This window comes from Oncorhynchus keta, chromosome 17 (assembly GCF_023373465.1).
Source record: "Oncorhynchus keta strain PuntledgeMale-10-30-2019 chromosome 17, Oket_V2, whole genome shotgun sequence".
NCBI lineage: Eukaryota > Metazoa > Chordata > Actinopteri > Salmoniformes > Salmonidae > Oncorhynchus > Oncorhynchus keta.
The window spans coordinates 24,170,405-24,306,805 of NC_068437.1; the positions used below are offsets into that span (position 1 = coordinate 24,170,405).

At 43.1% G+C, this 136,401-nt stretch overlaps 2 protein-coding genes and 1 non-coding gene across 10 annotated transcripts in view; all 3 read right to left on the reverse strand.

Annotated features, from left to right (window-relative positions):
• zgc:152891 (uncharacterized protein LOC767741 homolog) overlaps positions 1-1,626 on the reverse strand; it is a 21,295-nt gene extending 19,669 nt beyond the window's left edge. The window contains exons 1-2 of one of the 2 annotated variants that reach the window (XM_035791003.2): positions 1,151-1,626; positions 285-444 (exon numbers count right to left, since the gene is read on the reverse strand). In XM_035791003.2, the coding sequence (XP_035646896.1) occupies positions 285-440 (156 nt within the window). In that variant the 5' untranslated portion in view covers positions 441-444; positions 1,151-1,626. Of the gene's footprint in view, positions 1-284; positions 1,112-1,150 lie in introns of those variants that run through there. The other variant, XM_035791000.2, reaches the window with a different exon arrangement.
• A 20,704-nt stretch (positions 1,627-22,330) lies between these two features.
• On the reverse strand, positions 22,331-101,482 carry LOC118396246 (rho family-interacting cell polarization regulator 1-like). Of its 7 annotated transcripts, none has more exons than XM_052465731.1 (23): positions 101,056-101,482; positions 63,559-63,682; positions 61,901-62,050; positions 61,706-61,784; positions 61,576-61,599; positions 61,335-61,388; positions 57,814-57,963; positions 57,540-57,603; positions 57,364-57,407; positions 53,911-54,036; positions 50,125-50,273; positions 49,859-49,988; positions 44,455-44,613; positions 41,880-42,836; positions 39,538-39,686; positions 35,745-35,913; positions 29,453-29,588; positions 29,132-29,293; positions 26,738-26,896; positions 26,219-26,415; positions 24,210-24,293; positions 24,005-24,095; positions 22,331-23,863 (listed from the first exon to the last, which is right to left on the reverse strand). In XM_052465731.1, the coding sequence occupies exons 2-23, from the start codon at positions 63,654-63,656 to the stop codon at positions 23,763-23,765; spliced, it is 3,432 nt and encodes a 1,143-aa protein (XP_052321691.1). In that variant the 5' UTR covers positions 63,657-63,682; positions 101,056-101,482; the 3' UTR covers positions 22,331-23,762. The 7 variants fall into 7 exon arrangements, with proteins under 7 accessions (XP_052321691.1, XP_052321689.1, XP_052321688.1 ...); XM_052465729.1 differs by lacking the exon at positions 101,056-101,482 and adding an exon at positions 69,494-69,656 and having other exon boundaries at positions 39,538-39,674; XM_052465728.1 differs by lacking the exon at positions 101,056-101,482 and adding an exon at positions 69,494-69,656.
• On the reverse strand, positions 59,295-59,409 carry LOC118396779 (U5 spliceosomal RNA). The gene has a single exon (XR_004828262.1). It is a non-coding gene; the product is annotated as a U5 spliceosomal RNA (small nuclear RNA).
• Positions 101,483-136,401: the final 34,919 nt, after the last annotated feature.

Genomic DNA, 136,401 nt, shown 5'->3' on the forward strand with positions numbered 1-136,401 from the left:
GTAAAGCGCTTTGAAATTGGGTGAAAAGCTATAATGTTTTATAGACAACACAAACTGCAGGTTAATATACTGACAGAGAGTGGGGGGGAGAGAAAGAGGAGGGAGAGCAAAAGGGCAAGGGGGAGTAAGAGAAAGATGGGGGAGTGAGAGAAAGATGGGGGAGTAAGAGAAAGATGGGGGAGTGAGAGAAAGATGGGGAGCGAGAGAAAGATGGGGGAGCGAGAGAAAGATGGGGGAGCGAGAGAAAGATAGAGAGGGGAGCAAGGGAGACAGAGAGAACTCACTGATCCAGGTAGGAGGTGGTGCTGGTTGGCCCCAGCGTTCACTGAGATGGGTGGGGTTTCGCCACCCTCTGAGCCAATCAGAGTGAGCCGTAGGATGCTGTATGTTCCAGAGGTGGGGGCTGGTAAGGTATGGACGATCACCTGAAATTCCTCCATGGCACTGGCCATGACACACACACAAAACCACGTATTTGCATGCACTGAGGAGTGGCATTCTTCTGTGTTCAATATTTGAATTGGAAATCATCAGGCCATTGCTGCATCTTGTTCATGACTTGTCAACCATGCTGACTTGACATATCACTACCGTACAATACACAATGTGCAGTACAAAAAAATGGCTAAATGCACATTCAATTCAATGATAGGCTTTGATCACGTTGATACCATAAGAACAGTCCTTGTTATGAATAGGCCTATTTTACAGTTTTACAATTCATCATGTGTGGTTATGGTAAATAAATATGTAAAGGTGCACTATGCAGAAATTTCCCAATTTCAGTTTGTGACAAAATAAGAAATGTATAGTGTAGAAAGTCATTGTACCATCTAAATAGCTGTAACATCTTTTCAATGACCTCAAATATTGTATTTTCAACTTTTGAAGCTGAAAGTAAAAGATGCAAAAATTAAACTTAAGAACGGGAACCGATTTAAGGCTTCTTAGACTTGCTTTCAATGAGAATTACATTTATAACTCAGATTTCTATGTGAATTTGTTCTGGTCACCCAAAAAGTTACATATTGCATATTTAATTTAACCTATGTATACTTATCATGACTCAATCAACAGTGCAAAGTTGTCTAATAACCCAGTGTTAAGTTTTATTCTCTAAGGGAAACTGAATAATAAGAGAGGCACTTACCTTCTGTTTTCCTATGAAGAACACAAACACAGCATACTGCAACTGCCAGTGTGTTCCTTTTCGAAAGACACTTGTTGGTCTCGTACTAGACGCAACATAGTAAACGAAAATCCGGGACATTCAAATTAGTATGATACTGAATGTTACGTTAAAAAGAAAAGGACGGTAGTTGGTCGGGGTGGATGGGTGGGCATATAACGCGAATGTCTAGCGACACAAAGGTTGCGTGTTCGACAATGTTTAGCTAATTAGCAACTTTTAAACTACTTACTACTTCTTAGCTACTTTGCAACTACTTAGCATATTAGCTAACCATTCCCTTAACCATTTTAGCTAACCTTTCCCCTAACCCTTCAACCTAACTCCTACTCTTAACCCTAACACCTAGCCTAGCTACTGTTATCCAAATTGGAATTTGTAACACATCATACATTTTGCAAATTTGTAACATATTGTACGTTTTGCAAAATCGTAAACATATTGTAATCTTTCCAAATTTGTAACATATTGTACGTTTCGCAAATTTGTAAAATGTTATGTTTGAAACATTTTTAATAAATTATATTAATTGTAATTCTTAACATATCATACGAATTGGATAATGGACATCCACAAATTAATACATACCATACGAAACGTAACATGCTAAATGGAGGGTCTCTGGGTTAAGTACAAAATAATACAAAACAAAATGCTCTGAGACCAGGTTGCTTGCATTCATCCAACCCAATGTGTGGGTGGATCTTGTGCTTGCTTCCTTCCTGGTCTGTCACTATTAGCCAAGGCTACTACTCATTATCAGTCCTCAGATATAGGCCTGCTATCTGTTTACACAATCTTATACATTCATTTGCATACCTCTTTTTGCGTAGGGCATGAATTAATGTTTCTTGATAAGCAGACTGGTCTGGTAGCCTATTTGTTTATTATGAGCTCAGGGTAGGAAGGTAGGCCTAGCATTCAATGTAAGACTTTGTCAATTAATAGCTGACCAATTTCTCATTTACTGTTGTCTTATAAAAGAAGCCATAACATGTCCTAGGTCTTCATATTTCCGTTATCTGCCTACATATTTTTGTTGTGACTAATACATTCCCACACTAGAATATGTACAGAGCATTCAAAATGTTTTCAGGCCCCTTGTCACGGTTTTCGTGTGGCGAAGGAGAGTCGGACCAAACTGCAGCGTGTCGATTGCGATCCATGTTTATATTAACAAACGTAAACACGACTAAACACAAACACTACAAAACAATAAACGAAACAAAACCCGAAAACAGCCTATACTTGTGTCAACAAACATCGAACAAGGACATCAAGACAATCACCCACAATACAACCAAAGAATATGGCTGCCTAAATATGGTTCCCAATCAGAGACAACGATAAACACCTGTCTCTGATTGAGAACCACTTCAGACAGCCATAGACTTTCCTAGAACACCCCACTAAGCTACAATCCCACTAAGCTACACACCACATACAAAAACCCATGTCACACCCTGGCCTGACCAAATACATGAAGAAAAACACAAAATACTTCGACCAGGGCGTGACACCCCTAGACTTTTTCCACATTTTGTTACGTTACAGCCTTACTCTAAAATCTATTAAATTGTTTTCCCCCCCCCCTTCAATCTACACACAATTCCCCATAATGGACAAAGCAAAAACGGGTTTTTAGAAATGTTTGCAAATTTATATTTTAAAAAACAAAACAGAAATATCACATTTACATAAGTATTCAGACCATTTACTTTAGCAGCAATTACAGCCTTGGGTCTTCTTGGGTATGCCGTTACAAGTTTGGCACTCCTGTTTGGGGAGTTTCTCCCATTCTTCTCTGCAGATCCTCTCAAGCACTGTCAGGTTTTTCATTTTTTTATTTTACCTTTATTTAACCAGGCAAGTGAGTTAAGAACACATTCTTATTTTCAATGACGGCCTGTTCAGGGGCAGAAAAACAGATTTGTACCTTGTCAGCTCGGGGGTTTGAACTCGCAACCTTCCAGTTACTAGTCCAACGCTCTAACCACTAGGCTACGGATGGGGAGTGTTGCTACACAGCTATTTTCAGGTCTCTCCAGAAAGGTTAGTTCGGGTTCAAGTCTGGGCTCTGACTGGGCCACTCAAGGACATTCAGAGACTTGTCCCAAAGCCAATGGCAGAAAAAGTATTCAATTGTCAGAGTAAAAGTAAAGATACCTTAATAGAAAAGGACTCAAGTAAAAGTGAAAGTCACCAAGTAAAATACTACTTGCGAAAAAGTATTTGGTTTTAAATGTGCTTAAGTGTCAAAAGTAAAATAATATACCATTTCAAATTCCTTATATTAATCAAACCAGACTGCACAATTTTATTGGTGGATAGCCAGGGGCACACTCCAACATAATTTACAAATCAAGCATTTGTTTAATGAGTCCACCAGCTCAGAGGCAGTAGGGATGAACAGGGATGTATGTTCTGGTAAGTGTGTGAATTGGATCATTTTCCTGTGAAAATGTAAAGAGTACCTTTGGGTGTCAGTGAAAATGTAAAGAGTACCTTTGGGTGTCAGTGAAAATGTAAAGAGTACCTTTGGGTGTCAGTGAAAATGTATGGAGTAAAAAAAATATTTTCTTTCGGAACGTAGTGAAGTAAAAGTTGACAAAAATATACATAGTAAAGTGCAGATACCCCAAAAATCTACATAAGTGGTGTTATGGCAATTCTTATATAGGACACTCCGTCAATATTAAATGAGTCACTCTATTGTCAGCAAGCTGTAGAGGTCACAGTCAAACTTAGATGCATAAGTACCGGTCTGAAGTGAGCTCCTTACATAGCAGTATATTAGGGTCTATCTAAAGATGCTTCATTGGATGGGTTCACATGTGACTGGCTCCGTCTATCTTAAAGAACGTTCTGGGCGTTCTGCCAGCTGTTCCTCCGGAGGGGGCCCTCCCCCTCCTCTCTAGACCAGACAGACAGGAACCTAGGATTGTTAATGACAAAGATAAGATGCAAAGTCAATTTCATCCTTTTATCACTCGTGCAATAAAAATAATTAATTAAAGTAAACATTTAGATTTGAGCTTTATCCAAAGGAGGTTCTAGAAAATTATATCACTATAATAAATCATAAAGCTAAAACCTACAATCTGTAAGGACCAACGCTGTAGTAGAGAAGCAGGTACGGGGAGTCAAACATTTAATCAGGAACAGACATGAAACAGCATCAGCACCAGGATATATAAGGACATAAGACAATCAACGCTGAAGCGGGGAACAGACAGATATAGGGGAGGCAATGATAGAGGTGATTGAGTCCAGGTGAATCAAATAGTCGCTGATGCGCGTGACGGGGGAAGGCAGGTGTGCGTAATGGTGGCAGGAGTGAGTAATGCTGGGGAGCCAAGCGCCCTAGAGCTCCAGGGGGGAGGGGGAGCAGGAGCAGGCGTGACACAATCAAAAAGTTATAACCAGTGGTGAATGAGTATATTCAAAAATAATACCACACACACAAACACACAGGATCTGTAGATTCATGTGAATAACTCTCAATGTTATCCATTGTTTCCATACTTCTTTCCACCATCGTGTTGAATTGACCCATGTTTTTCCACCGAGTCAAAATATAAAACCCTGTTGTTTAACAATTTTGCAAAGACCTTCAAAAGGTTGGTGCTTGTTCATCAGCTCAGTGTTCCACATAATGTAAACCAGATCGAGGGTTTAGATGACCTCACCCTCAACTTGAAAACAACCTGTTGTCTTAAGTCTCTCTTTATGTAGTGTTGTCGCTTTTGTGTGTTTTGTCCTAGATTTTTATTTATTTTTAATCGCAGTCCCTGCAGGAGGCCTTTTGGTAGGCCGTCATTGTAAATAAGAATTTGTTCTTAACGGACTTGCCTAGTTAAAGGTTAAATAAAAAAACATTACTCACCGCTGGGGTGGCAGGGTAGCCTAGTGGTTAGAGCGTTGGACTAGTAACCGGAAGGTTGCAAGTTCAAACCCCCGAGCTGAACAGGCAGTTAACCCACTGTTCCTAGGCTGTCATTGAAAATAAGAACTTGTTCTTAACTGATTTGCCTAGTTAAATAAAGGTCAAATAAAAAAAATGGTCTGCATCTACAGGGGGAAGTGGGAGCTCATCCAGAGTTGGCAGCTCATCAGTTTCACTCTCTGTAGGAGAAGAAAACATAATGACGTCTGAAATCTTAACAGCCAGAGAGGCACATATTGCCTTACAGCATGTTAATAACACAATTAAGGTGCCCATCATCAGAGATAATAATGGCAGGGGATTTTAACTTGGAACTGGACCCTTCCAGTGATAGATCTTCCTCTAATAGTGTCAGCCTCACACTGGCCGGTAAAATGTTAAAAGCAGAAATAAAACACTTTGGACTTGGAGATTTCACAACCAAAAGGTTAAAGAATACTCATTTTACACCCCTGTCCATGACAGTTACTCTAGAATTGACATATTTCTTATTCCTGCAGCCAATGGAAGCTTAACTACTGGGTGCACTTAGATGTATAACTGTCACGGTCGTCATATGGAGGAGACCAAGGCGCAGCGTGGTAAATGTACATACTTATTTAATGAACACTGAACAAACTATACAAAACGAACCGTGAAGCTAATATGTCTAGTGCAGAACAGGCAACTAAACATAGAATAACAACCCACAAAATACCCAAGGAATATGGCTACCTAAATATGGTCCCCAATCAGAGACAACGATATAGTGAAAATAGTGAAAATAATAGTGGTCCTAAAACGGAACACTGAAATTTACAGTTGATTTGTCAGAGGACAAACCATTCACAGAGACAAACTGATATCTTTCCGACAGATAAGATCTAAACCAGGCCAGAACTTGTCCGTGTAGACCAATTTGGGTTTCCAATCTCTCCAAAAGAATGTGGTGATCGATGGTATCAAAAGCAGCACTAAGGTCTAGGAGCACGAGGACAGATGCAGAGCCTCGGTCTGATGCCATTAAAAGGTAATTTACCACCTTCACAAGTGCAGTCTCAGTGCTATGGTGGGGTCTAAAACCAGACTGAAGCATTTCGTATACATTGTTTCTCTTCAGGAAGGCAGTGAGTTGCTGCACAACAGTCTTTTCTAAACAAGATTCAATATAGGCCGATAGTTTATATTTTCTGGGACAAGGTTTGGCTTTTTCAAGAGAGGCTTTATTACTGCCACTTTTAGTGAGTTTGCTACACATCTGGTGGATAGAGAGCCGTTTATTATGTTCAACATAGGAGGGCCAAGCACAGGAGGCAGCTCTTTCAGTAGTTTAGTTGGAATAGGGTCCATTATCCAGCTTGAATGTTTAGAGGCCATGATTATTTTCATAATTGCGTCAAGAGATATAGTACTAAAACACTTGAGTGTCTCTTGATCCTAGGTCCTGGCAGAGTTGTGCAGAGTCCTTAATTTGCTTTCTGATAATCATGATCTTTTCCTCAAAGAAGTTCATGAATTTATTACTGCTGAAGTGAAATCCATCCTCACTTGGGGAATGTTGCTTTTTAGTTAGCTTTGCGACAGTATCAAAAATACATTTAGGATTGTTCTTATTTTCCTCAATTAAGTTGGAAAAATAGGATGATGGAGAAAATCAAATCAAATTTATTTATATAGCCCTTCGTACATCAGCTGATATCTCAAAGTGCTGTACAGAAACCCAGCCTAAAACCCCAAACAGCAAGCAATGCAGGTGTAGAAGCACGGTGGCTAGGAAAAACTCCCTAGAAAGGCCAAAACCTAGGAAGAAACCTAGAGAGGAACCAGGCTATGTGGGGTGGCCAGTCCTCTTCTGGCTGTGCCGGGTGGAGATTATAACAGAACATGGCCAAGATGTTCAAATGTTCATAAATGACCAGCATGGTCGAAATAATAATAAGGCAGAACAGTTGAAACTGGAGCAGCAGCACGGCCAGGTGGACTGGGGACAGCAAGGAGTCATCATGTCAGGTAGTCCTGGGGCATGGTCCTAGGGCTCAGGACCTCCGAGAGAGAGAGAGAAAGAAAGAGAGAAGGAGAGAATTAGAGAATGCACACTTTGATTCACACAGGACACCGAATAGGACAGGAGAAGTACTCCAGATATAACAAACTGACCCTAGCCCCCCGACACATAAACTACTGCAGCATAAATACTGGAGGCTGAGACAGGAGGGGTCAGGAGACACTGTGGCCCCATCCGAGGACACCCCCGGGCAGGGCCAAACAGGAAGGATATAACCCCACCCACTTTGCCAAAGCACAGCCCCCACACCACTAGAGGGACTAGAGCAGCAGTTAGGGCTCTTCGATACTGCACGGTACTGTCTTTCCAAGCTTGTCGGAAGACTTCCAGTTTGGTGTGGCGGCATTTCTGTTCCAATTTTCTGGAAGCTTGCTTCAGAGCTCGGGTATTTTCTGTATACCAGGGAGCTAATTTCTTATGAGAAATGTTTTTAGTTTTTAGGGGTGCAGCTGGATCTAGGGTATTGCACAAGATTAAATTAAGTTCCTCAGTTAGGTGGTTAACTGAGTTTTGTCCTCTGACATCCTTGGGTAGGCAAAGGGAGTCTGGAAGGGCATCAAGGAATCCCTGTGTCGTCTGTGAATTTATAGCACGACTTTTGATGCTCCTTGGTTGGGGCCTGAGCAGATTATTTGTTGCAATTGCAAACGTAAGAAAATGGTGGTCCAGGATTATGAGGAAAAACATTAAGGTCCAGGATTATGAGGAAAAACATTAAGATCCACAACATTTATTCCATGGGACAAAACTAGGTCCAGAGTATGACTGTGACAGTGAGTAGGTCCAGAGACATGTTGGACAAAACCCACTGAGTCGATGATGGCTCCGAAAGCCTTTTGGAGTGGGTCTGTGGACTTTTCCATGTGAATATTAAAGTCACCAAAAATTAGAATATTATCTGCTATGACTACAAGGTCCGATAGGAATTCAGGGAACTCAATGAGGAACGCTGTATATGGCCCAGGAGGCCTGTAAACAGTAGCTGTAAAAAAGCGATTGAGTAGGCTGCATAGATTTCATGACTAGAAGCTCAAAAGACGAAAACGTCTTTAAAAAAAAATTGAAATCTGCTATCGTAAATGCAAGCAACACCTCCACCTTTGCGGGAAGCACGGGGGATATGGTCACTAGTGTAACCAGGAGGTGAGGCCTCATTTAACACAGTAAATTCATCAGGCTTAAGCCATGTTTCAGTCAGGCCAATCACATCAAGATTATTATCAGTGAATAGTTCATAGACTATAATTGCCTTTGAAGTAAGGGATCTATCTAACATTAAGTATCCCTATTTTGAGATGTGAGGTATCATGATTTCTTTCAATAATGACAGGAATGGAGGAGGTCTTTATCCTAGTGAGATTGCTAAGGCGAACACCGCCATGTTTAGTTTTGCCCAACCCAGGTCGAGGCACAAACACGGTCTCAATGGGGATAGCTGAGCTGACTACACTGACTGTGCTAGTGGCAGACTCCACTATGCTGGCAGGCTGGCTAACAGCCTGTTGCCTGGCCTGCACCCTATTTCATTGTGGAACTAGAGGAGTTAGAGCCCTGTCTGTTGGTAGATAAGATGAGAGCACCCCTCCAGCTAGGATGGAGTCCGTCACTCCTCAGCAGGCCAGGCTTGGTCCTGTTTGTGGTTGAGTTTCAGAAAGAGGGCCAATTATCTACAAATTCTTTCTTTTGGGAGGGGCAGAAAACGGTTTTCAACCAGCGATTGTGTTGTGAGACTCTGCTGTAGAGCTCATCACTCCCCCTAACTGGGAGGGGGCCAGAGACAATTACTCAATGCCGACACATCTTTCTAGCTGATTTACACACTGAAGCTATGTTGCACTTGGTCACTATATATTTTACCTCGTGGGGATGTCATTCGAAAACACAATGTTAACTTTCACTGCTATGCGGATGACACAACTGTACATTTCAATGAAACATGGTGAAGCCCCAAAATTGCCCTCGCTAGAAGCCTGTGTTTCAGACATAAGGAAGTGGAAGGCTGCAAACTTTCTACTTTTAAACTCGGACAAACCAGAGATGCTTGTTCTAGGTCCCAAGAAACAAAGAGATATTCTGTTGAATCTGGCAATTAATCTTAATGGTTGTACAGTCGTCTCAAATAAAACTGAAGGACCTCGGCGTTACTTTGGACCCTGATCTCTCTTTTGACGAACATATCAAGACTGTTTCAATGACAGCTTTTTTTCCATCTACGTAACATTGCAGAAATCAGAAACGTTCTGTCCAGAAATGATGCAGAAAAATGTATCCATGTTTTTGTTACTTCTAGGTTAGACTACTGCAATGCTCTACTTTCCGGCAACCCGGATAAAGCGCTAAATAAACTTCAGTTAGGATTCTAGCAGCCATATTTAACACTAACTAGAACCCAAAAAATTGATCATATTACTCCAGTGCTAGCCTCCCTACACTGGCTTCCTGTCAAGGCAAGGGCTGATTTCAAGGTTTTACTGCTAACCTACAAAGCATTACATGGGCTTGCTCCTACCTATTTCTCTGATTTGGTCCTGCCGTACATACCTACACATACGCTAGGGTCACCAGACGCAGGCCTCCTAATTGTCCCTAGAATTTCTAAGCAAACAGCTGGAGGCAGGGCTTTCTCCTATAGAGCTCCATTTATATGGAATGGTCTGCCTTACCCATGTGAGAGACGCAAACCCTGTCTCAACCTTTAAGTCTTTACTGAAGACTCATCTCTTCAGTGGGTCATATGATTGAGTGTAGTCTGGCCCAGGAGTGTGAAGGTAAACAGAAAGGCTCTGGAGCAACGACCCGCCCTTGCTGTCTCTGCCTGGCGGGTTTCCCTCTTTCCACTGGGATTCTCTACCTCTAATCCTATTACAGGGGCTGAGTCACTGGCTTACTGGTGCTCTTTCATGCCGTCCCTAGGAGGAGTGTGTCACTTGAGTGGGTTGAGTCACTGATGTGATCTTCCTGTCTGGGTTGGCGCCCCTCCTTGGGTTGTGCCGTGGCGGCGATCTTTGTGGGCTATACTCGGCCTTGTCTCAGGATGGTAAGTTGGTGTTTGAAGATATCCCTCTAGTGGTGTGGGGGCTGAGCTTTGGCAAAGTGCATGGAGTTATATCCTTCCTGATTGGCCCTGTCCGGTGGTATCACAGTGTCTCCTGACCCCTCCTGTCTCAGCCTCCAGTATTTATGCTGCAGTAGTTTATGTGTCGGGGGGCTAGGGTCAGTTTGTTATATCTGGAGTATTTCTCCTGTCTTATCGGTGTCCTGTGTGAATTTAAGTATGCTCTCTCTAATTCTCTCTCTCGGAGGACCTGAGCCCTAGGACCATGCCTCAGGACTACCTGGCATGATGACTCCTTGCTGTCCCCAGTCCACCTGGCCATGCTGCTTCTCCAGTTTCATCTGTTCTGCCTGCGGCTATGGAATCCTGACCTGTTCACCGGACGTGCTACCTGTCCCAGACCTATTATTTGACCATGCTGGTCATTTATGAACATTTGAACATCTTGGCCATGTTCTGTTATAATCTCCACCCGGCACAGCCAGAAGAAGACTGGCCACCCCTCATAGTCTGGTTTCCTAGCCAACGTGCTTCAACACATGCATTGCTTAGGCTGGGTTTCTGTACAGCACTTTGAGATATCAGCTGATGTGTGAAGGGCTATATAAATACATTTGATTTGATTTGACGATAAACAGCTGCCTCTGATTGAGAACCAATCTAGGCAACCAATGACATATAAACACCTAGACTAGAAAGACCCTTAGACAATACAAAAACTAAACAAACCACCCTTATCTAAGGTCAGGGCGTGACAATATCAGATAATTCAGCCATGCTGGCTTCAGTACCAGTCAGTAGAGCACAGCCACCCTCAAGAAGATAGAGGTTTGGCACATACTTATTAAATAATCTCACATTTGTAACATTTCTGAACACTCATATGGACATATTTCTTAGCACCAAAAACAGCTCTGCCTCCCCACTAATTTTATGGGAAGCTCTCATTGCATATCTGAGGGGGCAAATCATATCCTTTAGTTCAGGTGCTCGTAAGATGTATAAGGCTAGAGTAAATTAGTTGGAGAATGAAATCAAAGATCTGGAAAATTAACATAATGTAACATTTGACGACTCAACTCTACAAAAATTAGACTCAAAGCGATTGGAATATAACACCCTAATGACTCATAAAGCGGGAAATGCTCTTAGGAGAACAAAACAGAACTACTACGAACATGGAGATAAAGCAGGAAAGTTGCTTGCTTGGCAGATAAGACGAGAGGATGCTAGTAGATTTATTAGCTCTATTAAGCTACCCAATAACACAGTTGTTCACAGTCCTGAGGAAATTCATCTAGTCTTCAGGGAGTTTTATGAAACATTGGTCAAGTCTGAAGGGGATGCCCATGCCACAATGCATGAGTTTTTGAACAAACTCAATGTACAAACTTTAACTGACTAAGATAGAGAGCACTTGGAGAAAGAGATTACATCAGAGGAAATGAGGGAATACGTTTTCAACACTGCTGGTGGAAAATCACCAGGGTTAGACGGATTCCCTATTGAATTCTATCGATCTTTTTCACCCAAACTAATTGAGCCTCTTTGCAGTATGTTTAATTATGCCATAGAGACAGAAAAGCTCACAGACACTTGAACAGGCACTGATCACAGTTTTGTTAAAACCTGGGAAAGATCCTTTGCTTTGTGGGTCGTATAGACCAATATCTCTATTGAACACTTCATATATGATTCTTGCGAAACTCATAGCTCTTAGACTGGATAATGTTCTTCCGGACTTGGTCGATATAGACCCAAATAGGCTTTGTAAGAAACCGCTCATCTCCTGATAATATCAAAAGATTATTTATTATTATGCATTATGTAGAAAATGACCAAGTATCTGTAGTGACGGCTTCATTAGATGCAGAAAAAGCTTTTGACCACATAGAATGGAACTACCTGTTTGAAGTTTTACACAGGATGAATATTGAACCGAAGTATGTTGGTCTGACTAGATTACTGTACAAATGTCTGGTAGCTCAGATCCTGACTAATGGAAACATTTCCTCACAGATCTCTTTATCACGTGGCACAAGACAGGGTTGTCCTGCTAGTCCTCTCCTTTTTTCTTTGGCTATAGAGCCACCATCCAAACCCCCCAGAGTGAAAATAACAACTTTATGCAAACCATACTCAGAAGGAAGACTTACTCTACCTGACTTCCAGTTGTATTACTGGGCATCTCAGTTCAAGGCTGTGTGGGTATGGCAAGATACAACAAGTTCACCCTCTTGGAGACAGATAGAGGAGGAGTGTCTGACCCCTGCTACATTGGCATCTATATCTTATATTAGCCAACCTAAAACTTTCCTAGGTCTCATAAACAACCCTTTCATTAAACACACTTTAAATATATGGTTTGAAGTCTGTAAACAAACAGAAGGGCTTAGATCTATATATGAACAAACACCTTTTTATAATTACCCCATCTTACCCAAAGCCCTGAGAGATGGTATTACATTTTCTTGGTTCAATAAAGGAATTAAAACATTTGGTAATCTCTATAGAGAAGGTGAACTACTATCCTTTCAACAACTGGCATCTCATTTTCAGTTACCTCAAACTCATTTATTCAAGTACCTACAGGTTAGGCCTTACATTGCCACTCAGAGGGAGGTAGGATTCAGCCCATGAGTAAACCTAAAACTGATAAACTGTGGCTGGAAAGGAAAGGGGTAAAAGGTTGCATTTCCTACATGTACTCGGGTCTTCAAGCTCTGTTGAGGAATGATGAACCTCTGAAAGCTTGTATGAAGTGGCATGATGACCTTGGTCTCATTTTTGAGGATGAGAAATGGGGAAAGCTCTTTTTAGATGCTCAGCGTCTTTCATTTAACACAAGGCACAAGTTGATGCAATTCAATATTTTACGTTGGGTCTACTTTACACTAGAGAGACTGTATAAGATCAATTCTAAATATTCAACATTTTGCCCAAGGTGTAAAACGGAAGTGGGTACACTTATGTTTTTGTCCTGCCCTGAACTAAGCAATTATTGGAAAGACATTATTCAGATCTTATCACAGGTCACTAATATGACGGTACCACTAGATTCTTCTGTTCTACCAGTTAATATTTGTAGCAAAACCAGATTAATTAAAATTGGCAGTCAATGCAGCCAATAAATGCACAGCTATTATATGGAAGTGTGACACTCAGCCAAGCAAGCAGATGTGGCTAAAATAACTATCTTCCTATATTCCATCTGAAAAAATAACGTACAATTTATGTAATAAACCCTTTGAATTTACTGATGTCTGGGGGGACCTTTAGCAGTTTCTAGAGACGTCACCGTAGCTGCCTCATTAATACTTTCTTCAATAATATATTATTATTAGTTTTTGTGTTGAATCATTTATTTTTTAGCATGGAATGTGAAGGTCATTCTGTTTCTTTTTTTGTTGATAATAAGTGAAGCTAATACCGGTAGAGGGGAGGGAGGGGGGTGTTCCTGTGTTGGGGAGGGAAGGGTTTTGCACGATGTGCCCCCATGTAGCATGGTATTTTGTGTATAACGGGTAATTATCGGTGTCATATTTTGATGATTGTTAAATTGTAAAAAAAGAAAAGAAAGAAATGCCAATAAATACATTGCACAAAAAAAAAATACAATTAAGCATTTAAAAAAAAATGTAATATACATATATATACAGTGGGGCAAAAAAGTATTTAGTCAGCCACCAATTGTGAAAGTTCTCCCACTTAAAAAGATTAGAGAAGCCTGTAATTTACATCATAGGTACACTTCAACTATGACAGACAAAATGAGAAAAAAAAATAATCCAGAAAATCACATTGTAGGATTTTTTATGAATTTATTTGCAAATTATGGTGGAAAATAAGTATTTGGTCACCTACAAACAAGCAAGATTTCTGGCTCTCACAGACCTGTAACTTCTTCTTTAAGAGGCTCCTCTGTCCTCCACTCGTTACCTGTATTAATGGCATCTGTTTGAACTTGTTATCAGTATAAAAGACACCTGTCCACAACCTCAAACAGTCACACTCCAAACTCCACTATGGCCAAGACCAAAGAGCTGTCAAAGGACACCAGAAACAAAATTGTAGACCTGCACCAGGCTGGGAAGAGTGAATCTGCAATAGGTAAGCAGCTTGATTTGAAGAAATCAACTGTGGGAGCAATTATTAGGAAATGGAAGACATACAATACCACTGATAATCTCCCTCGATCTGGGGCTCCACGCAAGATCTCACCCCGCGGGGTCAAAATGATCACAAGAACGGTGAGCAAAAATCCCAGAACCACACGGGGGGACCTAGTGAATGACCTGCAGAGAGCTGGGACCAAAGTAACAAAGCCTACCATCAGTAACACACTACGCCGCCAGGGACTCCTGCAGTGCCAGACGTGTACCCCTGCTTAAGCCAGTACATGTCCAGGCCCATCTGAAGTTTGCTAGAGAGTATTTGGATGATCCAGAAGAAGATTGGGAGAATGTCATATGGTCAGATGAAACCAAAATATAACTTTTTGGTAAAAACTCAACTCGTCGTGTTTGGAGGACAAAGAAGGCTGAGTTGCATCCAGAGAACACCACAGCTACTGTGAAGCATGGGGGTGGAAACATCATGCTTTGGGGCTGTTTTTCTGCAAAGGGACCAGGACGACTGATCCGTGTAAAGGAAAGAATTAATGGGGCCATGTATCGTGAGATTGAGTGAAAACCTCCTTCCATCAGCAAGGGCATTGAAGATGAAACGTGGCTTCTTCAGTACATGCAACATAAATTCATTTGACACATCAAATCGCTTCCTCATAAATTTATTGGGCAGGCCCATGAATATAGGAATCTGTGTTTCCATTTTCTCTCTCCCCACATCACTTCTAGGGGAAATGGTCAAACTTTCTTCAGAGGGAATTCCATACGGTCCAACCGTGCGCATTGTTTTCTTTGATGAGAGAACATATAGGGCAGACGTTTTCAACACTGAGACCGCGGCCCCAATGTCGACCGTCGCTTATGACCGAAAATAGGACTGCGATTACTCACCACGGACTAGCAGAATCCCCCCTTTCGTCTCTGACTAACCCGACGCGAAGGATATACTGCTCTCTCGGGAACAGACCCAGATCCCCGCGATTTGCGTGAAGAGCAGGCAGAGAAGGGGCCAAAGTGTGGGCTGCCTTCTGAGAATTCGTAGGCGATCGAATAAACCCCCACTTCCCTCCATTCTGCTAGCAAAAGTGCAATCTAGAGAATAAAAGCGACGAGCTACTTGTAAGATTGAACTACCAATGGAACATTAAAAACTACCAATAGAACATTAAAAACTAACATCTTATGCTTCACCGAGTTGTGGCTGAACTGACGACACTATCAACATACAGCTGGCTGGTTACCCGCTATACCGGCGGGATAGAACAGTGGCGTCTGGTTAGACAAGGGGCAGATGACTATGTGTTTTTCTAAATAACAGCTGGTGCACTATGTCTGATGAAGTCTTGAGCTATCGCTCGCCTGGAGGTACAGCATCTAATGATAAGCTGTAGACCACACTATCTACCTCGTGTTTCATCTGTATACTTTGTAGCTGTTTACATACCACAGTCGGGGACTTTAATGCAGGGACACTTAAATCCATTTTACCAAATTTAAATTAGCATGTTAAATCTGCAACCAGAGGGGGAAAAAAACACACACACACACACACACACACACACACACACACACACACACACACACACACACACACACACACACACACAAAAAAAAACTGGACCACCTATACTCCACACACAGAGACGCATACAAAGCTCTCCCTCCATTTGGCAAGTCTGACCATAATTCTATCCTCCTGATTCTTGCTTACAAGCAGAAATTGAAGCAGGAAGCACCAGTGACTAGAACAACAACAACAAAAAAGTGGTCAGATGAAGCAAAGTCTGAGCTACAGGACTGTTTTGCTAGCACAGACTGGAATACGGTCTGGGATTCCTCCGATGGCATTGAGAAGTACACCACATCAGTCATTGGCATCATCAATAAGTGCAGCGATGATGTCGTCCCACTGTGACCGTACATACATACTCCAACCAAAAGCCTTGGATTGCAGGCAGAATCCGCACTGAGCTAAAGCTGCCACTTTCAAGGGGCGGGACGCTAACCCAGAAGCTTATAAGAAATCCCTCCATGCCCTCCGATGAACCATCAAACAGGCAAAGCGTCAATACAGGACTAAGATCGAATCATACTACACTGGCTCTGATGCTCATCGGATGTGGCAGGGCTTGCAAACCATTACAGACTACAAAGGGAAGCACAGCCTTGAGCTGCCCAGTGACACAAGCCTACCAGATGAGCTAAAATACTTCTATGCTCGCTGCGAGGCAAATAACACTGAAACATGCATGAGAGCACCAGCTGTTCCAGAAGTGAGTAAGACCTTTAAAAAGGTCAACATTCACAAGGCTGCAGGGCCAAACAGATTACCAGGATGTGTACTGTGAGCATGCGCTGACAAACTGGCAAGTGTCTTCACTAACATTTTCAACCTCTTCCTGTCCGAGTCTGTAATACCAACATGTTAAGCTGACCACCATAGTCCCTGTGTCCAAGAATATTAAGGTAACCTGCCTAAATAAATACCGACCATAGCACTCACATCTGTAGCCATGAAGTTATTTGAAAGGCTGGTCATACCTCATATCAACACCATTATCCCAGAAACACTAGAACCGCTCCAATTTGCATACCGCCCCAACAGATGATGCAATCTGATTATTGCACACTGCCCTTTCCCACCTGGACAAAAGGAACACCTATGTGAGAATACTATTCGTTGACTACAACTCAGCATTCAACACCATAGTGCCCTCAAAGCTCATCAATAAGCTAAGGACCCTGGGACTAAGCACCTCCCTCTGCAACTGGATTCTGGACTTCCTGACTGCTCGGCCTCCGACCGCAAGGCACTACAGAGGGTAGTGAGGGTAGTGAGGGTAGTGCGAGGGTAGTGCGAACGGCCCAGTACATCACTGGGGCCAAGCTTCCTGCCATCCAGGACCTCTATCCCAGGCAGTGTCAGAGGAAGGCCCTAAACATTGTTTAAGACTCCAGCCACCCTAGTCATAGACTATTCTCTCTGCTACTGCACGGCAAGCGGTACCGGAGCGCCAAGTCTAGGTTCAAGAGGCTTCTAAATAGTTTCTACCCCAAGCCATGAGACTCCTGAACATCTAATCAAATGGCTACCCAGACTATTTGCATTGCACTCCCCCCTTTACACCGCTTCTAATCTGTCGTCATCTATGCATAGTCACTTCAATAACTCTACCTACATGTACATACTACCTCAACTAACCGGTGCCCCCGCACATTCACTCTGTAAAGGTACCCCCCTGTATATAGTCTCGCTATTGTTGTTTTACTGCTGCTCTTTAATTACTTGTTACTTTTGTCTTTTCTTGTCTGTATTTTTTTTTAACTGCATTGTTGGTTGGGGGCTCATAAGTAAGCATTTCACTGTAAGGTATCTGTTGTATTCGGCGCATGTGACTAATAAAATTGTATATGTCAAATCAGGGGGTTTTTGGTTGGCAAGGTGGTAAATTTTAGCATTTGACAAGTTTCTTCTGGTTCTTCATCGTTATTTTCTTCATTAGTTCCTTCTGTTTTCACCACATCTTATGTTTGGTAGCCCTCTCGACCTCTTCCAAATGGGTTGTCCACCTGTACGCCAACACGTGGGGAAGGCCAATCGTTTTGTTGTCCTGCTTCAGTACAATCTTCTTACAGTTGTAGTAGCTCCAGTCTCTCTCCATCAGCTCCTGCAGGGGCCCCTCTGCCTCTACTTATTTCTCTGCCCCAAGGTTTCCACAGTTACCACTATTTCATTGACGTTCTCTCCCTCTTTCAGAGTAGTACATCAGCTGTGCCTTCAGTGTCTTTCCGTCCTTAGTTGAATGAAAATGAAACCGTCTTTCCGCATGGGTGATGTATGGCTTTACGGCAGTGTTTTTATTTCCCATGCTATACAAGTTGTTTTTATAACTGTCTTTAAACCTTGTCTCAGTCCTGTCACCACAGCATGGCACAATAGGCTGCTGTATAAGTCTTGGTCAGGCATCTGGCCTGAGTGTTGGAGGAAGACGGTCTCTTTCCATGTAGTCACTACATTTTTCATCAGTTCCCTGTTTGGTAGAAATCATTTTCTGCCAGTGTGTGTTTAGGGAAAGCAGCCTTTATAGCTGTAAACACTGCATCCTGTTGGTCACCACAATCAGCCACTAATACATTTCAATCCCACATATGTTTATAGTCCTTCCATTTAGATTTTAAACAGCGGCGGAGTACTTCGATTTCCCTGGTGGTGGGGTTGTACATGGAGATGATTGCTTTGACCGCTTCTTCAAACTTTACGGCATCTTTTCCTGTCAGTAACATCACCCACTATCACTTTAATTTCATCAACCTCCCATGGTCTCTCCATTTCCAACATGCCACCACCATTTTGGTTGGGGTAGCGTATTATTGGATACATTCCCAGGGGAGACTTTTTCTGCTTTCTCGTATCTTCAGTTCTTTTCCTCATTGTTACTGGTTTCATCTCCTTCTTCTTGGCTACTTCCTTTACTGACATCTGCTGCTTAAATTCTCTCTTCTCTTTTTGTCTCTTACATTCCTCCAGTTGTCTTTGGAGGTCCTCCAGTGCTTCTTCTTTACTCTCTCTCCCGTTCCGCTCGTTTGCTCTGGTTCTTGTTTTTGCTGGTACTTGTCCATCTTCCGTTCCAGCACCCTCTGCAGCTCTTCTGACAGCTCCTAAATCTCCCGCTCCTCCATCTGGCCACCCCAAATGGGTTGTGAAGGGGTGGGAGGCCGCCAACTCCGTCCGCTGATGGAGGAGTTGGCAGTGGTGGATACCAGGCGGGGCCGTGAAAAGGTTCCCCTCGGAGAAGGGCTAGCCAGGCTTCTTCCCCCCCTTCTGTTCATCCTTTCTTCTCTGATAGTTCCACTTACTTCCCTCTCCCATTTTCTGAAGTCGTCCCACTTTACCCTATTGTTGTCTCTTTTTTCTGAAGTTGGCTTCTCACAGACTCCAGTTTAGCAATGCTCAGTGTCCGTCAGCTGGGAAATCTCCATCTGTCCAAGCCTCTGTCTGGTTCAGTACCCCCCTACCAAATTTCTTAGCCATTATTTTACATGGCCCCCCTTGGTTCCCAGTCATCCCCTCTTGCTTTACTATTTTTATTACCCATATTTAAAGCGTTTGGGAGGGGGGGGGGAAAGAACACTTCTGAAAGATTCTAAGAAATAAAAAATACATTCTCAAATTAACACTTTCTCTCATAGCCGCACAGCTTTCATGTTGGAGCTAACCTCCTGTTCAGTAAATTAGTCAAGCATACAAAACTCTCATACCTTGCTTTAACTGTCACAAGCCACAGCTTTCACGCCGGAGCTAATCTCCTGTTTAGTAAGTTAGTCAAGCAGACTTTGCTTCAACAAATTTCTCTCATACGCTAGTGTTCTATTTAGATATCTACACTAGACATGCTAGTGTTCCATTTAAGTGGTATTTCGATATCTACACTAGACATGCTGGCCTTCTGATTACTGAGACATGCTATCCTGTACTGTAGAACCAATGGCGGTGTTGGAAAGACCTTAGATAACATTACAGATCGAAAAACTCAGCTCACAGAACTGGTTGGGGCATCCATTCACCTCTTTCACACATGAGCTGGTCACCTGACAGCTCTCTCTCATACAACATAGCTCAATCCCACAATTCACAGCCACTTAGTACAATTCCCAAATACTCTCGGCAATCTCCTCATTAACACATGCATGTTAACGATTCTCTCTGTCATTACTTGCTATGCACATAAATAACACCACGTACTCAAAAATACCATGTGTTATTTTTTTGTGGCTGCAGACCACAGACGTTTCTTCTAAATGCCTATAGACAGCTGCCAGCATGGTACCGATACAACCTCGCTTTCTCATAAAACTAGTGAACAGTCTTCTCTCTATAAGACTATGGGTACCTTTTTATGCGTTACTTGCTTGAATTTTTGATTTTTTATCATGCATTTAAAAAAAAAAAACATTAAATAGAGATTCATTTAAAATTGACTTGCTGATATTCAGAAGACTTATCTGCAGAGGTTCACGGATCAGGTATATTCCCCCAGGCAGCTCTCAGTAAAGGTCTGGTCTGGGCGGATACATGTCGTCTTTGGACAGACGAGAATTTCAGAGAGCGGCACCGGTGTCTCCCTCACTGGGATGCTCCACAGGTGGGATCACTGATCCTGTTGGTTGACGCCAAATTGTTATGGAAATTCTTAATATTGACTTTGAGTGTTCAATACAAGAATTTCCATGACAGTGGTACTTTAAAGTATTTTTACTTAAGTACACTGCCCGAAGCCACTCCTGCATGGTCTTGGTTGTTTGCTTAGGGTCGTCCTGTTGGAAGGTGAACCTTCTCCCCAGTCTGAGGTCCTGAGCGCTATGGAGCAGGTTTTCATCATGGATCTCTCTGTACTTTTCTCCATTTATCTTTCTCTCGATCCTGACTAGTCTCCCAGTCCCTGCCCACAGCATGATGCTGCCACCACGCTTCACCGTAGGGATTGTACCAGGTTTCCACCAGACGTGACACATGGCATTCAGGTTTGGCATTCAGATTGGTGGAATGCTGCAGAGATGGCTGTCCTTGTGGAAGGTTCTCCCATCTCCACAGAGGAACTCTGGAGCTCTTTCAGAGTGACCACAGAGTTCTTGGTTACCTCCTTGATCAAGGCCCGTCTCCCTCGATTGCTTAGTTTGGCCAGGCGGCCAGCTCTAGGAAGTCTTGGTGGTTTCAAACTTCTTCCATTTAAGAATGGAGGCCACTGTGTTCTTGGGGTCCTTCAATACTGCAGATTTTTTTTTGGTACCCTCATGGCTTGGTTTTTGCTCTGACATGCACTGTCAACTGTGGGACCTTATATGGACAGGTGTGTGCTTATCCAAATGATGTCCAATCAATTGAATTACCACAGGTGGACTCCAATCAAGTTGTAGAAACATGTGTGCAATGTGTTTTCATTTAGAATGGACTATTATGATTCACCTGTCTCGAAATAGGGGCAGGGGGGGGAAATACATGTAATCTATGCACTTAAATAGCAAATGGAGGACACTTTTCCCATGGTTCATTTTCATGCCAGCCAGGTAGCTATAAAACGAAGCAATGTTGTAAAGCGAAGCAATGTGCTTAAAATTAGGAGAGTTGAGAAATAATTATTGTCGGATCCCGAGTGGCGCAGTGGTCTAAGGCACTGCATCTCAGTGCTTGAGGCGTCCCTACATCCTGGTTTGATTCCAGGCTGTATCACAACCAGCTGTGTTTGGGAGTCCCATAGGGTGGTGCGCAAACCAGCATCGTCTGGGGTTGGCCGGTGTAGGCCGTCATTGTAAATAAGAATTTGTTCTTAACTGACTTGCCTAGTTAAATAAAGATTAAATCAATAAAAAACGCAAGTGGAGGCTGCTGAGGGGAGGACGGCTCATAATAATGGCTGGAACTGAGCAAATGGAATGGCATCAAACACATTGAAACTATGTGTTTGATACCATTCCACGAGCCTGTCCTCCCCAATTAAGGTGACACCAACCTCCTGTGGTAGGCCTAGCCTATATAAAGCTGATGGCCTCTATTAAAAAGAGGATCCCATCACTCTGTTTTCTTAAACTATTGCATAGCCTATAGAAATGTTGTGCAACATGAGCTCATTGGCTCTCATGAAGTGTTTGATTACATTTGTGTTGATGTCAGAGTGATTAGAGGGACAATATAGTGCTGAGTACCAGACAGTTAGCAAGTTTGGGAGGCTACTAATGACCATCAGCAGCATCAGAGCTTGGAGAAGCCTAATTACCGTGACTAAATGGTCACGTGGATTTTGACTGCCTTTATGACTCGTGACCACCAGTGTGGTGGTAATACAGTCAGTCACCACCAGTGTGGCAGTAATATGGTCAGCCCCAGGCACATGCTGTATTATATATTTATTCAACAGACCTATAATAATAAACATAGGGAAAGTATACATTATCACATCCTCCCACGAAAGGAAACCATTTTTTGAACACAATTTTATTCAGTCAATATACTTTTATAGAAAAAATCTTTGCTGCACAATTTGAGTCATAAGGAAAATATACTTTGCTGCATTGTTTGCATTAGCACTGCATCTCTTCTTTAAAGTATTTCATCTCATGTCTCATTACTTGAGGCACTTAAACACTGAATAAGCTTTTTAAGTTGTCCATTGTTAATAACTCCAATACAATATAACCAGAGGCTGGTGGGAGGAGCTATAGGGGGACGGGTTCATTGTGATGGCTGTAATAATTGGAACGGTATCACACATCTGGAAACCACGTTTGACTCTGTTCCATTTATGCCATTCCAAAGAGCCTGTCCTCCGACAACTCCTTACACCAGCCTCCTCTGAATAACTGATGACTCTACAAAGTAAATAATATAGAATGAATGCAGGATCTCATCCTACCCTGATTCCACCCTATACATTCCACACAGTACAAGCAGTTTGGTTGTCTGTTTCAGTGAGAATTTTTCTGCTCCAAAAAGGCAAAGTCAACCACAGTTTTAAGTTCAATAATAATGATAATAAAAGTACTTAACCACCCATACAGCTGAAATTATCTTCAGTTATATCACCAGTGGCACAAGTCTCAGGAAGTGCACAATGAATTTACCTACAGTAGATTGTTTCAACAATAGCAAGTGAATTACAACACAATTATATAACATGTACACTTCCAGTGGAATATATTTACATAAAGCTGATAGTATGGAATGATGGCACTGTAATAAATGTTTTTCCAGACGACTTCTTCCTGGCCGGCATGGCAACAAGCTCCTCATCAGACTGTGGTCCTAGAGTGTGGAACTGCACCACCATCATCTCCTGAGGAACAACCAAATCCCTTCCACCCCCATGATTTACTTCATTACTCCTTCCACACGCTGACATTCTCCACACAGACCATCAGAAAACCAGCTTCATTACAAATATAGAAGATCAGAAGTGGATTTCCCCTGAAAAATCAACATGTTACTTTCCCACTTTGTCCTATCCATGCAATGATCTGACACAATGATTGTTGTGTCCTATCCATTCATCATCCTAGCTGTGCTTACATGGTTCAGAAGGCAACACCACCAGGCCAAAATGTACTGTAAGGCAGTAAAATACTTTCCACCCCTCTTCATCGCGTCTACAAATCTGCAGTTCATGAGTAGTTGTCACTTATTTACACAGGTTGGTAATATTTGAGTTTAGTTCACGGACTTTATGTCAAGCTGTAGATGTCATCCCATTGTTAGTGAGCGCATGTGATAGTCCGCAACCTTTTTGCATCGGCGTATTGCACCCTCTTTTACAGTGTATATTTTGATGTGTGTGTGTGTGGCTTGATAACGGCTCTATAATAGTGTGTTGACATTAGCATGAAGGTATCAGTATTCCGTTGTGGTGGCGTTAGAAGGAGGTGCTGGTCATGCTGCCAGGGGAGAAGAGACGTGGCACTCCTTCCTGCAGAGATGTCTCAACGTGTCTGTGGGCCAACTTCCCATCCTCACCTGGATGGAACACACACACACACACTATTATTCCCTCATACACTCTTTCCCACCCACAGAAACCCCACTCTCTGTGCCCCTGTATCCCTTGATCTCACTCAGTCCCCTATCAAAACGTATACTTCTTATCCTTCTACTAACCAAGCACCAACAAAGCTTGTTTGGCAGCATCCCTCACGTCCTCCTTGTCCGAACGACAGAGATAGACCAGCTGGTCGATGCTCTCTTTGGCCTGCAGAACATTAAAAAAACAGACTGACTCCAGACACTAGGGTACGCACAGTAAAAAGAAAAAACAGATTGCAGATGGAGATTGTTGAAGAGGTGACTAAATGGTAAGACTGACCTTCAGACATGCAAGTGCTTTACAGCCACACACTCTCGTCTCCATGCTTTCATTCTCCAGAAGCTCCAGACAGCTTACCAGGGCCTGGGGTAAAATACACTATAATTTTCACAAACACACACACTATATATACACAAAAGTATGTGGAGAACCCTTCAAATTAGTGGATTCTGCGATTTCAGCCACACCCGTTGCTGGCAGGTTCATAAAATCAAGCACACAGCCATGCAATCTCCATAGACAAACATTGGCAGTAGAATGGCCTTACTGAAAAGCTCAATGTCTTTCAACGTGGCACCGTCATAGGACTCCATCTGTCCAACAAGCTAGACCTGCCCCGGTCAACTGCAAGTGCTGTTATCGTGAAGTGGAAACGTCTAGGATCAACAACGGCTCACCCACAAATTGGGAGGCCACACAAGTTCACAGAACGAGACTGCAGAGTGCTGAAGTGTGTAGAGTGTAAAAATAATCTGTCCTCGGTTGCAACACTCACTACAGAGTTCCAAACTGCCTCTGGAAGCAACGTCAGCACAAGAACGGTTAGTCAGGAGCTTCATGAAATGGGCTCCCATGGCCGAGCAGCCGCACACAAGCCAAATATCATCATGTGCAATGCCAAGCGTTGGCTGGAGTGGTGTAAAGCTCACTACAATTGGACTGGAGCAGTAGAAAAACATTCTGGAGTGATGAATCACGCTTCACCATCTGGCAGTCCGACGGACAAATCTGGGATGTCAGGAGAACACCGCCTGCCCCAATGCATAGTGCCAACTGTAAAGTTTGGTGGAGGAGGAATAATGGTCTGGGGCTGTTTTTCATGGTTCAGGCCCCTTAGTTCCAGTGAAGGGAAATCTTAACGCTACATCATACAAATAACATTCTAGACAATTCTTTGCTTCCAACTTTGGGGCAGCAGTTTGAAGAAGGCCTTTTCCTGTTTCAGCATGACAATGCCCCCTTGCACAAAGCGAGGTCCATACAGAAATGGTTTGTTGGGATTGGTGTGGAATAGCTTTTCTGGCCTGCACAGAGCCCTGACCGCAACCCATTCGAACACCATTGGGATGAATTGGAACTCCGACTGCGAGCCAGGCCTAATCGCTCAACATCAGCGCCCAACCTCTAATGGTCGTGGCTGAATGGAAGCAAGTCCCCGCAGAAATGTTCCAACATCTAGTGGAAAGTCATTTCAGAAGAGTGGACGCTGTTATAGCAGCACAGGGGGGACCAACTCCATATTAATGCCTATGACTGTGGAATGAGATGTTCGACAAGCAAGTGTCCACATACATTTGATCATGTAGTGTGAATCCACATGGGTGATCCTGTTATCTTCATAGAGTACACTTAAGAGGTGTATTTCAAAAGTTATACAGTGAGCATGACCTTAAAATCAGGGTTTTAAACATATTCTTGCCCAGGGATCCCCTCCCAGGCAGACTGTCGATTCAGGGACCCCAATCATACGTTAGCAATTCTTGTCTTATTAGCTGAATGATAATAGCAAGGAGAAGTAATCAACATTTTAAAATTAATAGATTGTATTTCAATATTTTGACCTCCCTGTTCGCTCTAACATAGCTAGAAATGTAACTCCGAACACATTTTCACTAAGAGCAGCTGATTAAACAAAAAGGTTAGCCAAGTATTGGCAAAACTTAAAGTCCAAGTCAAGAAAGCTTAACAGCAGCCAGCGGCTCTTGGTAGCCTATTCGCGGGTGCTTTTTCAAAGCCCATGTCAGATACTCCAGTGAGTGTAATTTGCTTAATTATTGACAACACAATATTAGGAGATGAGAAATAAAGTTGACATCATTAGAATATATATATATACATCAGATATACTCTTCTCTATTTTAGATATGTCATTTGAAATGTGTGAAGTCTGTTAGTGCTAGCGATATTCATAAAAACAATTTCCGTTCGTTAAAAAAATAATAATAAAAAAAATATAAACTTTTCTGTGGACCCCCTGCAGTGCCTCCGGTTGAATCTCTTTGTCTCACCCTCTCTCGATGGCGTGGTTGGTTGGCTAGGCTCCGGAGCAGGGAGCTGGCAGAGGCAGACACCTTCCCCCGGGGGTCCCTGAGCAGCAGGCTGACAGCATGCATCCCCTCCCTCTTCAGGCTGCTCTCTGGAGGCCTCTTCAGGGCCTTCACCAGCACCTCCTGGTCTCCTGACTGCAGGCTCTGAACCAGCCAGACTGAGAAGGGGTATACAGAGAAGCAGAGAAAGAGACAGGACAGGGTGTGTGTTGGGGGAGGAAAAGGAAACCGAGAGAGAGAATAAGGATGGGGGTTGGAAAAGAAAATAGGAAAAGATAATAGGATGAGATTATGTTATAGTGGGTGTGGTGAAATAACAACAATGAGAGGAATCATCCATTTATGACCATCATCATGACTGACCATAGAGCCAAGTGGCTGTCTGTAACCTGGTAAGACACATTAACAAATTCATGAACACCAACGCCAAGCAATTACAGAGGTCCATTCACTACCATAGTCAGTCTCCCAGACACTCACCCTCCTCTGCCAGTTCAGTGATGTGTGTGTCCAGCTCGCTCACTCCCTCTGCCTCCAGGTAGCTCCAGAACTGGAAGAGAGTCAGCATCTCTCTGGCTGCCTGGCCCCCACGCTTGGGCAACCTCCTCTCCAGAATCCTCTCCACCAGACGCAAGAACACTAGACACAGCACAGAGAGACATGGGTCCGACATGACAGGATATCACTTTAACAGCTCTTCTCTAATGTGTGGGTCTGTGATAGCATATATGCCACTGGAATCAAAGCCAAGAGCATTGCATTGCAGATCACAAACTCCTCCTGAGGGAGAGTGTTTTAAACTATGTATTACTATGTTAAAATACAGTTTATTAGGTACACCAATCTCATACTGGGTCAGACCCAGCTTTGCCTCTAGAACAGCCTGAATTCTTCAGGGCATTTAAACGTTGCCCAATTGGTATCAAGGGACCTAACATGTGACAGAAAAACATTCCCCACACCATTACACCACCAGCCTGTACCGTTGATACAAGGCAGGATGGGACCATGAACTGATGTTGCTTACGCCAAAATCCGGACTATGCAATGATGACCATACCACGCTCAAAGTCGCTTAGCCACTCGTTTTGCCCATCAATGTTAATTTGCCTGTCTGCTGCTTTATATAGCAAGTTACAGCCATGTGACTCACTACCTGTAGGAGAGAAGCATTTTAGTGAACGGGGTGGTGTACCTAATGAACAGGCCACGAAGTAAATAAATGAATGAATAAATAAATATATATACACACAGTTGAAGACAGAAGTTTACATACACTTAGGTTGGAGTCATTAAAACTTGTTTTCAACCACTCCACAAATGTCTTGTTTACAAACTATAGTTTTGGCAAGTCAGTTAAGACATCAACTTTGTAATTTTTCCAACAATTGTTTACATACAGATTATTTCACTGTATCTCAATTCCAGTGATGTCATGGCTTTAGAAGCTTCTGATAGGCTAATTGACATCATTTGAGTCAATTGGAGGTGTACCTGGGGATGTATTTCAAGGTCTACCTTCAAACTCAGTGCCTCTTTGCTTGACATCATGGGAAAATAAAAAGAAAATCAGCCAAGACCTCAGAAGAAAAAAAATGGTAGACCACAAGTCTGGTTCATCCTTCTGAGAAATTTCCAAACGCCTGAAGGTACCACGTTCATCTGTACAAAGTATAAACACCATGGGACCATGCAGCCATCATACCGCTCAGGAAGGAGATGCGTTCTGTCTCCGAGAGATGAACGTACTTTGGTGCGAAAAGTGCAAATCAATCCCAGAACAACAGCAAAGGACCTTGTGAAGATGCTGGAGGAAACAGGTACAAAAGTATCTATATCCACAGTAAAAAGGAGTCCTATATTGACATAACCTGAAAGACCGCCCAGCAAGGAAGAAGCCACTGCTCCCAAAACTGCCATAAAAAAGCCAGACTACGGTTTGCAACTGCACATCGGGACAAAGATTGTACTTTGGAGAAATGTCTTCTGGTCTGTTGAAACAAAAATATAACTATTTGGCCATAATGACCATCATTATGTTTGGAGGAAAAAGGGGGAGGCTTGCAAGCCGAAGAACACCCTCCCAACCGTGAAGCACGGGGGTGGCAGCATCATGTTGTGGGGTGCTTTGCTGCAGGAGGGATGGTGTATTTCACAAAATGGATGGCATCATGAGGAAAGAAAATTATGTGGATATATTGAAGCAACATCAGTCAGGAAGTTAAAGCTTGGTCGCAAATAGGTCTTCCAAATGGACAATGACCCCAAGCATACTTCCAGAGTTGTGGAAAAATGGCTTAATGACAACAAAGTCAAGGTAATGGAGTGTCCATCACAAAGCCCTGACCTCAATCCCATAGAAAACTTGTTGTCAGAATGTAAGTGTGTGAGAGCAAGGAGGCCTACAAACCTGACCCAGTTACACCAGCTCTGTCAGGAGGAATGGGCCAAAATTCACCAAACTTATTGAGAGAAGCTTGTGGAAGGCTACCCAAAACATTTGATCCTAGTTAAACAATCTAAAGTCAATGCTACCAAATACTAATTGAGTGTATGTAAACTTCTGACCCACTTGAAATGTGAAGAAATAAAAGCTCAAATAAATCATTCTCTCTACTATTATTCTGACATTTAACATTCTTAAAATAAAGTGGTGATCCTAACTGACCTAAGACAGATAATTTATACTCGGATTAAATGTCAGGAGTTGTGAAAAACAGAGTTTAAATGTACTTGGCTAAGGTGTATATAAACTTCCGACTTCAACTGTATATTTTTTAAATATGTTTTATTGTCATATACACCAGATAGGTGCAGAGAAATGTGTTATTATACGCGATATTATCCATGATCGAGACAACAACAGTATCACACCTGTGTCTGCCAGGCTGGCTCCTCTCTCGGGCAGTCTGTTGGTGTAAGCAGCAGCCAGTGTTGTGAGGAAAGCGTCTGTGGAGGTGCTGTACACACTGCCATTGTCTGTACACTGTTGCCATAGTAATGTTGCCCCTTGGCACTGTTCTAACTGGGGAACAACTACTCCAAGAGAGAGACAGAAGGAAAAGAAAACAAGTTAGAGATGATAGTAATTGAATCTACAATTAGAGTAGTTAACCTTATTCATTATATCCTTAGCTGTGTCAGTGAGTAAACTAGTATGCTGTTTCATTGTCCTCTCAGTAGTAATGAACTCACCCTCATCTGCCTGAGTGGCTCCTCCAGGGGTCTCCTTGGCAACATGTCTGATAAGCTCGAGGACGCGGGCCTCCCTGAGTAGGCGGTCCAGAGCATACATCTCCCCACAGCGCAGAGGCCCAAAGGTCCCCAGCCTCTGCACAGCACAAACCATTGGGCGTCACATAGCCAAAATTGATACAACAAATCAGAACATTTGGTAAGACCACAGATGACACTTTAAAAAATATATATCATTATTACATTAGAACTGGGAGCTGTTCCTCTGCTTATCAATCTGGACTCTGATCTCTCTTTTGACTAACATATCAAGACTGTTTCAAGGACAGCTTTTTTCCATCTACTTATCATTGCAAAAATCTGAAACTTTCTGTCCAAAAATGATGCAGAAAAATTAATCCATGTTTTTGTTACTTCTAGGTTAGACTACTACAATGCTCTACTTTCTGGCAACCCGGATAAAGCGCTAAATAAACTTAATTTAGTGTTAAATACAGCTGCTAGAATCCTAACTAGAACCAAAAAAACTTGATCATATTACTCCAGTGCTAGCCTCCCTACACTGGCTTCCTGTTAAGGCAAGGGCTGATTAAGGTTTTACTGCTAACCTACAAAGCATTACATGGGCTTGCTCCTACCCATCTTTCTGATTTGGTCCTGCCGTACATACCTACACGTACGCTACAGTCACAAGACGCAGGCCTCCTAATTGTCCCTAGAATTTCTAAGCAAACAGCTGGAGGCAGGGCTTTCTCCTATAGAGCTCCATTTTTATGGAATGGTTTGCCTACCCATGTGAGAGACGCAGACTCGGTCTCAACCTTTAAGTCTTTACTGAAGACTCATCTCTTCAGTGGGTCATATGATTGAGTGTAGTCTGGCCCAGGAGTGTGAAGGTGAACGGAAAGGCTCTGGAGCAACGAACCGCCCTTGCTGTCTCTGCCTGGCCGGTTCCCCTCTTTCCACTGGGATTCTCTGCCTCTAACCCTATTACAGGGGCTGAGTCACTGGCTTACTGGTGCTCTTTCATGCAGTCCCTAGGAGGAGTGTGTCACTTGAGTGGGTTGAGTCACTGATGTGATCTTCCTGTCTGGGTTGGCGCCCCTCCTTGGGTTGTGCCGTGGCGGCGATCTTTGTGGGCTATACTCGGCCTTGTCTCAGGATGGTAAGTTGGAGTTTGAAGATATCCCTCTAGTGGTGTGGGGGCTGAGCTTTGGCAAAGTGCATGGGGTTATATCCTTCCTGATTGGCCCTGTCCGGTGGTATCACAGTGTCTCCTGACCCCTCCTGTCTCAGCCGCCAGTATTTATGCTGCAGTAGTTTGTGTCAGGGGGCTAGGGTCAGTTCGTTATATCTGGAGTACTTCTCCTGTCTTATCCGGTGTCCTGTGTGAATTTAAGAATGCTCTCTCTAATTCTCTCTCTCTCTCTCAGAGGACCTGGGCCCTAGTACCATGCCTCAGGACTACCTGGCCTGATGACTCCTTGCTGTCCCCAGTCCACCTGGCCGTGCTACTGCTCCAGGTTCAACTGTTCTGCCTGCGGCTATGGAATCCTGACCTGTTCACCGGACGTGCTACCTGTCCCAGACCTGTTGTTTTCAACTCTGAGACAGCAGTAGCGGTAGAGATACTCTTAATGATCGGCTATGAAAAGCCAACTGACATTTACTCCTGAGGTGCTGACTTGCTGCACCCTCGACAACTACTGTGAATATTATTTGACCATGCTGGTCATTTATGAACATTTGAACATCTTGGCCATGTTCTGTTATAATCTCCACCGGCACAGCCAGAAGAGGACTGGCCCCCCCTCATAGCCTGGTTCCTCTCTAGGTTTCTTCCTAGGTTTGGGAGTTTTTCCTAGCCACCGTGCTTCTACACCTGCATTGCTTGCTGTTTGGGGTTTTAGGCTGGGTTTCTGTACAGCACTGAGATATCAGCTGATGTACAAAAGCTATATAAATAAATTTGATCAATCATTTTGGCAGCACAACACAAACGCAAGATCAGATCACCTATGTATGAGATTTTAATTCTTCAACTAATTTGGTTTAGAGCCTCATACATAAGAGGACTGCAAACTGGTTAAATCAACATTGTTTCAGTGTAACTTGTCAACGTATTGCGATGTGGAATCTACGTGAAAAATACATTGGATTTAAAAAAAGTCTACATAAATTGTTTTGATGTTGAAATTTCAACCACAGGATTATGTCATTATGGTAACGGTTGAATTTGTACCTTTAAAACAGATTGTCAACGTTATATCCTTTCTCAGAAAAATAGATATATAGGCTGGGCAGCACCTATTACTGGAGAATTGATCTATCAACAGCTACCCTTTGGTCTCCCATCCAAGGTTTAATTAAGCCCTGCCTGGTTATTTGTCACGGACTATTACCAATATGCTATCGTGATCATGATTGTTGAGAGATCTCCACTAAATAGATTTTATCTAAGTAATTCCAAAGGGTATCAAAGTCATTCCAAAAGGGTAAGTTTAACAGAGCAAATGAAATGTGACCATCCTTTATCTATCAATCATGCCAATTAGGTCTACATAGCATTTGCAATGTCATCAGCAGCAATGCTTTTAATTCAAACCAGAATTGAACTAAAAATAGACAAATTAGGCTTGGGTTTCAAACGCTGGGTAATTTAATTCCAGTTTGTCTACAAATTAAAACAGAATAAATTGGATTCATCTCAATCAAAAATGTAAGTTGAAGAATGACTACATCAAACCAAAATATATTTAAAGTTTGATTTGATTTAGTCTTATTCCATAACTTTGTTCAGATGGTTTAGATGGAGATGTGAATCATTACATTTACATTACATTTAAGTCATTTAGCAGACGCTCTTATCCAGAGCGACTTACAAATTGGTGCATACACCTTATGACAACCAGTGGAACAGCCACTTGCATCTAAATCTTGTTGGGGGAATCAAACATATGAATTAAATTTTTGTAGACAAACTGGAATTAAAGCCAGACTAAGTCAGTGGCACAGATGTACAGTGCTTTCAGAAAATATTCAGACCCCTGGACTTTTACACTTTGATAAAATTGATTAAAATATAGATTTTCTCTCAATCTACACACAATACCCAATAAATGTCAAAGCAAAACAAGTTAAAACACTTTTGCGAATTTATAAATAAAAAAATGGAAAATTTACTTTACATAAGTATTCAGAACTTTTACTCAGTACTTTGTTGAAGCACCTTTGGCAACGACTACAGCCTCGAGTCTTCTTGGGTATGACGCTACAAGCTTGGCACACCTGTATTTGGGGAATTTCTCCCATTCTTCTCTGCAGATCCTCCCAAACTCTGTCAGGTTGGATGGGGAGCATCACTACCCAGCTATTTTCAATTCTCTCCAGAGATGTTTGATCGTGTTCAAGTCCGGGCTCTGGCTGGGCCACTCAAGGACATTCAGAGACTTGTCCCGAAGCCACTCCTGCGATGTCTTGGCTGTGTGCTTAGGGTCGTTGTTCTGTTGGAAGGTGAACCTTAGCCCCAGTCAGAGGTGCTGAGCGCTCTGGAGCAGGTTTTCGTCAAGAACTCTACTTTGCGCCATTCATCTTTTCCTCAATCCTGACTAGTCTCCAAGTCCCCACCACTGAAAAACATTCACACAGCATGATCCTGCCACCGCCACCATGTTTCACCGTAGGAATGGTGCCGGGTTTCCTCCAGACGTGATGCTTGGCTTTCAGGCCAAAGAGTTCAATCTTGGTTTCATCAGACCAGATAATCTTGTTTCTCATGGTCTGAGACTGCCTTTTGGCAAACTCCAATCGGGCTGTCATGTGCCTTTGACTGAAGAGTGGCTTCCGTCTGGCCACTCTACCACAAAGGCATGATTGGCATACAAAGGCATACCCCTTGACTTGTGTTACAGCCAGAATTCAAAATCGATTAAATATATGTTATTTTCCTCACCCATCTACACACAATGACCAAGTGAAAACATGTTTTTAGAAATGTTTGCAAAATCATACATGTTAGAATCATCTTTGGCAGCGATCACAGCTGTGAGTCCTTCTGAGGTTTGCACACCTGGATTGCACAATATGTGCACATTATTCTTTTCAAAATCCTTCTAGCCCTGTCAAGTTGGTTGTTGATTATTGATAGACAGCCATTTTCAAGTCTTGCCGTAGAGATTTTCAAGACGATTTAAGTCCAAACTGTAACTAGGCCATTCAATTAATTTGTTTGCCTCATTTCTGCATATTTACTTTAGTGCGTTTTTGCAAACAGGATGCATGTTTTATAATATTTGTATTCTGTACAGGCTTCCTTCTTTTCACTGTGTCATTTAAGTTATTATTGTGGAGTGACTCAAATGTTGTTGATCCAGCCTCAGTTCTCTCCTATCATAGCCATTCAACTCTGTACCAAATGTACACCGTTTTAAAAAGTGTTGAACTCATTGAGCAGTTCCTTCCTCTCCGCACCAGAGTATACCATTCAATGTGAATTTAATAACTTCATCATGCTCAGAGATATTCAATGTCTGCTTTTATTATTTTGACCCATCTACCAATAAGTTTCCTTCTTTGCGAGGCATTGGAAAACCTCCCTGTTTTTTGTGGTTGAATCTGTCTTTGAAATTCACTGCTTGACTGAGGGACCTTACAGATAATTGTATGTATAGTAGGTCTTCACATTTTCTGTAATAATCAATAGAGCATATCGTAAGGCATTTATCAGTCCATGTACTTTTAATTTAATTTAATTAAACTGCAATCCAGGGCCCGGTTTCCCAAAAGCATCTTAAGGCGAAGTTCATTGTTGGAACCTTTGTAGGAGCATCGTTAAATCTCTGTGCTGTTTCCCCAAAACTAATGTTGAAGTTTCACTTGAAAACGCTTGTTATTTACGGATTGCTTCAGACCACTCGTAGGACAGCTAAGTGTGTCTTTATACACAGAAGATCTCCGGTAAACACAGACTCTCTGTGACCGCTAATAACTTCAAAACTAAAGTTGATTACAAATAGACTAAAGTTGCCAATGTTTTTGGAATTGTTACAGAGGATAATGCCTCAAATGAAAACAGAGATGACTACATTGAAAGCTCAATATGGTAGGCCTATAGACTACATGTCTATATATTTCAAATCATATTGACTACGGTCTATAATTTGACTCAATATATTTAAATGATGTGTAACATGTTCGCAATTATCTGCGCCTCAATATTTGCAGCCATAGTTATAATATCTCTCTAGAAGCTGATCCGTTGTCAGTATTGTGGAATAATTCTAATGTTAAGGTAAGATTTGAATGGAGAAAGCTGATCCAAGAGCAGCTCTGCTTTTCTTTTTGATCCTCCTAGTATCAATACATACATGCATGCGTCACATAGTGAGTGTTCTCTCTGCATGGTGTTTTGGGAATTGTAGGAACAATGCATTGTTAAAACCCTCGTAATAATATGCCATTTAGCAGACGCTTTTATCCAAAGCGACTTACAGTCATGTGTGCATACATTCTACGTATGGGTGGTCCCGGGAATCGAACCCACTACCCTGGCGTTACAAGCGCCATGCTCTACCAACTGAGCTACAGAAGGACCACTAAGACTTTAAATTCCAGGGCTATCGGGAAACTGGGCCCGAGTCATTTGGTCGTGCTATTAGATGAAGCAGTGATATCACATTAATCTGCTGTATAAATAAACGTAATATCTGACATTGTATTCCAATTCGAACTTTGCTGTGTTTTTGATTGAAAGCGCAATGATAGACACTAAACCAAAAATCTGAAGAAAAAAAATCCCTAGAAATGTTGTGCTTTCAGTTGGTTGAAAGCAGTGACAATACATTAGTAATTCAACTAACTTTGGCTGTCTTTTTGAGTGGGTGAATATTCTGTAGGTTGTAATGTTATTGCTCAACCAAATATTACCCAATTATCCACTATGAAATGCCATGGTGTGTGTTTGCAGTGGTGGGAAAAGTACCCAATTGTCATACGTGCGTAAAAGTAAAGATAACTTAATATAAAATGAAAGTCACCCAAAAGTCACCCAGTAAAATACTACTTGAGTAAATGTCTAAAATAATGACAGAGTCACCTATGATTCACTAAACACTATTTTGAAAGAGGACGCAAAGTACCTTAATCATATGTTTGTTTCAGTCTCCATCTCCACTAACCAAAGTTAATTGTATGGATATTTTTTCTATTAATAAATGAGCAAGTATCAAAAGTATAAATAATTTAAAATTCTTATATTAAGCAAAAAAAAATATATATATATCATGATCCTCACCAGAAGTTGGGCGCTGCAATTCTTCAGATGAACCAGTAGGGCGTGGTCTAGAGCTTGGCAGCCAGTGCTCACAGGTCCATAGGAGGGGGACTCCCAGCATCTCTTCTCACAGTCTTCATCTCCCCCTGCACTCTCCTCTGATGGCCTGCCGGGGGCACTGTGGTGCTCACTAAACACAACATCCACACAGGAGCACAGATAGAGTATGAGCATTTTTTATTTATTTAACTAGGCAAGTCAGTTAAGAACAAATTCTTATTTACAATGATGGCCTACCCCGGCCAAACCCGGACGACGCTGGGCCAATTGTGCGCCGCCCTATGGGAATCACAATCACGGCCGGCAGTGACACCTCTTCCACTGAGATGCAGTGCCTTAGACTACTGCGCCACTCGGGAGCCCACAGGGTGGATAAATGAAGGTAGTTCAAATCGGGCAGTTTACCAGTTCAAATCGGGCAGTTTACCATTAAAAAAAAGCTCTTTTTTTTGTTGACACCAATGCAATAGCCACTGGATCTAGTCTACTTTGTCCATTGACTTCAAATAAAATCACATTTGTCCCAAATACAACACATGTCCCAAATACAACACATGTAGTAGACCTTACTGTGAAATGCAAACTAACTTAACCAACAATGTAGTTTTAAAAAAGTGTGTGCTAAATAAACAAAGAAAATAGTAACATGAGATAACAAGGCTATATACTGTACAAGGGGTGCTGGTACCAAGTCAATGTGCAGGGGTACAGGTTAGTCTAGGTAAAATGTACTTGTAGGTAGGGGAAAGTGACTATGCATAGATCAGGTCACCAACCGAGGCATTCCTAGTCAATCAATGTTAAAAAACCCAATATAAAGCCTTGCGTTCCTATTTTTTTACATTTTTTTATCCGTCTTGCGTTGCTGGCGGTAGGTGCACTCGATTCAGCTGCCCTACGCACCGGGTAAGCAAAGTATTCCCATTTTTAACCATTTCATGTGCTTGAAGGTAGAGACTCTGCCTTTGTGTCAAGCACAAAGTAGATGCCCTAACCGACTTGCCAAAACTATAGTTTGTTAACAAGAAATGTGGGGAGTGGTTGAAAATCAAGATTTAAATGACTCCAACCTTAGTATACGTAAACTTCCGACTCCAACTGTATGTATGTATGCATGTATGTATATGTGGGATACAATCCTCCCAGCTCTGCAGATTTTTCTGCGAAGAGACAATCAGATCATTTGTTTTGGTAGCAAAAATATCTCAATGTCAACAGTGAAGAAGCGACTCCGGGATGCTGGCCTTCGAGTCAGAGCTGTCCAGGTGTCTGTGTTCTTTTCCCCATCTTAATCTTTTCTTTTTATTGGCAAGTTTGAGAAGGTGTTTTCTTTGCAACTCTGCCAAGAAGGCCAGCATCCCGGAGTCACCTCTTCACGGTTGACGTTGAGACTGGTGTTTTGCGGGTACTAATTCAATGAAGCTGCCAGTTAAGGACTTGTGAGGCGTCTGTTTCTCAAACTAGACACACATGTACTTGTCCTCTTGTGCACAGGGGCCTCCCACTCCTCTTTCTATTCTGGTTGGAAACAGTTTGCGCTGTTCTGTGAAGGACGTAGTATTATTGCATGGAATTGCCTTCATTTCTCAGAACAAGAATAGACTGACGAGTTTTAGAATATAGTACTTTGTTTCTGGCCATTTTGACCCTGTAATCAAAACCACAAATGCTGATGCTCCAGATACTCAACTAGTCTAAAGAAGGCCAGTTTTATTGCTTCTTTAAATCAGAACAGTTTTCAGCTGTGCTAACATAATTGCAAAAGGGTTTTCTAATGATCAATTAGCCTTTTAAAATGATGAACTTGGATTAGCTAACACAACGTGCCATTGGAACACAGGAGTGATGGTTGCTGATAATTGGCCTCTGTGCGCCTATGTAGATATTCCTTTAAAAAACTGCTGTTTCCAGCTACAATAAGCATTTACAATGTCTACACTGTACTTCTGATCAATGTGATGTTATTTTGAATGAAAATAAATGAAATTTCGAAGTGACCCCAAACTTTTGAACAATAGTGTATATTTATTTATTGTTGAAAATAATTTTGGGGATGGTAAAACATTTCAGTGTTAATTTAAATGTCTAAAACCAGATAAAGTATGTAGAGAAAACAATAGAGCTATAGATTTATAAATAAGATCATCTTTGAGAACTAACACCAAAATAAAAACTAGACAGTCAGGGAGAATCTAAAATTCCCAAAATGTCATGGCATGGGCCCCCATTTATTTTGTTATGTTTGAGTCACTCAAGATAGCATAAGAACATGGCATAATCCAAGTGTAGAATTGCAGGAATCTGTATTTAAAACTGCAACAACAAAAATCTACCCCATAGCTTTAACCTTTTGGGGCTAGGAGGCAGAATCTTCACTTTTGGATAAATAGCGTGCCCAATTTCAACTCCCTGCTACTCATGCCAAGAATATAAGATATGCATATTATTCATAGATTTGGATAGAAAACACTCTGAAGTTTCTAAAACTGTTTGAATCATGTCTGAGTATAACAGAAGTTATGTAGCAGGCAAAACCCAGAGGACTAACTGTTCAGATTCCCCCCTCTCTGTTCCCTGAGTTGTCTTTGCCAAGGGATATTTTATAGGAACCTGTAGTCAGTTTCTACCGCTTCCACTGAATGTCACCAGTCTTTGGAATTTGGTTGAGGTTATTCCTTTGTGTAATGAAGAAGTAGGCCAACTAGGAACTGGGGACACTTGTGAGTTGCGCAAGATGTGAAAAGGAGCGCTGGTTTGTTTTCTTTCCTGTATTGAACACAGATTGCCCCGTCTACAATTTGATCGATTGTTAGCGTTTAAAAATACCTAAAGTTGTATTACAAAAGTAGTTTGAAATATTTTGGCAAAGTTTATAGGCAACTTTTGAAATAAATTGTAGTGACGTTGCGTTTTTCGTAAGCTGTTTTTTTTCTGGATCAAACGCACTTTATAAATGGACATTTTGGATATATATATATATGGACGCAATTAATCAAACAAAAGGACCAATTGTGATGTTTATGGGACATATTGGAGTGCCAACAAAAGAAGTTTGACAAAGGTAATGCATGTTTTGTATTTTATTTCAGTGTCTCGTGAAGCGCCCGCAGGGTTGAAATATCCTAACTCCTTTGTTTACTGCTGGTGCAGGCTATCAGATAATAGCTTCTTATGCTTTAGCCGAAAAGCATTTTTTAAATCTGACATGTTGGCTGGATTCACAACGAGTGTAGCTTTAATTGAGTATCTTACATGTGTGATTTATTGAAAGTTTGAATTTGATAGTATTTTAGTATGTTATTGCCATTTTCCCTGGCAATTGGCCAGTTGAGACATTTGCGTCCCGCCTATCCCTAATTAAGCAGAAAAAGGGCAAGAGGGCATTTAAAATGGTTGGTTGTGACATTGCCTTTAGCCACAAGAGTAGCACCCCCCCCCACACTAACTTTGCCACTGCTGCTGAATAAAATCCTAGGGGAAACACTGAGTACATCAGGAGAGTTGTTGCCAAAGAGAGGCAACAACAAGAGCCATGGCCCAGCTCTACATGTCATGTCACATTTAGACCAGGTGAAGGCATTATCATTCAGAATACCAATGAACTTCTCACATCCAGCATATTTAAAGCTGTGTTGTGGGATCACTAGATGGCAGTAAGTGAACACAGGGAAATATAACTCCTTTACGAGCAAAACTTGTAATCTGTATAACTGTGATGGAATTTAGGGAGGGAAGCCATGTTATGGAACCTGACCTGTCCATCACACTCCTCTTCTCACAGTTCTCCTCATCTTCATCCTCCAGGTCTGAGGTGTTGAGAAAGTCAAAGCTGCCCAGGGCTGTCTCCACCGTCAGACTCTGGACACTGGACGAACGACTGCAGGTGCGGCCCTTCAGAATACACTTGTTATGGAGAGACATGCACACATGTACTCGCACATACAGAACACACACACAAAAAATATTTTTCACCAATCCACTTTAATGCCATATAGAGTGCCTTAAGAACGTATTTCTACCTCCTGACAGATTCCACATTTTAATGAGTTAGACTGAATTCAAAATGTATTAAAACACACCTCCCCCCTCACTCATCTACGCAAAATACCCCATAATGACAAAGTGAAAACATGTTTAGACATCTTTGCACATTTATTGAAAATTAAAGTATTCACAGCGCTGAGTCAATACTTTGTAGATGAGCCTTTGGCAGCATTTACAGCTTTGAGTCCATCTTTGAGTCATCTTGGGAATGTCCTTCAGCTTTGCACATCTGGATTTGGAGATTTTCTCCAGTTCTTCCTTGCAGATTTTCTCAAGCTCTTAAGTTAGCTGGAGGAGCAGTGGTAAACAGCAATCTTCAAGTCATTCCATAAATATTCAATGGGATTCAAATCTGGGCTTTGGCTGGCCTACTCAAGGACTTTCACATTTTTATGAAGCCATTCCAGCATTGCTTTGGCTGTATGTTTGAGGTCATTGTCTTGTTGGAACGCAAATCTTTTCCCCAGTCCAAGGTTGTTTGCATTTTGAAGCACGTTCTCAACAAGGAATTGCCTGCATTTGGCACCGTTCATTGTTCCCTCTATCCTTACCAGTCTCCCAGTCCCTGCCACTGAAAAAAATACCCATAGCATGATGCTGCCACCACCATGCTTCACAGTAGGGATGGTGTTAGATGGGTGATGAGCTGTGTCAGGTTTTCTCCAGAAATAGTGCATTGCATTCAGGCCAAAGAGTTCCATTTGTCTCATCAGACCACAGAATCTTTCACCTTATGCTCCATCTTTCACGTCTTTTTGCAAACTCCAGGCATGCCTTCATCTGCCTTTTTCTCAGGAGTGGCATCCGTCTGGCTATTCTCCCTAAAACCCAGATTAGTGAAGTGCTGTGGAGACTGTTGTCCTTCTAGAAGGTTTTCCCATCTCAGCCAAGGAACTCTGTAGTTCTGTCAGAGTGGTCATTGAGTTCTTGGTCATCTCCCTGAACAAGGACCTTCAGCGGGTATTTCCATATTTTTTTTCAATTTCCCAATAATGGAGACCACTGTGCTCTTGGAAACATTTAACACTGTAGAACCTGTTTTCTACCCTTCCCCAGATATGCCTCATCACAATTCTATCTCGGAGATCTACAGACAGACAGTTCCTTGGACTTCATGGAATAGTTTCTGCTCGGACATGCACTGTCAACTGTGGGACCTTATAAAGACAGCTGTGCGTCTATCTAAATCACATCCAAACAATTGAATTGGCCACAGGTGGACTCCAATCAAGTGTTAGTGACATTCGAGGATGATCAAAAGGAAATTGGATGCACCCAAGCTCAATTTGTGTCATTGAAAATGGTTTTGAATATTTATGTAAATGAGATTTCTGTATTTCTTTTTTCAATTAAGTTGCACAAATGATCTAAAAACATGTTTTCACAGTCATTTTGGGCTATTATTCATAGATGGGTGAGAAAATATATTTTAATACATTTTGAATTCAGGCTGAAACACATCCAAATGTGGAATAAGTCAAGGGTTATGAATACTTTCTGAAAGCACTGTAAGTCCTGATTGTGAGAATACACCCCCTATTTGGAAATGGATCATCTGAGGAAAGTGTCTGAACAAAACAGTGTGTTCCTAAAATTATGACATGAAGATTAAAAGAAAACCATTCTTTTTCTGTTTCCTATCACCTTGTCAACGGATTTGGCTCAGAGTGAGCTCTCATGTGTATCTATCTGTGTCGGTTGTGCGTATGTGTAACAGGCAGATGGCCTCCCAGCGACAGTACACACATCTCCTGCTGCAGCATTGTGGGATGGAAATATTCAGACTGAGCCGAGGGGCAGGAAGTTCCACACCCTGATCGCAGTCCCACAGGGAAGGAACTGTGCTATTCTGGGATGCTGAAATCTACTCAGCTCCCACCAATGCCCGCCTCACTCTTATGAAGTGGCCATTTCCATTGTGAGGTGCAACACGAAACAGAGCCATGTGCGCGCACACACACACACACACACACACACACACACACACACACACACACACACACACACACACACACACACACACACACACACACACACACACACACAACTCACTGTTAATGTCTCCTCCAGTAGTTGTAACTCCTGCTCCAGGACCTGTAACTCAGGAAACTGTCCCCTGTAGTCATCCAGAGAGGAGATGACTGCACTCAGGGCTTCCTCAATTCCACTGTCCACAGCCTGCTGCTTCTTACAGTCTGTGGGCTTGGCTACTACAGCCTCAGGCTTCTTGGCCTCCACCAACACTGCCCTGTGGGCACTGAATGATATGCCCTCAGTGCTCTGGGTCTGTGCTTGTGAGTCTGGTCTGGGATTCAGAGAGGCACCTTGCTGATACAATGTATCAGTCCTAGTGGGTACAGCGCTCTGAAGTTCTGGCTCTACTTCTGAAACAGCCTCTAACCCTGTGTCGGACTCTATAGACACTGCAGAATACCTGCTCTCCGGCCTGCTCTCCTCCATGGTCACAGTAGCTGGGGCGGGTTGCTCAGGGGGGTCTCTGACCACCACAGTCTCTCCTGGGATAAGGGCCCACTCTGCCCTGGCAGGTATCACCATCTCAATATCGTTTATACAGATCCCACACTGCAGGGAGGTGACCTCAGAGGGCTCCACAAATTCACTGGTTGACCGGTCTATCAGTACGCCATCGGCACTGTTCTCACTGATATGGCTGAGTGAGCGTGAGTAGCGGGCGTGGCCGTTAGGCACTGCCTGTTTCCCAGAAGCCTCATCTTTCCCCGCTGCCCCAATGTCTGACGACTCCTTCTGCGTCTCCTCCTGCACATCCTCCTGTTTGGCTAAGTGGGTAGGGGTGGAGGTGGCAGTGTCTCGGAGGGCAAAGGAGATTTCAATGGAGGGTGTGGAGACATTGACCTCTGGCTGGACCAGGTTCTTGTTGGTGTGACGCAGCCCCAGGGAGAGTTGAGGGCTGGATGAGTCATCTGATGACTCAGAGGAGTTAGACCATGCTGTGCCATTCTCCATATCTTCCTGCCTCCTCAGCATGTTCTAGAGAGAGAGACAGAAAGACAGAGAAAGAGACAGAAAGACAGAGAAAGAGACAGAAAGACAGAGAAAGAGACAGAAAGACAGAGAAAGAGACAGAAAGAGAGACAGAAAGACAGAGAAAGAAAGAGAAAGAGACCGAAAGAGACCGAGAGAGAGACCGAAAGAGACCGAGAGAGAGAGAAAGAGACCGAGAGAGAGAGACCGAGAGACCGAGAGAGAGAGACCGAGAGACCGAGAGAGAGAGACCGAGAGACCGAGAGAGAGAGACCGAGAGACCAAGAGAGAGAGACCGAGACCGAGACCGAGAGACCGAGACCGAGAGACCGAGACCGAGACCGAGACCGACCGAGACCGAGACCCGAGAGACCGAGACCGAGAGACCGAGACCGAGACCGAGACCGAGACCGAGAGAGAGAGAGAGAGAAAGAGACCGAGAGAGAGAGAGAAAGAGACCGAGAGAGAGAGAAAGAGACCGAGAGAGAGAGAAAGAGACCGAGAGAGAAAGAGACCGAGAGAGAAAGAGACCGAGAGAGAAAGAGACCGAGAGAGAAAGAGACCGAGAGAGAAAGAGACCGAGAGAGAAAGAGACCGAGAGAGAAAGAGACCGAGAGAGAAAGAGACCGAGAGAGACCCAGAGACCCAGAGAGAGACCCAGAGACCCAGAGAGAGACCCAGAGACCCAGAGAGAGACCCAGAGACCCAGAGAGAGACCCAGAGACCCAGAGAGAGACCCAGAGACCCAGAGAGAGACCCAGAGACCCAGAGAGAGACCCAGAGACCCAGAGAGAGACCCAGAGACCCAGAGAGAGACCCAGAGACCCAGAGAGAGACCCAGAGACCCAGAGAGAGACCCAGAGACCCAGAGAGAGACCCAGAGACCCAGAGAGAGACCCAGAGACCCAGAGAGAGACCCAGAGACCCAGAGAGAGACACAGAGACACAGAGACACAGAGACACAGAGAGACAGAGAGACAGAGACACAGAGAGACAGAGAGACAGAGAGACAGAGAGACAGAGAGACAGAGAGACAGAGAGAGAGACAGAGAGAGAAAGGAGGGGAGGAAGAACAAGGATGATAAAGTCAAATGGAGACAGTACCATCACATTCTGAAGCTAACATACAGTATGATAATTGAGTGTCAGACAGAGAGAAAGAGAGCCAAGGGGCCCTGTGAGCCCATGCCAGCCAAGCCTCTATTATAAACCAGAGCAGAGCAGCCTGGCCTCTGGCCAAAAGAGCAAACAGACTCCCTGCTCCCTTTAATTAACTTCTCATTTATCAGGCCTCTGCTTTGCTGAGCATCCAGGCTTACCTCTGGAACAATAACAAATAGAGGCTGCATATGGAGAGTAGAAGGCTGCGTCGGTCATTGCAAAGACTACTAAAGACTATTTTAAGACCCAAAGAGGAGGGACACAACAGCTGACTATAAACACAGATTCTACAATAGCCAACATGAGAGGATCTACATGATAGCACAACACAATCGATAAAGATTTCTACTAGAGGACTTCTACTGAGGTTCTACTACCACACTCTACAATGCTCTACCACATATTTAACTAGAGATTAGAGGGGATATAGTGGGTTCTCTCTGTAGTGGCTAGCAGCACTTACGTCAGTCTGCATGTTAGCAGAGGCCAGGTGGACTGAAGAGACGTCACTGCAGGAGCAGCTCTGAGACAGTCTCTCAACCAGCGTGTCACGAAACACATCCAGAAGGGACCAGCGCTGTTTGGGGGGCATCATGCTGCTTGACAGGCTCCTCGGAGCAGTCTTCACACCACCAGGTAAATTAGGAGAGGACCGTGAGAAAAGGTCCACCTCCACTACAAATCACAGCTAGACTAAACACTCCACTCAATAAAGTCACTGAATTAAGAGAAATAGGTGCTAGATGTATTTAGCTTGCCCATTGACAAAACAGACCAATACATCCTGTTAACATCCTGTTAGCGTTGTAACCCAGCAGACGCGTATTTATTTTAAAAACTACAACAACAAAAAGTATCCTCGGTTCGACTGCTGTTAACAGAAAACATGCTGCGTGACAGAACATGTCCTGGATAGGGATAATTGTGATTCATTCTAGAACCATTTTTCTATTATAGCCAGGGCTCTAAATGAAAAAAGTTCAGGTGCTCCTAAATTTTCTAAGTTAGTAGCACCACAAAATGTAGAAGCACCAGAAAAATAAAATGTTTTAATTGATTGAGATATATGAAACCTACTTATTTTTTAAGCATATCTCTTGAAGAACATATCACTTTTCCTCTATTTCTGTGACACAAAATGTCCCTAGACTTTTTCCACATTTTGTTGTGTTACAGCCTGAATTTAAAATTGATGAAATATTGATGTTTGGTCACTGGCCTACACACAATATCCCATAATGTCAGAGTGGAATTATAATAAAGCATTACATGCATATCATTGTATCTGCGCAGTGGCACAGAGCAGTAGAGTAGAGGCACTTATTGAAGTTGCACACATAGGGAACATTTTTAGTAGCCTGGGGTCCGGGAAAATGTTGGCCTTTATAATCACATTTCAAACAATTCTACGTACTCCTTCATGACTGGAGACTTAAGTAGAATATTTTTTAATACCACACAAATTATCGAAATGGCAGGCTACTTCGACACAGACAAATTGATCTGAGATCAATAAAAACAATATTGTCTTGAATCCATCAATAGACTAGGCCTAGGTGTGTAGAAAAATATTGTAGGCTATATGAGGAGGAAACTATAGTCCTAAAAATGATTTCCAGTTTCACCCAATGATGCGTAGCCGATATGGCCGATATGCTCTGTAAAACAATATTTGGAATTTCATCAAATATTTTGCAGCCTACAGCATAGACTCTTCTCTTTTCAGCAGGCACCATTTGCTTTCCAACCTGTGTTTTCCCTCGATTGTATTTGTTTTGCCTGGGTGCTGTTTTTTTTCACTGACAGATTTACCGCTTATTCCTGACTAAGCTATTCCTTGTTCTTCAGCTACAATCCACAGCTATTGATCCTCTGTGGCTAAATGATAGGCCTTCTCATGGTGTCGTAGGCTATTATGAATGATTTAATTTATTTCTGAACAGACAACAGTAATTCTATAACTTTGGCAAATGTAGAAATTCATCAGGGGTGCTACAGTTTGTTCAGAACTTTTGCGTGGCTATAATTCTTTAAGGAAATAAATGATGAAATGCTACGCTGGAGTGATGAGAAGCTCATGTCCATCAGAGTTAGGACATGAGAGATAGGGAGAGAGATCATAGAAAGTGATTATCATTCTAGCTATGCGAGACATAATGACACAGTTCTCACTCACACAGCCAGCACCAAGCATTGGTCTCAAACATAGGTTAGATACAATGTTGCGAAACCATAAACCTGGGCCAACCCAAATCAACTCTTAGAATACCTGTTTGGTTTTGTGGTGCCAGGAGAATTAACTAAGAGGCAAATTGAATGAACTTTGACCGCTTTTATTTGAAATTTTTACATTAAAAAGTGACAATTATTTTGCATGCCAGGAGAGGTACCAGATCTGGCCAAATAAGTTCCGCAAAAAAGCAGTCCAAGAGCTGAAATTAAGCACGGGGTGTATTTAGGGTTGCAAATCTTGAGGTGGAAACATTCAGTGGGAATTAACGGAAATACAGTGGGGCAAAAAAGTTTAGTCAGCCACCAATTGTGCAAGTTCTCCCACTTAAAAAGATGAGGCTTGTAATTTTAAATCATAGGTACACCAGAAAAATCACATTGTAGGATGTTTAATTTATTTATTTGCAAAATATGGTGGAAAATAAGTATTTGGTCACCTACAAACAAGCAAGATTTCTGGCTCTCACAGACCTGTAACTTCTTCTTCAAGAGGCTCCTCTGTCCTCCACTCGTTACCTGTATTAATGGCACCTGTTTGAACTTGTTATCAGTATAAAAGACACCTGTCCACAACCTCAAACAGTCACACTCCAAACTCCACTATGGCCAAGACCAAAGAGCTGTCAAAGGACACCAGAAACAAAATTGTAGACCTGCACCAGGCTGGGAAGAGTGAATCTGCAATAGGTAAGCAGCTTGGTTTGAAGAAATCAACTGTGGGAGCAATTATTAGGAAATGGAAGACATACAAGACCACTGATAATCTCCCTCGGTCTGGGGCTCCACGCAAGATCTCACCCCGTAGGGTCAAAATGATCACAAGAACGGTGAGCAAAAATCCCAGAACCACACGGGGGGCCCTAGTGAATGACCTGCAGAGAGCTGGGACCAAAGTAACAAAGCCTACCATCAGTAACGCACTACGCCGCCAGGGACTCAAATCCTGCAGTGCCAGACGTGTACCCCTGCTTAAGCCAGTACATGTCCAGGCCCGTCTGAAGTTTGCTAGAGAGCATTTGGATGATCCAGAAGAAGATTGGGACAATGTCATATGGACAGATGAAACCAAAATATAACTTTTTGGTAAAAACTCAACTCGTCGTGTTTGGAGGACAAAGAATGCTGAGTTGCATCCAAAGAACACCATACCTACTGTGAAGCATGGGGGTGGAAACATCATGATTTGGGGCTGTTCTTCTGCAAAGGGACCAGGACGACTGATCCGTGTAAAGGAAATAATTAATGGGGCCATGTATCGTGAGATTTTCAGTGAAAACCTCCTTCCATCAGCAAGTGCAATGAAGATGAAATGTGGCTGGGTCTTTCAGCATGTCAATGATCCCAAACACACCACCCGGGCAACGAAGGAGTGGCTTCGTAAGAATCATTTCAAGGTCCTGGAGTGGCCCAGCCAGTCTCCAGATCTCAACCCCATAGACAATCTTTGGAGGGAGTTGAAAGTCCGTGTTGCCCAGCAACAGCCCCAATACATCACTGCTCTAGAGGAGATCTGCATGGAGGAATGGGCCAAAATACCAGCAACAGTGTGTGAAAACCTTGTGAAGATTTACAGAAAACATTTGACCTCTTGTTATCTACCCTTTGTTGGCAATGACAAAGTATTGAGATAAACTTTTGTTATTCACTTATTTTCCACCATTATTTGCAAATATATATTTTTTTAATCCTACAATGTGATTTTCTGGATTTTTTTCTCATTTTGTCTGTCATAGTTGAAGTGTACATATGATAAATTACAGGCCTCTCATCTTTTTAAGTGGGAAAATTTGCACAATTGGTGGCTGACTAAATACTTTTTTGCCCCACTGTATATGCAAACTAATATTAATACCATTAAAATGTGTATGTTTTTTGCATTGGATATATTTACCATACAGTATCATATGGAGACAGAAACCTTTTACATTATCATAAGTAGACATGATTAAATCCTTCCAATAGAAATAAAAAACGATTTTGTTACAAATTTAACCTTAATTGAGCTTCCTCTTCACATGGGATGAGTTCACTGAATAACAAAAGATAGGGAATATTGAATGATCCCCAATGATCAAACGCATCTCCCAAAAACAGTTTCAACATAGATCTATAAAATGATAGTCTATAAACTAAAGCTTTGGTTGTCTTCCTCTTAGGCTTCCATGTCTTCTCCCTGGACCTCTTCATTGTCCACCTCTTGAACATCAGACTCTGAGGCCTCATCTTCACTGTCACTTTCCAACCTTGAGGATGGCTTGTTGTCAGGCTTAAAAAACCTAAAATCTGCCCGGATGGCCACCAATTCTTCAACATTTGTATTAGTCAGCCTGTTGCGTGCTTTGGTGTGTGTCTTCCCAAACGAGGACCAGTTGCTCTCTGAGGCGGCTGATGTTGGTGGGATTTGGAGGATGATGGAGGCAACAGGGGAAAGAGCCTGAAATCCACAAAATCCCTTCCACCAGGTGGCTGATGAGATATGTTGGCACGACTACCACATTGCATCTCCATCGCAAAGCACTTGCTCGGAAGTGTACTTTGCCAGACTGCTAAGAACCTTGCCTCATGCTTTGCAAGCATTCTCGGAAGTCTCAGAATGTTGCGCATCCGGCTTTAGAAACTTTAGAAACAGCATGGAGTTACTGTATTATGCCTGCTATAGGGGCAGGGCTTGGTGTGTGTGTGTGTGTGTGTGTGTGTGTGTGTGTGTGTGTGTGTGTGTGTGTGTGTGTGTGTGTGTGTGTGTGTGTGTGTGTGTGTGTGTGTGTGTGTGTGTGTGTGTGTGTGTGTGTGTGTGTGTGTGTGTGTGTGTGTGTGTGTGTGTGTGTGTGTGTGTGTGTGTGTGTGTGTGTGTGTGTGTGTGTGTGTGTGTGTGTGTGTGTGTGTGTGTGTGTGTGTGTGTGTGTGTGTGTGTGTGTGTGTGTGTGTGTGTGTGTGTGTGTGTGTGTGTGTGTGTGTGTGTGTGTGTGTGTGTGTGTGTGTGTGTGTGTGTGTGTGTGTGTGTGTGTGTGTGTGTGTGTGTGTGTGTGTGTGTGTGTGTGTGTGTGTGTGTGTGTGTGTGTGTGTGTGTGTGTGTGTGTGTGTGTGTGTGTGTGTGTGTGTGTGTGTGTGTGTGTGTGTGTGTGTGTGTGTGTGTGTGTGTGTGTGTGTGTGTGTGTGTGTGTGTGTGTGTGTGTGTGTGTGTGTGTGTGTGTGTGTGTGTGTGTGTGTGTGTGTGTGTGTGTGTGTGTGTGTGTGTGTGTGTGTGTGTGTGTGTGTGTGTGTGTGTGTGTGTGTGTGTGTGTGTGTGTGTGTGTGTGTGTGTGTGTGTGTGTGTGTGTGTGTGTGTGTGTGTGTGTGTGTGTGTGTGTGTGTGTGTGTGTGTGTGTGTGTGTGTGTGTGTGTGTGTGTGTGTGTGTGTGTGTGTGTGTGTGTGTGTGGCCCGGGAACTGGAAGCAAGCTGCAGTGGGAGGCAGCCTGTCTTGTCGGAGACATTTTGTGGGATTTTCTTTTAGTCACACTGGTGCTCACAAAATAAAACTCCAGGTCACACAACAAAATACTTGAGCCCAGGGTACAGTTCATTATTCTGTGGATTATGGGACATATTATGAAAAAGAACACTGGTTATAGGACAGTTAGAGGTTTAGGGTACTCACATAGAAGGCCTGTTCCCGTAGGGAGGGGGTATCAGGAGGACTCTGGTTGTAGGTGGAGAAGCGTTTGTTCACCGTGGGGGGTTTGTTGACCGTGCTGGCGGTCGAGGCTTGGTCATCCTTGTCGAAGGGGCTGTCCATGAAAAAAAAAGGGCACAGAAACGTATTACTAGACCCACACACAAATGTATGCACACACGCAGTCCCTCTTTCTATACAACCTTAATATCCTTATCACTTCAAAGCAGAAGCCACATTGGGCCACTCACTTCCAGGTGACCTCCAAGCTCAGTTTGATGGTCCCCAGGTCATTGATGTCCACTGCCACCGTCTGGGGTAAAGCAGCAAACAGGTCCTTGGTCTCACACGACACGTTTCCCACCACCACGTGATTGGCCAGGCTCTTCAGCTCTGTCACCTAGGGAACCAGAGTAAGACCAATCAAAATTCAGTGATTCAGTTATGATCTAAATCTCTCCAAACACCACACCAATAGCTGATTTAGATAAGCATTAACTAGGTTTCCGTTCCAACTTTTTTATGCGAGTAAAGCACAAGTTGGATAGAAAATGTCACGACAGCCCTGATTGAACAACACATTTGTCAGTAAACTTCCCAAATGTTAACAAAACACGCTAGACAAGGTTATATATTTTTTGTGTCTGTAAAATGAATTACGTGAGAAATATTGGTGAAAATATTTTTACGCGCAAAGATCGATATAACCATCATATTAAAGTAAACTTGGGAGCCACGGGATGATGTTGTGTGGTCTTCCCAATAGGACTCGGGAAAGCATGCAGTTTATTAGGCTACAGAAGAAATAAGTTATGAACTTCAGAGTTTGGTGAAAGTGCACAGTGATGAGCTTGATGCTGCTTTCCAATAAATATCAACGGTCTTATTCTGGTGACATGATGATCAATGCTTGGCTACCGTTTGACAAATAAAAACAATCTCACTCTTTTGTCCATAATAGTTCTCATCATGTAGCCTACCCAGACTGTATATGTGCGCTGTTGGCTAGAGCACACATGCAAAGACCAGAGTGGGCACATTCGCTATATAGACAAAAAAATATATATATATATCAGTAGAGTTGAAAATGCGATGGAAACCCATTTACTTTAATTGTTTTATTCAGTAGATGGGAATTTGACCGCAAAAGTTTGTTCTATGTGCACTCGGTCCTCACGCACAGCTTTTTATCTGCAACAAGTCAAATTGATAGAAAGACATCTCTGTTGGGAAAATCCAGATTTTAGAATATTCATATGCAAATCTGTAACCAATTGGATGGAAACCTAGCTATTGGCTATCAAAATTATACTGTTATACAAAAATCACTGATTTTTCACATTATTATCCATTGTAAATTATTTCTCTCTCAAGGATATTATATTAGTATGGGATGAAACCTATTGTTATTGTCTGAATTCTTATTATTAAAATGTTCCTTGACTTGGTCAAATAACTTTTTTTTCCTAATTTGACAATCTATGCTTGAGTTACCACAGAAACTAGAGGCCATGGGTAACTTGGTCAAAAAGAATGGTGCCGATTGGCATATAGGTGGCACTGTTTTAATCAGTCTCACTTAAACACTCATTTCCACTTCTCCATTTCACCCAGGGATTTGAAACTTTGTATGTAGGGCTCTTTCATTATGCTGAACAAATTTGCCTCAAGGACCCATAAGGTCCATCAGGATAGATTTTCCTCCATCTTGGAAACTTGGGAAAACTTTGCATGAACCCAATAATTAAGTCCAAATAACACCAAATGAGTTATTAGTTAGGAGGCCCATGGCACATCTCTTAACTTAGTTCGCGAAAAGCCAAGAGATGGCTGAGGATTTTACGTGTCCATTTAAATCCTTCGTAAATCCACTTCACAATGGCCTAATAACTTGAAACTTTTTGGGTCATCAAAGACAACCATGATGAACCATGTTAAGTTTGGCATTGACATATTAAACAATAAGGAAAATATTAACAATTCACTTTGACTATATAAACGCCAATGCGTAAAATAATAATAAATTATTATCCTCAGAATAAAAAGTCTGATTCACTCCAAATTTGGTCTGTCACATGCGCCGAATACAAGAGCTGAAGACCTTACCGTGAAATGCTTACTTACAAGCCCTTAACCAACAATGCAGTTCAATAAATTATTTACTAAATAAACTACAGTAAAAAATATAATAAAAAAGTAACAATAACAAGGCTATAAACAGGGGGTACCGGGTCAATGTGCAGGGGTACAGGTTAGTCAAGGTTATCTGCACATGTAAGTAGGGGTAAAGTGACTATGCATAGCCGATAAACAGTGAGTAGCAGCAGAGTAAAAAAAAATATTTTAAAAAATCCCAAAAAGAGTTTCAGAAATACCACTGCTGCATTCAAAGACTGCCACACTATACCAGTAGATGCATATTAGCACATATGCTAATATGCACATTATCTTTTTTAAATGCTAATGAACCATAGGACCAAATGACACCACATTTGGAATGTAGGCCCATGGTACATGTCTCAACGTAGCTTGAGAAAAGGGATTGGTTTAAAGATGAGAGATATTGACGAATCTAAAATCAGATTTTCCATCTTAATTTAAATCACTGTAAATCCACTACACAGTGGCCTATCAACTTGAAAATTGTCATCGCTATCATGGACATCCCTAAAATGAACAAAACGGAATTTGAAAAAAAAAAAAACAAGAAAACTATTAATTAATTATTTGCATACAGTGGGGAGAACAAGTGGGGAGAACAAGTGGGGAGAACAAGTATTTGATACACTGCCGATTTTGCAGGTTTTCCCACTTACAAAGCATGTAGAGGTCTGTAATTTTTATCATGGGTACACTTCAACTGTGAGAGACGGAATCTAAAACAAGTATCCAGAAAATCACATTGTATGATTTTTAAGTAATTCATTTGCATTTTATTGCATGACATAAGTATTTGATACATCAGAAAAGCAGAATTTAATATTTAAACCAATCCTTTGCTCTTGTTCTGGGATTGATTTGCACTTTTCGCACCAAAGTACATTCATCTCTAGGAGACAGGACGCGTCTCCCTCCTGAGCGGTATGACGGCTGCGTGGTCCCATGGTGTTCATACTTGCATACTATTGTTCGTACAGATGAACGTGGTACCTTCAGGCATTTGGAAATGCTCCCAAGGATGAACCAGACTTGTGGAGGTCTTGGCCGATTTCTTTTTATTTTCCCATGATGTCAAGCAAAGAGGCACTGAGTTTGAAGGTAGGCCTTGAAATACATCCACAGGTACACCTCCAATTGACGTCAATTAGCCTATCAGAAGCTTCTAAAGCCATGACATATTCTGGAATTTTCTAATCTGTTTAAAGGCACAGTCAACTTAGCGTATGTAAACTTCTGACCCACTGGAATTGTGATGCAGTGAATTATAAGTGAAATAATCTTTCAACAATTGTTGGAAAAATTACTTGTGTTATGCACAAAGTAGATGTCCTAACCGACTTGCCAAAACTATAGTTTGTTAACAAGAAATTTGTAGAGTGGTTGAACAATGAGTTTTTATGACTCTAACCTAAGTGTATGTTAACTTCGGACAATTGTAAATGCCAGCTGAAAAGTACCAGTGGACTGGCTTTGGCCCCAAGTGAGAGCAGGTCATTTGGAGCCATGGCCCAGTGAGACATGGGTGCCAGCCCGCATAGATGGAAACAGAAATATTTACCCCACTGTTTTGGGTAAAACACTGGGGTAAATCCTGTATGGAAATTCAGACAGATCCATGTCTCCTGACCCCCTCAGTTTAACTTTCCTATACTGTGAGATTGGGCAAAGTAATGGAATCATTCAGGGAGAAAAACAAGTCGATATCCAGCTGTTCTCCTTTCACTGAGCTGTTATGTCCATTACCTCAGTGTCTTTGCTTCACACGCAGATGTGACTCTTTGAACGTGATTGACAGTCTGTGGGTGTGTGTGTGTATCTTCATGTGCCTATATGCACACGTGCGTGCATGTTTTAGGCAATAATTTTCTGCTTTGTACCTTTATTGATAGGAACTCTGTGATGAGAGGCAGGAAGATCATGTCCTCGCTGTCCCACACCTGCTTGCAGTTGATCTCAATCCTTCCCCTCAGCTTCCAGCGCTGCCGCCCATACTTCATTAAGATCTAAAAGGTCAGAGGTCAGGTTTAGGTTCTAGGGGGCATAGCAGAAAGATACAAAAATGAGCCAGACACTCACATTGGTCACACATTTCCCTTTTCTCAAGTCATTGCTGAGTCATTTGTGTTTTTGCTGAAGTTGAGCCAAACTCTGGAGGTTCTGTTTATAGTTGCCTTCACCCCAGGGAGGAAACACAGCGCTCCACTGACTCACTCCATCGATTATGCTGTCCATCATCACTAAATCTATGCATGTTAGACAGAGGCAGTGCTGACACATTAAAGCGTTTCCTTTTCAAATTACCCTGTTCCTCCTGCTAATTCCCCCCAGACAGCCCAGCTAAGAGGCCATGCTACTGTAGCATACAGCTGCAGCCCGCCCATTAGGGCATTAGGGGTGGCACCCCGCTTGTGATTGGTCAACAACAAAGTTAGTATTTTTTATTTAAAAAATATATGATAGAATTCATGGATTATGTTTTCAATGTTCAAAAGTGTGGAAATGTCTACATTTTCCTGTTTCAAAAATATATTGTTCAATACAAGCTGTTCAGTTACTTACTGCCCCACATGAATTATAAGAGGTCAAAGTAAATGAATCGTCCTGGGGCGCTCAAATTTGCATCTGTTGAGTCAGAACCCCTGGGTCTGCTCTAGTCTACCTACCAATGAGTCTCTCGTGCCAGACGGCTTACTTCCGCACATGAGACTAAATCTGCCCTATCAGGTACAGGTGGCGCTAAAGCAAATGTAAATTAACTTGTAAATAAATAAATAAATCCCATCAGTCATGGGAGCCTGGGACCTGATAAACCAGTCAACTACATCCAACAAGAAGAGAAGGACAGAGGGATACACTAGCTAAAACCTTGTCATCACGGATCTGGGAGGTCAAAAAAGCCTGGCCAATTTTACCCCCCCCCCCATTGTGTGTGGACTAAAACATCATAAAACCGGGTGTATCACAAAGCATGATCAAATTAATTAGCCAGATGCAGAAATTAAGAAATAGTTTGATAGATTTTTAGGTCAAAATTGACCATTTTATCTCTACCTTTGTTACCTAGTTACAATGGCAATAAAAAATAATGTGAACCCTTTGGAAATACCTGGATTTCTGCATAAATTGGTCATAAAATTGGATCTGATCTTCATCTAGGTCACAACAAGACAAACACAGTCTGCTTAAACTAATAACACAGACAATTATACATTTTCATGTCTTTATTGAACACCGTGTAAACATTCAAAGTGCAGGGTGGGGAAAGTATGTGAACACTTGGATTTAATAACTGACCCGCCTTTGGCTGCAATAACCTCAAGCAAACGTTTCCTGCAGTTGTGGATCAGACCTGCACAATGGTCAGGAGGAATTTTGGAACATTCCTCTTTACAAAACTGTTTCAGTTCAGCAATATTCTTGGGATGTCTGGTGTGAACTGCTCTCGAGGTCATGCCACAGCATCTCAATCAGGTTGAGGTCAGGACTCCAGAAGGTAGCCTAACATTCTCCTGCAAAATGTCTTGATAAACTTGGGAATTGATTTTTCCATCAATGATAGCAAGCTGTCCAGGCCCTGAGGCAGCAAAGCAGCCCCAAACCACGATACTCCCTCCACCATATTTTACAGTTGGGATGTTTTTCCCCCCCACACATAGTGTTGTGTGTTCCTTCCAAACAACCCAATTGTAGTTTCATCTGTCCATAGAATATTTTGCCCGTAGCACTATGAAACATCCAGGTGAGCTTTTGCAAACTGCAGACATGCAGCAATGTTTTTTTGGACAGCAGTGGCTTCTTCCGTGGTGTCCTCCCATGAACATCATTCTTGTTCTCGTGTTTCTCATTTCGTAGACTCATCAACAGAGATATTAGCATGTTCCAGATATTTCTGTAAGTCCTTAGCTGACACTCTAGGATTCTTCTTAACTTCATTGAGCATTCTGTGCTGTGCTCTTGCAGTCATCTTTGCAGGACAACCACTCATAGGGAGTGTAGCAACAGTGCTGAACTTTCTCCATTTATAGACAAATTGTCTTACCGTGGACTGGTGAACATCAAGGTTTTTAGAGATACTTTTGTAACAAATCTCAGAAGACCTAAAATTAAGAACTATTTTGTTTGAGGCATGGTTCACATCAGGCAATACTTCTTGTGAACAGCAAACTCAAATTTTGTGAGTGTTTTTTTATAGGGCAAGGCAGCTCTAACCAACATCTCCAATCTTGTCTCATTGATTGGACTCCAGGTTAGCTGACTCCTGACTCCAATTAGCTTTTGGAGAAGTCATTAGCCTAGGGGTTCACCTACTTTTTCAACCTACACTGAATGTTTAAACTTTGTATTCAATATAGACAAGAAAAATACAATAATTTGTGTGTTATTAGTTTAGGCACACTATGTTTGTCTATTGTTGTGACAGATGAAGACCAGATCAAATCTGATACCAATTTAGGCAGAAATCCAGGAAATTCCAAAGGGTTCACATACTTTTTCTTGCCTCTGTAGCTCCCATGCCAATTTCAAGTTTTTCTAAACTAATATCTGTGTAACTCAGAAATATGAGGTTATTTCAGAATGAAAGTTAACTGGCTAGCGCATCATACTTTGTGACATTATGTTAGCTAGCTACCCCAGTTAGATAATGCGTTTAAACTTAATGGGTCGGCATGCTTTAAAAAAAAAATGTTTTTTAACCTTTATTTAACTAGGCAAGTCAGTTAAGAACAAATTCTTATTATCAATGACGGCCTAGGAACAGTGGGTTAACTGGGCTCCTGAGTGGCACAGTGGTCTAAGGCACTGCATCTCAGTGCAAGAGGCGTCACTACAGACCCTTGTTCAATTCCAGACTGTATCACAACCGACCATGACTAGGAGTCCCATAGGGCGGCGCACAATTTGCCCAGCATTGTCCGGGTAAGGGTTTGGCCAGGGTCGGCCGTCATTGTAAATAAGAATTTGTTCTTAACTGACTTGCCTAGTTAAAAGGTAAAATTTTAAAAAGCTTGTTGCGTTCTCCCTGGTGTACTAGTTCTAAATAATATAATCTGTTCAAAACAGTGGCAGCTTATGCAGCAGAGGTTGTTCGGTTTTTGACATGCAAATGTGAAATATGTGCATTTACAAGGTTGTTCAAATGCACAGATGTCTTTTAGACAATATATAAAGCTAACACCAAGCTCCTCACTCCCCTGGTATTCAGCCAATCAGCAGCCGCTACTGGTAGCATATCCACTCCCTCCAACAGCAATTTATTGTCTAAGGCTTAGCCTTAGAGGAATGATGATGCTGGGGCAGCCATGCTAGAGTGGAGAGAGAGAGAAACTCACCTCATATGTGTCTCCAGCACACAGCCGTGCGAACCCTGCGAGACCTGCAACACAAACAAAAAGGTTCAAGGCCTCATACAAACACTAACAACGCAACAGTGTGATTGAAATAGACCAACATAGTCTGGAGTCACAACAGACAGGGAAGAGGAAGGAGTTGGCTAAAATGAACGTACCCTTCATTTTCACATGGAACTCTCCCAGCTGGTTTTCCAGCTCGCTCTCCAACATGCACATGTTCTGCAAAGAGTGAACGTTAAGCAAAGACATCAGGCAGTCAAAACTACAAACATAGTACTAATATCAGAACACCTATTCTTAGTCAGGTTACCCTGCAGTCTTTGAAATCCATTTTAGGACACTGACTATCCACAGCTCCCTGCCCATCTTACCCTGTTCCCCATCCCTTCCTTCCATCCTTCCACCACAGTCCTCTCTCACACCCCTCACCTCTGTGTACTCTTTGTAGCCCTTGTTGGCCTCAGACAGGCTCTCTCTGGCCTCGCGGCTGACCTGGGAGTCTGTGTAGGCCTTCACCATTTTATTGGCACCATCTCTCAGCCGGCGCTGCATACAGTAGGCCTCATACAGCTCGTCAACCTGAGGAGGACAAAACACAGTTATGCATGGCTCATTTAATTGGTCCCTTACAGTGGTTATACAATTACAGTATATCCACAGTATATTATAGTTTTGTTGTTTATTTTATTGACCAACCATTCAAGAATACACCCTAAAGCTCTCTTCATAAATCATTTTCAATAATAGTAATCCATTTAGTTCTACGGTCCATTTCCATCATAGTGGAACCCTTATGCATGTAATTGCACCATAATCCTTCACTTGGTTATTGACAATTTCACGACCTCTGAAAAAAGTGTGTCTGTAAAATGAAGACGCAACTGCAATGCAGTGGAAGTCCAGATGGGGACATTCCACCGGCCTCACAAACACAAATATAAACATAAGTTAGAAACTACGTGTCCTGTTGGCAACCTTATTGCTCTACGACTTCCTCACGCATCTCATATGTACTGTATATATCAACATTTTATTGATCCGCCAGCAGATTTGGGGAGGCAGCTGTTGAACTGTAAGCTGTTACGGGAGACAGGAAACAGTTAAAGCACTTAGACAATACAATAATACACACATTCATACTCACTCCCTGTGACAAATGCTGACAATCTCAAAGATACAGTACAACCACCGACACACAAAAACAAACACTGTCTGCATGTCCCATCAAATAACATTGTAGCAGACTCTCATAGATTAAACTTGCATTCACCTTGTCAAAAACATCACATTATTTTCAGGTCACGGGAGAAGTGTGGTATTGTGTGTTTTGACATTGTCCTGGTTTTCTGAATCAGTGCTCATCGCTTTCAGCTCGGTGCTTCATTCACTAAAAGATGCCCACTGTCTCCCCACTTTCAGACACCCTGATTCACCAAAGTGAGTGACCCAGCATGTCAGGCCCACTGACTGTGTGGATCCACTGAGCTGCTGCCAACCCGCCAGCCTGAATGAATTAGTAAACAAACACCATGAGATCTCCATTCACTAGAGTAGAGTAGACTCCTTGGGAAATATTTTATGAGTGAGTGAGAGGATGCATCGCCATCTTTTATGTTCTTCAGTCACATTCTCTCCATTTGGTGATGATCTCAGAGGCCTGTAGTGCACCTGACGTGGTCCACTTAACACAACAGTACTCTATACCTGCCTTCCTGATGACCCTCTCTGAACACGGTCTCAACATGTTGGTTTGAAGACTATCCTCTCATTAACATGATGGCGTAGCAGTCAGACGCATTTGTCCTTCGTCTTGTCCCATGTATTTTTATTTTTCTATATTTTTCTTTGCATATATTTTTCTAAACCCTTACTTCAAAATACTCTCCTGCAACCCGCCTCACCCAATGTGGTGTGGATCTGCTTTTTCTCTAACATATTTTTCTTTGAACTAATCAGTGTTCCTCTCCCTGGAAGTCTTTAGTAAAAGGCAAAAGGCTTGTGCGTAATGAAGAGAAACCAGAGTCATTATGGGGTATTGTGTGTAGATTGATGAGGAAAAAATAATTTAACACATTTTAGAATAAGGCTGTAACGTTACAAAATGTGGAAAAAGTCAAAGGGTCTGAATACTTTACGAATGCACTGTAGGTGAAACGACTATCGGAAAATTCCCATATTTAACAAGATATGACTGCAGACACCCAGCAGGGTTGGTTTTCCCATTCCCTAAATTCTTCTCCATTGATGTGATGATTAAAGCAGAAGTGCTCCCCTGCGTAGCTGACTGGGTGCAGTGGGGGAAGAAACCAAATCCTGGCGCACCAAAGAAGTGTCAAGGGAAGCCAGTTGAGTCACTCCTATCAAATCGCATTGACAGCATACGTCAATGACAGAATCAACTTGAATTGTTGCATCTTGTTGTGTTGTTGTCCTCCGGTGGCTAACTAGCTAAAATAACCCCTTTCCTAAATTAGCCATGGATGGAGAAAGGGAATTGGACTTGTGGTTTTACTTAATTCTCTGTACTGGCCAATGATTATAACGGCGACAGACAGCTCAAGGAACCTTCAGAATAAAAACTCATCAATTGCCCCTCCAGAAGGAAACGCCATCAGCCTAACTCAGTCGCCAGGAAGAGGAAGGGCAGGTCAACAACTGGTTAAGTTTACGTTCAAATAAATACATTTAAAAAACCTCTGCTCTCCTTATCCAGGTGATGGGCTGTGACATTTGACTGCTAGGAGATCAGAGACTCCCAAAGGCAAACCCCGCTTGTAAAAACACAAACTAGTCAAACGTCAAACATCAAACAGGTAGGAGGAAGAAAATAAGGAGGAGGAAGAAGACGGGTTAGCAGCCTTGCCAGTGTCCTGCTCTCTCAGGAGGCTTAAAACGCTCAGAAAATAATCCAGGAATGTGAGATTAGCCTGAGGCCACCCCCTGCCAGTTAACCACGCCCAGCCATTCTGTGTGTGCATGTGTGATGAAGCTCAGTTGCACCAACGCAACGGTTTTGAAAACTAGAAAGCAGCAATCACTCATAAGTACAGTGACTACCGTAATTTCCGGACTATAAACCGCTACTTTATTCCCACACTTTGAACCTCGCGGTTTATACAATAATATTGTCACCCTCATCATGGCAAAGACATGGAGAAATGCATATGATGCAGCTTTCAAGTTGAAGTTGATCGATCTGGCTGTTGGAAAAGGAAATAGAGCTGCTGCATGGAGCAATTCTGAGGCTATTCAACTCCGACACCGAAGGAGATGACTTCAGTGGTTTCAGTGCACAGGAGGAGGAAGATAGTGACCAATGACTTCCTTGGTAGGCTACCGTTTTAATTTGTTACAAGCCGTGTTTCGTTAAAGCCTATTTATTTTTGTTACAAGCCGTGCTTCGTTTAAAGGCTGTGTAAAGTTCATTTGTTTCAATGTACCGGTAGGCACCTGCAGCTTATAGACATGTGCGGCGTATTTATGTACAAAATACATATTTTTTAAATAATTCAGTGGGTGCGGTTTATATTCAGGTGCGCTTAATAGTCCAGCAATTACAGTAAGCCAAAAGCTGCTGGACCTTACCCCTGGACTGCGACCTGTCAGGTACTCACCCACATAATCACTGTTAGAGGCCCTGTCTGTCTGCTAGGCCTGCTGTAGTGTGTGGGTGGCTACAGACATACTCTGAGTGGTCAGTTGTAATCAAATGAAAACCTAACATTACTTGTTTGATTTCACATAAAGTTATGTAAGCTACATACTGTAACACACCTTTTCACATCTATTCCTATCTGACACACCCATGAAAAATAACTTCTACAAGCACATAGTTTATTTACCAGTCACACTATTGTTTCCCCATTTTCTTACACACACACACACACACACACACACACACACACACACACACACACACACAAACACACACACACACACACACGACTCACCTTGCTTAGATGGAACTCAAGCCGTCGCATGAACCTCTCATTCACTTTTACTTGCTGTTGGAAGAAACACAAGAAGGACTCAAAATTATGCTAACCTTCGTTCTCAAAGTAAAATAAATGGATAGAATGTAATTTGGGACCAATGGATAGCTGTCTGATTGTTTTGGTGAAAGCTAATATGATTACTGTGTGCTACTGTGCAATGGAGTGGGTGAAAAATAAAAGACAGGGTCAAACTCACCTTATCCAGCTCATAGAGAAACCCCTGAAGAGGAACAAGATCACATTATTATACTGTCCAGTAAAATCCATTGCCAGATCAAGTGAGCATACACCATTTTAAGGCAGATTCAAGCCCTGGTGGTACCTACCAGGCGAGAGTTCCTCTTGGACTCCCTCATCTGTTGGCTCAGGCTGTCCAGCTCCATCTGGTGCACCTGCAGGTAAGACCTGAGACGTACATGGCATGTAAATTTCCTGTATGTCTGAGCAGGCATGCATGACAGTAACGTATTGTGAAAAAGTGCTTTCTGTGTGTGTGTGTGTGTGTGTGTGTGTGTGCTCACTGCAGGCCTCTCTTCAGAGCCTCATAGACTTCGTCTAGCCTCTCAGGCTGGGGCACCTTGGGCGGTGGTGATTTAGCAGAGAGGGTGAACATCCTGCTGACTCTGGAGGGCTTCCTGGTGACCCCCAGGGTGCTGAACGCTGATAGGTTTCTAAAACATAAAACACAATACTTTTTACTAATGGCAAGACTGAAAATGCGGCACTGCAATCACTGACTGTTGGTGAATTAATGGAATCAATGTTATTTAAACATGACATGGAGATAAGTCTCATTCATATAGAACAGGCCAAAGACATGTTGATGTCTCCTCACTAGCAAGGACACTGATGGAGTATCCCATCTCCAACACACCCTTCCAAAGCATATTTTATTGCAACTTGTGTTAAGCAAAGATTTGCACAGTCAGGGGTAATGATAACATTCCGAGTTAAAATAATAAGTTACACTTTATAAAATCCAACAGGTAATCAATGTGAGTCAAGACTCCTCTTTCACAGATGACAGGCCAGTCAATGGGCTACGGAAGAGAAATGCATTAGCCTGCTCATAATCTCTTCATCTTTGAAAAAAACTCACGCAAGATATTATCTTATAAGACTCAACACACCTTTCACTCCCTCATCCAGACATAACTAATAACCATGAAGTGAATCATAACTACTGCTTCATGTTAATGCATTCCTTACAACTGTAGACAGCATAATTCATATTTCTATTTTTTCAGCTAAATTCTAACTTCTAGAGACGGCTTAATTTCCTCTTCCTCCATCTCCTGAGGCTCTTGGTCTCTAACACGAACTCATGCGCATGTTACTCAAGCATACCCACTCCATTCTCCTCTCTGTTGCCCCTTTCATATTCTGACCTGGTTTCTAGTAGATGGACCTTCATTAATAAATAACTAGTGCCCTTGATTTTCCTCCATTCTACCTGACAGGGACTAAAGAAAATCCCTTTGGATAGACCAAAGCTTTGCTTGTTCGATACTACTGCACTGTTGGAGCTATGATTTTGCTACACCCACAATAACATCTGCTAAATATGTGCATGTGATGAATAAAATGTGATTTGTCATGGAAAGAGCAAATGCTCTCAATGTTTTGTATCCTCCGTGTGTAATGTAATGTTATATAAAATATATATTTATATATTTAAATATATATATATTTAAGCACACAGCCAAGACAACGCAGGGGTGGCTTCGGGACAAGTGTCTAAATGTCCTTGAGTGGCCCAGCCAGAGCCCGGACTTGAACCCGAACTAACATCGTTGGAGAGACCTGAAAATAGCTGTGCAGCGACACTCCCCATCCAAACTGACAGAGCTTGAGAGGCTCTGTAGAGAAGAATGGGAGAAACTCCCCAAATCCAGGTGTGCCCAGCTTGTAGTGTCATACCCAAGACTCACGGCTGTAATCGCTGCCAAAGGTGCTTCAAAGTAAAGCGTCTGAAAAAGTATGTAAATATATTATTTATGTTTTTTGCTTCGTCATTATGGGGTAGTGTGTGTAGATTGATGAGGAAAAGGAATTACTGTTACATTACTGTTAATAAGGCTGTAACTTAACAAAATGTGGAAAAATTCAAGGGGTCTGAATACTTTCCGAATGCTTTTTAACAGTAATGTACATTAGACCTCAGAGGGAGTGTCCTCACCTGTAGGGCTTATCGTAGGAGTTGACCCCAGCAAAGGACTGGCTCCTAGTGATGGATCTGGAAAGGACTCGGCGCGACGAGCGCATGGAAAGGGACATGGAGGACACAGCTCTGGAGGGACTCCCTGCAGAGTCAAGAGAGGGAAGGCTTTAGAAGTTACAGTGACAGACAAAATGGGGCCAGTTTGGAATTTGTCCTCAGGCACTGCAGGAAAATATCAAAATGAGCAGAGCAGATTTTTTTTTTTACAATTGAATCCAGCTTCCATTGTTCTTTCACAGGAACTCAATTATGCCATGAGTTTATTCTCAAATACACATTTCTTGAAATCTTGATAAGTCTATGCACTTTATCCTTATGAATCAAGATGGACATTTTTCAAACTGTGTTCCCTAATAAGCTGCAGGGGCTCCACACTTGTAACACCCGGGGTGTAGTGGAGGAAGAAGTCAGGCGCAGGAAGCAGAGTTCAGGGTAGCGCTACTTTTAATGCACCACAACGGTGAAACGCCAACCCAAACAAATGCCCCAAACACGAGGAACTTAAACAGTCCAGCAAAATACGAACACACAGACAACCGTGACCTACAGCCGTGTACACGCGTACACTGAAATAATCCCGCACAACCAGCAGGAGGGCCGGCTGGTAAATAAAGCCCAACCAATTAGTCTAAACTAAACACAGGTGCAACTAATAAACAGAAAGGGGGGAAAAGGGATCAGTGGCAGCTAGTAGGCCGGTGACGACGACCGCCACCCGAACAGGAAGGGGAGCCACCTTCGGTAGGAGTCGTGACAACACACCTGGGACAAATACTAGTTCTTCACATCAAAGCATCTTATTATACTGTAAATGCTGCCCTGAGAGCTCTTGGAGAGATTATGTAAGAAAACATTTAATCTCGTGCCTTGGAGAGATGTTTATCTGTATCTCTTTTGCATGAACAGTGATATGCAGATAGTCTGTTGTTTTTGGTTTAAAAGCAACAGCAAGTTGTCTAATTATCTGACAGATCAGTTAGTTTTAGGGTGTGGCAAATCTACAGGTTCAAATGTTCTGACATGTCAACATTCATTTGGTTATCCAACTTTCAACAAGCCATAATTTGTTATAATGCATCTGCCATAAAGCATTCAGCAAATCAAAATGTTACATGTCAAAAGGCAGTCGGACTATTTCTGTATTTTAGGCTCCCCCCCATCCATCTACTCCTGCATCCTCTGTATGCCTCCATATTCCCTCGCTCTTCCTGTGGTGCAAGATCAAGCAGCGAGGGTACTGTGTGTCACCATTTCCACACTGGAAACAAAAGACCAGTGAAGATCAAGGGATAACAGAGACACAGTGCAGACTGCAAACACATTACTGCTGCCTGCCCACTATCTCTGTGCTCTACCACCCACGCTCTTCCTCGAGAGCTGCCTGCCCACTATCTCTGTGCTCTACCACCCACGCTCCTCCTCTAGAGCTGCCTGCCCACTAGCTCTGTGCTCTACCACCCACGCTCTTCCTCTAGAGCTGCCTGGCCACAGCACAACGTTACAACCATGTTGCACTTGTATCAAGGAAGATCGTAGTGCAGGGATGAGAGAGAGAAAGAGGAATAGAGAGATTTCCCCGTCTAGATAAACTGTGCATCTCAGAGTTCATTGTGAGTAAATGAGCATTGGCGTACCAGCCCCTGACACTGGGGATTTTGTCACAGCATTAGTATCATCATCACACAGGCCCCAAACAAGGATCTTTTAGATAGGAGAAGAAGAGGGAGTGATTGAGACGAGATTAAACACACACCAAATCGCTGGGGACTCCCGCCAGGACAACAGCCCCACACAGAGAGAGACAGGCCCTATGACGTTAGGAAGCCTCAGGTGAGGCAACCTCAAAGCACAAAGATTTTAGCTTCAATACACAAACTCAGTCCTATTACACACAAATCAAATATACATTTGAACTGTTCTCCCCAGGACAAAGTGTAATTATTATTGTCAATGGTAACCACAGTTCTACTGAGCATTGTGGTTTTGTCAAGCCCTGTTAGTTTGATCAGTGTTGTCTTGTTTGGTCAGCAGCAGTAATACGAGTTCCTTAGATACAGAGATGCATTCAGGCCCTTAGGAAGGAAGTCAAGGTTTATTTTGAACTTGTGGTAGACAGGAAACAGCAGTCACAGCTACAAATGCCTCACGTCATAAAACACAGAACTGAGCTGGCCAGCTACGCTCAATACAATTCACTACATCCAATTGAGTCCCCATAGCCCAACACTCATTCCCTACAGTAGCATTTCATCTACATCCATATCACTCAGCAAAACCCAGCCAAGGAGAAGGGGCTGTGAGTGTGAAACCTATAGAGAGACGAGGGAGAGGTCCTACAGCTCGAAACAGAACTACAGTAAATATCATATGTAAAATGTATATTTCACTCAATTCAGTGATTTTCACATGGAAGATATAGGTAAAGTTAAAAGCTAAAGTCTGCCTGGTGAAAAATGTATATTTAATCACATACTGATCCCTGGTAAGATGATTTCCCTGATAAGTCAATTAGAGGCCTTTTACAATCAGTCAACTGTACTACTGCAAACAGCTCAGACTCACAAACAAACCCAGAGACACCCAGCTGCCAAACCCAAGGCAGAGGAAATGGTGACATTCTACAGGAAGTCTGAAGTCGGAAACTCGAAAAAGGAAGATGGTTGCGGAAAACTCTAGAACAGACTGAGATAAAGCTCTCTGCCTGGAATATTGACTGAACCCATTTTCTTTTCCTTCAATACAGACAGAGACCGAAAGAGGCAAAACAAGCTAAATAAAATGCAAAAAGGGGATCATGGAGCGTGAGGGATGGACAGACTAATACATAGTTGCACCTCTTCACCATAAACTGGTAATTATATTTGGCATATGATCGTTTCTGTGCCATATACAGTACATTTGAGGAACCACTAGTATTTCTTTACACACAAATCATATACTGTGCCAAAACATATTTAAGTATACGCCTTTGCAGCTGGTAGTACACGGCACTTACTGCACACGCACATCTTCAAGAGGATCCTTCTCATCATGGGCATCACGTAATAAACAGGACACAGGTAAGTGACACATTATCCTTTCTTCACTCAGCCTTGGATGAATACCTTGCTGCACCGCCACCCACACGCAGTGCACCGAGTCAACCATCCCAACAATACACCCAGCCCGTCCTGCCTGGTTCCTACCTGTCCCAGAAGAGGTTAGGTCAGCCTGGGAATAAACAGGGTGATCACACGATGGGGAAATCTATTGAGCGTAACAAACATAAAACCAGGAGTCGTACGCCACATAACTACAGGCTTCCATCGGGTTCCATGATGAGTGTGGTGTTGCTGGACAGGGTGTGAAGCCCATAGACATGGTTACACCCATTGTTCTGCTGCTTGGCCCCGTTCCTGAACAGTTCTAGAAGGGGGAAAAAAGCACACGGGGGCCACCCACTCCATCATACCACTCTGATCCACCCTCAGCATCATGATGCACATCAAAGCGTCACCCTTCTCATCTTAATGTGTATATCACACCTGCAGGTCAAAGGAGTCTATTGGGTGTTTATAAGCAAGGGAGTTGTTTATGTGGTCTCTGTATTGTGTTGAGTCTGTGAATGAGTGTGTTAGAAAACACACCGTCTGTTTTGTGATCAGCCACAGAGAGAGGTGCAGCTGGAGTAACAAAAGCACTATTGACATGACCAAGGGACAGCCAATGGGGATGGACATGGCCTCAGATACAGGCTTCACCCCCTATCAACCAGCCGGTCTCCCTCTAACATTCCAAACACAGCAGAGATAAGCAGGGTCTACTGTCCCCTGGGGCAGACAGGCCCTGAAAAACACAGGCACAGTAGACCACTCAGAACAGAGGGTCACAGGACTGGGCCAGGGTCCCAGGAATGATCAGCAGTGGGGGTAGGGTGAAGGGGTGGTAGGGCATACCAGTTCCCTAATACAACACTGGGCTGAGGGACAGGGGAAGAGCTAGCCGGCTCAAAAAACAACACTGGGGACAGACAAAATGGTTCAACAAGATTTTAAAAAACACAAGTACAAGAGTAGAGAGGCACTTAGCACCACAAAATACAGCAAGTAGACATTTCTGGGTCACCCAGTAACCCCACGTGCAGTTTAAACATCCTTTACTGACCTTATATAACCATTAAAGCTCTGGATTATGGGAAATAAACTGGAACCCTATAACACACTGAGTGGATGGTCCGAGACCTGAATGCTGATTGGCCGAAAGCTGTGGTATATCAGACCGTATACCATGCGTATGACAAAACCTTTATTTCTACTGCTCTAATTACATTGGTAACCAGTTTATAATAGCAAAAAGGCACCTCGGGGGTTTGTGATACATGACCAATATACCACAGCTAAGACCTGTATCCTAGCACTCCACATTGAGTCGTGCATTAGAACAGCCCTTAGCCGCAGTATATTAGCCCTATACCACACCCCCACGGGTCTTATTGCTTAAATAAATGATCAAATTTCCAAGCAGTAGGGCTAAGCATCATCTCTCTAACCATCAACCTTTTGGTGAGCTTATATAAGAAAAAAAAAGGAAATCAAAACAAGCTAGAGGAAACTAAATTAGTCAATGTTTATATTGAAATTATTGGGTTTATGAGAGACTGCTTGGTGCTCCCTGCCTCAAAAGATCCAGGAAATGATCAGCAGGTTGGTTCCTGATCCTAATGGCCCCCGGCAAGGAGTCATGTGTCCGCTCTCTATGAGAAAGTCCCTAAACACGTGTGTCCCTTTCCTTCCCTTCCCTCAACCAACCAGAGCCTAAAAAAAAGCCCCTCTCCATCCACCCCCTTCTCAATTCTCTTCACCAGTCCTCCACTCCTGTTCTACAGTTATCTAACACCTCCACTGAATTAAGAGATCAGATATGATTCAAATTCAATACTGTTTACCAGACTCATCGCAGTGCTCTGATTTCTGTCAAGCCCCCTAGTCACTGTCCATTGTCTCAAAGTCCATGGGTATGTTTACAACACTGGCCATGAGGGACAGGTTTGAAATAATGTTCCTCAAATCTCCACAACAACAGGACCTGACCAGAGTGTGACCAAATCATAAGCATAACCCACATATTGAAGGACCGACCCTAGAGTATGTTAGTAAGTCACAAAAAGCCACAGCACTGCATGAACACAGGTGTTGACACACTGCCCCCCGAAAAAGCTGGTCTACCTCAAACCCCCCTAACACAGATCTGTTGGGCCGACGACCTTCAAAGACCCATTTGTTTCCTCCCTACAGACCAAATTAAACCACATTAATTTAAACATCCAGTGGGAGACCACCTGGGAGTTACGACAAAACTAGTCACTCCCCTCGACCACAAACCTACAGACACAAATCTACAGAACAACACTGGGGACCGTCTAAGACTGAGATAGTATAGCCAGAGTTGTTAGCAGGAAGAACAAGAATGGAAGAGGGGTTTCTTCCCCCTGCTTTCAGGGCAGTGCCAGGCAGATCACACTTCAGGTCTGACAAACAGGACTATGCAAAGCTGGAAAAGACAAATACAGCCTCAAACAGAGAGAGATGGTGAGGGAACAGAGAGACAGCAAGAAAAACTGAACATCCACAATCAATGGGAAAACAGAAAAAAGTATGTATACACAAATTGGTATGGGTTAAGCATGAGGTAACATTTTACAACATGCCTCCATTGCCTGATACTGTGAGAAATACTTCAAAACAAGCAACTACACCAAAATCACCTCGCACTTACAGTCTACCAACACCACCATTCCAAGACAAGACTAACACTACAGACAAAACTAACATCCCACCACTTCGAAACTCCATTGTACCCTAGAACACAATAGAACTATATCAAGTCTACAAGCCCTGCTGGTTAAAAGGGGTACCTCCATATCCACTGTACATCTTTGCTAGTGTTGTGGCTTCCTCTCAGTGTTGACCACCCAGACCAGGAGAGGTTTCCTTGGGTCTAATCAAGTAAAGAGATCCACATACAGCGATCCAACAACAGAGATCCAGCAACATCTACTCATCTGAAGTTTAATCTCTGGCCCAGAAGAAGGGGAGCGCAGAGCAGAGGCGCTGCCAGGAAATGGGAAGGCGTTCACCCTCCCAGCAGCCCTCTCCTCCTCCGGCTTCCTCTATTCTTCCCTGGCTGACATCACACTCTTCCTGCCTCTCCCAGCAAGACCAGCACATTGTTTCCAAATCATAAATTACATGTAATTATACATTTGTGTTCTCTACTGCAATTATATACCATAAATAGTACCCCAAATAGCTTTGTGTAAAAGACTGACAACTAAAAGGGACCCCAAGAAAAGTGTTCATCTTGTAACTTAACTCAGGCCTTAGTATTTTTCCTTGACTCATACGCGCAACTCAAGACTGTGATAACAGAACACAATGAGGTGATCCTTATCAGCCTTGAGTCATTTAGCCTTGACAAATCCCTACTTGCCTTGGCCTGCCAGACTGTCTATGGATGTTGTAAAGGGTTTACAATAAATACCCAGACACCCCAGAGCATGATGCACCAAATAGGAAATTAAAGCTCACATCTCCTTCAGAAACACAGCTGGTCTACCCCCATCTTACAAGATTGCATACTTGAACTCCGCAAGACAAAAACATCAAGTGGAACTGCATGTTGTCCAACAAAAGTTCCAGAGATGACAGACTCCTTAAATCTTGTGTGATCAGTAACTTGTGTAATGACCACGTCTAATTCTCAACAGCACACCTTGAATAGTGTTGTGAAGGACAGGACAGGCAAAAGAGACTTGAGAACCTGACTGCAAGCTTATGATCACACTGAAGGTGACACAGCTCTAGTTCAGGTTCTTAACCGGATTAGGTATATGGCTGCACTTTACGCTGAGGAATGAAAGTAATGGTAACAATAACCTAAAAGGCACATCGGTCACTGTCAGCAGTATGCCATCAGAATAACAGTTACTAGTCAACTGTTGCAACATGCCAAAAACTACAATGACTCAAATCAGCAGAGCACAGTCTTTGACTAAAGTGAGAATAGATGGGTATCTGCAAATACAAAACAGACTGGTTTATGAAATGGCGTTCCTCATTGGACTTCTCCCCCCATAACTCAGGCCGCTGCCCTTCTTCTGGAGGCAAAGACCTGGTTTTAATGTCTTCAACATGAGACACACGGTACTCTGTATTATCTACACATTTCCAGAGAGAAGGAAGCTTTAAACAACATATTTGGCTATTATTTCAGCCCAAGCTTCTCTTGCTGCACATTCAGCATTCACTCAGATTAAAAACTTTAATGACAGCCATTAGGGCTGCACGATATAGGCAAAACAATGTATTGCGATTTTTTTTAACCAAATACATTTGAAATTTAACTCACGATGTATATCAAAACACTTGAACTGTTGGAAGCATAGAAATAAATAAATAAAGAGGTGGAAGGCAGAGTTATTCTTGTTTGGAACAATCTGTTGACTGCATTTGACCTAACAGAACAGCATGCAAACTTAGTGTGGGAAGCAGCCGCAATAGGAGATAACTTTTAATTTTTTTTTATTACATACGCTGCTGAGTGGCTGTTCAAAGTATTCCATGCGATATTGAGCTCTTGTGAAATGGATATTGCACATGTCAATATTGCGATTTCGATCAGAATTCTATTAATTGTGCATCCCTATCCCCCAGATCCAAATGCATCACTCCATCACCCATACGGTGAGGTGTTTACATCAAAATAGAAAAATGTGCACAATCAGTGAATATTATGCACACAAACCCAGTTGATTTCATTAAACACACCCACAACCACACAAAGAACCAAGTAAACAAGACAATATATATGGTGTTTACCCACCATGCCACAACAGTCACTGAGGGATTCTAACAGGTCCAGACATTACCAACCATCAGCAGAATTACATTTTGCACACTCGGACATACAGGAGAACTAGCTGACATTGAACTAGGACAGTGATTGGCTGGGCAGTTTCTTTGGAAATTAGTAGTCCGTCAGAACCAGTCAAATGGAAACTCAGCTAAAAAAAAAGAAAAGTCCTCTCACGACCGCGTTTATTTTCAGCAAACTTAACATGTGTAAATACTTGTATGAACATAAGATTCAACAACAGACAAACTGAACAAGTTCCACAGACATGTGACAAACATAAATGGAATAATGTGTCGCTGAATAAAAGGGGTGGGTCAAAATCCAAAGTAACAGTCAGTATCTGGTGTGGCCACCAGATGCATTAAGTACTGCAGTGAATCTCCTCCTCATGGACTCCATCAGATTTGCCAGTTCTTGCTGTGGGATGTTACCACACTCTTCGACCAAGGCACCTGCAAGTTCCCGGGAATTTCTGGGGGGGGTGGCCCTAGCCCTCGCCCTCCAATCAAACAGATCCCAGATGTGCTCAATGGGCTTGAGATCCGGGCTCTTCTCTGGCCATGTGCAGAACACTGACATTCCTGTCTTTCAAGAAATCATGCACAGAACGAGCAGTATGGCTGGTGGCATTGTCATGCTGGAGGGTCATGTCAGGATGAGCTTGCAGGAAGGGTACCATATGAGAGAGGAGGATGTCTTCCCTGTAACGCACAGCATTGAGATTGCCTGCAATGACAACAAGCTCAGTCCGATGATGCTGTGACACACCGCCCCAACCATGACAGACCCCCCACCACGATCCTGCTCCAGAGTACAGGCCTCGGTGTGACGCTCATTCCTTCTACGATAAACGCAAATCCGACCATCCCCCCTGGTGAGCCAAAACCGCAACTAGTCAGTGAAGAGCACTTTTTGCCAGTCCTGTCTGGTCCAGCGGTTTGTGCCCATAGGCGACGTTGTTGAAGGTGATGTAAGGCAGGTCCTCACCAGACAACAGGCCTACAAGCCCTCAGTCCAGCCTCTCTCAGCCTATTGCGGACAATCTGAGCACTGATGGGGGGATTGTGCGTTCCTGGTGTAACTCGGGCAGTTGTTGTTGTTGCCATCCGGTACCTGCTCCGCAGGTGTGATGTCGGGTGTATCGTTCCTGTGCAGGTGTTACACGTGGTCTGCCACTGCGAGGACGATCAGCTGTCTGTCCTGTCTCCCTGTCTTCGGCGTCTCACAGTATGGACATTGCAGTTTATTGCCATGTCCACATCTGCAGTCCTCATGCCTCCTTGCAGCATGCCTAATGCACGTTCACGCAGATGAGCAGGGACCCTGGGCATCTTCCGTTTGGTGTTTTTCAGAGTCAGTAGTAAGGCCTCTTTAGTGTCCTCAGTTTTCATAACTGTGACCTTAATTGTCTACCGTCTGTAAGCTGTTAGTGTCTTAACGACCGTTCCACAGGTGCATGTTCATTAATTGTTTATGGTTCATTGAACAAGCATGGGAAACTGTGTTTAAACACTTTACAATGAAGATCTGTGAAGTTATTTGGATTTTTACAAATTATCTTTGAAAGACAAGGTCCTGAAAAGGGAAGGTTTCTTTTTTTGCTGAGTTTAGTAAGGGAGTCAAGGTGATTTAAATCAATGTGGTCTGTTAACCATGTCTTTTTCAGAGCCGATGTGAAAAATATCAGAATTGGGCTGCCAGTCTAAACGCAGACGGTCGCAGCCTCCAATCTTTTTTTCACTGATTCTTCTTTTGACCAGCACTGAAAAAGAGCCAGTGTGAAAAGATCTTTATACATCAGATCTTATCTGATTGGTCAAAAGACCAAATAGTGGAAAAAATATAATCTCAAGAAGAAAATCGGCCCGTGGCAAAATCTAGTTGATGATGCCTGCTGTTCATTGTACCTGCAGCATTCCATGGGAGACTAGTATAGAGTAGCCTACTTGGTGTGAAAGGGAGGTGTGAAAAGGGGCTCAGTACCCCTTGACCTCAGAGTGCTGATAGTGTGATGGAGGATAAGCAGAGGGATCGGGAAAGGAGCGGCCGCCCAGAGTGAGAAGTGGGCTGGGGATTTAGTTGTTCTCAGTTGAGCTCTTATCTCCTGGGAGGCAGCTGTCCCCACCAGATTGGGAAAACTACTCTTCAGGGCTACACAGTCACTGCACCTGTGCCTCGCACAGAGAGGAGAGAGAACGAAAGAGAACACATACAGTAGTCGTGCACATTCACAGTAAAGAGCGCATTCCTTCTTATCACAGTTTCTCTCTTGTACCTCCTTCTCAAGTTTCACCACTAAGTACGGAATGTCAATTTCCTTCACTGCTCTCATCTCATACAAAGCCTTCTTTGCGCAGGCCTAGATTAGCTTGGGGTTCTGTCTTGACCAGAGAAAGGCCTGAAATGGTCTCTGAAACGTCAAAACATTAGGTTGAGGTTTAACATTAAAGATGCATACACTTTTGTGACAGCCATAATGGCAGATGATTGGAGTGACACCGCCTGCTACTGTATCATTGCCTATCATAAAGCAGGAAGAGATAGCGATCCCACACAGGACATAAATATCCCAGGACAATGGAAATAATCTGTGTCACACTCAGAGATAAGGTGCCTGGCTACACAAGGTAATCATACACAGCCCTGACACCTGGATCTGTCTGAGGGGATTTACCTAACCGTCTGTACTTATTTGGTCTACAATTAATCATTACGGCAAAAATCAGTACTTCCCTGCTGTTGCACCTTGGTGCCGCTCAACCAAAGGTAGACCCGCCCCCACTTCCCCATAGCCTCACTCAACACCAAGCACTCTATTCCCCAAAACCACCCCACAGTGCAGGGAACACATTCTTTCCATTATTATTATCGCCTCCTTTGAATTTCATGCTGTCACAGTTACCAGCCCTTTCAAGCTTAACATCCTTATCATTTATCGTCCTCCAGGTCCCCTCGGAGAGTTCATCAATGAGCTTGATGCCTTGATAAGCTCCTTTCCTGAGGACGGCTCACCTCTCACAGTTCTGGGCGACTTTAACCTCCCCACGTCTACCTTTGACTCATTCCACTCTGCCTCCTTCTTTCCACTCCTCTCCTCTTTTGACCTCACCCTCTCACCTTCCCCCCCTACTCACAAGGCAGGCAATACGCTCGACCTCATCTTTACTAGATGCTGTTCTTCCACTAACCTCATTGCAACTCCCCTCCAAGTCTCCGACCACTACCTTGTATCCTTTTCCCTCTCGCTCTCATCCAACACTTCCCACACTGCCCGTACTCGGATGGTATCGCGCCGTCCCAACCTTCACTCTCTCTCCCCCGCTACTCTCTCCTCTTCCATCCTATCATCTCTTCCCTCTGCTCAAACCTTCTCCAACCTATCTCCTGATTCTGCCTCCTCAACCCTCCTCTACTCCCTTTCTGCATCCTTTGACTCTCTATGTCCCCTATCCTCCAGGCCGGCTCGGTTCTCCCCTCCCGCTCCGTGGCTCGACGACTCATTGCGAGCTCACAGAACAGGGCTCCGGGCAGCCGAGCGGAAATGGAGGAAAACTCGCCTCCCTGCGGACCTGGCATCCTTTCACTCCCTCCTCTCTACATTTTCCTCCTCTGTCTCTGCTGCTAAAGCCACTTTCTACCACTCTAAATTCCAAGCATCTGCCTCTAACCCTAAGAAGCTCTTTGCCACCTTCTCCTCCCTCCTGAATCCTCCCCCCCCCCCCTCCTCCCTCTCTGCAGATGACTTCGTCAACCATTTTGAAAAGAAGGTCGACGACATCCGATCCTCGTTTGCTAAGTCAAACGACACCGCTGGTTCTGCTCACACTGCCCTACCCTGTGCTCTGACCTCTTTCTCCCCTCTCTCTCCAGATGAAATCTCGTGTCTTGTGACGGCCGGCCGCCCAACAACCTGCCCGCTTGACCCTATCCCCTCCTCTCTTCTCCAGACCATTTCCGGAGACCTTCTCCCTTACCTCACCTCGCTCATCAACTCATCCCTGACCGCTGGCTACGTCCCTTCCGTCTTCAAGAGAGCGAGAGTTGCACCCCTTCTGAAAAAACCTACACTCGATCCCTCCGATGTCATCAACTACAGACCAGTATCCCTTCTTTCTTTTCTCTCCAAAACTCTTGAACGTGCCGTCCTTGGCCAGCTCTCCCGCTATCTCTCTCAGAATGACCTTCTTGATCCAAATCAGTCAGGTTTCAAGACTAGTCATTCAACTGAGACTGCTCTTCTCTGTATCACGGAGGCGCTCCGCACCGCTAAAGCTAACTCTCTCTCCTCTGCTCTCATCCTTCTAGACCTATCGGCTGCCTTCGATACTGTGAACCATCAGATCCTCCTCTCCACCCTCTCCGAGTTGGGCATCTCCGGCGCGGCCCACGCTTGGATTGCGTCCTACCTGACAGGTCGCTGCTACCAGGTGGCGTGGCGAGAATCTGTCTCCTCACCACGCGCTCTCACCACTGGTGTCCCCCAGGGCTCTGTTCTAGGCCCTCTCCTATTCTCGCTATACACCAAGTCACTTGGCTCTGTCATAACCTCACATGGTCTCTCCTATCATTGCTATGCAGACGACACACAATTAATATTCTCCTTTCCCCCTTCTGATGACCAGGTGGCGAATCGCATCTCTGCATGTCTGGCAGACATATCAGTGTGGATGACGGATCACCACCTCAAGCTGAACCTCGGCAAGACGGAGCTGCTCTTCCTCCCGGGGAAGGACTGCCCGTTCCATGATCTCGCCATCACGGTTGACAACTCCATTGTGTCCTCCTCCCAGAGCGCTAAGAACCTTGGCGTGATCCTGGACAACACCCTGTCGTTCTCAACTAACATCAAGGCGGTGGCCCGTTCCTGTAGGTTCATGCTCTACAACATCCGCAGAGTACGACCCTGCCTCACACAGGAAGCGGCGCAGGTCCTAATCCAGGCACTTGTCATCTCCCGTCTGGATTACTGCAACTCGCTGTTGGCTGGGCTCCCTGCCTGTGCCATTAAACCCCTACAACTCATCCAGAACGCCGCAGCCCGTCTGGTGTTCAACCTTCCCAAGTTCTCTCACGTCACCCCGCTCCTCCGCTCTCTCCATTGGCTTCCAGTTGAAGCTCGCATGGTGCCATGGTGCTTGCCTACGGAGCTGTGAGGGGAACGGCACCTCAGTACCTCCAGGCTCTGATCAGGCCCTACACCCAAACAAGGGCACTGCGTTCATCCACCTCTGGCCTGCTCGCCTCCCTACCACTGAGGAAGTACAGTTCCCGCTCAGCCCAGTCAAAACTGTTAGCTGCTCTGGCCCCCCAATGGTGGAACAAACTCCCTCACGACGCCAGGACAGCGGAGTCAATCACCACCTTCCGGAGACACCTGAAACCCCACCTCTTTAAGGAATACCTAGGATAGGATAAAGTAATCCTTCTCACCCCCCCCCCTTAAAAGATTTAGATGCACTATTGTAAAGTGGCTGTTCCACTGGATGTCATAAGGTGAATGCACCAATTTGTAAGTCGCTCTGGATAAGAGCGTCTGCTAAATGACTTATATGTAAATGTAAATGTAATTATTAACGTGCCACTAGCCCTTTATTTGTCTCAAATACAGCAGGCTTGTTTGTTTTCCACTCACCCTCTGATTCTTAAGTCCAAAATGAGGTTTACCTATTAAAAATGTGCTGTTTGAGCAGGTGGCAAGGAATTTGAGACACAGCTAAATCTACATGTATAAGACTTCATATGTGGAGTTGCCCTGCACAGGCCAGAGGACATTATATGTCTGTCATTCTGTGCCCTGATCCATTCTCCTCCTAAATGCACAAAAAAACTGTAATTATGTTGACACCAAATAGAAACGATGCGCGCCACTGCACTGTAGAGAGATGAGGAGCAAGCAGTGGCTGTGCACTCGTGGCTCTCATTTGTATCACTTGTCACTCTGATCTTAAAGGGACAGCGCGAGATTTTGGCAATGAAGTGCTTTTTCTACTTACCCAGAGTCAACTGAGGTAAACACTGAAAGTGCAATGGTCATCCAAGATGACCATACCCTGACCAGGCCCAACCCAGCTTTTCTTCAGCAGTAAGCTAGCAAGTATGTAGGGCTCAGTGGAGAATGACTTCCCCCTCTCATTGAAGCCATGAAGTTCAAGGCCGACCGGGGTACTGCAGGCTGCTGTTTTCACAAAGGGTCTCCATTATAGTCAATGGGAAAACGGCAATCTTCGTGTACAATCTTTGTGTAAATATTTGTTTTTTCTAAGACAATCATGGTACCAACACTTGCTTATATTACACCAGATGTATGCTCTTGAACCAATATATATATATATATTTTTTTTTAATCGCACACAGATGTTAAGGATATTTTATATTTCAGTGCATTCGGAAAATGAATTCAGACCCCTTCCATTTTTCCACATTTTGTTACGTTACAGCCATATTCGAAAATATATTAAATAAAACAAGTCCTCATCTACACACACTACCCTATAATGACAAAGCCAAAACAGGTTAATAAATGTTTGCAAATGTATTAAAAATAAAAAACAGAAATACCTTGTTTATAGTATTCAGAGCCTTTGCTATGAGACTCATAATTGAGCTCCAGTTCATCCTGTTTCCATTAATCATTAAGGTCTCACAGTTGACAGTGGCCGCCTGTGCAATCGGGGGAGAAGGGCCTTGGTCAGGGAGGTGACCAAGAATATGATGGTCCATCTGAAAGAGCTCCAGAGTTCCTCTGAAGAGATGGGAGAACCTTCCAGAAAGAGAACCATCTCTGCAGCACTCCACCAATCAGATCTTTATGGTAGAGTGGCCAGACGGAAGCCCCTCAGTAAAAGGCACATGACAGCCCACTTGGAGTTTGACAAAAGGCAAATCAAGATTCTCTGGTCTGATGAAACAAAGATTGAACTCTTTGGCCTAAATGCCAAGCTTCACATCTGCAGGAAACCTGGCACCATCCCTACGGTGAAGCATGGTGGTGGCAGCATCATGCTGTGTGAATGTTTTCAGCAGCAGGGTCTGGGAGACTAGTCAGGATCGAGTGAAAGATGAATGGTGCAAAGTACAGAGAGATCCTTGATGAAGTCCTCTGAGCTCTGGAGTAGGTTCTCAGTCTGATGCGAAGGTTCACCTTCCAACAGTAGAACGACCCTACACACACAGCCAAGACAATGTAGGAGTGGCTTCAGGACAAGTCTCTGAATGTCCATGAGTGGGCCAGCCAGAGCCCGGACTTGAACCCCGGTTGAACGTCTCTGGAGAGATTTGAAAATAGCTGTGCAGCGACGCTCCCCATCCAACCTGACAGAGCTTGAGAGGATCTGCAGAGAAGAATGGGAGAAACTCCCCAAATACAAGTGTGCCAAGTATGAAGCATCATACCCAAGAAGACTCAAGGATGTAATCTCTGCCAAAAGGTGCTTCAACAAAGTACTGAGTAAAGGGTCTGAGTAGTTAAGTAAATGTGATAACAAAATCTGGAAAAAGTTAAGGGTTCTGAATACTTTCTGAATGCACTGTAGTTGCTACCGGCAGCCTGCATTACCCCGTTTGGGCTTCAACTTAAGATCCTCAATGAGAGGGAGCAGCACTGAGCTAGCCTGCAATGTCACTTCCTGGACTAGCTCAAACTGTGCATGTTAGGTCTTGACAATCTCCACCATGACATGTCATCTTAGTTGCTAAAAATCTACTTCTTTGACTCAAATGTGCCATTGAGTCTTCACATAGAAATTAATGGTGTGACATCATTGATGGGTTCATCCATTTATATATACACACCAGCTATTGTAGGGCTGCTGGCTGAGGAGTTGCAAATTCCATTTCTCCAACCTTGGCTTAAACACAAGTCATCCTATGCATTTATGGTATGTAACTAAATAAACATATTTCATATTTTGTTGAAGATACAGCATCTCTCGCTTTGAGATTTAGGATCCAGCCATTTAACTGATCTCCTCTCTTAATGGGGCCATTAAAGTCACTGGTTAACGATCTGCCAACAGACCCTTGTTTCCCCCATGCCTGCACCCAGACTGAGCAGGAGAGTGGGGCCAACAAATACTGCTCTAATTTATTGACCCTTTTAAAAGTTACTGAGTGGCAAAGGGTTACCGTGCTTTGCAATTGTAATCATTTCATGTGCAGAGCTTATGGAGCGATTGTAGTGCTAACAGAAATTGTATTTGAATTCCATAACTTTTCATTTGTATTAGGATATTGAATTATTTAATCTGGATGGTCTGGTGCCATTTGGGCAATTTAAAGTAATGACTGGGGACTTATTTGTGGAGGGATGTAACTTTTTATGGGTGATGTGACGTTTTATTTGTGCTTCCAATGACTGTGTTTTTGTATTTTAATGTGTATATGTATAGGGGTAGTATGAGAGGTAGAGTAGAAAGAGATGTTCTTTGGTAAACCAAAGCTTCTGGAGATTTCTGAAGACAACGTGGCATAATGCATTTCCTTTCTTCCCATGAATTTGGCTGTAGCATTTGCACCGATTCGGCGACCCCACTAGAGGTCTTGACCTTGACTGCGTTAAAGGAAAAATCCACTTAGGGTTGCAAAGGGTCGAAAACTATGAGAAATTTCCGGAAATCTTCCATGGGAAGTTAATTTCGGTAAATTTGTTTAAATTCATTTTTTTTAAAGTTAGCTTATAAAACAGTGAACCTTTTTGTGGGAAACACAAGGCAATTCTAGGTCTTGTGGCATATTTTGGTTAAACTATTCTCAATTCAATGGAATTGCAACCCTCTGCATGCACAGTGCTCGCTTACATCACATGGGCAGTACAGTTGATTCTCAAGATCTTGCACACTAATGAGATGCTATTGAGCCCACACTTGTCTGAGCCAAGGACTAACATGCTTTCTGGTAAAATTTGATTACAATACCAGGTGGGGTGAATATATTTTATTAAAAAAATGTTTTGTTAACGAGTAAATCGTAGCCTACAGCAAAGTGTGTTTAAATCATTTCAAACTTGTTAACTATAACTTATCTGCTAGTTAGATTTTGCTATCAGATGGGTTTTAGCTTGCTTGAGCCTGCTAACTGGAGTGTTAATTCACCTGTTTCCATACATGTTTAAACATCTATCTTACAAAGGTATTGTTTAATCTAACTGCTTAACTATTTATCTGTACGTGGATTTGTATATTTATTTTTACTCCATTTTTTCTCATCTTTACAGTAAAATGCCACGGGCACTATCTGATATGTGGAGACATTACACTGCAGCTCAAGTAGAAGGAAAATCTGTGTACATTTGCAAATACTATGCAAACAAGCAACAGAAGTCCCTCTACTTCTATTCAAGGTGAAAATGATGACTCCGACATCTTATTGATAGCAACAGCTCATCGTCCTCCTGCAATCAGAAGTTGTTTTTTTTTACTCAGTGGAGGAACGTAGTCTGAGAAATGCTGATGAATGTCTTGCTCGAGCTGTGTATGCAACTGGTTCACCTCTGATGCTCACAGGCAATGTGTATTGGAAGAGATTTCTGAATGTTCTTCACCCAGCATACAACCCTTCAACCAGACATGCTTTATCTACTAATTTGCTGGATGCAGAGTTCAACAGAGTGAAGGTCAAGCAAATCAGAGAAAGCAGAACATTGCAATCCTCTCTGATGGTGGTCGAATGTTCGTGGGCAAGGAATAATTAACTACATCTCCACCCCTCAACCAGTATTCTACAAGAGCACAGACACAAGGACAACAGACACATCAGTCTCTACATTGCAGATGAGCTGAAGGCAGTCATTTATGACCTTGGACCCCAGAAGGTATTTGCACCGGTAACAGACAATGCTGCGAACATGAAGGCTGCTTGGTCTAAAGTGGAGGAGTCCTACCCTCACATTACACCCATTGGCTGTGCTGCTCATGCATTGAATCTGCTCCTCAATGACATCATGGCACAGAAAACAATGGATACACTCCACAAGAGAGCCAAGGAAATGGTTAGCTATGTGAAGGGTCATATAGTGGAAATCTCTCTCATTAAGCAAAGTGAGAAGAATAAGAGCACCACATTGAAGCTGCCCAGCAACACCTGTTGGGGTGGTGTTGTCATCATGTTTGACAGTCTCCTTGAGGGGAAGGAGTCTCTCCAAGAAATGGCCATATAACAAAAACAAATAAATAAAAAGCTGAAATAAATCATTCTCTCTACTATTATTCTGACATTTCACATTCTTAAAATAACGTGGTGATCCTAACTGACCTAAAACAGGGATTTTGTTATGGAATTAAATATCAGGAATTGTGAAACACTGAGTTCAAATGTATTTGGCTAAGGTGTATGTAAACTTCTGAGGTGTATACATACAGTTGAAGTCTGAAGTTTACATACACCTTAGCCAAAGAGATTTTAACTCAGCTTCTCAGGACTCGTTTGTGACTGTGTCACTTGCCACATCATCATGATGAAGCAAAATGCATGTGGCAAGTGACATTTTGCATTTTGAAAATCATATCTTGATAACTTGATTGATGACATGCAAAACATTTTGGAACGGTTTCAACAGTGGACTAATAGAAAAAAGTAACAAATATAGTTTGAGTGGAGTTTTCCTTTAAGCAAGTAGCATGTTGTCCTTTACATGAACTTATCCTATAATCAAATCACAATTGTAGGCCTTAGCTAAGTGGGCTAACAGTATTGTGACTTGCAGGAGACCTGGATCGAATCCAGTCAGTCACAAGAGCAAGATTAAATAGGAAGTGGAAAGGCTATCCTTAGAAGGGCTATGACGGGGTTATTCAACTACATTCTTATGGGGGCCAATTTGCAATTTGTGACACTCTGCTAATGTGTCATGCGTGGCCTGTAATCAGAGGGGAACAGAAGGCACATCCATGTTCCTGAGAGTCTTAGCTTTCAGGAATGGGGTCATAGTAGCTTATAGGCAAAACCGGTTCAAACGCTAGAGCCAAATTCATAGGAAGAAACAATTCAACATGCCACATTAGGTTCAGAAACCACTAGAGGCTTCCATTTACTACAGAGAGCGTTGGATTCTGTTCGCTTCTAACCTTTCCTGGCTGGCAAAGTACCAGGATGTCATCTCTGGTTTTGAATCTGAATTTAGAGAACTGAATTTGAAAACAAAATCTGAATGCATCTGAGAAGTTGAATATATGAAACTTTGATAGACTAGACAATTAATGCAATATCTGCCATATTGAAACTGAATATATAAATATTGAATTTCAATTTTCACTTAAATTGGACTTACATTTTCAAACTGAATGCAATTAAATTCGGTTTCAAATCATGAATACAATTTTTTTTCATTAGAAAATCCAAATTCAATCCAAATTCAAAATGGAATTCAAATATAAATTAAGGTTGGCACTGAAATCACTCCATATTAGGGCATCTTCCCCACTGTTACTGCTGAGCTAAGTTGGGATCACTGTGTAAGCATTTCATGGCCCAACAACAAAATCCACCCAAATCCAAAGACATAAGTGTCTTATTTGTATAAGCTCACTCAACTAAATTCCAGGTCCTGTTAGTTGCTTTAACATCTGACGGCACTTGCCACAGGTCTTCATCACTTCTAAATTAGGCTGATATGAGGCCAGTAATTTCAGCTATCAACAGAAATGTCCATGAAAGGGGGACTGAACTGTACGGGACCAGTGGGACTGTAGAATGTAAAGTTTAACCCTGTGGTTAGTTCCATCATCTAGTGACCATGGTAGAGCAGCATAGCTGACCGTTGCACAGCAAGGGACCTGGACCCCCCTGAACCCAAGACTTCCTGTTTAATCCCCAGCTGGCCACTAAGAGGCTTATGTGTCACTAGATGCTGTAGCACTACAGTCCTGCTACTCTACGTGCAGCCTGGAGACACAGAACCAAGAGAAACTCATTGGCCAATTACTAAGTACATCAACACAACATTCTCTAATTTCATACCCATTTACGTTCTCTTCTTCAACTCTTTACTATTTTAAAATGTTGACATGTTGAAAATTTCAAAATGGAAAAAAAAAAAAAAAAATCACTGCCCATCTGCAAATCCCAGGACAGAGACATGTATACTGTTACTAACTAAACACTTTGTTACAATGTTTGATCATACAGGGTTGTCATGCCTTAGGCTTTGATCCATGAAAATAAGCCTGTACATCACTACGCATTACTTTAGTAAAGGTTTAGGCCAGAAGGTTCTGGTGAAGGGTGATGCCATTTCTCCACCAGTAAATTCACACTTTCAGCAGCAACATGTTGAATCTAAAATTATATAGCTAAAACATGGCAGCAGAGTTGGAGGAAATTTGCCTTATGACTGTGATGACAGTTAAGTTCCAACAACAATGCAGAATGCTGTAGCCTAATGCTGAGTTCATAACCAAGTGGGAAGATGGTAGTTACCACATATGACTGAGAAAAATTCACTTGAACACCCCTCCAACTAGTAATTTCACCTGGGGAACTTTATCATCCCTGAGCTCCGACTTCTTTCACACACCGCCCTCTGGCATCACCTACTAAGGAAATTACCTTGATAACAGCATCGTCGGGAAGTTGAATGCAACAAAACATTTATAAAAAGCAATTATGGTTTTTGTACACTATAATTTGTTTACAAACATGATAGCTGTACTTTTAGTTTATTGTTGACGCAGCTTCTTGGCCATTCGCCAGTCAGTGAGTTCAGAGCACATGAATGCATCCAACTGGTATTTACGACTTCACAACTAGTAATTACCACCTTCCCAATGGGTTATGAACGCAGCATAATACCCCTTAATTTTTTGACCCTGACATGTGACCTGAAATACTGACCTTATTACTCCAAAGCAGTGAGTGTAGCGCAAGAATTGGGATAGAGGTTAAGGAAAACACAATACATCAGAGCATAATTGGGAGTCCCATAGGGCGGTGCTCAATTGGCCCAGTGTTGTCCGGGTTTGGCCGCTGTAGGCAGTCATTGTAAATAAGAATTGGTTCTTAACTGACTTGCCTAATTAAATAAAGGTTTAAAAAAAGAAAATGGGGGAAAAAAACTGTAAAAAAATAAAGATATAGCTGTTCATGTTTTAGGGAATTAATGAACTAAATCAATGATCTGGTCGAACCCTGTATAGTCTTATGGGTGGTCATATTACAGACTACTATATGCCTTCATACTTTAAACATTTAGTGAACATGTTGAAGTGAGGCTCAAATTACCATGACATAAGATCTCTACAAGCAAATGTGGGCGAGAGCAAGAAATGAACTAGGCTAATTTCCGAACTTCCATAACTACCTCATAAATAGGTTGATTTAATTTGGCTCTTACGGCCATGACGGGAGCTCTGAAAAGATAACGTCTAACATAAATGTTGACTTCCTGTTTTGAACCAGGACATCAACAGCCATTGAGCAAAATCTGATAAACATCTGATGGAGAGTCTCGTCTCCTGCAGAGGGCCTTGTCCACAGTGCTGTCTGTACTACAGCTGATAACCAAGCACTGGGATAGTCCTCCATTGTATACATTCAGTACAGATGGTAACCCTATCCATGTGTGTTGTGTTTTTGTAGCTCTGTGGTCTAGGCACATTGTAACGATGACGTCAGTCTTTCTTCTGGCTTCCAAGCACATGCTCAATGTTTCCCAGTGTCTTTACCACATGACAGCAGTGATTTCTTGTCCCGAGTCATTCAGAGGTAGTACAGTGCGTCACATTGGGCTCTCGAATGGCGCAGCGGTCTAAGGCATTGCATCTCAGTGCAATAGGAGTCACTACAGTCCCTGTTTTGAATCCAGGCTGTGTCACATCCAGCCGTGAGAGGGTAGTGCGTACGGCCCAGTACATCACTGGGGCCAAGCTTCCTGCCATCCAGGACCTATATACTAGGCGGTGTCAGAGGAAAGCCCATAAAATCGTCAAGCGACTCCAGTCACCCAAGTGTCTGTTCTCTCTGCTACTGCACGGCAAGCGGTACCGGAACGCCAAGTCTAGTACCAAAAGGCTCCTTAACACTTTCTACCCCCAAACCATAAGACTGCTGAACAATTAATCAAATGGCCACTGGACATTGACCCCCCTCCTTTTGTTTTGTACACTGCTGCTACTCGCTGTTAATCATCTATGCGGTCACTTCACCCATCGGAATTAGGGCCATTCCATTTTTGGCCGATATTTTTTTTTATGCCTTTATTTAACTATGCAAGTCAGTTAAGAACACATTCTTATTTTCAATTACGGCCTAGGAACGGTGGGTTAACTGCCTTGTTCAGGGGCAGAACTACACCTTTTCACCTTGTCAGCTCGGGGGACCCAATCTTGCAACCTTACAGTTAACTAGTCCAATGCTATAACCATCTGCCTCTCGTTGCACTCCACGAGGAGACCGCATGTTACGCTAATGCAGTAAGCCAAGGTAAGTTGCTAGCTAGCATTACATTTATCTTATAAAAAACAATCATTCATAATCATTAGTTAAATTAGTAATATCAACCATGTGTAGTTATCTAGCGTAACCTGCATTGCATATAATCTGAGCATACAAGCATACAAGTATCTGACTGACCTGTGGTAGGCAGCAGCAGGCTCGTAAGCATTCATTCAAACAGCACTTTAGTGCGTTTTGCCAGCAGCTATTCGTTGTGCGTCAAGCTGTTTATGACTTCAAGCCTATCAACTCCCGAGATGAGGCTGGTGTAACCGATGTCAAATGGCTAGCTAGTTAGCGGGGTGTGCGCTAATAGCGTTTCAAACGTCACTCGCTCTGAGACTTGGAGTGGTTGTTCCCCTTGCTCTGCATGGGTAACGCTGCTTCGAGGGTGGCTGTTGTCACTGTGTTCCTGGTTCGAGCCCAGGGAGGAGCGAGGAGAGGGACGGAAGTTATACTCTTACACTGGCAATACTAAAGTGCCTATAAGAACATCCAATAGTCAAAGGTTAATGAAATACAAATGGTATAGAGGGAAATAGTCCTATAATAACTACAACCTAAAATTTCTTACCTGGGAATATTGAAGATTCGTTAAAAAGGAACCTCCAGCTTTCATATGTTCTCATGTTCTGAGCAAAGAACTTAAACGTTAGCTTTCTTACATGGCACATATTGCACTTTTACTTTCTTCTCCAACACTTAGTTTTTGCATTATTTAAACCAAATTTAACATGTTTAATGATTTATTTGAGGCTAAATTGATTTTATTGATGTATTATATTAAGTTAAAATAAGTGTTCATTCAGTATTGTTGTAATTGTCATCATTACAAATAAATACACACACAAAAATCGTCCGATTAATCGGTAATCGGCTTTTTGGTCCTCCAATAAATCGGTATCGGCATTGAAAAATCATAATTGGTCGACCTCTAGGCCAAATTACCTGTACCCCTGCAGACTGGCTCGGTACCTCCTGCCATTGTGTTACTTTTTAAATTAGTTTATTTAGTAAATATTTTCTGAACTACACTGCTCAAAAAAAATAAAGGGAACACTTAAACAACACAATGTAACTCCAAGTCAATCACACTTCTGTGAAATCAAAATGTCCACTTAGGAAGTAACACTGATTGATAATAAATTTCACATGCTGTTGTGCAAATGGAAGACAACAGGTGGAAATTATAGGCAATTAGCAAGACACCCCCAATAAAGGAGTGGTTCTGCAGGTGGTGACCACAGACCACTTCTCAGTTCCTATGCTTCCTGGCTGATGTTTTGGTCACTTTTGAATGCTGGCGGTGCTTTCACTCTAGTGGTATCATGAGACGGAGTCTACAACCCACACAAGTGGCTCAGGTACTGCAGTTCATCCAGGATGGCACATCAATGTGAGCTGTGGCAAGAAGGTTTGCTGTGTCTGTCAGCGTAGTGTCCAGAGCATGGAGGTGCTACCAGGAGACAGGCCAGTACATCAGGAGATGTGGTGGAGGCCGTAGGAGGGCAACAACCCAGCAGCAGGACCACTACCTCCGCCTTTGTGCAAGGAGGAGCAAGAGGAGCACTGCCAGAGCCCTGCAAAATGACCTCCAGCAGGCCACAAATGTGCATGCGTCTGCTCAAACGGTCAGAAACAGACTCCATGAGGGTGGTATGAGGGCCCGACGTCCAGAGGTGGGTGTTGTGCTTACAGCCCAACACCGTGCAGGACGTTTGGCATTTGCCAGAGAACACCAAGATTGGCAAATTCGCCACTGGCGCCCTGTGCTCTTCACAGATGAAAGCAGGTTCACACTGAGCACATGTGACAGATGTGACAGAGTCTGGAGACGCCGTGGAGAACATTCTGCTGCCTGCAACATCCTCCAGCATGACCGGTTTGGCGGTGGGTCAGTCATGGTGTGGGGTGGCATTTCTTTGGGGGGCCGCACAGCCCTTCATGTGCTCGCCAGAGATAGCCTAACTGCCATTAGGTACTGAGATGAGATCCTCAGACCCCTTGTGAGACCATATGCTGGTGCGGTTGGCCCTGGGTTCCTCCTAATGCAAGACAATGCTAGACCTCATGTGGCTGGAGTGTGTCAGCAGTTCCTGCAAGAGGAAGGCATTGATGCTATGGACTGGCCCGCCCGTTCCCCAGACCTGAATCCAATTGAGCACATCTGGGACATCATGTCTCGCTCCATCCACCAACGCCATGTTGCACCACAGACTGTCCAGGAGTTGGCGGATGCTTTAGTCCAGGTCTGGGAGGAGATCCCTCAGGAGACCATCTGCCACAACATCAGGAGCATGCCCAGGCATTGTATGGAGGTCATACAGGCGCGTGGAGACCACACACACTACTGAGCCTCATTTTGACTTGTTTTAAGGACATTACATCAAAGTTGGGTCAGCCTGTAGTGTAGTTTTTCAATTTAATTTTGAGTGTGACTCCAAATCCAGACCTCCATGGGTTGATAAATTTGATTTCCATTGATAATTTTTGTATGATTTTATTGTCAGCACATTCAACTATGTAAAGAAAAAAAGTATTTAATAATAATATTTATTTCTTTCAGATCTAGGATGTGTTATTTTAGTGTTCCCTTTATTTTTTTGAGCAGTGTATATTTATTGAACTGAATTGTTGGTTAAGGGCTTGTAAGTAAACATTTCATGGTAAAGACTACACTTGTATTCGGCGCATGTGGCGAATACAGTTTGATTTGATTTTGAGTCCCATAGGGCTGCGCACAATTGGCCCAGCGTCGTCTGGGTTTGGCCGGGGCAGGCCGTCATTGTAAATAATAGTTTGTTCTTAACCGACTCGCCTAGTTAAATAAAAAAGGTTCCATTTAAAAAAAAGAATAAACAAAACATGAGGTTGTGCCAGTGTGAGCCCACCACGCAAAAGATTTTGAACAAGAGTCACAAGCCTTAGAATTAAACAACACTCAAGTGCAGTTCACAGGACCTGTAAAGGACAGCGACCTTGCAGACCACCAAAACAGATTTCACTACAAATGGTGAACTTATTGCGGTGAAACTGTTTGTATTTTTACACATGAATTTTCAGTTAAGTCTTCCTCCCCGGAAAAAAAAAATCACTTGAGCCATGTCATAAGCAAGTTGCAAGTTGCAGACGCAAGGATGACTTTACGAACATCTCTCTCCATTCAACAGCCAGGCCATTCGCTGCCCAGAGACTAAACTGATTACATAACCGTGCCTGCTGCGACACAGAACCTGCCAAGACATGCAGGCAGGTTTCTGTTTTGCCCTAACAGCCCAGTCAAAGCCAAGAGCATCCACACAGGTACAGGGAAGACAGAGGGAATCCATTAGAGGAATAGAGAGGGAAAGGGAAATTGGATACGTAGTCAGATGCACAACTGAATGCATTCAACAGAATTGTGTTTTAGCCATTTAACCCAACCCCTCTGAATCAGAAATAGGTAAAGAGAGAGTGACAAAAAAAAGGAGGTGGTGGTAACAACAGGCATGTCTGTGATTGGCAAGGACTGCATTGCCAGAGGTACATGTGTGGGTACCATTTCATCTTTGGGAATCTCTGGCATGTCCTTTTCATTTCTGAAGTCTAAACCCTCTATATTTGATTATACCTGAAACCCCAAATGTGCTTATCACTAACACATAGGCATCAAAGAACATCTAGACAGCTGCAAGTGATCTAGACAGCTGCAAGTGTACTGAGTTTATAAGCTTACCTTGTTCTGTTGTACTTGTTTTTGCATTAGAATCTTTACAGGAACATATGTAGCCTTTATATGGGCAGCAAAACCATGGGTGTACAAAGAATTTCATGCATCTGTATGTATGTATGTATGTATGTATGTATGTATGTATGTATGTATGTATGTATGTATTTTCCTTTGATATTTTGCTTGTGGTTTATGCCTGCATAATAGCTGTGCCCGATCAGAGAGTGAGTCAACAACTCAGTACTGCTGCTCTATAATAGCATGTCGTAACCACACAGTAATTAAAAACACTGGAGAAAGACGCTGCGGAAATAGCGACTGCTGAATCACACACAAATCACTACACACCTAATGATACTCATCAACGAGATACCTTGTGGTTAAGCCATATTACGTAGCCTGTCATTGGCCCTCCATATGATCATGCAGTCATTATCAGCGACCCCCCGGTGCATGCTTTAAGGAGCTGTGATTCTGAGTCAGTTCCAACAACTCAAAATAACTAATTTACTGTGTTTTACTTCCTAAATGGACTCAGTATATAGAACTTCACTGAAATCATAATTCATTCTGGATCAATAATTTTTTTTGTAGTCCCAAATATCTTAAGAGCTCAACGTTTACCTGAAAAATAAAATGGAAACGTTTTGCATTTCTACCACTTGCGTCCAGCTAAATTGCATCATATGTGCAGTGTGTTGTTTCAGATATTGCTCTAATATACACGGATTAAAAATATGAACGCAACATGTAAAGTGTTGGTCCCATGTGTCATGAGCTGAAATAAAAGATCTCAGAAATTCTCCATAGCTTACTTCTCAAATTGAGGAGACATTTGTTTACATCCCTGTGGGTGAGCATTTCTCCATTGCCAAGATAATCCAGGTGTGGCATATCAAAAAGCTGATTAAACAGCTCGACAATTACACAGGTGCCCCTTGTGCTAGGGAAAATAAAAAGCCACTAAAATGTGCAAGTTTGTCACACAACACAATGCCACAGATGTCTCAAGTTGTGGGAGTGTGCAATTGGCATGCTGACTGCAAGAATGCCCACCAGAGCTGTTGCCAGAGAATTTAATGTTCAGCACTCTACCACAAGCCACCTCCCAACATTTTAGAGAATTTGGCAGCACGTTCAACCCGGCCTCACAACTGCAGACCATGTGTATGGCTTTGTGTGGGTGAGTGGTTTGCTGATATCAACGTTGTGAACAGAGTGCCCCATGGTGGTGGTGGCGTTATGGTATGTGCAGGCATAAGCTACAGACAACGAACACAATTGCATTTTATCGATCTCGTGACGAGATCCTGAGGCCCTTTACTTTTAAGGTACAGTGGGGCAAAAAAGTATTTAGTCAGCCACCAATTGTGCAAGTTCTCCCACATAAAAGGATGAGAGGCCTGTAATTTTCATCATAGGTACACTTCAACTATGACATACAAAATAAGAAGGAAAAAAAATCTAAATAATCACATTGTAGGATTTTTTTATGAATTTATTTGCAAATTCTTGACCAATAAAATGCAAATTAATTACTTAAAAATCATACAATGTGATTTTCTGGATTTTTAGATTCCATCTCTCACAGTTGAAGTGTACCTGTGATACAAATTACAGACCTCTACATGCTTTGTAAGTAGGAAAACCTGCAAAAATCAGCAGTGTATCAAATACTGGTTCTCCCCACTGTATATGGTGATTGGCATCTAAACTTTCAGTATTACCACGACGACCAAAACACAATTCATCTTTCAATCACCCACGTGGGTATAACCAATGAGGAGATGGCATGTGGGTATCTGCTGAGGAGATGGGAGAGGCAGGACTTGCAGTGCAATCTGCATCACAAATAGAAATTACTTCTATTTTAGCCCTTGGCAACGTTGATGTGCGCGAGCAGTGTGGGTACAATAATATAGATTTCTAAATTTACTTTGCAAGGCTCACACACACACAACGCGAGCAGTGTAGTGAGGGTGTTAGGTAAAGCTGTACAGTGCAATATACATTTCAATACACACAATAGGCTAACTGGGGATGTTATTTTCCATACAACACTCCTTCCGTGGCCTCCAACTGCATTTAAATGCTTGTAAAACTAAAAGCATGCTCTTCAACCGATCGATGCCCGCACGCACGCACACGCCCGCCCGACTAGCATCCACTACTCTGGACGGTTCTGACTTAGAATATGTGGACAACTATAAATACCTAGGTGTCTGGCTAGACTGTAAACTCTCCTTCCAGACTCATTAAGCATCTCCAATCCAAAATTAAATATTTCGCAACAAAGCCTCCTTCACTCATGCTGCCAAAACCTACCCTCGTAAAACACACTATCCTACCGATCAATGACTTAGGCGAGCTCATTTACAAAATAGCCTCCAACACTCTACTGAGCAAATTGGATGCAGTCTATCACAGTGACATCCGTTTTTGTCACCAAAGCCCTATATACAACCCACCACTGCAACCTGTATGCTCTCGTTGGCTGGTCCTCGCTTCATATTCGTCGCCAAACCCACTGGCTCCAGGTCATTTAAGTCTTTGCCTGGTAAAGCTCTGCCTTATCTCAGCTCACTGGTCACCATAGAAACACCCACCTGTAGCACGCACTCCAGCAGGTATATTTCACTGGTCATCCCCAAACCAACACCTACTTTGGCCGCCTGTCCTTACAGTTCTCTGCTGGCAATGAATGGAACAAACTACAAAAATCACTGACGTTGGAGACTTCTATCTCACTAACTTTAAGCATCAGCTATCAGAGCTGCTTACTGATCGCTGCAACTGTACAGTACACAGCCCATCCAACCAACTACCTACCTCATCCCCATATTTGTTTTTCTGCTCGTTTGCACACCAGTATTTCTACTTGCACATCATCATCATCTGCACATCTATCACTCCAGTGTTAATTGCTAAACTGTAATTACTTCGCCACTATGGACTATTTAATGCCTTACCTCTTTACTTCATTTGCACACACTGTAAACAGATTTTTCTATTGTGTTATTGACTGTACGTTTATTTATCCCATGTGTAACTCTGATGTTTTTGTCACACTGATTTGCTTAATATTTTTCCTCAACTGGCCTACCTGGTTAAATAAAAGGTTAAATAAAAAATAAATACGAATTCACACAGTCACAGTCCCACAATAAGAGCTACAACGCTAATATTTGCCTAAACACTTCACATTTGTGTTCTGTGGGTGTCAGAGTAGACTGATGCCCCATTTCATTGCTTCACATTCCAACCTTTTCGAACACTATCTAGTCTAAATATGGCATGACTCCACCAATTGTAACCTTTTGCATCACTTTCAAATAGGTACTTTTATTTTGAAGGCAAACCGCAAATTCCACTATTGTGCCTAATCCTTATTGTGGCTAGCTTCACAACACATAACCCGGTCTGGTCAAGCCTCACTGGCCAGATGACACTAGCTGGCTGCTTATAAGGTTAGCTTTGGGCAACTGGGTTAAGTAGCTGGCTAGCTATTTATTTTCATGAACTGAAGTTCAATTTCAATAGTCGAACAACAAGTGGCTACCTAGCTAATACTTACAAGGATTCCCAAATCAATGCTAAGAATAGTGAAAATGACTGCAGTTTCTACTAGTCATTGTTTTCAGGAAGGTTGTATTGGTGCCATCTAGGTACCAAGCTAAATCTAGCTAGCTACCCCAGAAGTTGTGGTCAAACAAATAATGCTTTATTACCAACGGGGTATAGTAAACACATCGTTTGTGGCCGGTGTTTGCAGACGTTTGTACAGCTTTGACAGTGCTACTGATATTAGTGGCGCTTGGCTTGCAAGTGCAAATTCAAAACCCACAACATTCTGTAATAGAACAGTGTTATTTGACGTGTCAAATTAAAAGCTTATTTAATGCGTCAGTGTTATTTGGCGTGCATCTTTTTTGACACGCAAAGAGCCAAACGGCGTTCCATAGTATATGTCGTGAAGCTAATAGTAGTGATGCTATTACTGTAACTCCGGAAGGGCAACATCTGAACAATAGCACACTTGGTAACATTAGTGTATACCGGTGCTAGACCAGTCGCAAAAGCCAACATCACCCACAACAGAGATCGGTTGATTGTCAAGGGCAATGAATTCCATTAATTAAAAAATAAATAAAATTGAACACCTTTATTTAAACATCAATGCCTTTCTTAAAATCAATACACAGAAGTATACATTTTCACACCTACATATTTAGCTAAAAGAAATACGGGTTAGCAGGCAATATTAACCAGGTTAAATTGTGTCACTTCTCTCACGTTCATTGCACTCAGAGTCGGGGTATATGCAACAGTTTGAGCAGCCTGGCTCATTGCTAACTAATTTGCCAGAATTTTACGTAATTATGACATAACATTGAAGGTTGTGCAATGTAACAGGAATATTTAGACTTAGGGATGCCACCCGTTAGATAAAATACGGAACGGTTCCGTATTTCACTGAAAGAATAAACGTTTTGTTTGAGATGATAGTTTCCGGATTCGACCATATTAATGACCTAAGGCTCGTATTTCTGTGTATGTTATGTTATAATTAAGTCTAAGATTTGATAGAGCAGTCTGACTGAGCGATGGTAGGCAGCAGCAGGCTCGTAAGCATTAATTCAAACAGCACTTTCATGTGTTTTGCCAGCAGCTTTTCGCTGTGCATGACTTCAAGCATTCCAACTCCTGAGATTAGGCTGGTGTAACCGATGTGAAATGGCTAGCTGGTTAGCGGGGTGCGCGCTAATAGTGTTTCAAACGTCACTCGCTCTGAGACTTGGAGTAGTTGTTCCCCTTGCTCTGCATGGGTAATGCTGATTCGAGGGTGGCTGTTGTCGGTGTTCCTGGTTGTAGCCCAGGAGAGGGACGGAAGCTATACTGTTACATTAGCAATACTAAAGTGCCTATAAGAACATCCAATAGTCAAAAGTATATGAAATACAAATCATATAGTGAGAAATAGAAACTTCTTACCTGGGAATATTAAAGACTCATGTTAAAAGGAACCACTAGCTTTCATATGTTCTCATGTTCTGAGCAAGGAACTTAAATGTTAGCTTTCTTACAAGGCACATATTGCACGTTTACTTTCTTCTCCAACACTTAAATTTGGCTTAAATAATGCAAAAACTAACATGTTTCATTGTTTATTTGGGGCTAAATTGATTTTATTGATGTATTAAGTTAAAATAACTGTTCATTCAGTATTGTTGTAATTGTCATTATTACAAATAAAACTAATTTTAAAAAACAATTCAAAAATAATAAAATAAATACATTTAAATAATTAAAATAAATAAGCCGATTCAAATCGGTATCGGAATTTCTTTGGTCCTCCAATAAATCGGTATCGGCGTTGAAAAATCAGAATCGGTCAACCTCTAATCACCACCACATAACTGTAAATCCTGCTGCTTCCCGTTTGAAAAAGCTCAGGGAGCTTGACAACTACACTGTGGTCTCTTCTTTTCTCTGCGAGTTCGGCTGCCTCATAGCACAGAGTTCTGAAATAGACTGGGCTGGTCTACCCTGCACTCTGTGGCTTCTAAGTTGTTCTGATTAGAGCATTCATTGTTCTCCCAATGTAGCAGAGTCTCTTGAGGGTTTGTGCCAATGAAATGATAAAGAGATTAGTATTGTCAAGTAATGATTGAAAGTGAACCAACACTCAACAAAAGCCAAACTCAACTACAAACACTAATTGCATCCATCATTTTTTTTTTAAGTGGTAGATATGACGGTGTACACAAGCAATTACCCTGCGGGTGAGTTTGGGTGCATTTGTGTGTGATGTGCATGTGAGAGAGAGAGAGAGAGAGGACATTTAATTGGCATTCCAACTTCCGAACACAGCCACCCAGAGGAAGTCATCAACTGCCGAGGGCCCTGGTGTTGAGGAGCAGAGGGCATGCTGGGAGAGGCCAATTGCACCCTACTAAGGTTGACAGTCAGGCCATGTATTTTATGTACGCGGATGGTCATTCAAGAACCCTAAAAAGGGCTCTGGCCTGAAACCAGGTGCATAAAATTGAATCATCCTAAAATCAAAAGACTCATCTCAGTTCTGTTTCTCCTTGACCCTAGTATCAAAAGAATTGTGTACCCCGAGTATAGAAAACATGATGAACACCTGACCAGGTGAATCCAGCTGAAAGCTTTGATCCTTATTGATGTCCCTTGTTAAATCCACTTCAAATCAGTGTAGATTAAGGGGAGGAGACAGGTTAAAGAATCATTTTTAATCCCGAGACAGTTGAGACATTGATTGTGTATGTGTGCCATTCAGAGGGTGAATGGGCATGACAATATTTAAGTGCCTTTGAACAGGGTTTGGTAGTAGGTGCCAGGCACACCGGTTTGTGTAAAGAATTGCAACACTGCTGTTTTTTTTATTTTTTTACACTCAACAGTTTCCCGTGTATATCAAGAATGTTCCACCACCAAAAGCACATCCAGCCAACTTAAAACAACTGTGGGATGCACTGGAGTCCACAAGGGCAAGTATCCCTGTGGAACACCTTCTACAACTTGTAGAGTAAATCCCGCTCTTGAAAGCAGCAGCTCAAGCCTTTAGCTCAGTGCGGATGTTGCCTGTAATCTATGGCTTCTGGTATGTATGTACGGTCACTGTGGGGACGACGTCATTGATGCACTTACTGATGTAGCCAATGACTGATGTGGTGTATTCCTCAATGCCATCTGAGGAATCCCGGAACACATGAGAACACCAGCTGTTCCGGAAAACTGTGTGATCATACTCTCCACAGCCGATGTGAGTAAGACCTTTAAACAGGTCAACATTCACAAGGCCGCAGCGCCAGACGGATTACAAGGACGTGTACTGTGAGGATGCACAGACCAATTGGCAAGTCTTCACTGACATTTTCAACTTCTCCCTGTCCGAGTCTGTAATACCAACATGTTTTAAGCAGACCACCATTGTCCCTGTGCCCAAGAACACTAAGGTAACCTGCCTAAATGACTACCAACCCGTAGCAGTCACGTCTGTAGCCATGAAGTGCTTTGAAAGGATGGTCATGGCTCACATCAACACCATTATCCCAGAAACCCTAGACCTGCTCCAATTTGGATACCGCCCCAACAGATCCACAGATCTACTCCACACTGCCTTTTCACACCTGGACAAAAGGAACACCTATGTGAGAATGCTATTAATTGACTACAGCTCAGCGTTCAACACTATAGTATCCTCAAAGCTCATCAGTAAGTTAAGGACCCTGGGACTAAACACCTCTCTCTGCAAGCCCCCCCCAGGTGGTAAGGGTAGGTAAAAACACATCCGCCATGCTGATCCTCAACCCAAGGGGCCCCACAGGGGTGTGTGCCCAGTCCCCTCTTGTACTCCCTGTTCACTCATGACTGCGCGGGCAAGCACGACACCAACGCCATCTTTAAGTTTGCCGATGACACGACAGTGTTAGGCCTGATCACAGACAAGACAGCCTATCAGAGACCTGGCCGTGTGGTGCCAGGACAACAACCTCAACGTGATGAAGACAAAAGGAGATGATTGTGGACTACAGGAAAAAAAGGACTGAGCACACGCCCATTCTCATCAATGGGGCAGTAAAGGAGCAGGTTGAGAGCTTCAAGTTCCTTTGTGTCCAACAAACTATCATGTTCCAAGCACACCAAGACAGTCGTGAAGAGGGCACGACACAACCTATTCCCCCTCAAGAGACTGAAAAGACTTGGCATGGGTCCTCAGATCCGCAAAAAGGTTATACAGCTGCACCATTGAGAGCATCCTGACTGGTTACATCACTGCCTGGTATGGCAACTGCTCGGCCTCTGACCGCAAGGCACTACAGAGGGTAGTGCAAACGGCCCAGTACGTCACTGGGGCCAAGCTTCCTGCCATCCAGGACCTCTATACCAGGCGGTGTCAGAGGAAGGCCTTAAACATAGTCAGACTCCAGCCACCCTAGTCATAGACTGTTCTCTCTGCTACCACACGGCAAGCGGTGCCGGAGCACCAATTCTAGGTCAAAGAAGTTTCTAAACAGCTTCTACCCCTCAACCATAAGACTCCTGCACATCTAATCAAATGGCTACCCAGACTATTTGCATTGCACCCCCCACTCCGCTACTACTCTCGGTTGATATCTATGCATAGTCACTTTAATAACTCTACCTACATGTACATACTACCTCAACTAACCGGTGCCCCCGCACACTCTGTACTAGAGCTTAACACGTCCATCTATGCCGTTTCATTTGAACCAAGACTACAGCAGCCAATCAGAGCAGTGTTCTATCCCATACTTCCCACACCTGTTGTTGGCAATTCTCCCAAGTGATGTTGCGAGTAGCCTCGTTCGTTAGGGGGAGATATGAACAGAGACGAAGAAAATGCAGTCCCAGAAATAATTACCGCAAAAGGATCAGTTGTTTGAGATTATTGAAATGACACAAAATACTATAGCAACAACACAGGTCACAAGCAACTTATTTCACCATTTGAAACACAGCCATGTTAATACAGCATGAAAACAAAACAAATTGGGCAGAGGCTAACAAGCATCATAACAAGAGCAAAGCCCAGGCAACAACCCATTATGGAATATTTTGCAAACACAACTCCCTATGCAAAACACGTACTGAGGGAATGAAATAAGATGCTATAATGTACCACATCCCAAAAGACATGGCCCCAAATTCAACAAAGTAGGTTCAAGTAGATGGTTTACACTCTGGACAAGAATTACAAAATGCCATGTACAGGAAATGTCATGCCAAAACAGGTGCACCATATCACGAGAACAAGTGGAGCCCTATATGTCATTGACACTGTACTACATCGTTGCTGACTGGACTGCGCAGCAGGTGCTTGCAGACCGCCCACTTTCCAGAGGACCACACTGCAGAGATAATATCCCAGGGGCTGTGGGACTCGTTAGCAGCCTGGGATCCGCCAGAGGAGAAGCAGGTGTGCATCACAATGGACAGTGGGGCAAACATCTTTAAAGCCACCAACCTAAACTGGTGGATGAGGTTGCAGTGTCTTGGACATCGACTTCACCTCGCCATTGGTATGTATTGTAATAAAGTTAAATATAAATTTAGCAAAAAGTTATGCCTACATTTTGATTGCATTTGGAGCAAATAATATGCTGCAATTACCAAACACCAATATACTTGAACTTGGATTAAATACTATTGCATTTCAATCTGAAGAAATAAATGCATGTTTAAAATACAGGTCTCTTTCTGTAGAAGTGTTTCATCATCTTATTAATCATATGCTGGATCACCTGGTAACCAAATAACTTAGGCTAATATATTGTGGCAATTCCTGTACATGGTGTAAAAAGGGCGCTAACGGAGAGTAACTGAACACCTCCCCAAAAAATAAATGTATAATTATTGCAACAAAAAAAAACAAAAAGGGTAAATTTATGGTGCTATGGATTTTTGACCATATCATCTAGCTCTACTGTGGGCACAGGGGACGTGTGTAGGTCAGTGTTGGTCTTACACATGGGGTACACAGCCATCCTCATATCCCAAACATTACACCACTCATTCCTCCCACAACCAGTCTCTACAAAACCACTTCACGCTATCACGTTAACAACAAACCTATTTCTGAAGGCAGAGGGATTTTTCACTGCCATGACAGCCTGGCCAGCCTCTTGTGTGTGTGTGTGTGTACAGCCCACTGAGAGAAAAACACTCCTATCCTACTTCCCTGTCTATATCCCTTTTATCGTAATTGTTTTTGTTGATCGAATCATTGGCTAAATTAAGCCCCCTGACGGCGGTCAAGCCCTTGCACAAAGGGCAGATTGTGTGGCCCTGGCTTGGTACTACCCAGAAGGCAGAGTTTCCCACACTCTGTTCAGACTGGGGCTACTACTTCCAGAAGAGGCGCGGGGCTGAGCTGGCCATTGGATAAAACATAGCCAACAAGATCATATCGAGAGAGTTATGCCTACATTTTGTTCATAGGCCATAACTGTAACAATAGGAATATAACCCTCTCAAATATATTAACATACAGGTAACTGCCAAAATATATTAAATGAGGGACAAAGTATATTGAAAGCAGGTGCGATTCCTGAGACAATTAAGCAATTAACATCCATGCTTAGGGTCATGTATAAAAATGCCCAGTTGCCCAATATTGTGGCTATCATGGCTAGAAGAGATCTGTGACTTTGAAAGAGGGGTCTCAAAGGAGCATAGGGTGTGTGTCTCAGTCACCAGATCTCAACCCAATTTAACACATCTGGGATATTCTGGAGCGACGCCTGAGACTGCGTTTTCGATCACCAACAAAACACCAAATGATGGAATTTCTCGTGGAAGCATGGTGTCACATCCCACCAATAGAGTTCCAGACACATGTAGAATATATGCCAACGTGCATTGCCCTTTTAAGACGCTTTATGTTGGGGGTTTCCTTTATTTTGGCAGTTACATGTAGTTAGTCAGCAGCATCAATGACATCATGATTATTCGTGTTAGGCTTCTATTACACGGAATTTAAGACGGTTTCTGGAAAGTTGTAACTGTTTCGGCTTACATGCAGGACATTATCTAGCAATGGCTTCACTCCAAACATGGGATGTGCTTGTCCATTTTATCCAGATGCTTATTCTGGCTATGAAAACTTAGAATCTGCGGCCAATGTAAACAAGGTTTCATCATTTGCAGATGGAGACATTCCCTTGCATCGACATAGAAAAAAAAGTCAACAAATGGATTAGATTGTAGGAGATTAGCTAAGGGAAATCGGCAAGCAACAGCAATGGAGATAAAATGAAACAAAATGTTAGTGTAGCGTCAAGTGATTCTGACAGACAGCTGATACACTAACACTTACAATATATTGGATTCTATAAACAGATTATCATATGGTGCACTGACAGGCTATATAGTGTGTCGCCCTCTGTTTCATAAAAAGCCAAGGATTCTTTCCCGCGGCTTGTGTTACTAAATACCCGTGGCTACCAAGCATCTCTATCGCATTCATTTCAAATATCAAACAAATCTCAGTTTACATACAATACTCTCTTTGTCATCATAACGCTGAGCAACAATGAGCCCTCCGTCTACCCTGCACTCATCATGGGTCACTGCCTCGTCACCCATGACAATCTACTGGAGGATTCCACCAACACAAAGTAGACCACAATTTATTTTTAAAAGGAAACATCTCACTAAATAGCCAGGCCTATCTATAGTCTCTAGTCTACATGCAGTCCGTTGAGTGATTGAATGGTTGCAAAATTGTGTTTCACGTGATTTACTGTATTGCAGTAGCCGGGCTATGCAGAAGACTATATCAAATATCGGGAAAATAAATACACACACTTCTTAAATTCACACCTAAATGCCATATGCTACTTAGGACAAACCACAAGGTAAACACAAAATCAACATACATGTCTGCCGCCAGGGTAGGTAGTCAGTCTATCAGCCGAAGTCGCTCCAAATCTTTGAATCCGAATTTTAAATGAAAATGTCGATTCAATAAAAAAGGAAATTAGTTCAGCGAATTACTTCATCAGAAATAGGCAAATGACACAATAAATATCCAAGAGACTTGTTCACGCAATGCAGCTCCTTTGTCATTTGCCCTCCAGTTTCACGAGTGTCACTTTCTCCCTCTGCTGCGAGAGAAGCGGAAGGCTTGCTTCCTTATCTCTAGAGGGGTGTGGACAAACCAATGAGGATGAAGAAGACTTCCACCCGACCCGGGGCCGTGACTTCTTCAGGACTTTTTGGAGAAGTGGAAAAAACAGGCAACGATACCATGCGCCACAGCTTTGTAGCCTACTAACTCCTGTTGAGCACTCTTCGAGAGTTTATCCACGGGTGCAAACACAGACTGACACACACTCAACTAGGAGCTGCTATGGCAGCAGGGAGCAATGTGCTGTTTGGGCTTCAAAGAGCAACGGGGGAAGGGTGGGTGGAGGGAGAAGGGGGATTTTCAGCTGTGTGCGCCTCTCACGTCTTGAGAGTTGGAATAGAAATGTCTCCCATTCACCCCCTCCTCAATACCCAAATGGGCTTTGGCATGCAAGCTGTACTTGGAAGTACAAACAGTTATTGTAAAGTTATTGACAGGGAATGTGTAGTCCTATGCTCAAACTAACGTTGCAGAAACAGATGCCACAGGAGGCATGATGTAAGGTGGGTAGATGTATTGCCCACATTTTCTTGTTAGTTTATTTCTCACAATTATTGTCACAAAAACAGGTTTAATTATAGTGATGACGCTGCACAGTTCTCTGAGTTGAAGTTAGCAGGGAGAGAGAGTAGGCCTATGTGACATCCACAGGATTACTTCACTTGGGTGATCCTTCCTATGGACTGGGGCATATGATACACTATATATACAATTAGTGGATTCGGCTATTTCAGCAACACCCGTTGCTGACAGGTGCATAAAATCGAGCACACAGCCATGCACTTTCCATAGACTTTCAACATGGCACTGTCGTAGGATGCCACCTTTCCAACAAGTCCATTTGTAAAACCTCTGCCCTGCTCGAGCTGGAAACGTCCAGGAGCAAAAACGTCTCAGCAGCGAAGTGGACCACATAAACTCACAGAACGGGATCGCTGAGTGCTGAAGCGCGTAGCACGTAAAAATCATCTGTCCTCTGCAACACTCACTACCGAGTTCCAAACTGCTTCTGGAAGCATCATCAGCAGAATAACTGTACATCGGGAGCTTCATGAAATGGGTCTCCATGGCTGAGACAAGGCTAAGATCAACATGTGCAATGCCTAGTGTTGGCTGGAGTGGTGTAAAGCTCATCGCCTTTGGACTCTGGAGCAATGGAAACTCTGGAGTGATGAGTCCAGCTTCACCATCTGGCAGTCCGATAGACAAATCTGTGTTTGGCGGATCCCAGGAGAAGGCTTCCTACCCCAATGCATAGTGCCAACTGTAAAGTTTGGTGGAGGAGGAATAATGGCCTGGGGCTGTTTTTTGTCCATGGTTCGGGCTTGGCCCCTTAGTTCCAGTGAAGGGAAATCTTAAAGCTACAGCATACAATGACATTCTAGACAATTCTTTGCTTCCAACTTTGGGGCAACAGTTTGGGGAAGGCCCTTTCCTGTTTCAGCATGACAATGCCCCTGTGCACAAAGCGAGGTCCATACAGAAATATTTGACTGAACTTGACTGGCCTGCACAGAGCCCTGACCTCAACCCAATCGAAAACCTTTGGGATGAATTATTCAACCATGCTGGTCATTTATGAACATTTGAACATCTTGGCCACGTTCTGTTATAATCTCCACCCGGCACAGCCAGAAGAGGACTGGCCACCCCACATATGCTCTCTCTAATTCTCTCTTTCTTTCTCTCTCTCGGAGGACCTGAGCCCTAGGACCGTGCCCCAGGACTACCTGACATGATGGCTCCTTGCTGTCCCCAGTCCACCTGACTGTGCTGCTGCTCCAGTTTCAACTGTTCTGCCTTATTATTATTCGACCATGCTGGTCATTTATGAACATTTGAACATCTTGGTCATGTTCTGTTATAATCTCTACCCGGCACAGCCAGAAGAGAACTGGCCACCCCACATAGCCCGGTTCCTCTCTAGGTTTCTTCCTAGGTTTTGGCCTTTCTAGGGAGTTTTTCCTAGCCACCGTGCTTTTACACCCGCATTGTTTGCTGTTTGGGGTTTTAGGCTGGGTTTCTGTACAGCACTTTGAGATATCAGCTGATGTACGAAGGGCTATATAAATACATTTGATTTGATTTGATTTGAATGCTGAGAGCCAGGGCTAATGGCCCAACATCAGTGCCTGACCTAACTAATGCTTTTGTGGCTGAATGAAAAAAATTGATTTAATCCATTTTGAATTCAGACTGTAACAAAACAAAATATGTAATAAGTCAAGGGGTATGAATACTTTCTGAAGGCAAGTACATGTCTCAGCCTCCAGTATTTATGCTGCAGTAGTTTGTGTCGGGGCCTAGGGTAAGTTTGTTATATCTGGAGTACTTCTCCTGTCCTATTCTGTGTCTTGTGTGAATTTAAGTGTGCTCTCTCTAATTCTCTCTTTCTCTCTTTCTTTATTTCTCTCTCTCCGAGGACCTGAGCACTAGGACCATGCCTCAGTACTACCTGACATGATGACTCGTTGCTGTCCCCAGTCCACCTGGCCGTGCTGCTGCTCCAGTTTCAACTGTTCTGCCTTATTATTATTGGACCATGCTGGTCATTTATGAACATTTGAACATCTTGGCCATGTTCTGTTATAATCTCCACCCGGCACAGCCAGAAGAGGACTGGCCACCCCACATAGCCTGGTTCCTCTCTAGGTTTCTTCCTAGGTTTTGGCCTTTCTAGGGAGTTTTTCCTAGCCACTGTGCTTCTACACCTGCATTGCTTGTGTAACGGATGTAAAACGGCTAGCTTAGTTAGCGGTGCGCGCTAAATAGCGTTTCAATCGGTGACGTCACTTGCTCTGAGACCTTGAAGTAGTGGTTCCCCTTGCTCTGCAAGGGCCGCGGCGTTTGTGGAGCGATGGGTAACGATGCTTCGTGGGTGACTGTTGTTGATGTGTGCAGAGGGTCCCTGGTTCGCGCCCGGGTATGGGCGAGGGGACGGTCTAAAGTTATACTGTTACACTTGCTGTTTGGGGTTTTAGGCTGAGTTTCTGTACAGCACTTTGAGATGTCAGCTGATGTACGAAAATTTGATTTGATTGATGTACTCTCTGCCACAATGACGAAGGGAGTATTATTAGCAGTACCTGTCTTTTTTACTAAATCATTTTTTAACTTAGATAATGTAATCTTAATCGCGCCTCGAGAGAAGCCTCAAGTGGAGAAATTATATATATATATATTACTAGTAAACAAATAAACAATTATGCCCAGCTCATGAGGCCCCTTGATGATGTGAGGCCTGATGCAATTGCCTCTTCTGCCTAATGGTAAGTCCGCCACTGACCACAAGCATATACTATACTAACAGATACCATAATGACCATCCACATTATTATTTTGTACAATGATCTCCATCAATCTGAAGATGATATTGCCCTAAGAGTCTGATGCTTCGGTCTGGAGAACATCACATTGCTCTGATGCTGACTGTATTTCTCTTCAAACACTCCATCCTCTGAAAAGTGTTGTGAAAGCAGCCTGCTTTTCCTATCTTCTGGTTTCCTTGAGACTTGCACTTTCTTTCAAATCTAGATTTCAAAGAAGACGAGCTCCATGTGCCTGTTGATATATTGCACTGCACACAGGATAGCCTGGTTTCCAGTACAGACTTGTGCACAGCAGAAAGATATACACATCCTTAAACAAGTCATTAGTGAGCATCAATAAATCGATTGCAGCGCTATAGTTGAACCAAGACCCTAACACACTCTGTGAAAACGTTTGAGTGGGAGAGATAAGTCCATCAAAGGAGGGAAGAGATTTCTCAGGGCCTGCATTGCTAAAATGGTGCCAGAGAAGAAGGCTGAAGTCTTCCGTGTTCCTATACAATTGTGTTTTTGTTTGTTTCTTTGCATTGTTTGTAACTTATTTTGTCTGCTACCGTCTCTTATGACCAAAAATAACTTCTGGACATCAGAACTGCAATTACTCACCACGAACTGGCAGAATCCATTTTTTCCTTTAAAGAGTCCAACGAGCCCGACAAGAATGACATACTGCTTTCCCGGGAGCAGGGCCAGATCCCCTTCATTTGCGTGAAGAGAAGGCGGAGAAAAAGGGTCCGGCGGGCTGCCTTCTGAGAATTCGTAGGCGATCAAATAAAGCCACACTGCCTTCCATTCTGCTAGCAAACATGCAATCTTTGGAAAATAAAATCGATGACCTACGCAGAAGATTCAACTACCAACGGGACATTCAAAACTGTAATATCTTATGCTTCACGAGGTCGTGACTGAACAACGACATTATCATACCTGGGTGATGTAATGCATTTGAAGGAGAGACTGCACAGTCACCTGCCTGCCTGTGTGAGATGAGAGGCCAAGACTGGAAAGAGAGATCAATAGAGGTCTGCCATTCACCACAATGCGCACCACCCCTCCACAGTAACTGCACCCTCTATTGAAACCCACCAGCCAATTATCCAGTTATCTGAATTATTCTGTCACCCTCAATCACCACTACAAACCCTCCAACTCATATCACCCTCCCATTCACTCCACCTTAGTGCAATCCAAACAAACCTATTTTATGTCCAAGGGATTGGTCAGAAGGACATAATGCAGTATGCAATTTTCTCTGGGGACGGGGGGGACATGTTCCCCTCATATTTTAAAATGGCATTTTTGTCCCCCCCAGTTTTATCATTGCACTATTATACTACAAGCTGTATCAGTGTGCTTTAGGACCATACAGACGCCTCAGAGCAGTCAGGTAGGCTGATTGGCGGAGTCTGCCGGCTGAATTTAGGACTGAGCAGACACCATAGAGTGTGCAGACAGGCTGTGTGAAGGCAAAGCTTCTGAAAGGCGCCTTTTCTCAGAGTTGTAGAAGCAAACAGAGCAGAAACTGGCTACTCTATATTTGATTGATATACCTGGCAAGGTAACTGCTGTTTGACTTAACAGAAAAAAAATATTTATTCCCAGTGCTGAGCAAGTAGTGTAATTGACATGTAACATTAGCTACAGTAATGTTATATTACCTCTCGGCTGAAGTTATGTCTGAAGATAATGAACTAGCTAGCTAGCTAGTAGCTACCACAGCCAGTTCGGCTCTAATGTTAGTCTCTAGCTATCTGTCAGGTACAGTTGCAGTCGGAAGTTTACATACACTTAGGTTGAAGTCATTAAAACTCGTTTTTCAACCACTCCACAAATTTCTTGTTAACAAACTATAGTTTTGGCCAAGTTGGTTAGGACATTGCAAGTTGGTGCATGACACAAGTCAGTTTTCCAACAATTGTTTTCAAACAGATTATTTCACTGTATCACAATTCCAGTTGGTCAGAAGTTAACATACACTAAGTTGACTGTGCTTTTAATTAAAACCTCTTGAAACTAGGGGGCAGTATTTTCATTTTTGGAAAAATAACGTTCCCAAAGTAAACGGGCTATTTTGTCAGAACAAGATGCTAGAATATGCATATAATTGAAAGCTTAGGATAGAAAACACTCTAAAATTTACAAAACTGTAAAAATATTGTCTGTGAGTTTAACAGAACTGATATTGCAGGCGAAAGCCTGAGAAAAATCCGATAAGGAAGGGACTCTTATTTGGAAAGCTCTGCGTTCCTATGCGTCCCTATTGAGCAGTGAATGGGATATCATCCAGATTCCTTTTTCTATGGCTTCCCTAATATGTCTAGTGTCACAATACATACTTTCAGGCTTTTATTTTGAAAAATGAGCCTGAACGACAACATTTTGTCAGTGGTCAGCTGGAGGCTCTAAGAGTGATTTGTGCGTAATAGACAAATGCGACCATTGTTTCTCTCTTTCCTACTAAGAAGCCAACTGTCCCGGTTGATATATTATCGAATAGATATTTGAAAAACACCTTGAGGATTGTTTATAAAAAAACGTTTGCCATGTTTCTGTCGATATTATGGATCTAATTTGGAATATTTTTCGCCGTTGTCGTGACCACAGTTTCCGGTGGATTTCACAACCAAACGTGAAGTACGAACGGAGGTATTTCGGCTATAAAAATAATCTTTATGGGACAAAATGAACATTTGCTGTCTAACTGGGAGTCTCCTGAGTGAAAACATCCAAAGCTCATCAAAGGTAAACGATTTAATTTGATTGCTTTTCTGATTTTCGTGACCAAGCTGCCTGCTGTTAGCTAGGCATAATGCTATGCTAGGCTATCGATAAACTTACACAAATGCCTGTCTTGCTTTGGCTGTAAAGCATAATTTCAAAATCTGAGATGACAGGGTGATTAACAAAAGGCTAAGCTGTGTTTCAATATATTTCACTTGTGATTTCATGAATATGAATATTTTCTAGTAATATTTTTTGTTATGCTAATTAGTGTCAGTTGATGACAATTCTCCCGGATCCGGGAGTGGGAGTTCCAACAGCTTGGAAAATTCCAGAAATTGTTTCATGGCTTTCAAACCTTCTGATAGGCTAATTGACGTAATTTGAGTCAAGTCGAGGTGTACCTGTGGATGTATTTCAAGGCCTACCTTCAAACTCAGTGCCTCTTTGCTTGACATCATGGCAAATCAGAAGAAATCATCCAAGACCTCAGGAAAATAAATTGTAGACCTCCACAAGTCTGGTTCATCCTTGGGAGCAATTTCCAAATGCCTGAAGGTACCGCGTTCATCTGTACAAACAATAGCACGCAAGTATGAACACCATGGGACCACGCAGCCGTCACACGGCTCAGGAAGGAGACACGTTCTGTCCCCTAGAGATGAATGCACTTTGGTGCGAAAAGTGCAAATCAATCCCAGAAAAACAGCAAGGACCTTGTGAAGATGCTGGACGAAACAGGTACAAAAGTATCTATATCCACAGTAAAACGAGTCCAATATCGACATAACCTGAAGGCCACTCAGCAAGGAAGAAGCCACTGCTCCAAAACCGCCAAAAAAAGCCAGACTACGGTTTGCAACTGCACATGGGGACAAAGATTGTACTTTTTGGAGAAATGTCCTCTGGTCTGATGTAACAAAATGGATCTGTTTGGCCATAATGACCATCGTTATGTTTGGAATGAGAAAGGCGCATGCTTTCAAGCCGAAGAACACCATCCCGACTGTGAAGAACACCATCCCAACCGTGAAGCACGGAGGTGGCAGCATCATGGTGTGGGGGTGCTTTGCTGCAGGAAGGACTGGTGCACTTCACAAAATAAATGGCATCATGAGGAAAGAAAATTATGTGGATATGCTAAAGCAACATCCCAAGACATCAGTCAGGAAGTTAAAGCTTGGTCGCAAATGGGTCTTCCAAATGGACAAGGACCCCAAGCATACTTCCAAAGTTGTGGCCAAATGGCTTAAGGACAACAAAGTCAAGGTATTGTAGTAGCCATCACAAAGCCCTGACCTCAATCCCATAGAAAATGTGTTGGCAGAACTGAAAAAGTGTGTGCGAGCAAGGAGGCCTACAAACCTAGCTCAGTTACAGCTCTGTCAGGAGGAATGGGTCGAAATTCACCCAACTTATTGTGGGAAGCTTGTGGAAGGCTACCCAAAATGTTTGACCCAAGTTAAACAATTTAAAGTCAATGCTACCAAATACTAATAGAGTGTATGTAAACTTCTGACCCAGTGGGAATGTGATGTAAGAAATAAAAGCTGAAATAAATCACTCTCTACCTATTATTCTGGCATTTCACATTCTTAAAATAAAGTGGTTATCCTAACTGACCTACAATTGAAATTTTACTAGGATTAAATGTCAGGAATTGTGAAAAACTGAGTTTAAATGTATTTGGCTAAGGTGTATGTAAACTTCCGACTTCAACTGTAGCTGTATCTAACACCTGTTGTGTGTAGGACATTTTTAGTAGCCTTTTTGTCCCGTTTCAACAGAAGTAAATTCACTTGGCTCGTTTTCATTAGTTGATGTACCATTAGAGCAAGCCAAAAGTTGGCTAACGTTTGCTATCTCACTAACTTTAGCTAATCGTTTTTCCTCAATCCCACTAGACCTGAATCAATTGATGAAACCAGCGGACAGCATTTTTTTGACAGCTCAATGTGAGTTTTTATTAGTCAGTATAGCAAAGTAACGTTGTTGATCTGTCAGTTTCCCTAGCTAATTCCCCACTTTTCACACTGACATGGTATAAACAGCTCTACAGGCTACACTGGCATGGTGCACAGTCAGTACACAATACCATGCTCATCATGTCTTAGCAGGATCAGATAGTGACAATTATCCCAGCATGGTCAGACAGCCAGGGAAGACCAGTCTATGAAGCTCAGGTGAATTTTGAGTATATTGTAATAATCAGTGAATGGATACAAAGTTCCATCTTGAGTTGATGGGTGGGCTACTGTCTGGGATCTGGGAATAATGGTCATCTGAATTATTATTATGCCTGATCTGAGCAGGAGCAGATAGTGACAGGGGTCTCAGCAGGGTCAGGCAACCAGGGAAGTCCAGTCTGTGAGGGCACTGAGGTGTACATTTGCAGATACAACACTTCATTCTCTCTGTGCAGAAAACACCGGACAAGCAAGAAGCTTCAAAGATTGAAACTATTTTAAGGCAGTCTGACAAACCTCATTTCCAGACTGTATCAAAGGTTGATAGAGGTTTTTCCTGATGACACAAAACATGTCAAACAAAAACCTTTTGTTTGAAATGCTCCTGTCAATGTGGAGTAAGGACGCGCACAAGATTAAGCACGTATAAGTAGGACTAATCTAACTGGCCTGCGTGCAAATGTAGGCCTATGAATGTGTCCATTTGGGGATAGTATTTCTTATTGTCTTCATTCACCACCACTAATGAGCTGTGGAGCTTCTCAAAGTCATTTTTCTTCACCTCAAACAGCAAGTAAACAAAGTTGGTTTTTAGAATCAATTGAGAATGACAATAGCTCCTCAAATTATTTGAAGAATATTTCCAGCTCTCACCTTCAGTGATAATGCCACAGAAGCTGGTGTTTGTGATAAATGGCTGCTGTGGTTACAGATTATGGGCTTTTCATCTATTTTATGCTGATGTAGGCTCTCTCTCAATTGTGAATCACTACAGTAATATGATTAATAGGCAATTTAACTCAGTTTTTTACGTAGGTTAATAAACAACCTTATTAAAAGAAGTTGATCCAATAAGCAGTTTTTTTATGATAATCATTTAGGAGTATATGAGCCAATGGGTTTAACATCTCTTAATGCAGCACACAAACACAGACAAACACACATATGGAGAGAATTAGCTGTTCCTGAGCTGTAGAGCCTGAAGACATTTATCAACTTATAAGAACATCAGATCAAAGGCTCTGTATGACACTTTGTAGAACAGGGGGATGGAATGCAGGAATGCAAAAATATTTAAAGAAACACTGAGAGACAGTGTTTACATGTTTGTTTATAGTGTAGTTTGATTTTCTCTTTCGAAGGGCCTCTCTTTAGATATTTTACCTCAGAAAGCCCTCACTGAACGGCTGGAGCTGCAGGCTCCAGTTCCTAGGAGATCACTTCTCGCCAGTAGGCATCTAAAACGTCCATTATCAAAGACTTGAAAACTCAAAATGTATTTTTACTACACTGAATTTGAGAAACACTTTAGCAAAAGGAAAGGAGTATGATTGGTAGAGAGGAAGGAATGGTTCCTCTGCCAACCCAGAACATCAACCCTCCCTTTTCTTTTCCCTCTTGATCCTCCTGAGGCCAACTGCTCAACATATATACAGTATCTGGGCCTGTTAAATAACGGACAACCACTTTGTTACAAATGACTGAATGTTTTGTAACATTGTAAAAATCTGTCACTTTACATCGAGATACAGCAGGGGGAGACATGTGGGTTGGGGCTTTGTCCCTGATTTGACAGTTGCTCCAGGGCGGCTGGCTGACAGTAGCTAGTCGTATTCTGGAGAACCTCCTCATGATGACACTAGTCGCCCTTTACACTTCCTGACAATGCTAGATGGGAGCCTGAGGGAGAGAAACGCCCTGCCTGCCCCTCGGCCCTGGATAATCTCGCCCCCCAAATTCCGACCCTCTTCTGAACCCATTAGAGCTGGGTGGGACCATGTCGGCTCAGGCCTGATCTCCTGATTATCACTACCCCCCCATCCCCACAGCTCTGTGGGAGGAAGTGGAAGAGATGGCATCTCATCTAAGCTGGCCTTGATGGAGGAGGAGGTGCACATATTCACTCTCTGAGCATATGGTCACATCAATCCATTAATGTATGTCTCTATGTCCTTGTGGATATTTACCTCCTATGTATTTTAGGGTAAAATGATAATGATGTACTCCTGTGTGGACCTTGCCTTTCTGAGTGAGGTTTTGTCAGTGTTCCACCTTTGTGGGCCTGGTCAGTTGTGCTGGGCCTGGGTCCAGTCCGGTCTGACCTCCTTACTCATCTCAGCTAAGCACATAATGGGCCTGAGAAGAAAAGTATGGAGCCGCTCCAGAGCCCTGAGGTAATTAAATATCAGCTAAGGGCCTCTCACTGGAGTTCCCATTAAAGATCCCATTCAAGCCACTAAGGAGTGCTGAGTGTCCGTTACACTGACGAGAAATCGAGAAAGAAGAGAGAAGTAGACAGAGAAAAGCTAAACATGGTTTCCATTGCAGAAAACAGCACCAGCGATGAGATCATTGCTCAGTGTTTCTTTTACTTCAGATGAACATTTAATCAAAACACAAACCATTCATTGGAGACAAAGACACCTTCATGCACTCGTAGAAAAAGCAGCAAATTAAATTCTACCTCCCACCCTTGAAAGACTCATCCAATGCCTGCCTGGCTAGTAAATTTGCACAGAGAGGCTGTGATTTCTATGTATTTTTTGTGTTTGGAATCCCTACGCAGCACATGACCCTGTGACAGGGTCAGAAATATATGCTGATAATGTAGTTGTGGCCAGTAAACAATTGTAAATAAGGAAGGCAACACAAAGGGGCTTTTGGTGTTTTTTCTCGTTTCCTGGAGCTGACTTGGAGCGCTACACTTCCTGCTCATGTTGAACCAGACAACAGCAGCCATTTAAAGAAAGGAACAGTCCAAGCAAGTTATAGATACAGTGCAATTCCTGAATTTCTATTTCTGACTGAACAGCCTTACCACTCCCACATTTCTTAGATATACTAGGCAGGGTTTGGAGTGGGACACTTTTCAGGGACAACATTTATGCAAACTGTAGCTGTAGATTATACTGTATATGCAGTGCCTTACAAAAGTATTCAGACTCCTTGGATTTCTTTTAAAAAATTGTGTTACAAAGTGGGATTAAAATGGATTTAATTTACATTTTTTTATCAACAATCTACACAAAATACTCTAATGTCAAAGCAGAAGAAATGTTTTTATGTATTTTTGTGTATTAATAGAAATTACTTAAAATAGAGTTGCTGCATAATTATTTAGCTCCCTACATGTTAGAAACACCTTTGCCAGCAATTACAGCTGTGTGTCTTCTTGGATAAGTTTCTAACTTCTTTCCACACCTGGATTGTGCAATATTTGCCTATTATTCTTTTCAAAATACTTCAAGCTCTGCTAAGATGTCTTGCCATATTATTTCAAGCAGGTTTAAGTCAAACTGTAACTTGGCCACTTAATAACATTCACTGTCTTCTTGGTAAGCAACTCCAGTGTAGATTTGGCCTTGTATTTTAGGCTATTGTCTTCTCCCAGTGTATTTATTTATTAAACCAGGCAAGTCGGTTAAAAACAAATTCTTATTTACAATGGCTGCCTACCCAAGCCAAACCCTAACAACGCTTAGCCAATTGTGCTCCGCCCTATGGGACTCCCAATCACAGCCAATTGTGATACAGCCTGGAAGTGAACCAGGGTCTGTAGTGACACCTCTAGCACTGAGATGCAGTGCCTTAGACCGCTGCGCCACTCAGGAGCCCTTCAAATGTAAAGCAGACTGAAGCAGGTTTTGCTCTAGGATTTTGCCTGTGCCCTTTCACATTTATTTTTATCCTGAAAAACTCCCCAGCGTTAGCTGATGTCAAGTATACCCATAACATGATGCAGCCACCACCATACTTGAGAATAAGGAGGTAGTTATTCAGTGATGTGTTGTGTTGGATTTGTCCCAAACATAGGGCTTTGCGTTTAGGCCAGTATTACTTTAGTGCCTTGTTGCATGTTTTGGAATATTTGTATTTTGTAAATTTGTGTTCTTCATTTCACACTGTCATTTAGGTCATTATTTTGGAGCTACTACAATGTTGTTGATCCATCCTCAGTTCTCTCCCATCATAGCCAATGAATTCTGTAGCTGTTTTAAAATCGCCAATGGCCTCATGGTAACATCCCTGAGCAGTTTCGTTCTTGTCCTGCAGCTCAGTTCAGGACGACTGTGACTGGGTGGTTAATTACAGAATGCACATCATAATTAATTAGACTATGCTTAAGGAGATATTCAAAGTCTGATTTGTTATTGTTACCCATCTACCAATCACTGCCCTTTTTAATGAGGCTTTTGAAAAGCTCCCTGGTCTTTGTAGATTAATCTGTGCTTGAAATTCAGTACTTGACTTGGGGACCTTACATATGTTGTGTGTATGGGGGACAGAGGAAGGGTTAGTCATTTAAAAATCATGTCAACCCCCATTATTTCACACAGAGTGAGTCCATGTAACTTGTTATGTGATTTGATGAGCCACATTTTACTCCTGAACTGATTTAGGCTTGCCTTAACAAATGAGATTACTTCTTAAGCAATGACTATATTTTAGTTCTTAGATTTCTTTTTCATCTTTAAAAATAAAAATGTTCTACCCGTTTGACATTGAAAACTATTTTGTGTATACTGCTAACAAAAAATGAAAATTAAATAAATTTGAATCCCTCTTTGTAAAACAATAAAATGAAGAAATCCAAGGGGCCTGAATAATTTTGCAAGGCACTGTATGGCTAAGCTTCATCCAACCATCTGTTTGTGTCAAATTTGTTGCTGTTAACTTGTTTCTTAATCTAACTCGTGTATTTGTTTTAGGTACAAACAGAACAACCCTCTCCTCTCTTTCCTCTCTCACCTCAAACATATAAACAATGTGAGAGATCTTTGACCTACTGAGAGGGCTGGAGTGGTGCCCACACAAAGCTCTGATGATGAGACCTGATAATTACAATCCATACTCTCTGACGTAGGACTAGAGGAGGACGGAGGAAAGAGGACAGAGAGGAGTAGAGGCAACAAACAATTATTAACCACAGCTGGAGCTCATACATTCAAATGAATGTACTTAAATATTTGTTGGGATGTGATTTAGGCTAGGCTACTGATGAATTGATAATTGTTTGAAGGGGTATACATGATTAAAGTATCTAAACATGTTACTTTATCACATTTTTATATTTACAGCGAAAAAAACATGTCAACATCATTTTGATTGTTTCCTGAAATGAATGTGTCAATCATTCTCACCAAAACATGGAGAGACAACGGTTAACTGAAACTCTGTTCTTGTTAAACACTGCCCTCCTTTGGATAGAGAGTGACACTATGTGGAGGATGCCGTGACGTTGATAGTGTGGCTTCACTGGATTTCCAGGACACTGGGGGTCTCTCTTTGAGCACAAAACATATGTAAGCCATGAAACTTGAAACTTTGCTGACCTTTTATCATTGATCTACGTTCATATGATTATGTCATGTCAATGAGCTTCATACACTCTGTTCTGACAGTGAATGTCCAATTGAGTTTGCTTATAAAAGAACATCAAAAGTCACCACAGTTAACTGCAGCCTTGAAACTGGATCGGTAGGAATAATATCTACTATTCTCTGAGGAGAGGAGGACGTGTGGCTGTCCTCTGCCCCTCTCCCTCCCTTCTCATTCCCAGAGTAGAGCAACCTTTCTGTTGACAGAAACAGTGGAGATAAAATAATACAAGAATGAAACTGAGGGTAACAGAGACACACAGGCAACTAAACCAGATTCCCATAGGTTGTTAACTAACCTATTTCCACAACAACGTCAATCACTAGTTACATATACATCTATGTTAATTGTGGATGGACGCACAAGAACGAACTCTGACATTATGCACTTTTAGTGAGGTTAGTGGAGTTAATCTTATGCAACCCTGATATAAATGAGGTACTGAAAACATGTTGATAATATATCAACATATGTTAGTTTTTAATATTCTTTGTCATTGTTCATATATTTTGGTGATCTGAGGCAGCTGTTATAATTTGCACTGATTGATTTGTATAATAAACTAGCCTACTACACCCTGTTACTGAGCAACATACTGTACATCCGTCAGATCAACTGAGCCTGGACAAGGGCATCTGCCTTGTAAATTAATAAAGAGATGTTAAAATGGGCTCCACTTCTGCCCGAGTCTCTCTCTGGGTCGACTCAGAGTGCTTTAGGGATAGAAAGAAAGGCCTCCCAAACTAGAAATGTTATCCAAGGATAGAATTGTATAGTATTTATTTGAGCGCAATCTGTTAAAGGATCCAACTTAACCAAGCATTGCTTGGGTAATAAGTGGGGGGAGTTGGGGCAGTGTCTGGGACACCAGCTCGGAACGGACATCTGAACTTCCCACACAGAGACTCACACATCACACATGTCAATCAAACACTCAAATGAAAAATCATACAATGTTTATGATAAGAGTATTAAATATCTTACTCTCAAGGCTATGTATTAAGACAAACATAGAGGAAGTGTAAAGTGTGTGTGTGCTATACCTCCCTCTTTGGCACCAGTGCCCTTTCATCAGGAAGCACTAGTCAGCCAGACCCACACTGACATTCAAAAGCAGTTCGATGAGCGGAAACACTGGCCAGTCTTTTCCTGTGACTATACTGTCATCACAGCCCACACTCAGAACATGCACTTTATTAACATAATACATGTATTTCTAGATGATCAAATACAAAACGTGTACGCAAATTCACCCCAAAATGCCAGTTTTTTTTCCGGAGCATCAGTAACATGGTTATATTTAGCTCTCTAAAAAATATTAAGATGTAAATTCTATGGATTTAAAGGGCAACATTTGTTCACCCGTGTACAGTAACATGTGACCATTATTTTCCTGTGATTGTGAGGTCATGCTGTAACCCAAAGCCCCATCCTAAACGAGGGGTGAGATAAGTACTAACAGATCAGAATACAACAGCTTCTAATTCTCACAGTCAAGTCAATAGGTTAACATTTTCAATTGAATATTTAAAAAAGAAAAAACAATCCCTTTGAAAACAGCCTATTTGGCATCGATGAGTCAGGAACACTTGTACTAGTGTCAAAATTGACTACAGTGTAAATAATATAGTCAGTCATGAAGTCAGTCTCATCTAAAAGGGAGTTTGGAACCTCAGTCACAATGAGTAATTTAGGTTCGGTTTGGATAACAATTATCTCAATTATGCCCCCTTTTGCTTCCACCCACTTCGCATCCCTTCATGAAATGGGGCTCTGTTGTTTCATCGCCTCCACCACGTTCAAAGGATCACGGCCGTCTGAGACTGAAGCGCCCTATACGGATTGACCATGCAGCAGGATGCAAAGCCAATGACCCTATCATGCAAAATAGGTGGTTGGAGTTCGTTGGTCCCGAGTGGTGGTGAGTATAACTAGTTAGCCATACCATAGACTGCTGGTTATGTATCTGTTTATGTATATTTTTTATAATCATTATCACTAGGGTTGCACATTTTGGGGAATATTCAGAGGTGGAAGTGGGAATTAACGGGAATATATGGGAATTAACAGAAATATATGAAAATTAATATTAATACCATTTAAATGTAGATGTTTTTTTGCATTGGATATATTTACCCTACAGTATCATACGGAGACAGAAACATGAACATTTTACCTTATCATAAGTAGACATAATTGCAAATAATTCAGTCATTCCAATAGAATTGAACTTTAATTAAATGAGTTGACTCCACATGGGATGATTTCACTGAAAAACAAAAGAAAGGGAATATTGAATGATCCTCAATGATCCATAGCATCCCCAAAAACGTTTAAAACATACATCTGTAAAATAATAGTCCAGAAACTCAACTTTGGTTGTCTTCCTCTCAGGCTTCCATGTCTTCTCCCTGGACCTTCTCATTGTCCACCTCTTGAACATCAGACTCTGAGGCCTCATCTTCACTGTCACTTTCCAACCTTGTTGAGGATGGCTCAAAGAAAATCAAATTTGCCCGGATGGCCACCAATTCTTCAACCTTTCTATTGGTCAGGCTGTTGCGTGCTTTGGTGTGTGTGTTCCCAAACAAGGACCATTAGCGCTCTGAGGCGGCTGATGTTGGTGGGATTTGGAGGATGATGGAGGCAATAGGGGAAAGAGCCTCAGATCCACAAAGTCCCTTCCACCAGGTGGCTGATGAGATATGTTGGAACGACTGCCATATTGCATCTCCATCCCAAAGCTCTTGCATGGAGGTGTACTTTGCCAGACTGCCAAGAACCATGCCCTCATCCAGGCCAAAGTGGCGAGACACAGTAGTGATGACACCATAGGCCTAGTTGATCTCTGCACCAGACAGGATGTTCTTGTCAGTATACTTGGGGTGCAACATGTCCGCTGTGGTGTGTATGGGCTTCAGGCAGAAGTCTTCATGCTTTTTGATGTATTTCAGAACTGCAGTTTCCTCTGCATGGAGCAACAGTGACGTGGGCAGGGCAGTACGGATTTCTTCTCTTACATCTGCAAGCAGAGCCTGAACATCAGACAGGATGGCATTGTCTCCCTCAATCCGTGTAATGGCTACTGCTATATGTTTCAGGAGTTTCAAGCTGCTGGATCCTCTCGATGGGGCTGTCCATATCGGCAGACTGTGATATGGCTATTTCTTGGAGAGACTCCTTCCCCTCCAGGAGACTGTCAAACATGATGATAACACCACCCCAACAAGTGTTGCTGGGCAGCTTCAATGTGGTGCTCTTATTCTTCTAAGTTTGCTTGATGAGGTAGATTGCTTCGATAACGTGATGCCCCTTCACATACCTAACCATTTCCTTGGCTCTCTTGTGGAGTGTATCCATTGTTTTCAGTGCCATGATGTCATTGAGGAGCAGATTCAATGCATGAGCAGCACAGCCAATGGGTGTAATGTGAGGGTAGGACTCCTCCACTGTAGACCAAGCAACCTTCATGTTCGCAGCATTGTCTGTCACCTGTGCAAATACTTTCTGTGGTCCAAGGTCATTGATGACTACCTTCAGCTCATCTGCAATGTACGGAATGGTGTGTCTGTTGTCCCTGGTGTCTGTGCTCTTGTCGAATACTGGTTGAGGGGTGGAGATGATGTAGTTAATTATTCTTTGCCCAAAAACATTCGACCATCCATCAGAGATGATTGCAATAAGCTAACTTTTTTGATAAATTTAAACAAAATTCCCAAAGTTCCGGGGCTTAACATTCAATTCCCTATGCCTCATTCTTGCCACAACCTCAATCAGGAAGAGAAGCATCCCTGACACAACTTTCTCTATGTCTCCATTTCAGACCCAGTACATCTGCACCCAGCACATCTGCACCCAGTACATCTGCACCCAGCACATCTGCACCCAACACATCTGCACCCAGTACATCTGCACCCAGCACATCTGCACCCAGTACATCTGCACCCAGTACATCTGCACCCAGCACATCTGCACCCAGTACATCTGCACCCAGTACATCTGCACCCAGTACATCTGCACCCAGCACATCTGCACCCAGCACATCTGCACCCAGTACATCTGCACCCAGCACATCTGTACTATTAAACACTTTCCCTTTCCCCTTTCATAACAATCTATGTATCTCTTACGTTGCAGACAATGTAGGTTTTCCTACCAACTTTCCTTGAGACTATTTCTTGTGTTGTTTCCAGATGTTAGTGAGACTGACTGAAGATTAGAAATGGGTAAAAGAGGGCAGAGTAACTGTGTGAGAAAAGGGTTGGGCCTGAGAGACAGAGGCCACACAGAGATCAATGCAGGTTCAAAACTGTAATGGCTCAGTGTTTTTGACAGGATAGGTGAATAATTTGTAACATAATCAACTCCGCTGTTAGCAAAAAGTACTCTGCTGACCCGAGTACTTAATAGTTAAACTGGTGCACTTAATAGTTAAACTGGTGCACTGGGTCCCGGTCCACTAGTTCTCTAATAAGTTAGTTTTGTACCAGATTAACAAAGGTCTTTGGGCTTTTTCAATTTAAGACCCATGAAAACACATGCTGTAGATTCAGTGTTTAGTTTAGTTTAGTTTATTTTATTTTTACAGGGACAGTGCACATTAATCAACGTTTCAGTGCCGGTTTTAGCCAGCCGGCTAATTTTCAACCGCAGTCCCTGGGCAGGTTATTAAAAACAATTACAATATAGACAATAGCACCATAGACATAGCAACATAGCAACATAGGACAAGCAAGACATAGCATACAGACAGAGCAACATAGAACAAAAAGCAGCAAGACAAAATTCATAAAAGCAACAAAGTGTTTCCATACCTCACAAGCTACAGACAACATGGAAAGCAGCAACACACAGCTGTTTGTGTGGGCTTTGAAAGCAATGATTCTAAATGAATTACTTTTCCCTCTATATAAAAAAAAACTGGTAAAGAAAAACAACAACACTTTAGCCTTGGGGGGCCAAGGGCAAACACTACAGAGGGGGAGGTATAGAGTCATAAACATTCCTCCATCACGAGGTTGGCATGTCGTCAGGGGTCGATTCATACAGGACACAGCTAAGTAAAACAATCAACCACCAGTATGTAACTGACTGGTGTCAAACGCTGGTTACCAACTATCCACACTCCAACCATACATATTACCTCTTAGACACATACACTTAAACAGATGTCATAGCGGGTGCAGTGAAATGCTTGAGTAGCCAGCTCCTCAAAAATGCAGTAGAATGTCAAACAAAAAGTCAAGAAAAAAGGAAAATAAATCCAGGAATTATCAGAATGAATCCAAATTACAGTCCAAATAATAATAATCCAAATAACAATCTGTGCACGTGTGAGGGGGATGAATTTACATGAAGATATACAGTACCAGTCAAACGTTTGGACACACCTACTCATTCAAGGATTTTTCTTTATTTGTACTATTTTCTACACTGTAGAATAATAGTGAAGACAAGTTAAAAAAACATAAAAACAAAATATATTAATTTTGGGGGGGATATTACATGATTCTATATGTGTTATTTCATCATTTTGATGTCTTCATTATTACAGTTTTTCTCAATTGCTAAAACACAATTTCTGAAACCTTGCTCCATTTCCTGAAAACATTAAACACAAAACCTCATCTTCAAGAACTATTTACATAACCTCTGACTCCTCTCGCAAAATGAAACATTCGCCTTACCTGAACACAGGTAAAACAGTTTTACCTGTGTTCAAAATCAAACACAAAATCAAACAAATCATAAACAAAGTGATCAAAAAGATATACTCTCAAGCAGTCAGTTAACAATACACCGAAAAATAGAAAACACATTGTTCAAAACATACAATTCTCAGGGAGAAGTACATTTTTAATCTAAAGAAATATTCATATTTTTCCGTCGTCTTTTGATGATGAAAACATGTTCTATCATAGTAGCTCAAAATTGATCAGAAATTACTACTCTGCTTTGCTCTTTACAATTTTGTTTTATGTTCTTCCTCCTCCTTGTACCCCTTTTTACAGTACTGTACCCTGCATTTCACAAACTTGTCCTTTATCACTGTGATACTGTAATTCTTGTTCTTTGTTGATATGAACCTGCAATCAGTCAAAATCTATTGAGCAGTCAGTACTGTTAATAAATGGAAAGCACAATGTTCAGGGCAATACAATTTGTCCATTGTACAGTATACAGCCTACAATGCACTGTACTACAGTATACAGCCTACAATGCACTGTACTACAGTATACAATACTAAAAGGGACAAACATCAAAGGAGTAAACATGTGATCAATGTGCTTCTTCTTGTCTTTGGGCTGGGTCAGGCCAGAGCACTTCATCAACATCACAAGCAATATTGTCCCTCCTGAGGCAACGGAGGAAGTAGACTCTTGTGTGCCGTATCCAGCCCTGACATGATTCCTCACCTATATCACCACAGGCTAAATCCATGGCTTGCAGCAGATTTACTCTGTCTGGTGTAGGGTTGTCTATCATACACTTTCCATCTCCAAGAGGAGAAAAACTCCTCAATCAGATTCAGGAAAGGCGAGTATGGAGGGAAGTACAAGTTCATAAACTGCCCATTAATGTTAAACCATTCCCTTACCTGAGCAGCTCGGTGGAAACTGACATTGTCCCACACTATCACATAGGTGGGAATGGGATTCTCATTTAGCTCTTGACCCTGCTGCTCTTGAACCCGCTGCTCAAATAAAATCTCTTAGATTGGCAATAAATCTTAGAAGGTGCTGTGTGTTATATGGCCCGAGTGTAACATGGTGATGTAGAACACCATGGTTGCTGATAGCAGCACAGATTGTGACATTGCCACCTCGTTGACCAGGGACTTCAACAATGGCCCGCTGTCCAATCACAGCCTCTCCTTCCCCTCTTTGTTAGATTGAAGCCTGCTTCATCGACAAAGATGAACTCATGGGGTCTGTCCAAGGATTCCATGTCAAATATTATCTGTGTAGAAATACAATATACTGTATGTAGGATTTTGTAAGTCGTACAGAGACAGTGCTATACTGTAGAGTACAATTAGGCTTCTGATTCACATACATTGTATGTACTGAAGAGTAATGTCATTCACATAGTATGTGTTAGTACTGTAGACAATCTGGATTACAGTAAATGTTTCTGAATATACACTTACTTGCACATACTGAGCTCGCAGTTCTTTCCCCCTTAGTGAGTTGTGCTCAAAAGGTACTCTGTATACTTGTTTCATTCGCATCCTGTTGCGATGGAGGACACGGTCAATTGTGGAATGCTCACACTGTCGATTCCCTGGAAGTGTGTGTTGTCTTGTATCACTCGTTCCCGGATTTCTCTTAGTCGTATTGCATTATCTTGAAGGACAATGCCAACTATAACGGCCTCTTGCTCCCGAGTGAATATAGCTGTCCTTCCACCTGCATGTGGCAGCCTTGCAATTCAACAAAAAGTCGTTGTGCAGTTACAAAACATATTCATGCAGTACAATACATACAGTGATTAACTTTACAAATGTATATTGAAACAGCTGCATATAGTGTAGTAGGGTAAATTTGCAATTACAAAAATACAGTAGTGTACTGTACCTGTTCTCTTCTCTGAATGTCCTTACTATGGTGGACACAGAAAATCCGCTCAAATTGGGTTGCACTCTAAGTCCTGCTTCCCTCATTGTCAGTCCATGGACAATAACATGGTCTATAACTGTTGCTCGAATTTCATCAGATATTTCCACTTTGTCTTCCTCTTCGTCCTCCTGTTCCTCTTTCTTGCCCTCCTCGTCGAGCACCTAGCATACGCACTCGTCCTCGTGCTCTCACATTGTTTCTTCTATCCATTCTCAGACTTTCTCCTTCCCACCTTCAACAACCTATTTGCTCTCTGAACTGGTGTATATTGGTTGTGTCGCATCATTTGAAACAGGTTAAATCAATTTTGAGTGGTTGTGTTCAATCAATGACATGTCTTCTCTATTTGTATTTGATTGTTGCCACTTGTGTTTACCAGTATGGATGACATGTGCATTAGAGTGCAGAATGTGTTTTGAGAATGAAAATGTGTTTAGAGTTTTGCTGAAAAGTCTGAGATCTGCAAATTGTGTTTTATCATGTGACATGGTTTAAGGTATTGACAACAGACTGCATAACTGGCTAACTGGCTAAATGAGTCCAGGCAACTGAGAACTTTGTTCAGCCAATGGATTTTAGTGTTTTAGCAATTGAGAAAAAATGTAAGGGTAGGCAACAACACATCTGCCACGCTGATCCTCAACACTGGGGCCCCTCAGTGGTGTGTACTTAGTCCCTTCCTGTACTCCCTGTTCACCCACGACTGCGTGGCCAAACATGACTCCAACACCATCATTAAGGTTTCTGACGACACAACAGTGGTAGGCCTGATCACGGACGACGATGAGACAGCCTATAGGGAGGAGATCAGAGAACTGGCAGTGTGGTGCCAGGACAACCTCTCCCTCAATGTGAACAAGACAAAGAAGCTGATCGTGGACTACAGAAAAAGGCAGGCCGAACAGGCCCACATTAACATAAACGGGGCTGTAGAAGAGCAGGTCGAGAGTTTCAAGTTCCTTGGTGTCCACATCACCAACGAACTATCATGGTCCAAACATACTAAGACAGTCGTGAAGAGGGCACAACAAAATGTTTCCCCCTCAGGAGACTGAAAAGATTTGGCATGGGTCCCCTGATCCTCAAAAAGTTATATAGCTGCACCATTGAGAGCATCCTGACCAGTTGCATCACCGCCTGGTATGGCAACTGCTCGGCATCTGACCGTAAGGAGCTATAGAAGGTAATGCGTACGGACCAGTACATCACTGGGCCAAGCTTCTTGCCATCCAGGAACTATATAATAGGCGGTCAGAGCCCAAAAAATTGTCAGAGACTCCAGTCACCCAAGTCATAGACTATTTTCTCTGCTACCTCACGACAAGCGGTACCGGAGCACCAAGTCTAGGACCAAAAAGCTCCTTAACAGCTTCTAACCCCAAGCTATAAGACAACTGAACAATTAATCAAATGGCCACCTGACTATTTACATTGACACCCCCTCCATTTGTTTTGTACACTGACTCGGTACCGGTACCCCCTGTATATAGCCTCGTTATTGATATATTATTGCGTTAATTTTTATTACATGTTTTACTTGAGTTTATTTGGTAAATATATTCTTAACTCTTCTTGAACTGCACTGTTGGTTAAGGGCTTGTAAAGTAAGTATTTCACGGTAAAGTCCACACTTGTTGTATTCGGCGTACGTGACAAATAACGTTTGATTTGATTCTACAATGTAAAAAATAGTAAAACTAAATAAAAACCCTGGAATGAGTAGGTGTGTGCAAATGTTTTGACTGGTGCTGTACCTTGAATGATATGCACAACAATAGAGATATTAGAGTGAGCTCCGTTGAGTATATCTAAGCACTGTACAGTATATGTATGTGAAGTGACCAGTGTTCAATGTCTCTACATATACATGGGAAAGCAGCGAAGACGTAGAGTGTGTGTGTGAGTCTGTGTGTGTGAGCGGAGGTGTATGTCAGTCAAATGTATTTATAAAGCCCTTTTTACAGCAGATGTCAAAGTGCTTACACAGAAGCCCAGCTTCAAAACCCAAAGAGCAAGCAATGCAGATGTAGAAGCACGATGGCTAGGAAAAACTCGCTAGAAAGGCAGGAACCTAGGAAGAAACCTAGAAAGGAACCAGGCTTTGAGCACCTGACATGGTCCTACGTGTGTGTACGAGAGACTACGTGTGTGTGTGTGTGTGTGTGTGTGTGTGTGTGTGTGGGCTTGTGTGGATGTTTTTGTGTGAGTGTAAGTTTGCAAACAAGTGTCTAAGATGCAGGTAGGGTTGCACATTTTGGAGAATATTTAGAGATGGAAACTTTCCATGGGAATATGGGAATTAATGGAAATATGTAAATTAATATTAATACCATTTAAATGTAGATGTTGTTTGCATTGGATATATTTACCATACGGAGACAGAAACAAACCTTTTACCTTATCATAAATAGACAATTACAAATGATTAAATCCTTCCAATAGAAATAAAAACAATTTAGTTACGAATGTAACTTCAATTAAATTGGTTGACTCTTCACATTGGATGATTTCACTGAACAACAAATGATAGGGAATATTGAATGATCCACAATGATCCATCCCAAAAACGTTTTCAATATACATCTGAAAAATAATAGTCCAGAAACTAAAGCTTTGGTTGTCTTCCTCTCAGGCTTCCATGTCTTCTCCCTGGACCTCCTCATTGTCCACCTCTTGAACATCAGACTCTGAGGCCTCATCTTCACTGTCACTTTCCAACCTTGAGGATGGCTCGTTGTCAGGCTCAAAAAGCCTCAAATTTTCATTCTCAAGTTTTTCAATCCTTGTGTTGGTCAGCCTGCTGCGTGCTTTGGCGTGTGTGTGTTCCCAAACAAGGACCAGTTGCGCTCTGAGGTGGCTGTTGTTGATGGGATTTGGAGGATGATGGAGGCAACAGGGAAAAGAACCTCAGATCCACAAAGTCCCATCCACCAGGTGGCTGATAAGGTATGTTGGCACGACTGCCATATTGCATCTCCATCCCAAAACCCTTGCTTGGAAGTATACTTCGCCAGACTGCCAAGAACCTTGCCCTCAGCCAGGCCAAGGTGGACGAGACAATAATGATTTTTATTTTATTTTTATTTCACCTTTATTTAACCAGGTAGGCTAGTTGAGAACAAGTTCTCATTTGCAACTGCGACCTGGCCAAGATAAAGCATAGCAGTGTGAACAGACAACACAGAGTTACACATAGAGTAAACAATTAACAAGTCAATAACACAGTAGAAAAAAAGGGGAGTCTATATACAATGTGTGCAAAAGGCATGAGGAGGTAGGCGAATAATTACAATATTGCAGATTAACACTGGAGTGATAAATGATCAGATGATCATGTACAGGTATTGGTGTGCAAAAGAGCAGTAAAGTAAATAAATAAAAACTGTGGGGATGAGGTAGGTGAAAATGGGTGGGCTATTTACCAATAGATTATGTACAGCTGCAGCGATCGGTTAGCTGCTCAGATAGCTGATGTTTGAAGTTGGTGAGGGAGATAAAAGTATCCAACTTCAGCGATTTTTGCAATTCGTTCCAGTCACAGGCAGCAGAGTACTGGAACGAAAGGCGGCCGAATGAGGTGTTGGCTTTAGGGATGATCAGTGAGATACACCTGCTGGAGCGCGTGCTACAGATGGGTGTTGCCATCGTGACCAGTGAACTGAGATAAGGCGGAGCTTTACCTAGCATGGCCTTGTAGATGACCTGGAGCCAGTGGGTCTGGCGACGAATATGTAGCGAGGGCCAGCCGACTAGAGCATACAAGTCGCAGTGGTGGGTAGTATAAGGTGCTTTAGTGACAAAACAGATGGCACTGTGATAAACTGCATCCAGTTTGCTGAGTAGAGTGTTGGAAGCGATTTTGTAGATGACATCGCCGAAGTCGAGGATCGGTAGGATAGTCAGTTTTACTAGGGTAAGCTTGGCAGCGTGAGTGAAGGAGGCTTTGTTGCGGAATAGAAAGCCGACTCTTGATTTGATTTTCGATTGGAGATGTTTGATATGGGTCTGGAAGGAGAGTTTGCAGTCTAGCCAGACACCTAGGTATTTATAGTTGTCCACATATTCAAAGGTCGGAATCATCCAGTGTGGTGATGCTAGTTGGGCATGCGGGTGCAGGCAGCGATCGGTTGAAAAGCATGTATTTGGTTTTACTAGCGTTTAAGAGCAGTTGGAGGCCACGGAAGGAGTGTTGTATGGCATTGAAGCTCGTTTGGAGATTAGATAGCACAGTGTCCAATGACGTGCCGAAAGTATATAGAATGGTGTCGTCTGCGTAGAGGTGGATCAGGGAATCGCTCGCAGCAAGACCAACATCATTGATATATACAGAGAAAAGAGTCGGCCCGAGAATTGAACCCTGTGGCACCCCCATAGAGACTGCCAGAGGACCGGACAGCATGCCCTCCGATCTGACACACTGAACTCTGTCTGCAAAGTAATTGGTGAACCAGGCAATGCAGTCATCCGAAAAACCGAGGCTACTGAGTCTGCCGATAAGAATCTGGTGATTGACAGAGTCGAAAGCCTTGGCAAGGTCGATCAAGACGGCTGCACAGTACTGTCTTTTATCGATGGCGGTTATGATGTCGTTTAGTACCGTGAGTGTGGCTGAGGTGCACCCGTGACCGGCTCGGAAACCAGATTGCATAGCGGAGAAGGTACGGTGGGATTCGAGATGGTCAGTGACCTGTTTGTTGACTTGGCTTTCGAAGACCTTAGATAGGCAGGGCAGAATGGATATAGGTCTGTAACAGTTTGGGTCCAGGGTGTCTCCCCCTTTGAAGAGGGGTATGACTGCAGCAGCTTTCCAATCCTTGGGGATCTCAGACGATATGAAAGAGAGGTTGAACAGGCTGGTAATAGGGGTTGCGACAATGGCGGCGGATAGTTTCAGAAATAGAGGGTCCAGATTGTCAAGCCCAGCTGATTTATACGGGTCCAGGTTTTGCAGCTCTTTCAGAACATCTGTTATCTGGATTTGGGTAAAGGAGAACCTGGAGAGGCTTGGGCAAGGAGCTGCGGGGGGGCCGGAGCTGTTGGTCGAGGTAAGAGTAGCCAGGCGGAAGGCATGGCCAGCCGTTGAGAAATGCTTGTTGAAGTTTCCGATAATCATGGATTTGTCGGTGGTGACCGTGTTCCCTAGCCTCAGTGCAGTGGGCAGCTGGGAGGAGGTGCTCTTGTTCTCCATGAACTTCACAGTGTCCCAGAACGTTTTGGAGTTGGAGCTACAGGATGCAAACTTCTGCCTGAAGAAGCTGGTCTTAGCTTTCCTGACTGACTGCGTGTATTGGTTCCTGACTTCCCTGAACAGTTACATTTACATTACATTTAAGTCATTTAGCAGACGCTCTTATCCAGAGCGACTTACAAATTGGTGCATTCACCTTATGACATCCAGTGGAAAAGTCACTTTACAATAGTGCATCTAAATCTTAAAAGGGGGGTGAGAAGGATTACTTATCCTATCCTAGGTATTCCTTAAAGAGGTGGGGTTTCAGGTGTCTCCGGAAGGTGGTGATTGACTCCGCTGTCCTGACGTCGTGAGGGAGTTTGTTCCACCATTGGGGGGCCAGAGCAGCGAACAGTTTTGACTGGGCTGAGCGGGAACTGTACTTCCTCAGTGGTAGGGAGGCGAGCAGGCCAGAGGTGGATGAACGCAGTGCCCTTGTTTGGGTGTAGGGCCTGATCAGAGCCTGGAGGTACTGAGGTGCCGTTCCCCTCACAGCTCCGTAGGCAAGCACCATGGTCTTGTAGCGGATGCCAGCTTCAACTGGAAGCCAGTGGAGAGAGCGGAGGAGCGGGGTGACGTGAGAGAACTTGGGAAGGTTGAACACCAGACGGGCTGCGGCGTTCTGGATGAGTTGTAGGGGTTTAATGGCACAGGCAGGGAGCCCAGCCAACAGCGAGTTGCAGTAATCCAGACGGGAGATGACAAGTGCCTGGATTAGGACCTGCGCCGCTTCCTGTGTGAGGCAGGGTCGTACTCTGCGGATGTTGTAGAGCATGAACCTACAGGAACGGGCCACCGCCTTGATGTTAGTTGAGAACGACAGGGTGTTGTCCAGGATCACGCCAAGGTTCTTAGCGCTCTGGGAGGAGGACACAATGGAGTTGTCAACCGTGATGGCGAGATCATGGAACGGGCAGTCCTTCCCCGGGAGGAAGAGCAGCTCCGTCTTGCCGAGGTTCAGCTTGAGGTGGTGATCCGTCATCCACACTGATATGTCTGCCAGACATGCAGAGATGCGATTCGCCACCTGGTCATCAGAAGGGGGAAAGGAGAAGATTAATTGTGTGTCGTCTGCATAGCAATGATAGGAGAGACCATGTGAGGTTATGACAGAGCCAAGTGACTTGGTGTATAGCGAGAATAGGAGAGGGCCTAGAACAGAGCCCTGGGGGACACCAGTGGTGAGAGCGCGTGGTGAGGAGATTCTCGCCACGCCACCTGGTAGGAGCGACCTGTCAGGTAGGACGCAATCCAAGCGTGGGCCGCGCCGGAGATGCCCAACTCGGAGAGGGTGGAGAGGAGGATCTGATGGTTCACAGTATCGAAGGCAGCCGATAGGTCTAGAAGGATGAGAGCAGAGGAGATAGAGTTAGCTTTAGCAGTGCGGAGCGCCTCCGTGATACAGAGAAGAGCAGTCTCAGTTGAATGACTAGTCTTGAAACCTGACTGATTTGGATCAAGAAGGTCATTCTGAGAGAGATAGTGGGAGAGCTGGCCAAGGACGGCACGTTCAAGAGTTTTGGAGAGAAAAGAAAGAAGGGATACTGGTCTGTAGTTGTTGACATCGGAGGGATCGAGTGTAGGTTTTTTCAGAAGGGGTGCAACTCTCGCTCTCTTGAAGACGGAAGGGACGTAGACAGCGGTCAGGGATGAGTTGATGAGCGAGGTGAGGTAAGAGAGAAGGTCTCCGGAAATGGTCTGGAGAAGAGAGGAGGGGATAGGGTCAAGCGGGCAGGTTGTTGGGCGGCCGGCCGTCACAAGACGCGAGATTTCATCTGGAGAGAGAGGGGAGAAAGAGGTCAGAGCACAGGGTAGGGCAGTGTGAGCAGAACCAGCGGTGTCGCTTGACTTAGCAAACGAGGATCGGATGTCGTCGACCTTCTTTTCAAAATGGTTGACGAAGTCATCTGCAGAGAGGAAGGAGGGGGGGAGGGGGAGGAGGATTCAGGAGGGAGGAGAAGGTGGCAAAGAGCTTCCTAGGGTTAGAGGCAGATGCTTGGAATTTAGAGTGGTAGAAAGTGGCTTTAGCAGCAGAGACAGAGGAGGAAAATGTAGAGAGGAGGGAGTGAAAGGATGCCAAGTCCGCAGGGAGGCGAGTTTTCCTGCATTTCCGCTCGGCTGCCCGGAGCCCTGTTCTGTGAGCTCGCAATGAGTCGTCGAGCCACGGAGCGGGAGGGGAGGACCGAGCCGGCCTGGAGGATAGGGGACATAGAGAGTCAAAGGATGCAGAAAGGGAGGAGAGGAGGGTTGAGGAGGCAGAATCAGGAGATAGGTTGGAGAAGGTTTGAGCAGAGGGAAGAGATGATAGGATGGAAGAGGAGAGAGTAGCGGGGGAGAGAGAGCGAAGGTTGGGACGGCGCGATACCATCCGAGTAGGGGCAGTGTGGGAAGTGTTGGATGAGAGCGAGAGGGAAAAGGATACAAGGTAGTGGTCGGAGACTTGGAGGGGAGTTGCAATGAGGTTAGTGGAAGAACAGCATCTAGTAAAGATGAGGTCAAGCGTATTGCCTGCCTTGTGAGTAGGGGGAAGGTGAGAGGGTGAGGTCAAAAGAGGAGAGGAGTGGAAAGAAGGAGGCAGAGAGGAATGAGTCAAAGGTAGACGTGGGGAGGTTAAAGTCGCCCAGAACTGTGAGAGGTGAGCCGTCCTCAGGAAAGGAGCTTATCAAGGCATCAAGCTCATTGATGAACTCTCCGAGGGAACCTGGAGGGCGATAAATGATAAGGATGTTAAGCTTGAAAGGGCTGGTAACTGTGACAGCATGGAATTCAAAGGAGGCGATAGACAGATGGGTAAGGGGAGAAAGAGAGAATGACCACTTGGGAGAGATGAGGATCCCGGTGCCACCACCCCGCTGACCAGAAGCTCTCCGGGTGTGCGAGAACACGTGGGCGGACGAAGAGAGAGCAGTAGGAGTAGCAGTGTTATCTGTGGTGATCCATGTTTCCGTCAGTGCCAAGAAGTCGAGGGACTGGAGGGAGGCATAGGCTGAGATGAACTCTGCCTTGTTGGCCGCAGATCGGCAGTTCCAGAGGCTACCGGAGACCTGGAACTCCACGTGGGTCGTGCGCACTGGGACCACCAGATTAGGGTGGCGCGGCCACGCGGTGTGGAGCGTTTGTATGGTCTGTGCAGAGAGGAGAGAACAGGGATAGACAGACACATAGTTGACAGGCTACAGAAGAGGCTACGCTAATGCAAGGAGAATGGAATGACAAGTGGACTACACGTCTCGAATGTTCAGAAAGTTAAGCTTACGTAGCAAGAATCTTATTGACTAAAATGATTAAAATGATACAGTACTGCTGAAGTAGGCTAGCTGGCAGTGGCTGCGTTGTTGACACTACACTAATCAAGTCGTTCCGTTGAGTGTAATAGTTTCTACAGTGCAGCTATTCGGGGGCTAGCTGGCTAGCTAGCAGTGTTGATTACGTTACGTTGCGTTAAAAGAACAACAATAGCTGGCTAGCTAACTTGCATATCGTGGGAACTGTTCGATGCTATTGCAGTCCGCCACAGGATGTTTTTGTGCTGGTTGAGGGCAGTCAGGTCTGGAGTGAACCAAGGGCTGTATCTGTTCTTAGTTCTGCAGTTTTTGAACGGAGCATGCTTATCTAAAATGGTGAGGAAGTTACTCTTAAAGAATGACCAGGAATCCTCAACTGACGGGATGAGGTCAATGTCCTTCCAGGATACCCGGGCCAGGTCGATTAGAAAGGCCTGCTCACAGAAGTGTTTTAGGGAGGGTTTGACAGTGATGAGGGGTGGTCGTTTGACTGCGGCACCGTAGCGGATACAGGCAATGAGGCAGTGGTCGCTGAGATCCTGGTTGAAGACAGCGGAGGTGTATTTGGAGGGCCAGTTGGTCAGGATGACGTCTATGAGGGTGCCCTTGCTTACAGAGTTAGGGTTGTACCTGGTGGGTTCCCTGATGATTTGTGTGAGATTGAGGGCATCTAGCTTAGATTGTAGGACTGCCGGGGTGTTAAGCATATCCCAGTTTAGGTCACCTAACAGAACAAACTCTGAAGCTAGATGGGGGGCAATCAATTCACAAATGGTGTCCAGGGCACAGCTGGGAGCTGAGGGGGGTCGGTAGCAGGTGGCAACAGTGAGAGACTTATTTCTGGAGAGAGTAATTTTCAGAATTAGTATTTCGAACTGTTTGGGTATGGACCTGGAAAGTATGACATTACTTTGCAGGCTATCTCTGCAGTAGACTGCAACTCCTCCCCCTTTGGCAGTTCTATCTTGACGGAAGATGTTATAGTTGGGTATGGAAATCTCTGAATTTTTGGTGGCCTTCCTGAGCCAGGATTCAGACACGGCAAGGACATCAGGGTTAGCAGAGTGTGCTAAAGCAGTGAGTAAAACAAACTTAGGGAGGAGGCTTCTGATGTTGACATGCATGAAACCAAGGCTTTTTCGATCACAGAAGTCAACAAATGAGGGTGCCTGGGGACATGCAGGGCCTGGGTTTACCTCCACATCACCCGCGGAACAGAGAAGGAGTAGTATGAGGGTGCGGCTAAAGGCTATCAAAACTGGTCGCCTAGTGCGTTGGGGACAGAGAATAAGAGGAGCAGGTTTCTGGGCATGGTAGAATATATTCAGGGCATAATGCGCAGACAGGGGTATGGTGGGGTGCGGGTACGGCGGAGGTAAGCCCAGGCACTGGGTGATGATGAGAGAGGTTTTATCTCTGGACATGCTGGTTGTAATGGGTGAGGTCACCGCATATGTGGGAGGTGGGACAAAGGAGGTATCAGGGGTATGAGGAGTGGGACTAGGGGCTCCATTGTGAACTAAAACAATGATAACTAACCTGAGCAACAGTATACAAGGCATATTGACATTTGAGAGAGACATACAGCGAGGCATACAGTAATCACAGGTGTTGAATTGGGAAAGCTAGCTAAAACAGTGGGTGAGACAACAGCTCATCAGCTAGCATAACAACAGCAGGTAAAATGGCATTGACAGCGGTGGATGGGGCAGGGGGGCTGGACTGGCGAGTGTTATCCAGATTAAAACAAACTAACAATGACTAAATAGCTTGTAGCTAGTTAGCTGGTTAGCTTCTGGAGGTTCTTGAGTGTGTTCTAAAAATAAAAAATAATAGTGATTCCGTATCACATTGGGTGAGGCAGGTTTCCGGACGGTATAAACAAATTTTAAAAATAGGGAAGAGATAGAAAGTACATATGGGCCACTGCGATGCAGACGGTTAGCAGGCCTGTGCTAACAAGCTAACAGATTAGCAGGCCGGGGTAAACAAGGTAGTAGTTAGCGGACCTGGGCTAAACAAGCTAGCAGTTAGGATGCCGAATTAGCAAGCAAGGAGATAGCGAGGGCTAGAGAGTTAGCCTTTGGAGGACGTCGCGATGGGGTGAATATGTTTATTCCTCTTCATGCAGTGACATCGATAGACCGGTCGTGGGTCCGGGTATAGAAGCCCAGGAGTATGCTAGGAGCACAGGAGCTCTGGCCGGGCTAGCTTCAAGCTACGTGGGTGGAAACGCTAGCCAGGAGTAATCAACCAGGGTTGCGGTTTAGCTCGATAGCTAGTTGTGAAGATCCAGCTGAAAAGAAAAATTCCGTTTGCGGAGGGAATCCGGGGATAAAAAATAAATAGGTCCGTTATGCTCTGGTTAGCGTCGCGTTGTTCGAACTGGCGAGAGCTTTCCGAGCTAAAGGTTAGCTGATGACCGGTTAGCTGAAGACCGCTAGCATAGCTGGTGGTTAGCTGGCTAGCTTCAGTTGAGGGGTTCCGGTTCCGAAGTAAATATAAATACTTTAGGAAAAGTAGCTACATTTGGTGAGGCGGATTGCAGGAGAGTATTTGGTAGCTTAGGTTTAGCAAAATGTTTTTAAAAATATGCGAAGAAAAATATCTAAAACGAAAAAGAGACGATATTTACAGATATTTACAGAGAGACGATACGACAGGACGACTTACTGCTACGCCATCTTGGGTCAATGATGACACCATAGGCCTTGTTGATCTCTGCACCAGACAGGATGCTCTTGCCAGCATAATTGGGGTCCAACATGTACACTGCGGCGTGTATGGGCTTCAGGCAGAAGTCGTCACACTTTTTGATGTATACCAGAACTGCAGTTTCCTCTGCTTGGAGCAACAGTGAAGTGGGCAGGGCATTACAGATTTCTTCTCTTACATCTGCAAGCAGAGCCTGAACATCAGACAGGATGGAATGGTCTCCCTCAATCTGTGCAATGGCTACTGCTATATGTTTCAGGAGTTTCAAGCTGCTTACCACTCTCTCCCAAAATACATCATCCTGGAGGATCCTTTCGGTGGGGCTGTCCATATTGGCAGACTGTGATATGGCCATTTCTTGGAGAGACTCCTTCCCCTCCAGGAGACTGTCAAACATGACAACACCACCCCAGCGGGTGTTGCTAGGGTAGCTTCAATGTGGTGCTCTTATTCTTCTTTGCTTGGTGAGGTAGATTGCTGCAATAACTTGATGACCCTTCACATAGCTAACCATTTCCTTGGCTCTCTGTGGAGTGTATCCATTGTTTTCAGTGCCATGATGTCCTTGAGGAGCAGATTCAATGCATGAGCAGCACAGTCAATGGGTGTAATGTGAGGGTAGGACTCCTCCACTGTAGACCAAGCAGCCTTCATGTTCGCAGCATTGTCTGTCACCATGGTAAATACCTTCTGTGGTCCAAGGTCATCGATGACTGCGTTCAGCTCATCTGAAATGTAGAGACTGGTGTGTCTGTTGTCCCTTGTGTCTGTGCTCTTGTAGAATACTGGTTGAGGGATGGAGATGTAGTTAATTATTCCTTGCCTCCACCCATCAAACCACCCATCAGAGATGATTGCAATACTGTCTGCTTTCTCTATGATTTGCTTGATCTTCACTTGAACTCTGTATTCAGCAAATGAGTAGATAAAGCATGTCTGGTTGAAGGGTTGTATGCTGGGTGAAGAACATTCAGAAATGTCTTCCAATACACATTGCCTGTGAGCATCAGAGGTGAACCAGTTGCATACACAGCTCAAGGAAGAGATTCATCAGCATTTCTCTGACTACGTTCCTCAATTGAGTCAAAAACTTCTGATTCCAGGAGGACCATGACCTGTTGCCATCGATAAGGTTTCGGATTTATCATTTTCACTTCGAATAGAAGTAGTCCAGAAGTGGTCCTTCTGTAGCTCAGTTGGTAGAGCATGGCGCTTGTAACGCCAGGGTAGTGGGTTTGATCCCCGGGACCACCCATACGTAGAATGTATGCACACATGACTGTAAGTCGCTTTGGATAAAAGCGTCTGCTAAATGGCATATATTATTATTATATTATAGAGGGACTTTTGTCAGACGTTGCGTGTTGTGAGCACTTTATGCACTTGGCCAGTTGATTCTGCATCTTTGTTGCATTATTCACTCATGACCTGGCACAGTATTTGCAAATGTACACAGCTTTTCCTTCTACATTAGCTGAAGTGAAATGTCTCCACACAGATTCATGTAAAAATAAAACATTTGCAAAAAAACCCAGATACTATTTAATGTTCAGAAATAGTTAGATTAAACAACTCCTTTGAAAGATAAATGTTTTAAATGAAACATGCATGGGAATATGCATGAATTAACACTCCTCAGTAACAGGCTCAAGCAAGCTAAACCCCACCTGGTAGCAAAAACTAACTAGCAGAAATTGTTAAGTTAGAAATGATTTAACCACTTTATCAAGGCGAGACCCAAATGCAGACACAGGAGGCAGATGGTTGGAGTCTTACAATGTTTATTAATCCAAAGGGGTAGGCAAGACAATGGTCGTGGACAGGCAAAAAGGGCCAAACCAGATCAGAGTCCAGGAGGTACAGCGTGGCAGACAGGCTTGTGGTCAAGGCAGGCAGAATGGTCAGGCAGGCGGGTAAAAAGTCCAGAAACAGGCAAGGGTCAAAACCGTGAGGACTAGAAAAAGGTGAATGTCAAAAGCAGCAGAACAGGAAAACTGGTTGATTTGGAAACATACAAGACAAACTGGCACAGAGAGACAGGAAACGCAGGGATAAATACACTGGGGAAAATAAGCAACACCTGGAGGGGGTGGAGACAATCAAAAGGACAGGTGAAACAGATCAGGGCGTGACACATTTTGCTGTAGGTTTGTATTTACTAGTTAACAAAAAATCATGTATGTCACATAAAATATATTCACCCCACCCTGTATTGTAATCAAAACTTACCAGAAAGCATGTAGTCCTTGGTTCAGACAGTGTAGTAGTGTGGGCTCAATAACATCTCATTAGTGTACAAGATCTTGAGAATCAGCTGCACATGTGATTCCATTGAATTGGAGATAGTTTAACCAAAATATGCCACAAGACCTAGAATTGCCTTATGTGTATCCCACAAAAAAAGGTTCACTGTTATAAGCTATTTTTTTTGATGAATTTAAGCAGCATTCCCAAAATTCAGGGGCTTAACTTCCTAAAGAAACATTTTCGGAAAGATTATCACACCCAGGGCCCTGAGTTTAGTGACGAACAGGGATGTTGTGCTGCCGGAGTGTGAGGTAGCAGCGCTCCCTTACTATTTTCAAGTTGAGAATACAACTGGTAAAAATATTTCCATAATATTTATATTTCC

Bases quoted from the DNA above. Each gene is read 5' to 3' on its own strand.
- LOC118396246 (XM_052465728.1), bottom strand. The intron at 61,600-61,705 runs GTAGGTACCACC...GTTCCTCTTCAG, and splicing joins CCAAGAGGAACTCTCGCCTG to GGGTTTCTCTATGAGCTGGA. The intron at 42,837-44,454 runs GTAAGTGCTGCT...CTCTCTCTCTAG, and splicing joins CTGCTAACATGCAGACTGAC to AACATGCTGAGGAGGCAGGA.